This window comes from Seriola lalandi, unplaced genomic scaffold (assembly GCF_002814215.2).
Source record: "Seriola lalandi dorsalis isolate HSWRI2012SDOR001 ecotype SW California unplaced genomic scaffold, Sedor1 jcf7180002054630, whole genome shotgun sequence".
Classification (NCBI taxonomy): Eukaryota; Metazoa; Chordata; class Actinopteri; order Carangiformes; family Carangidae; genus Seriola; species Seriola lalandi.
In genome coordinates, this window is record NW_019525183.1 from 853,104 (window position 1) to 980,609 (window position 127,506).

General features: G+C 40.4%; 7 protein-coding genes across 11 annotated transcripts in view; 3 read left to right on the forward strand and 4 right to left on the reverse strand.

Moving 5' to 3' along the window:
- The window catches only part of ptgfrnb (prostaglandin F2 receptor inhibitor b), a 59,618-nt gene extending 48,705 nt beyond the window's left edge, over nucleotides 1-10,913 (reverse strand). The window contains exons 1-3 of the mRNA XM_023420285.2: nucleotides 10,535-10,913; nucleotides 5,145-5,257; nucleotides 4,214-4,472 (exon numbers count right to left, since the gene is read on the reverse strand). Coding sequence (XP_023276053.1) covers nucleotides 4,214-4,472; nucleotides 5,145-5,257; nucleotides 10,535-10,586 — 424 coding nt within the window. The 5' untranslated portion in view covers nucleotides 10,587-10,913. The remainder of the gene's footprint in view (nucleotides 1-4,213; nucleotides 4,473-5,144; nucleotides 5,258-10,534) is intronic.
- Nucleotides 10,914-14,042: 3,129 nt separating this feature from the next.
- Nucleotides 14,043-23,001, reverse strand: cd2 (CD2 molecule). Of its 3 annotated transcripts, XM_023420345.2 has the most exons (10): nucleotides 22,788-23,001; nucleotides 21,825-21,954; nucleotides 18,171-18,473; nucleotides 17,810-17,883; nucleotides 17,133-17,310; nucleotides 16,691-16,753; nucleotides 16,328-16,405; nucleotides 15,903-16,132; nucleotides 15,578-15,673; nucleotides 14,043-15,436 (listed from the first exon to the last, which is right to left on the reverse strand). In XM_023420345.2, exons 2-9 carry the CDS (start codon nucleotides 21,940-21,942, stop codon nucleotides 15,584-15,586), a joined length of 1,134 nt encoding a protein of 377 aa, XP_023276113.1. In that variant the 5' UTR covers nucleotides 21,943-21,954; nucleotides 22,788-23,001; the 3' UTR covers nucleotides 14,043-15,436; nucleotides 15,578-15,583. The 3 variants fall into 3 exon arrangements, with proteins under 3 accessions (XP_023276113.1, XP_087033843.1, XP_023276112.1); XM_087177717.1 differs by having other exon boundaries at nucleotides 14,043-15,673; nucleotides 21,825-21,978; nucleotides 22,788-22,997; XM_023420344.2 differs by having other exon boundaries at nucleotides 14,043-15,673; nucleotides 22,788-22,996.
- An 11,708-nt stretch (nucleotides 23,002-34,709) lies between these two features.
- On the forward strand, nucleotides 34,710-42,210 carry pln2 (phospholamban 2). The gene is made up of 2 exons (XM_023420222.2): nucleotides 34,710-34,801; nucleotides 39,878-42,210. Exon 2 carries the CDS (start codon nucleotides 40,163-40,165, stop codon nucleotides 40,322-40,324), a length of 162 nt encoding a protein of 53 aa, XP_023275990.1. The 5' UTR covers nucleotides 34,710-34,801; nucleotides 39,878-40,162; the 3' UTR covers nucleotides 40,325-42,210.
- A 1,175-nt stretch (nucleotides 42,211-43,385) lies between these two features.
- On the reverse strand, nucleotides 43,386-87,158 carry LOC111665283 (protein FAM184A-like). 3 transcript variants are annotated; one of them, XM_087177708.1, is made up of 24 exons: nucleotides 86,843-87,158; nucleotides 77,118-77,195; nucleotides 75,476-75,610; nucleotides 75,116-75,214; nucleotides 73,641-73,847; nucleotides 73,004-73,177; nucleotides 72,711-72,872; nucleotides 72,079-72,214; nucleotides 71,368-71,549; nucleotides 71,095-71,280; nucleotides 66,756-66,878; nucleotides 66,483-66,644; nucleotides 63,927-64,048; nucleotides 63,448-63,598; nucleotides 57,941-58,055; nucleotides 57,009-57,106; nucleotides 55,567-55,720; nucleotides 54,688-54,815; nucleotides 54,379-54,563; nucleotides 53,142-53,288; nucleotides 52,936-53,053; nucleotides 52,697-52,801; nucleotides 51,070-51,443; nucleotides 43,386-48,049 (listed from the first exon to the last, which is right to left on the reverse strand). In XM_087177708.1, the coding sequence occupies exons 1-24, from the start codon at nucleotides 87,005-87,007 to the stop codon at nucleotides 47,935-47,937; spliced, it is 3,621 nt and encodes a 1,206-aa protein (XP_087033834.1). In that variant the 5' UTR covers nucleotides 87,008-87,158; the 3' UTR covers nucleotides 43,386-47,934. The 3 variants fall into 3 exon arrangements, with proteins under 3 accessions (XP_087033834.1, XP_023275989.1, XP_087033833.1); XM_023420221.2 differs by lacking the exon at nucleotides 51,070-51,443 and having other exon boundaries at nucleotides 47,961-48,049; XM_087177707.1 differs by lacking the exons at nucleotides 51,070-51,443; nucleotides 73,641-73,847 and having other exon boundaries at nucleotides 47,961-48,049.
- Nucleotides 87,159-91,069: 3,911 nt separating this feature from the next.
- On the forward strand, nucleotides 91,070-119,727 carry LOC111665255 (voltage-gated delayed rectifier potassium channel KCNH8-like). The gene is made up of 15 exons (XM_087177719.1): nucleotides 91,070-91,214; nucleotides 100,468-100,701; nucleotides 100,848-100,979; nucleotides 101,393-101,538; nucleotides 102,703-102,961; nucleotides 103,699-103,856; nucleotides 105,629-105,836; nucleotides 107,538-107,915; nucleotides 108,304-108,503; nucleotides 109,175-109,424; nucleotides 112,846-113,060; nucleotides 116,865-117,139; nucleotides 118,220-118,329; nucleotides 118,421-118,512; nucleotides 118,966-119,727. Exons 1-15 carry the CDS (start codon nucleotides 91,139-91,141, stop codon nucleotides 119,725-119,727), a joined length of 3,495 nt encoding a protein of 1,164 aa, XP_087033845.1. The 5' UTR covers nucleotides 91,070-91,138.
- A 743-nt stretch (nucleotides 119,728-120,470) lies between these two features.
- LOC111665375 (gamma-crystallin S-like) lies at nucleotides 120,471-121,694 on the reverse strand. Its single transcript, XM_023420362.1, has 3 exons — nucleotides 121,588-121,694; nucleotides 121,133-121,400; nucleotides 120,471-120,873 (listed from the first exon to the last, which is right to left on the reverse strand). Exons 1-3 carry the CDS (start codon nucleotides 121,692-121,694, stop codon nucleotides 120,601-120,603), a joined length of 648 nt encoding a protein of 215 aa, XP_023276130.1. The 3' UTR covers nucleotides 120,471-120,600.
- A 3,520-nt stretch (nucleotides 121,695-125,214) lies between these two features.
- LOC111665252 (DNA-binding protein SATB2-like) overlaps nucleotides 125,215-127,506 on the forward strand; it is a 26,981-nt gene continuing 24,689 nt past the window's right edge. The window contains exon 1 of the mRNA XM_023420183.2: nucleotides 125,215-125,299. The gene's annotated coding sequence lies outside the window, so the exon portion shown is untranslated. The remainder of the gene's footprint in view (nucleotides 125,300-127,506) is intronic.

Genomic DNA, 127,506 nt, shown 5'->3' on the forward strand with positions numbered 1-127,506 from the left:
GCTGATGAACGAGGTGCACAAGTCTCGACTGGTATGGACCCTCCAGCCGCGAATCTAACTCATCATCTCTGTTAAGGGGCTGTCTCGTGTACACACACACACACACACACACACACACACACACACACACACACACACACACACACACACACACACGCTACAAAACACACTACTCGCTCATACATATGCTCTACATACACACGACTCCCATCTCTTTCACACATAAACAGTGCTGCCTAGTTAATTCAGGTCTAAATTTAACAAGGTGTCTGGGGAGCCGCGCTGAGAAGCAGGAGCAGCTGAACATGATGGTGCATTATGGAGCCAACCAACCTGCTGTCAGACAATCCCTTCCTTGTGACTTCATCTCTCAAATTTGAGCTTTAATAGCATAAGATGTTCCTGAAACTCCTCTTACGCATCATCCTGTGTGTTTGGGATTAGGTTAACGGTGGGTTTAAACCAGTGCAGCCGCCGAAATATGTGTTTAATTACTAACTGGGTAATTATGAGGGAGAAACCCAGTTAAATTCAAAAGAAAACGCTGAGTACCGGTTTCTCTCCCACTGTTTCTTTGTCAGAAAATAGTCCAAATTAAAACGGCGCGCACGTTTTCTGGTTCATGTACAGACCTCGCTGTTTGTGGACAGAGAGATCCCTGGAGGTGAGTGGAAAAAATGTGTTGTTTTTTTTTTTTCTGTGGGTGAACTGACCCTTGTGAATAATCAGTCCCAGGTCAAATACCTGGAGGAGCGGCAACATATTCAAATATCAAGCATGACCCGGCTATTACAACAAAACTGTGGGAGAGGGAGTGGAGCATTTAGTTTATCACTGTTATTAGGTGTGACTGAATTACAAATACCAGAAGCTTTTGACTTCATCACAGTTATTTCAGGAAGTAATTCTTTGTTTTCAAGACATTTAAAACTACTGAAGCCTTGAGAGATCCATTACAAGATGCCAGCATTAGACCATTTACTTTACCTTTTGGTGTGGCTGATATTAAGACCATATCGCTCTTATCTATTGACAGTAACAATAAACAGTGGTAGGATTAACTTGATCCGGCCTCAGTATAATAAACCTGGATGAGAGGCCTTTACGCTGGGTTCTTGTTTGGAGTTTAAAAACCACACCGACGCTAAACGTACACTTTTACCCTGCAGAACAGAGCGAGGCTGAAAGGGGATGCTTATCTGTGAAGGTTAGATGAGGCAACCGCCTCCAAAAGAAATGAGGCTTATACTGTAAACCAGTGGTTCTCAAAGTGGGGTCCAACACTTTCTGTAATAAAACATCTTATCATATAGGGGTCCGTGGTCTAATGTGTGTGAGTTTAGGGGCCCTCGATGTGAAATGGGTTGAGAACCACTGCTGATAAACGACTAATTTGGAGGAGGAAATGCCACCTGGATTACATTTCCTATCAACATCATGTGGAATGTATCAAGGCGGAACTCTCCACCAATGTCCGCTTGTGGTGACTAAAGCATGATTCATGGTTTTATGGTTATGTTTGGGCAGCTCCCAGCACTTTGTTAAGGAGAGGGAAAGATAGTGGTCAGGTTAAATATTAAAAAGTCAACACTTCATTGGAGCGTTTGTCCTGTATAAACTAAATTATTCATTTAGAGCTGCAACAATTAGTCGATTTGAAGAAAACTCTGCAACTATTGAGGCTGTTGTCATATTTCAAGCAAAAACACACAAAAATCTGTTGGTCCCAGCTTTTCAAATGTCCTTTTTTAATTGAGAAAATAATTGGCAGATTAATTGATAATGAAAATAATTGTTAGTTGCAGCCCTAAACCAAATCCACAGCCTTAACCATAAAATCCCTAACGTTAACCTAAGTGCTTTTGTAGCCTGCAGGGTGCTAAACAAATAAAAATGTTATTTTTAGGAGACAGGGCTGGACGAGGAAGTGCTGGATCCGACTCTTTTCTTCCCAGCAGTGGGGTTATGCAGGGTGGTATACAGTGTATCTGCCTTCTTATTTGACTTGTAAATGGATGACTTGTCTGGACCGCTAAATTCGTGTAAAACAGGTTGTGCTTTTGGTTAATAATGTCTTGTATGCAGATGATTTAGTTATAGTCCCTCCCTGCTGTGCTGGTCCACAGCAGCCCATGGTGCTGAATATAACATCAGAAAGAGCAGTGCAATGCTCCTGTGATGTGAAACAGGAGAGAACAAGAGTATTTCCTGAAAGTTAAACACATAAACAGAACTTCAGATCTTATTTTAGTTTATTATATTTATCTATGATGCTTAAAATTATAATAACTGATGAACCCGAGCAACGAAACCCTTCTAATATCAATACAGAGCTCTGTGGAACTAAATACCTCATGTGTTGTTAGAGTCTGTCTGTGTCTATGTAGTTCTTTTTTGTGAGCTGATGAAAGCCAGAGAAGTAAAGCACTTTTTACACAACACGACTTTTTACATTCACGACTTTCAATTTGAAACCTCTTGGGTAAAGAGAGCAAAAAAACCTGCAACTGCATTGATCTCAATTGGTTGAAAAGTGTGTTAAGGTTAAAATATTTAGTGTTTAGTAATTATTTTGAAGTCCAGAAAGCTACTTTTTATTTATACATTTATTAATAAGGATCCCTCCATATGCTCTATATGAATGTGTGTGTGTGTGCGCGCTCAGCTCAGTGAGTAACGACCAGAGAGACACACAAGTGTTTGACAAATATTAGCAAAATAACTGACGACAGGGAGCGAGAGAATCGCATCAGCCACACAGACAGCGACGTCCTTGTTAGGAAACACCGGTGGCAGCAACTTGACAACTGCGCAGTGAGCATTACAAAGTCCACTGCTTTTTCCATACACACCACACAGATGTTTTATGGGAAGAAGCACTTCAAACACACACAATAAAACACGAAACTGTAATTACAATTTTACAGTTTACAATGTCCTACAACGCTTTTGTATTGTTTGCCATTGACAAATTTTGGAAATGTTTTAAAAACTAAATATGACGTGATGGAACGTCCTGCAGTAACTCTATCTACGGTTTACATGTTTGGTTATCCCGTCATTGAGGAATTTTCTCCTGCTTTTGTGTGTAATAAAGTGAATGTTCACTCTTAAATCGGACCTGCCCATGGATGTGGAGTTTGTCAGTAGAGAAGAAAAGAGATGAAAGATGTCACCCTAATGAATTTGTTCCTAATTAAAGTGTGGGTTATTTTACTGATGTAGTATGTGATTTCTACACGTATCAGATGAACACAGCTGGGTTTTAAATATTTATTACTATTTACAGACTGTGTTGGATTAATAAAATGCACAAGAAGCCTAATACTTCTTTACTGGATACATGTTTACAATCGAATAAGCCAACTCATTAAAAAATGAATAATTAAGATCAGTGTATATGCCAGAGGCCACCAAATTTAGGCTTTTACAGCCAAATGTTTTCTCCCCCTCTCACTGGCTCCTCCATATCCTTGTGGAAAGGATAAGGTCACAGATTACAACACAGAAGTCTAAACATTGACACATGCTAACCATGCTAACAGTAAGAGTTTCTCCCCACACACGAGGAGAAAAACCCCAACTATTACCAACTGTTTGTTTGACAGCGTTTCCCCTCATTATGGACTGTTTGGTACTAGAAACCCTGTCATTGAACATTCCTCCCTCTGCACTGCCTCCATTATAAGACATATGACGGCATTTATATTCTTCTCCCAGCCTTTGTGTTTCGCTACATAAATCTGTGTCTCCCTGGCCCTCATTTGACACGAGCCAAGTTCTCCCACCTGACATCTGCTCCCCACCATGAGTGTGTGAGTGTGTGAGTGTAGGAGTGTAGGAGTGTGTTGACATGTGCACGGTGTGCTGCGTGTCTATGCGAGATCCACATTATTTCGCCAGCAATTGTCTAAAAGCAGCAGGAGCGTGCATTTGTGTGTGTGTGTGTGTGTGTGTGTGAGAGAGTGTGTGTGTGCAGGAGGGTATATACATGGTCTGCGGAGCATTAGTCAATCATGGGGATAGCTGTTAAATGAAACCAACATAGCCAGCTAGCTTCATACACACGCTCACACAGTTAAGACAGCTAGCCCAGCTCAGAAGACTACGTGCCATTATAAAATATTAGATAGTTTTCATTTAAAAAAAAGCAGTTTAATTATTAATAAAAGGACTAAATTGTCAAACATACACACATACATGTGTCACATACCAATTAGTTGGACCTGAGCCTCATAGTTGCCACTGATGACTGAGTCGGTGCTGGGCGTTTGACACCAGTACAGCCCGGCGTCCTGCGACTTCACCTCAGCGATCTTCAGCTCCACCTCGTTGTCTTTGAGCCGCACCACCGAGATGTCGCCAGACGCAACGCGCTTGCTGATCGACGGGCTGGAGTAGCTGGCGTCGAAGGTGGAGATTATCTTCGTCCTCGTCCCGCCTGCCTCCCTGGACGTCATCCACTCGAAATCCTGCAGGACAGAGTGGGACGATAACCGTCAGCAGTATATTTCACCAGTGAGGACAAAAAGACATAACCCAGGATGATTTTGGTGAACCCCTGTAGCGAGACCATCATGTCAAAATATACTCTTATATCTTAAAAGCCATGGCCAAATTTCCACTTACTTTGCTGTGTATATTTCATTTTTAATACCGTTTTATTTCAACACCTCCAGGTTAAACTGTCGACGCTCACCATCCTTCAGGAGGCGCCGAGTCGGCTCCTTTTGTTTGATGTATTTTTAATACAACAGGTTTGTGGTGTAACTATTTCATGATCCATTTGTAGCTCTCTGCAGGTTTTTTTTAAAACAGAATACTAAAACTCACATTCACCTGACAATTAAAAAGCTCTCTAATTGCAGTGACTTCTGGGAGTTTCAAAACGGGATCATGATGCAGAAAAGGCAGAATCTTGTACTCGACATGTGCCTTCGCTGGCATGAACTTGGCCACTGTAGTTTATTTTGAGCCAGTCCCACATACACTGTCCCGCCACTGTAAATACTCACCAGAGCAGTGAGTATCAATCCGCGGGTGAAAATAGTCCCCAAAAAAACTCACTATTTCCCCCGCATTGAAAGGGGTTTCTTAGACCTGTGATCAGTCTGTCAAGAAACCAGATGTGACATGGACGTTACCTGCTCACGAGGTCCCGAATAGTCCCTGACATCACATCTGATGGAGACCGGCTGACCCTCCACCCGGATTAACGGACCAGGAGACACCGTCACCACTCGAGCCGAGCACCCACCTTAAGGGACAGAAAGAATGTTTTTTTTTAAAAAAAAAAGAGTCTTCAACAAATTAGTCATGTACTGAGGCTGGGCTGGATTTGTTGGATGGCTTTATTCAGATATATTGTCTATGGAAAATATCTTATGTGCCTGTTCTTTTAGGAGCAAGTTACAAGCCCGATGACAAACAGGATTACAGCAGTAACGTCCACAAATGTTGACGAACCCTCACACGGACTATTTCAGTCTTGGACACTACAGGTGTTTGAACACAACGTCCTTGCTTCAACATGCAGAAGAAGATGTGCACAAAAACACACACACACACACACACACACACACACACACACACACACACACACACACACGGCTTGTTGTAACTTGAGTGAAGTTGAATAGTATCGATAATGACACTGACAGTGCTAAAACCTGAATTGCATTCTCTGTATACAGTACATATATTTCTGCGCACGCACACGCGCGCGCACACACACACACTTATGCCCACATCGTTTCGTCTGGCAAGAACATCAACCACCAGTTGTGGCAGCACTCCAGCAGATTTCAAAGATTCCCCAACAGCAGAAACCAACAGCAGAGAGAGTGAGTAAGAGTTTAACACAAAGTGAGTGTCAAACTCTCCTGACATTCCAGCTGAGTGAAGCATGTAGCAACATGGCACAGTCTGAATGAGATCAGTAAGAGTCGGTCTGTTCACTGACACTTCCTGGTTCTGGCTGCTGGTCTTCACACTCCCAAACACTGACCCTGATGTCTGCACTCAGCGAAAGGTAAAGTGGAGATGCCGCTACAAGCTGCTGGGTTTGTATGCGATAAGAATATTAATTAATAAGCTACACTTGAACACAATCTGTTCCTTGGCAGGTTTTCCAGTACAGTGTTGACTGGAGAGAAAAGCACACACTGGAAGTAGAGCCAGGTGTCGACCTTCAGTACTTTTTTGGAAATGAAATGCGTTTGTAGAACCGAGTACTGAAAACTGTCAAGTACTAAAAGCTGGCATCAGATACGTGCTCAGAGTCTGATTTAAATCATAACTTCAGTGTTTTATAACATGGGTTTTATTTTAGTAGCTCTGGCCACAGATTCTGTAACCGACTCCGACACCTCAGCTCTGGGTATCAGATACAGCGCACCAATCCAAAAACAACTCTCGAGTTCTCTCATTTAAAAGATCTGTTTACCACACCGCAACTGGGATAATTTTTATGATATTGACCAAGAAGATCAGTAATATAAAGGCCGATACACAGATGTAGATGTAGTTTTGTCTTTTTCAAATGAAAAGAAAGAGGTTTGTTTGCCTTGGGTGATGTCACCTGAGTCAGCTGCTGCTGCAAGAGGAGCAGCTGCTTATAACCTGGCAGCTTGTGGTGTTAAAGTATGTGATGGAAAACATACAACCACCTTCCATTAAAAGCTGTGACAGGTTTGACACAGTGAGGCTGTGTACTGAACCACCCAGGAGAGCTGTTTCACTCCCATGCATCACTACGACCGAGTGTGAAACCTCAATACATTTTAAGACTGGAACTGTGTCTTTATACCAAGAAACTGGTACAAAGAATTGGCAGCAAATGCTCGGTCAGACTCTTGTTTTGATGATCTGATCCTCAGATTGAATATGACCCAAATTAAATAATTCCGTCAGTTCTATGCAGTGTTTTAATTAGATGAAAGTCTTGTTTAGTTGAAACAATCTCTAAAAACTGATACATGTGAGACGATGCAAAATTAAAAAAAAAGGGTTTATGTCCATTGAGCAAAAATCTGAACCTGGATCAGCTCTGTTTAAAAAAAAAGTGCTTCATCAACAAGCCCTGAGCTTGTATGGTCCATCAATACTTGAGCTTTTGGCAGCTGGCCTGGTGTTGTGTGTGAGAGGCTGCTGAGTGGGGTTTTTTTCTGCTTTGGTAAGTAACAAGTCACAGTGAAATAAGCGTCAAATAAAACCATATTGTATGTTTCCGTTTCAGTTCAATATCTCTGTCAGAAGTGGTCTATAGTTTAATTCATCTGTAGCTTCACATCTGATAAACCACAGAGAGGGATGGGCTGACATGTGGGTTATTAGGGAGTCTGACAATGTAATTACAATAGCGAAAAAAAAAGAATGACTCATTTATGACGTCAACAAAGTATAAAACTTCTATTACTATGACAAGGTTGTTGCCGTACATCAAAGCAATATTATTTACTCAATTCAAGAACATCCGGTATTAAAAAGGTCTGAGGTTCACAACACAAATACATCTGCAAGGTTCTTCTTCACCTCTGGGTCCGTAACGAACACAAGGTCGACAGCATTCGAAATTTAAATCAGTTCCTTAATTTAATTTTTCAATGTATGTGGTTAATGCAAATGATCATCCGACTTGTGCTAAGAAAAACTGTCACCTCCTTTCTGCTTCACGCACTGACCTTTTCTTTTTGCATTCACAGGTGCAATACAATCTCTGCAGTGCCATATCACAAAATGGCCATAATATAGAGTAAACCTGTGTGGGTGTGTGCATGTGGTAATGTGTGATAGGGGCATTCATCACTAAAAATGAGAGACTCGAAGTTGCTCGGCCAGGTGCTGAAATATGTGGTTTTCAAACTCAATTTCCAGCCTGCCAGCCAGTCTGTCTGTCTCTCCTGGGACAAATACTGCGCAGCCAGTGGAGCCTGAAGACACGTGGAGAGTGTGATCATCAGCTAAAGAGCCTGTATAAAAAAAAAAAAGAAAAAAAAAAAGAGACACTGACATTTTACGTCACTGTGTCATGGACAGGCATGCCAACTGGATGCGTCAGGTTGACTGGATCTGGATGGTAGTTGCCACTTATCTGCCCAAATTTGGAGTGATCCAAGCAAATCCAGTCTTTACGTTTAAATGTAACATCACTGATAGTATGTCTTTTAAGTTTTTTAAATCTTTGATTAAGTGTTGAAACAGCACAATGAGTAAAACAGCAAAAACATGGTTTTCCAGACTCACGTCCAATAGTTTCTTGTCATTTAAAGATGAATTCTTTCTGGATTATTTAATCTTGATATTTTATCTATCCAGAACAAATGGTTCTCATTTGTTTGGACTATACTATGACATTTCTTCCCAGGTAAATGCTGCAAAAACACACCTCAACTTTCAGGTACCCCTGTTTTATTTTTTATGGAAAACGGTCCTGAAAGACCCCAGCTGATTTTCAGTGAACTTCACTTTGACCAGCACCGTTATGTCTTGGGGGAGGGTCATTAAATATTTCTCTAAATTAAATGGCAAAATCAGGGATGTCAGACTTCTGCATGATAGATACAGACTGCATGACAAAGGTTGATAGTAAATTAGCTTTTATTTTCTCATCATCTGTTCTGATGCTACAACTACAAGTTAATGTTGGTGTTGACAGTATGTGCATTTGAAAGCCAGGGACAATTTATGTTAGTCCTCAAACAACCTGTGCAGTGGTGTACTAATCTCCACAGACAGCTGCCATTTCTTTATTGATAGACCAGTTTGCTTTAAAGGTCACAGGATCTGCAAAATAGGTAGGCTTCTATCTGTTGGGGCATGAGCATGCACCGAAAATATTCATTTTCAAGTCAGTTTTCAGTGTCAGCACAAGGGAATAACATGCACATATGTTTTAGCTATGACTTCTTCCATGTGCAATAGTCTTTTCAACCTCCCACCAAGAATAAATGTCAGTCAGCTCGTCACCAACAGGTGCTAGGTGTCTTCAGAGTTGCCTTACCAAACCAAAAATATAAAAAATGCAAATGTTCTCTGGGTTGTTGAAGGAAAGTAAAATGAAAGTCTGGTGGTTACATTAAAGGAGAAGACAAAGTCCGATCCTCTTGGGAGTTTGAATTTGAAGCGTAACAAGTTGAACTGAGTTTATGTCAAGGGAAGTAATTTGTACACTGCGGACACTGTCACTTTTGCAGCGCCAGCACACACACCTGCAGAAACACACACCACAGGAGAGCTGGCGACATTTGATCATCTTCCACTGCACTAATTTAAGCCAAGTCCCTCTCTGTCTCTCTCTCTCTCTCTCTCACACACACACACACACACACACACACGCACAAACGCAGACAGGAGAGCCCCTACGACATTCACTATTATGCTCACAAACATATGGCAACTTCAATGCTGGTAAGTCCTGTTTAGCCCTGGGGTGGAAACAAGGCCAAAGAACAAGCCCTGGTTTGTCTCTGTGGTAAAATCCAGTCTAATGCATAAGCTCTGGCCCTTTGGTTCAAACCAGTGTGATAATTAGTCAGCCCAGTTTGACTGTGGTATGAATACCAGGCCAATAATAACCCTAATCATGATGGCCAACCCAGTTTGGCTTTTTATGGGACCTTGTCAAATCTGGACGCCTCATGCTGGTTGATTGGTCTTAATGGAAGTAGAGTCTTCCTGGGAGGTAGAACAGGACTGAGACAACACATGACGCAACACATCAAACTTGGACTATTTTCCTCACTGTCATTTTAGGTGTGAATTTTTCACCGTGACACACTGGCTGTTTTCCATTTTAGCTAAATGGAAGACAGGATGTTTTCCCTGATAAAACTCCTAGTCCTCATCCTAGTCCTTTGCTATAAGAGATGCTTTATTAACCTGAATAGGTGATTCAATTGTCACCCATTGAAATGACATCATTGCTTCAGCAAAACACAACTATACAGCCGTTTCTACACAGTGAGTCAGTTCATTGAAGAGGAAAAATAGGTGCAGCTTGCTCTCACACTGAGATACTTCAGTGCCAAACTCCATCTAACAACGTAGCATTTAGGCATTTTCCCATCTCATCACATGTAGACACCGCTAAGAGCAAAACCTATTAAATAGTTTGAATGTCTTAGATTAACTCTTCAGTTCGGCATCATGCAATACACGAAACGACACTGCTTTTCCACTTAAAATCACACTTTTCGTATCTCATCGCTTGTTGCACTGCCGAACTTCTACCGTCAGAAGACACAGCGGATGGCAGCAGCTAGCAGCGTGAACCGGTTGAATAAGTTAAAAATAAAATGAAATCAAGTGCTACTAGATAGATTGGATTTACGCCGATCGGGCTAATGTATGTTAAAGATATAGAAAATGGCTTAATTTATCTTTAAGGAGGCGTTTACGTTTGTCCACAAGCAAGTAAACACTAAATTGACCGATTTCTAAACAGGGTGTAACGTCGGCTTCTCCTGACTGGCGAACAGAGGCACGGATAGGAGTTAATTAGCTACTAATAGTCAAGCAAGGAAACGTTTCTTACCAAGCGTTAAAAGCCCAAAGACGAGTGTGAGGAGCCATTTATCCATTTTCATCCCACTCTTCTTCCACTCTTATCTTTTTTTTTCCTTTAATGTCCCCTGGTTCCCTTTGTCCTATGTGTGGGGTATAGACCAGTCCTCTCCCGCCGCTGTCGGGCAAGCCAATAAAACTCTCAGATGTGTGCAGTCAGTCCGCACCGCACACCGGGCGGAGCCACAAAGCCAAACGGACGCACACCTTGGTTCCTAATCCTGTAAAACCGAGTCCGAATCCCGACGGGGTCGTTTGCATGGTCCACACACTGACACTGAGCCGGTTTAATGAGTGTATGGGAATGGGGGGCGAAACGGATAGAGAGGGAGAGGGGGGCTGATAGAGCCGAGGGAGAGAGAGAGAGAGAGAGAGAGAGAGCGGCCGGAAGTTAGGTGACGGTCTGGAGGAGGAGTGGAGGGAAGGGAGGTCCCAGGTGGAGAGAGAGACTCCCATATCAATCTGGCTCTGCCACAGTGTTTCAGGAGCTGATATTAGTCTTTATGTCAGATGTTAGTCAGTGTGCACCACCTCTGATATGATGCACACTTTCTTATAATCCATCTGCATAATAAAGGTTAAAGTAAATGTGTTTCATTCTCTCATCATCTGCAGGTTAATATTTGGTGTCAGATGACAGTATGTACATTTTAGAGCCTGGGACAATTTATATTAGTCCTCAAACAGCCTGTGCAATGGTTTACTAATCTCCACAGTGAGCTATTTCTTTATTGATAGACCTGTTTGCTTTAAAGGTCACAAGATCTGCAACATCAGAACGCTTCTACCAGCTGGGGCATGAGCATGCACAGTAAATATTGTGTCTACGTTCAGCACAAGGGAATAACATGCACATATGTTTCAGCTTCAGCTGACTTCTTCAATGTGTAATAGCCTTTTCAACCTCTCACTAACAATAAGTGTCACTCAGCTCATCACCAACAGGTGGTAGGTGGCTTCAGAAATGCCTCACTAAAAAAATATATAAATACACTAACAAAACTATTAACAGACTGTAAAAGCTAACTGATATTGACATATATGAATGTAAGTCATATGGGAAATACTGTCTAAAACAACCAGTTCTAACCAGTACGGACAAAAATAAAAAAATACACAAACATGTCTGTGGGTTTTTGAAGGAAAGGAAATGAAAGTCTGGTGGTTACATTAAAGGAGAAGATATTAAGTCTGACTTAGATGTTTAGTCCTCTTGGGGGTTTGAATTTGAGTGTGTTTCATTTTATTTGAAGTGTAACAAGTTGAACTCAGTTTATTGTAAAGGAGGTAATTTGTATATTGCGGACACTGTCACTTCTGCAGTGACACAATACACGCACCACCTTCACCGAGGTTTGGAGCTGCTCTCTGTTTATTCTCATTGGGACAGAAGATGAAGCCCACCCTCCATGAGTATAAGAGTACAAAGGGGAGTGGTGATGGGTTAAGGAGTTTATTTATTTACCATAGAAGAAGAGATGGAGGTGGGTCTTGCATGACATTGCAATGCAAGTATCTCCCAAGTTTTCATTTTCATTTTCCTTGCAGGCTGCCTTTTCAAGCATGACACATTCCTGTTGTCAGTTACTGTCCAGAACCCACGCTGCGTATTTACACAGACCGACCGGGCAGGGCAAAGTTCAACACAGACAGGAGCAGGAGGAGGTGGGACATTTGGGTTTGTAACCTCAGGGTCAAAGGTTAACACTTCATGCTGTGATACATTTGACTATCCTATTTTTAAAATGCGTATGTGAGCCTACTACTGCATGTGGTCTCCACACAGTAGCATCTGTTGTCACACAACATCTGTTTAAACTAACACACACACACACACACACACACACACACACACACACACACATACAGGACACCGTCTTATCTGACTGCCTTATACTCCCCTATCAGTCATTAACTAGGTCATGGATTCTTGGCACTGGATCTGGTTTTAATGGACTAACAGCCTTTTATTTCAAACAAGTCACTGCCAACCACCTCAGATACGATGCATTTAAGACCATAAACCACTAAACTCCAAATCACTTGAGACTTTTTTACAGTAAGAAAGATGCAGACAAACAATAAAGCGATAAGTCTATCAGGTCAGAACACAGTCAGAAAACTAAAACCAACAGTTAATATCAAAATCTAACATCAAAGCAGCAGGACAAATACCCTATACCCTGTTTTTATATTTCCAAGCTTGAATTTTTGTAGCTGTAGTTTTTAGGTTTTGTTGTAGTAATAGCAACAGCACATTAGTATAACTTTTTGAAAGTTGGGTTTCACTGGTAATTTTTAGTGAGAGGAAAAGTAAGATAAAGAAAGATTTGAATGAAAATGAACAGGAAGTAAAAGTACTGCTACTTTTACTGTGTCCCCTGATGGTTAATCGTCTGTACACTTGGTCAAAGCTGTAAAACTTAAAGTTGAAGAATACTGAAGAAACTAATCAGCTGTTTTAACAGAAATAATATATATGATTATATAAATATATATATGAATATATATATATATATATATATATAAATATATATATATATATGTGGAATCAGGAATATTCATATGTATGTGTGTGTGTATCTATACATATGAATATACCTGATAATACTTATCACAACTAAAGACAAAAGCTGATTCTGAGGATGAGATAATGCAAGTTTGAAAGTTTCATGAGCCGACAAAATTGAAGGTCTTTTAAAGAATCAAAATACATGGAGACACTACATTGCACATTAGTGAAAGAGAAAGCTTTGACTGCTGATTATTGAAACCAAATTTCAACATAGAGCTGGAGCTCCATCTAGTGGATCTAATGGATAAATACAGAATCTTGTGGGGGTTTTCTTCTTCTCATAAGTGGATGTTTTTACATTGTATCTTTCCTTTTTAAACATCCATCCATCCATCATACCTGCATATTATTGGCAGTTATAAATAGCTGTGGATTAAAAACCAGTTTCTTTTATTGAAATAGAGGACCTTGCTAATGAACCCCGATGGGAAATCGCAGTCTTATAGCTGCCAAGTCACATTGATCCTGAAATAAACGAGGTAGATAAGAAGCAAAATACAAAATGAGCCTAACAAAAAAAAAACAAGAAACAAAAAACAAAACACTAGAATAATGCATAATGCAGTGGCATTTTACACACCTCCCCTGTTAATAATTTGGTGCACATACACTTCCTGTTTTATGACAAGAGCACATTATATCAAGAGAAAATAAAAAGTAACAGATAATCTTGCACTTAGCAGTAGCTCACTACAAGTGCGATCAACACTCAAAACCACAAACACATTTTCAGCAAAAACACACAGGATATGACTGTCACACAGTCACACGCACACACGCACACACCGCCTGCCTGCATTGCTCAGTGCCTTCCGCCTGAAAAAAACAGCTGCAGAAGTGAAAATGATGCTGTTTGAAACATTCGTTTCACCCACTCATATTAAGCTGGAAACTCACATCATAATTTTGTTATTTATCACATCATTTATTTGAAAACTTCACAATTTGCATTGATGTTTTCACACTAAGAGTACATAATTGGATACATACAATGTAAATGCTCTAGTAAGACAGTACAGATAAATTAAAGATGAATGCAGGCTTGAATGATTTTGTTATCTAGTATGTTTTCTTTATGGTATTACATGTATGACATTTATGTTATGAACAGGTAAACTTGCCTGTGTTTTCAGAACATAAGTTTGTCTGGTACAGAGACCTATTTCTCTGTGATTCATTAAAGACATCAACAGTTCCTTTATCAATTCAAAACATAAATACAAAAAACATCATTATAAACAACTGCAGATAAGTATACATAAAAAAAGTTTGTATTTTTAAGATTTAATGTGCTTCTCACAATGAAAACATTTCAGCTGACATTCTTTTCTGCAGCATGACTGGAAATGAACTATTGTGTATAAAAATCAAGCATGTTGGATACTCTGCAGTGACCTGGTGGCAAACCACACTCATGTTTCCTCAAGTTGCAGTAAAAAAAAATACAGAAAAAAACAATAGGAAACAAGATGCTGAACAGACATTCAGGGAAATCCGCTTATTCACTTTCAGCCAGCGACTGCTTGGCTTAACTTGGCGTAAAGACTGGAAACAGAGGGAAATAGATACCCTGGGCATCTTGGAACCTTATGGTCTTCCTCAACAGATGGAGTTTCCTGAAATGTACTCATTTTTTTACTCAAGTATAAAGAAGATGACTTATCAAAAAAAAAATACTACAAATTATAAAAACCCCTTTATAGAGCACTCTGAAAAATAGTTTGAGTATATAACCTTTATGCCTCATTATTTTGCAATAATGGCCTTTAATACCTCACAGTTTCTCAAATCTGTTTCATCATGGAGTCTTTCCTCTCTTCCTTAAGAGAAAGGAGAAGAGAGCAAAAACTAATGAGGAAAAGAGGAGAAAGGAAACTGCTCCTCACACAAAGTTAAATGTTTTTTGTCTGTGTTTAATTTTTTTAAGTTGTAATAATGAGATAGTTTAAAAGTTTAATATCTTGAGAGGAAAAAGAAAGAGTTTAATAGTTAATAGAAAATAAATACAAGATTATGAGGACTATAAAACCAAAAAAACACATTGGATCATTCGAAGTTTGACCATCATGTTATCATGTATCATAAAACTGAAGCTTATGAAGATTCATAGTTTGAGTTCAGCGCTAACAAGCATTTTTTAATTTGCCTGAGAGATTATAAATTACTTGATAAAAAGAGTAAATTTCAAATTGATTTTCACCACATTCTGATCACATCATGACGTTTAACACCCAAACGCAGTGATGTGATTTAATTCAGCTCGTCCTCCACTGCGTGTGGATGAATTGATCTTCTTCACTGGAGCAGAAATGCCAGTAGAGAAAAAGGGAGGAGACGTGAGGAGAGGTAAATTGGGAAAGAAAATGAAGAAAATAGAGGACCTCGGTGAACCCAGATAAAAAGAGGAGTGATTAAGTTTTTATAAACTGCAAGACTCACATCGTGTCACATTCTTGGTGTTTTGGGAGCTTTCTTCCTCGGCTGAGGAAGAGGAGGAGGCTGCTCGTCATCATCATTAACGACTGGTCTGGGGGTCTGAAGGGAAGGGAACAACAAGTGTCAGACACTGGTAACCAGCAGTCCGCCTGCACTTTGATGCTAAAGACCTGCTGTTTAAATACTACTGAACATATGCTGTAATAATCTTCTGACAGTTTTCATCTGACTGCTCGTGTTTTCAACTGCTTACAAATTTAAATGTCCCCTAAAAGTTCAACCTTCACAGACTTTGCGAGGCAGGAGTAGATCCACTTTAACCTCCTACCTGTGCAGCTCTCCTGGGGGTGGGCTGAGGTTGACCGTTGGTGGGCTCGGGGGCTCTGGGACGCTGCTGTTTGGTGCGGTGTTGGCGAGGACCAGTGTGGCCGGCCGGCTGCTGCTGCTGATGGTGGTGGTGGTGGTGGTGAGGATGATCGGGTGGATGATTATGCTGATGACAATCATGCTGGTGTGGTTGCTGAGTATTGGTCCACCCCAAGCGGAGCTCCTCCTCATCTGAAAATTAGAACAGATGATGGGTTGCTGCTGGATTACCTTTATCTTTACTATTTCGGCAAGAGTAAGTTCTTAGTTTTTAATCTATGTCTATATTTTGTATTGATACATATGATAAATAATCTACATTGGCTTTCATAAGAAATGTGACAGCCATACAAAAACAACCAATCTACCAAGAAAAAAAACTCTTACCCTTCAGTTGCAAGCTTTTTCTCCGCTTGGCCCAAAGACAGCAAACAATGGTGGTGATAATCAGCACCAGAACAATACCTGATGAGAATGGAAAATAAGAATAATTTGTATAAGGCATGAAAAGTCCCTTTGGATAAAAGATTCTGCCAAATGAACAAATTTAATGTAATGTAAAAATCAACAATTGCATATTTCAATCTGATGTAATTCCTACAAGATTAATGTCACAGTGTTTTTATTTAACCACATCCATTATGCTGTGAGGACAGATTTGGAAAGTAAAAGAGATGCATCACTGTATACAACCTGATAAAAAATACAGACATACTTAACCCATGGAGCTACACAGATGAGCAAACATACCTCCTCCACTGCCCACGAAAATCCATACACTATATCCCCATATTTTGTCAGGGAGAACAAAGCCTTAAGGAGGAAAGATGGGGGAGAGGAAACATAATTAACCTTTTTGAAAGTTTTTAAGTAATCGTCCTGTAATGTATCCAACCAAAGGACAACAGGTTGAAAGCGACACATACGCTGCATCAATCCTATGACAATTGATAGATGCAATAATCGGGAAAGGATCTCAAAACGAAAATCAAAATGTCTCCTTATAATTCAAATTAAGGGGTTCAGATAACCTGTTCAATATTTAGCAGTTCTCATCAGTACTGTCCTATCAGTTCTAGGTGACACCACATTCAATCAAACAAAGTGATTTCCATCAAATGTGAGGCAAATATCCCATTGTGTATGACAGACTAGAAAGACATGGCTATAGTAACCAATGGATAATACTTACCACCGGTCTTGCATGGTTGTTCAGTAGCATTACTGGTCGTATTGCTGGCTTTGTTGGAGACTTTGCATTTGACGGAACCTTTTTGCGCCTGTTTGAGGTCTAGTAACAGAGTTTTAGTGGTTTTCTTTTCCAACGGCTTGTCGTTCTGAAGCCATTCAAAAATGAGACCATCTTGCTTCTGCGTAAAAATATCATTAATGGATAGATTAGAAGTTCATCACGAGGATATGTAGAGTATAACAAAAAAGACCTGTCTAGTACAAACATTGTATTTTTTACAGTGTGAGACTCTTTCTCAGGCCTTTTATTTCGATAAGGCAAATGTTTCCTTGTTGTTTGGAGGCCATGTGCATCTGTAGATCTCAAGCGTCAAAACAACATGTGCAAAAATGGTGGAGTGTTGACCTTGGAAACAGCAGTTTGACAAAAAAAATCTAGACCACATCTCAGGGTCCCAAGACTATCAATGCATTGTGCCTAGAATGGCCCATAATCAGCTGCCACTCATGCTACAAACTCCAACTCAAATAAAAACAATAGAAATAAAATCAATCGACATTCAACTTGTGCATGGAAAGAAAGAGAATATTTTTGTACTTTTTATTTTTCCTGGCTTTTACCCTGTCACAAGGCCCTCACTACTTTGTAAATAAAACATATTGGACATTTGTTCTCACCGAACCAACAGTGCAGGTATATTCGACTTTGGATTTTTGACATTTAGCCGTCAGATGAGGTGTCGGGACAGGATCTGAGTAGAGTAGATTTGATTAGATCAACCATTATTTGAAGTAGTGCTCATTATACATTTCAAAACACTGTAATTATCATAACATGAAAACAGATGAGATATGAACTAATGACATGATATTAAACCAAAAGTAGTCTTGTGATGACTGCACTTTATATCGATAATCTGATGCATCACAACACACCAACAATGATATGACAGATAAGGTCAAGTCATGAAGAGGAATGCAAATAAGATATATATAGCGAGAAAAACAGGAAGTGTTCTTCTAATCTGTTGTTACCTACCGTATACACATAGAATTGTCTTCTTTAAATTTTGTACTGCCTTTCCCTCAGCTGTGTAAACCTCCGGGTAGTAGGTCCCTTCCTGGTTTTTCTTAAGATTCGTGAGCCTCAAGGATCCATTTGGATGGATATCATTCTTGCTCCCTGTGGTAACACTGATGCCCGACTTCGATGGTCCTTGATTAAAGATTACAGTAGTGTCTTGCTTCCATCTCAATTTTTCTTGGTTGGTCAGTTTGTGGTTAAGGAGCACCGTAAAGTTCCCTCCTGTTGTGGCGTAACTGTTGCAATCATCCTTTGAATCTTAGGAACAGAAAGAAAGGGGTAAAATTATGATGTAGAAACAGACGGCACTCAAATTTTGCAGTTCACAAACTTATGAAATCCCTGAGCAATCACACCAAAACTTATCAAACTTAATGTTTTGTGTTTGTCAACTTCAGTGCTACTGATATTTGACATTTTTTCATAAGCCTAAGCTTCATTAGTGACCTCTAGTCGCTTTAGTGTTCATTATTCCCAAAACATGTTCGATTGGTTGGAACAAATAAATGTGGGGTGCCAGGGGAATGTGATGGAAACGGTACATTCTCTGGGAACCATGGATGTGCTCAGTATCTGCTAATAACCTGCTTGCACAATCTTCCTGAGTACATGTGCGTTTGATGCTGCAAGTACATGAAATCTGAAAAGACAAAACTGAAAAAAATGAAACTCAGCCTACACAAACACTTTCACCTTTATGCAAAGCCTGAGTGCACTGAGGATGGATGATGCGCCTCTCCAGACCACAGTCTGCTGCGAAGCCACGCACTAAACACACTCCCACGTGAACTAAACATCCAACCTTCATTTTCATTTAAGGTGCCAGCAATTCTTTTTCGTAAATATGTAAAAATCACTTTTATGAAGCATGACTGAAATCTTTTCAGTAATTGCTGGGTTTAGAAAAAGAAAAAAAATCCTTGATTAGCAATCACAGAATGTAACTGAAGTTTCATTTTCTGTGAAGTTCACCCACAGGAAATGATTGGTTTTGTGATGTAGAACATTAATATTTTCCCATATGGTTAAAAACAAAAAACGTTGGTGGTTTAAGCCTTATTTGGAACATAAATCTGAGTCACTAGTCAAAATAGGGTTAATGTCTTCATTTGGGTGACAGTTGTAAAAATGTGGAGGCTCAGCCAATGTACCCCTCTGGTTGTCTCAATCACCCCCAGGTGCCCTACTGCTTATATCAACCCTCAATTTAACCTGCTGGCTTGCCGTCAGTCATAAGGCATCAGTGAGTGTTACAAATACATTGAACTGCTTCAATGAAATATTCTTGATCTGTGTCAGACAGGAACCTACATTTGCTAATAATCGCATTTAGCAGTTGACAAGTTCGTATCATCAAAACCCAAAACAGAAAAGTTAGATATTGGATATCGTTATTTTCTTTCACCTGACAAATTCAAACTGAGAGGAAGTCAAATCATGCAATTCATGACATCTTAAAGTTGGTGAGGTCGAGAGGAGCAACAGCTTTGTACTTCAACAGAGCTTAAGGTTTCCATTGCACCCCCCTTTAAGATAACAAACTACTCACATTTAGGTTTTTAAGCCCACTGTCACCTGTAACGAATATGTTACTTAAGATATGACATACGTCTTTCATGTAGTTATGATTTAAATGTCTTATTATCTTAAGATGATGAGCTTTTTGGATCTATCCATGTCACAGAACATTTATTATATTGAAATAAAATTAAAGTTAGAACAAGCACATGTCTCAAAATAATGAGAAATTGCACCATGATCTTTGAGATAATGGTCTTAAAAACTTGTTACCAAAGCTGTGACATCAGCAAAAATGTACTTTAATATGAGTTATGATCTCAGAAACCATCTGTGTTCTCTGCTTCCTGTAAAGTCCTAAGTCCAAAGTTACTGTTCATCTAGTTTAAAAATGTCCTACAATAGACTTCCATCAGCCACTCACAGTGCTTTAAGATCTTTGCTTTCCATCATTTTACAACAGTATTCAATTCTTGATCATTAAATGAAGCTGCTTTAGCCTATTTTATGAAAACCTCTGAACAAACTAGTTCCAGGAAGCAACAAACAAATGTGTGAACGCCTTACATATGAACCAAATCTTCACATCTTCACACATTTATTTTCAAACTAGCAAAGCATCAGTTTTGACATTTAAAAATCGGAGACAATAAGTGTTCATCTGCAACAACTAATACTGCTTTTTGATAATTGTATTTATTGGCTGAACAGAGGCTAAATGCAGTTTAATGAATAAGATGAAATGATGATGATAGAAATTATACATTGACTTGAGTTTACATTGTAGTAGTTTCTGAAAAAAATTTTCATTAAAAAAGCCTTTCATTATTTTGATCAACATGTTTAGATCATCCAGCAACTCTTTAAAACAACTTTAAAAATGTATGTGATCATTTTTAGGTTTTCTATCCTCCAGAAAAACTCCATTTAGTTCAATCATTATATATATCAAAAAATGTGGCACTTTTTGTTGATGTAATTTTTTACATAGTACATTAATTCTTTTTTTCCATTGGTGAAATCATATTGTTGCCTTTGTGTTTTGTCTAACTGCTGCTTCTGTAGGTCTGTACTAAAAACGCTTTTGCTCGGCTTCCTGTTCATCCTCTGCAACCTCACTGCAGACCATTGTTACCACAATAGCAGCCTGTTTTGGCTGCAGTTAAGATGCCTGAATGATGTCTTTCGTCTATGTCTGATATATTTTAGCTTTCTCTTGCATTCACCCGCAACAATCACAGCACGCATTTTCCGCTAAAGTTACAACTATAAATGAAAGAACACTTATTTATACCAACAAACTTATTTATACCAACAATAACAAGTCAGTTTGATTGATGCACATGCACACACACACACACACACAAATGTACACCAATTTCTTATAGATATAGTTTCATGTCATTCAATGGCCACCTCAGAAGCGACTGAACTCTAAACCCTGCCTGTGTCAGGAACTTCAGTTCACTACAGAACGTTTGTAGAGCTGAACGTTTTGCTGGTTCCCCTTTAGTGCACCAGCCGTGAATTAATTTAGCCTTTAATTCATATTTAGTTTTTGTGAATTTTTGTCAATGGTCACATTTCAAGCGCTTGTGCATGTTTCGTCCCATTTCCCACAACTTAAAAACTGTATATTTTTGCTTTTTTTTTGATTTTGTAATTAGTTTCCCTGCTTGAAAACTTAATGGAAAACAATAGGAGCCTGGAAGGAAAAGCACACAGAAAAACATAAAATACATCTGAAACTTACGGCATTAATGCATGATTTGTAGTAACAGAATAGAACAAATACCTGAATCATTTGACCCGTGTCATAGTAAAGATAAAAAGTACATTAGTAGCAAATGTGGAAGGTACTTCAGTTGGCCAAAAAGTTCAGATATGATTTTTGTTAACAGGTATTTTTCTTTTAGAGGATTTGCTTTTAAAAACCTCATGGTAATCAATGTTAAATAACACTTTGTTTGAAATGTGACGCTAAGGGACAACCCAAAAAAATCAAGCTACTGATCTGTACTGCACTAAAATCCTAAAATTCCTAAATTACAACATCCTTCAAATTAATGTAATAGTTTAATTATACGGTACCTGTGGAGGTGATGATGGAGTTGCAGAGCAGAAGCAAAGTTATTTTAGAGACAGCAGCCATCTTCATCTTCATCCTCGCCATATTTAGCAGAAAAGACGAAGAGCCGCTTTCCAGCATCAAGGTTATTTCCTGTCAGAGCAGTTAGATCATCTCCTGTGTATATACGTGTTTATGGTTTCTAAAGGAAGTGATCCAAGAGGCCCTATCTACTTTCAAAGCGAGCAAAACAAAGGTCATATATAGAACAAAGAGCGTTAGGTGTGATTCTTATTCTACTTTTATTGTTTCATGAACTAAAAATATAATCTGTCACCTCCATTCAAAAATACTCAAATACAACATAATCCTATTACAAACACCAAATTACAGTTACAGTTTTTAGATGAGCATCAACTTTGTTTGAGACATTAAAAGCATAAATTAACATCAGTTTGAAACCACTTCCTTTTGTGCTATATAGATTTGGGTTCAACGTAAAAACCTAAAAATCTTCATCATGTTTTGTATTAACATTATCTAAACTGCCATGCTAAACCTGCAGCACTCATTCATATATTAGCTTTAATCATAACAGGAACTCAAATAACATTTTTAGCAATTTTCCTCTTGTAGCCACAAAATGTCAAAGTAAACAACTGAGACCAAATGAGGAAGATATGCCCAGTTTTTTTCATTTGAACAATTTGTCATGAGCTAATAAGTTTAAACAATTTTAAATTCAATATTGTGTTTAAAAAGTTTCAAAAAAACATTAATTTTGCTAGTCTGTGATGAATTGAGTGTTATGAGGTTTAAGATGAATTGTCTACTCTGAAAGCTTTAGAAATAAAAGATTAAAATTAATAAAGAAAAGTTCTGTCTGGCAATAATTAAAACTTCTGTGATAGTAAAACGACAATTTCAGAAAAACAAATGTGCTGTTTACCTAAACTCTAATCCATGTAGAAGATTAAACATCTTACCTTCGAAGGTTTGACTGGATGTCAGACTAACACCATCATGCGCACGTTGATCATCCGACTCTCACCGTAATTGCAGAAGACAAGCCAAAATGTGTGCTAATGCAAATGTAAATAATTTGTATAAAGAGGTGGTACAACCTTTTTTTTTCTCCTGAGAGTGTCGCTTTGGTGACCACGAGATGAGCACAGGGGAAATGTGTGAACCCACACACATATCTTAAATTAACATCAGCTTGTAAATTTCTCAACATGATTTCTAAGCCAACAGTACGTATGTATTTCACAATGTTAAACTGGAAATTTAAGTTATTTAAGTATCACTGAAAGAGAAAGTAAAACAAGTCACAACAGAGATATAGTAACTGTTAAGCAGAACTGTGATCAGTTCCACAGATTTCTTAACTGATTTCCGGTTTGTTTGTTTTTTAAGTAAAGTCATTATTATTTAGGAAAATAAGGACAGAAAAAAAGAATGGTCACATTTGAAGAAACACAGGCCAAATATCCTGACATCCAGTCCCGAGTATGGGTCAAGCTCTCAAAACTCTTGACCCAACATTTCCTATAATGTAATGGAACTAACCTCACAGCCTTCAACCTCCACACCACAGTTGAAAACCCAAAAGGTTTCTGTTCATCCCGTGACATCATCAGGGTCATTTGACAAATTTGGCCCACAGGCAGTACTACAAGCCCTGGCAAGCTCATGATTATGTGTTGAATCATAACCTCATTCTAAAATATTTGGCTCTTACTGAAGACGTGAATCTGGACATATATTTGTGACATATTTTAAAGGAGTCAAACTAATTTCCCAGAACACCTGAGCACTGTAGTTTTTAACAAATATTCGTCAAAAAAAAAAAAAAGTAAATGGCAAACTTTTTGGTAAACTATTTTCAGAGGAATAAGCTCTGTCAGCCTGCTCTGATACCTTCCTTCTCCACACATCTCCAAGGCAAGACACAGAAGACATCAAGACTAAAGCACGAGGACAAAAACGTAGAGCGGTATGCGATCTGTGGGTCAAGATTGAACCATGTGTATGAACAGATTGTCACATGAGTTTCACAAATGAGAAAGGACAGACTTGTGTCGGGGAAGCTAAATCATGTGAGTGCAATTTTCTTTTAACATTAAGAGGAACTTTATCTAAAACCCAAGAGAGAAGAACTTAAACTGCAACAAACCATATTGTTATTTCCTGCTTTTTTACAAAATATCAAGGCCAATCTTCTGAAGTGACACTAACTGTAGAGCTCTGTGATACAAAGACTGGACAGTGAGATACCACTCACTTGTGGTTTAACACTTTAATTAACTGTTCACACAAGAACACACAGAACAAAACAACATACAGAAAACAAAGAGAAATCCAAAGAGGGCATTTCTCTCTGATATTGTAAAAATACAAGGATCTCTGTTACAGAAGTCACTCTGGATCTCTATTATGTTTCACATCCTCCAGCAGTTTTACTCTTCTTCCAGTTTTGGTTCTAGTACCTTGAACTTGTTCCTTGTTGTCCTGTCCGTGTGTGAGTTTTTCTGTACCTATTGTACATCTGCTACGGACACTTGTACTATAATCATAATTATAATAAACTATAATTACGTCACGTTGGCCCTTCAACTTGCAATCCTGCGTGGGACATTTCAACATCATCTCACTTTTGGAGAAAAGAAACTGTCAGCTGTTGTCAACTCTTGGCAGAATGCCTGCAAATGCATCACTGGTAGTTACGATAAAATTAAGTCTAATATTAACACTAATACAATCAATTCACCTCATTTTATAGGAGCTATACACTACATGTGTTTGGTTTCACTTGCTAAAAAATTGTTTCAAGTACATAACACAACAAAAGCAACTAATTTAGGCTGTTTATGTTGTTGTTCCTGTTCTGCTGACACTACAGTATATGTCTACGCATACAACAACATACAACAAAAATTAAATTAAATCTGCAACACCAGATGGACTAAATCTGAAATGTGTAACTTCCAAACATTCATCTTCACCACTGACACAAACCCATGTAAACTGAGAGTCAACAGCATCACGATACACTGACAAGACGGCTAAATGGCCTGTGCCACAGTAGTTACAGTACCTGCAGTTGTCCACAGGATGGCACCATTTCATTTCATGTGCATGTAGTTCAAAATGATCCAACAAAAACCAACAACTCTTCAACTACTTACTGTAATTCTGCATGAAATATCAGTTTAAATGTCCAAACACAAATTTGTATGTCCGTATCTGCATCAACATAAGTAAAATGATGCTTCTTCCTTAATAAGTAATCAGCATTTTTGTTATCATATAAATGACACATATAATGGAATAGTATGTCAGCACTATGGTTTCTACACTACTGTGTTTATGGACATTACAGATGTAAATAGACTTTTAATAGCATCAGAAATCAATGACTACTAGAGACCATCTTGCCATGGGATCACACGGATTGCAATGCTATCATGGTGACAAAATCTGTCCACAGACAGACAAATTAACACCCACCAAAGTCCTCAAAACTAACTCCCACTGCACTCACACACACACACAGACTCACAAGGTGGAAACAATACCAGCCACACTGTCATGTTAAAGGATGATGATGTTTATAAAACGTCTATAATATCAAAGAATTTTAAAACTTTACACATAATTCAAAATCATCAAGATGAATAATCTTTTTTAATTTCTACACGTTAGGAAAAAAAACGACTGTTTTATATGAATTGTGTTGTGTATATATGTGTATGTATATATATATATATATATGCATATATAAATATATAAAGCATGAGGGTTGAGATGAAAGCAGCTTCTGGCTGGATTTGGTCCGAACTCTAAACTTGATCAACCCAGACATTAAGATGATTTATCGCATCTCTGCTTTATGTGACAGCTTGTAAAACAGGGGGAAGCAGGTAGTTATGAGTCCTGATCTGATCTTGTAATGGAATGAGTTCTTGGTAGCAGGAGGACAGGCTGACTGTTTGTGTGTTCCTGTGAGGGACACAGATGACCCTCCTCTGTTAAATGGGCCTTTTATAAATAGAGCAGTTATTTTTCCATCACTCCAGTCCAACTTGTCCGTACATCAGACCGAAGACACCACACAAACCATTTAGAAACTCCAGCATCCAATCACAATCCTCTATGCTAACCTCAACAGTCCATCATCATATCAGGATGCTCTAAATAACTATAGCCAATCAGATGTTTCAACTAGACTGCGTCAAACAAAATGGTTCTCACTCTTGGATCAGCAGGGCTATGATGTGCCGAGTGGCCGACCTTCGATTAGATCATTCAGAGTCCTGCTGAAGGGCCCTTGAGCCAGATACTGAATCCTTACAGGCTCCAGAGGTTCTGCCCTCTACAAGACATGACCTCTGACCTCAGGGTGAAAGAGAACCAAAGAACGTGTCTATATGGAGAGGTCGCTTTCGATTTTCATAGATGACTGTGTAATAATGCACTTTGTTTTAATTTTAGACAGATCATGTCACGTGTATTAAAATAATCATATTCAGTAACTTTCTTGAAATTGGATAGAACTACAATCAATATTTCTCTCATTTATTGTGCATGTTTCACAATAAATGTTGTGAAGTATGCTAATGAGCTAACAGTATACCACTGCACAATTAAACACAATGCAAATCACTGGGAATTTTTTCAAATGTACAATGTTCACTTTTTTAGCGTCAAAGAAGTGTTAAAAAATATCTTTCAAACTGTCTACGGAGACATATGGTCACTGAGTCATTGATTTGAGATTAGCTGTAGCCTGGTTTGCTCAAGCCTTTTTGGGACCCTAAGATGAAATTCAATATAATAAAATCACATAACACATATACAATGCATTTTATATGTGGGTATACAATTACACATTTTCATCTTTAAGCCAATTTAAGTTTACTTTTATACATTTTTCTCACAGTGGCCATTTTGCATTCACATCACACCCTGGGTGGGAGGTTTTACAGAGCACACACAGCCCAGGGGCCAGTCGAATGAAGCATTAGGAGTCCACCTCATGGCAATCTGCCTCATGTATGAACAGCCCACATACTAACCAATGAGCTCTCGGGGAAGATGATGCCATTACTACTACAAACTGTTGGTAAAAGTTCATTCTGAAAAGTGGTTTTGGAGTTAATAACAAACACTGTTGTTGACCTGCATCTTAATTACACTGAAAGGTTTCAAAGGCCTCAAACGAGCACAGCTCAGTGAGGCCTGTTGTACTCTTGAGGCCGTCTTTGTGAACAGAGGATCTGTTTATAGACCTTATGTGATGACACAATTCTGTATCAATGGAAAGAATGCCCACTGTGCTCTAATGACAGCCAATGATAAGAACATTTAGTTATGCATTTAGTGGCCTGCACTATCTGCAACATACCACCTGTAATCCTCTCCGGACTTCACAGCCAGAACGGGGTTACTGCTCACTGGGACATTGTTTAGTAATGCTCAGATTTACTCTTTATAGAATCCTTGGGTTAATAAAAGTGTTACCTGAATATTTTAAGATATTACATTAATTACCAGTACTGAAGAATTGAAGTAAATGGGGTCCCTTAGCTCTGTAAAATTAAAATATCTGTCTTGTTTATATCACAGAAAATATTTCCTAAGGAATTCTTAGGTAGAGCAAGACAAAAAGCCTTGAGTTGGAGTTATTAATGTTAAATAAAATACTAACTGGTTTCAACTTCACTACTACACTACTATCAAAATGTTCAAATCTGACTATGCAAATCAGATCATTCATTTTGTTTATCATTAATAATCATCCATATTCCCTTATCTGTACCCGCCCATCCTGTGCAGGGTTGTCAGGGGCTGGATGTTAATGAGGGATTGATGAGGGTCAAGAGAGGAAGTCAGGAATGTCTCTCTGCTGCTTTTAGTTTCGTTTACATGTTTAGATTTATTCATCACTACTGGACTTATCAACATATTTTTTCTACTCACTGTATCATTGTCCTTGAAAGTGAAAACAAATGAATTTGTCTCTAGCTCCCATAGACTCCATCTAGAAGAATCATAGTGAAAGCATTTTGTACAAAACCAAAATTGATACATGCGCCAATTGCAGCTCTGATCTCACAGTAGATAGGCCTCGGTTGATTTGGGTTTCTATTTTCAGAGAAATGACAAGTGAGTCCAAAAATCCAGCGCGCGATTTGTGTTATTTTTAGAGGCTGAGTGTCCCAGGGCATTCCGAATTTGAGTGATTGTTGCTGGGTATCTCGAGGGAATGCCGTCCTTTGGAGGCGCTGGATTTGAGTGATTATTTTGGAGACGTAGGCCGACGCAGATCAGGTGCTGTGGATTTGTGTGGTTGTGAGGCCTGCCTGTGTTTGTTTTATGTGGTTTTATTGAAGAAGTATGATTCACATGCCACAATGGGGAGCAGTGGATTAGTGTTACAACAGTAGCCTGCTGTGCTTACTTTTGGATTTTGTGGTACATCACTAGACTGGGTGAGAGGCCATTTGAGTCATGTCAGGTTCAACATCAGGTGTGTTGGATTTGAAATGACTGGACGATGCCAACTATTGTGCCTGTTGGATTTGTGGTTTTTCATATTTAGCAGGTTGGGTGCCTTCAATTTATTTTAGCCAGAGAGATGAGGTGCGCTGGCTTTGAGGATTATTTTTGGAGATGTGACAGGTGGATGCCTCAGTCTGGGTGTGCAGCATTTTTGATTTTAGATCAGAATGACAGAGGATGTGACCGGGAGCATTAGATTTGTGTTATTTTACGTTGGAAGCACTGGCAGCTGGGACAGTGCTCTGTATCTGGGGAGCCTTCCTTTGGTTTCCTGTGGGACTTTTGATCCCTGAGGCTGAAACTCTTTATCAACTTCTGAGCAGAGCTGCATCCCAACAGCTGGGAGCAATTCATTGTCTGTCTTTCTCGGAGGCACTTCAGCTAGTTGGATGCATCGAGTTATGGGATTAAACTTGGACTCACAGTACAATCATCGCTCTCTAAAAAAGTATTTAATTCAGAAGAATCCATAGTTTGCCATAGGGAACCACAGGTAGTTAAGGATGGAGCGAGACTATGGTAACTGGCAACACGCTACACGTCCATTCACCACCTCCACACCCTCACCGTCCTCCTCACTACATAAAAAGACCCTGGATGTAAACGACAAAGATATACGATAAAAGACACACATTCCTGCCAACTGAAGATGCCAATAATGCAAATGTTTAGTGAATGCAAGCTACTGACAATTACAGGAGGTAACACAACAAGAAAAATAGCAAACCTGGCTCAGTAAACTCGATTATACAGCAATATTTATCTTTAGTTCGCTAACATAGTTCCTATAAATTACTGATGACAACAAAGAAGCCTGAGCATCTCATCTATAAGAAGAATGTGTTATTTCCTCTTTTTAAAATTACTTAGTCTTGCTATCTTCTGAGACGCCACATGTTTATAGTGACAAAAAAGATGGCTGCTTAAGTTATAATGATTCCACAAAAGAACCTCTACACCAACCAAAGACCTTTGAGGAGCCACCACCCCCTCTCTGTGTCAGCTGTTGATCAGTCAGACTGACATGCTCCCCTACAGGCTGTAAACACTGTCAGTCACTTCCCTCATGTCAGAAACCATCATATCATTGTTTCTGCTGCTGCGGTCTAACTTCCTGGACTCTGTTGAAATGTAAACAATCAGAATATAATCATATCTGGAAGTAGCCTATGATGTGTACGCCACCTTACACCTCCAGATGACTTAATAATTAAATTCCTCATGTGTCTCAATTGCAGACATTATCAATCCAAAGTACTCATTAAATTAGATCATCAGATTAAGGTGTGTGTGGTTTGTGTTTCGTTTGCAGAGTTCTTGTAATCACATTAGGTTCAGTGCATTAGTGTGCATACTGATGCAGTCATCGCTGTGTGAGCAACATTAGGGGATGTTTTGCGCAACCCTGCTCAGTGATGGATTAATGATGTGTTTTAACAGAGCTAAAACCTGAGCTAAGTATGTCATTTTAAGATTGTAGGTCATCTGGGTTATCCCGATTAAAAATTATATACTGTAACATACATATACACACATGTGTATATATATATATATATGCACCACCTGTAAAGCATTTTGTCCCTAAATGTTCAATAAACCTGTTCAGCGCTGCCAGAAGGAACCCGAGTTTCTAAATTCGTTTTTTTCAAAATTTAATTTTTACAAAATTCAATTCACAAACACTTTAATGTCATTACAGTTGGATTCAGAGGAGAATTGTCATGTCGGGTTGGTACTGGGCTTCAAAAGCTCATATCAGATAAAGCCTGCTCTTAGACAGAGGCCTCTGGGAAAAAAGCTAGTTGAAGGCTTCTCCACATAGCTGGCTATATCTGGAGAACAGAGAGGGAGAAAGAGAAAGAGAGAGAGAGAGAGAGACAGAGAGAGAGAGATAGAATGTGTGTGAAGCTGCCAACAGAAGCAGAAAGTCTTCCAGAGTAAACACAGCTGATGGGGTAAACCCACCCCACATCCCTCTTCACCCCTAAAACGCCCTCTCTCTCTCCCTCTCTATGTCTCTTCTATCTATCTATCTATCTATCTATCTATCTATCTATCTACAATGTTACATCAAAAATGACAAACAGGGTTTTAAAAGCATTATGAATGCCAGTAATCCCAGCTGCAATGCAATAAATTAATATACAATATTACAGCTCTGTGCAGGATGAAATGAAGAGAAGGAGGTGGCTTAGGACAGGGCCTTTGTCAGTGAATACTTCCTTAACACTTCCTTCTGCTAAATAAAGACTGACATGTACAACTAAACATTTCTGGTTTGTTTACAATCTATTGCAGAGTTATTATACATTCATAATGTCAAGTTTTCACTTTTCATGTGCCGAAAGACTAAAGCTCAAATTATTCTTCCTGTGTCTGCATAGCTAGGAGATTCAGCTTGTGGACATCAACGTGCAACCCGAAATTTATGATTGTGTGAACTGTTAACACATTTGCCAACACAGCAACCCACTCTAGTATAAACTGTCCTCTATCTAGCTGGCTGTCTATTTTGAAGTAGCTAAGAAACTATAGCCAGGTGGAAATTAGCTTAGCTTAGCTTCCTGAGGATGTGCAGACCAGTGCTCTGAAGAAAGGGAGAGTGTCGCAATCTTGTGCATGCGAATGCATTGTAAAGAGCATTGTAAAAACCCAACTAGTGTCCCTTTGGAAGCATCTATTTCCGACAAATAAAGGTTGAAAATATCAAGTTTGTCCTGAGGGTGGCGCTGACAAGTCACGTTGACATTAAAACTGAAATGTCCCGTGCGATCACGAATGTGCTCAAGAATTTTAAGATTATGACATTTATTGTGTGTAAAGTTGACATTTTGGCCAAAGTGTGGCAGAGCAGGAAAAAGCTCAAGGAGAGGAATCCTCTGGAGTCTGAACAGGTTTTGCTTTTCAAGTACGTGCTCTTTACTTACATCTCTGGTCAGTAGAGAACACATCCCTCGCTGTTCTGACTGGCAGCAGAAGCGTCGTCTGTTTTCTCTGGCCTGCTGTGGTTTTCTGTATCAGTCAAGTTGTTTCTCTCCCTCTGTATCTTCCTCTCTTTCTAGTCTTAGGTCAGAGCAGTCTGGCATTTCACCATGTAAGGCTGCAGAGCTCAACTGTTCCTGTGTGAAAAAAAAAAGGAAACTAGTTTCTTGGTGGAACATTTTTTATAATTATTCTTCGGGTGGAAATAAAAGCAGGGTTCATGGGGATGAATAAGAAGGTGATGATGATAAAAATGGATCACTGAGACAATTATAGGCCATCAGACATATCTATTACCACTTGAGAGATTTTAAATAATAGACAGGGATAATCATACAGCCAACACAATTCTTTTTTTAACATTACAGGGGAAGTTCCACTCTCTCAGTTTCAGGATTGGCCTGTTCACACTTTCACACTTTCACACCTGGATGCTGCCCTGTTCAGCTACAGTCTGATCTGATGGCCACTGGACAGCTCCTAACAGGTTTGAAGACCTTGCTTGAGGGAATCACAGTGGTGATAATGACTTTCACTTTCCAGATTTATCCTGTCAGTCCTGGGCCAAACAGTTCCCCCTCGGTGGAGCAGTCACTTTGGCAGAGGAGGTTAAATTAAACTGAAAGGTGCATCACAGTTGATAAGCTACAATAGCTTCCTTTATTTTTCCTCAAAAGTCAGATGGCTTGCTATTGGTCAATAGCTTGATTTTGCGTGTCAAAGTTCACCAATGTTCAAATTTCTTTCTTCTAAGTGCTGGTGTGACCATGCCTTTAAACTGTACCTCTTACAAAACGGTAATTAGGCAATTATTGATTGCTTTTAATTTTCAGATTTCCAATATGGAATGTGTGTTTAACTATGTATGGTCTAATTGCACTTTTAATCAATACGAAAACATCTTTTTCAGTACATGTATACATATATTTTGCCCCCAAAATAACAACTCTGTCTCCTACAGTAAAATATTATATCATTATAATAAATATGAAATATCATATATTTTATTGCACTGGGAATTAGTCTTACAATTTACATATCCATTATGATTTTTTGGGACTTGGGATCATGAATGAGAAAAATCAACGTCATGATGATGTGTGAAGAAATGTCAGGCTACCACCAAAGTCTAAGCTTCATCCTCTGGTGACCATGAATGTCTCATTCCTCCCATTAAATAGCTGCTGAGATATTTCAGTCTGAACTTGTGTGGTGGACCAACTGACCAACAGTGCCAGCCATAGAGCCTCACCACTAACATGGCTAAAGAGCAAACAAAGGAACCCTGTGAGATGTCTTTCCAAAAACCTCCATCCCTTTGGAGACAGATGACCTTTCAAACAGTCTTTTTTTAACCGTAACATTTCTTGATATTGTACTGCATGTCTTATGGCATTATATCAATGCTTAGTTTTGAAAAGACCACCTTTAACCCTCTGGGGAATTTTGTCTTATAAATGCCAAAGCTAGGTCTGTGTGCCAATAGAAAGACTTAAATGAGCCTTTAAGAGCAACTTTTAGCTCAAACTCATACTAAGACTGTAAAAAGACAACCTTCATCTTGCTGCTATTCCTATAAATAGAAAACATGACCTTGTGCTCCATTTTCCAGGAGATAGTTAAAGGTATTGATTCAGAAATAGGTGATAATGACATTGAAATCCATTTGTCTATTTTATTCAGTTTTGAAGATTTCTAATGGATCTTTCATTTTTGTATTGCGCACAGATTCATATTTTTTTCTTGTCTCATTAAATTTGACATCTTACTTTATTCTGCTAATGACTCAATTTTACTCTTTTAAAATGTTACTGTTTTCTCACACTTTCTATGTTCATGGAACAGTTGAATTGTCTATTTCCTTTAATACATTTTATCTCCTACTTGAGCAACTCAGCTTCCCAAAGGGACGATCATCTCATCCTTGAAAAAATACAGTTGTCATAAAAGAGGGTGGTAGAAATATCTGCTTGTCCATGTACTCAGACTGCCTGAAGTGTGTATCCACAGTAGAGCAGTGAGTAGCAATAACAACAAAGCAGACTGCCCAGTACGTGACTGACAGCCTGTTTACATGCAGATTCTCCTTATAAGGCAGATGCAATGCTTTCTGGGCCACAGTAGGGGGGTTATTTTTACTTTTTCCTGACTTTTTTTGAACCCCTTGTCTCCTTTGATTTCTCCCAAGTGAAAGAGGCTGTCCAGGACTTCACACACATCCAAACACACACACACATACTTTTCCAAAGACCCTGGATTAGTTGTTTATCCCCAAAGTATGTTTTAACATATATTCATAATGATCAGTTGGTAATATCTGGTAAGCATTTTGAAATATATTAAAAATGAGTAGATGTGATAAGCAGACAAACTCACTAACAAGGCAGAATCAAACAGCAAAAATAAAAGAGACTTCTGCGTGTTGTTACATGAAAAACAAATTTAGATAACTAGACTATCTCGGAAATTATTTTGTCATTGCTGCTTCAACAATATCCGGATCCCAAAGGATCAATTTCCAGGCTCTTCATTGGTGTGATCATGGCCAAACTATATATTTAGAGGTGCCATCAGCTGTTCATAGGCACCACACTTGTGCCAGGTGTCTATTGGCCTGCCAGGACAATGAAGACAATAGCGTACTCCAGCCATGATGTTTGACTGTTGGCCAAAGTGCCTCGCTCTGATGATGCATTGGCCCTTCCCAGCTTATTCGTCATGTATGCTCATGGTGCTCACCCACAGCACTGAAGAAGTGGTTGAGCAGTTTTGATGGATTTGATGCTCAAGACTTTTTGCTCTTAATTTGAAAGCTGTTTCTTTTCTTTTTTTTTTAAATAAAGATCCTCCTGCTTAGCTTAGCATCAGTAACTCAATATCTTTTTTAGAGTTTCTTTCATTGGTCTTTAAAAAAATGAAAGGTGTTCCTGTGGTTTATCCGTATTCTATGATAAATTTATTTGAACAAACTCAGTGGTGTTTGTTAAAGGCTGGTGAAGACAGAGCTATTTCATAAACAACTATAATATGTTGCCATACTGGCTTTTTTTAGGATTTGTGTTATTAAGTAAATTCATTAACGTTATTTAATGCAGACACATAATGTCTAATAGTAAATATTATATTTACATATTATTCTAAGTGCATTCAGACCTTGTATCAGTCCTGGGACTAAAGTTTAACATTATTTTTATCACTTTCAGCTTTGAGCATTCAAACCCAAATTCCTGAACTATACTGAACTGCCCTGGTAGATACTGGCTGCTGCATGTATAATTCACTACGGTACGACCTTGGTATCCCCACTAAAATCTTTTTCTAGGATGTCCTGCCTCTCTCTTTCTCCCTCCCTCTCTCTCTCCCTCTCTCTCTCATTGTGTTTACAGCCTTGGAGAGAGTTGCATATCTGACATTTCTCTCTCAAACTCCAACCAGCTCTGTTCTCATCTGAGAGGTAAGAGGCAGCATCCTGCGTTCTTTCCATCTACTTTCATTTTTAGATGTAGACAGTAGATATGGAGATAATGATGACAACAGATGATGTATTTGTGATAATAATGCTTAGAATGAATCGTAAAACTACAGTGGCCATTAAAATGCATTAAAGATTGTGAAACTGCTCTCTGATGGAGACTTCCAAAGGTTCACGTTAGTCAGTCAGTTACTTTACTTGTTCGTAGTAACTCATGGTTAAATGTTCTCTGCAGAGTAACTGAATCTGCAGAAGGTTCAGTTACAATGAGGCATCATTTCTCAAACTGTGATGGTCAGAGGAGGCTATGTTTTATGTAAAGATACAGCGTAGAACTCTGTGAATCACTGCTTCATATAAAAAAGTAATTGTTCACATAGGGTAAACACAGCTCTGAAGAGGGGGGCAGGAGGGAATGGAAACAGAACTGAAACTCCCAGAGGGATAAACACTCATCTGCACTTCTTACATTCCCATCCAAGGCACATGATTTTATTTTAGAGCGCTGAGGAGCCAAATCGACTCAATCTAAACATGGATTTCAGTCAGAAATCAGTCTGGTCCAATCAGTGTCTTCCATCTCTGATATAACTGATGGCATGCATCATAGAAGTAATGATAAAATTGATCAAACTGGCTGTAAGGGAAGATAAACTTGAGAAACCAGTGGTTATAGTTAGGGTTATCAGTCTGGTATGACTGATATTTATATGTCATACATTTTCTGCAGCAAGTTACACACAATATCTTTTTTCGATGAAAGCAATGATCATCTGTAGAGTTTCCAATACTTTGGTATGAAGTCTAACCAATTTAAAAGACAACTTTTAATTTGGGTGCAATGTACTGGCACCCAACAGCTGTTATCAATGTGTGGGTGACACAAATCATGGCCCAATTAGAATAATAGGTCAGCATCAGCAAACCCGTGTATCTGTCTAACCTATATTTTAGAACTCGGTAGCTGTCATGCTCTCCCTTTTTACTGTCAATCATTTTCTAAGAGGGTGTTCCACAAGCTGGAAAAGCTACTGCAGCTACTTCGTTAAAAAATTATTGATTTTAATCAAATGATAACAACAGAGGGATTAGAGGAAACTAATAAACTGCTCATAGTGTCTGTCTGGAAAGACCACCTCAGTTTTTAATAGACCACATTGGAAACAAGCAGAGCCACAAGTGGATAAAAAATGTCTATGTGAGTATATACATGTATGTGTGTGTGTTTGTTTGTGTGTTTGTGTGTGTGTGTGTACCTGTACATCTGTGTGTAGCCTCATTTGCTACTCAAGACGACAGCTACTGGTGCTGACACACGCTGATAAAACTCACACCCATGGAATGACAGGCATCTAAAAGTCTTCAGAGTACACACACACACACACACACACACACACACACACACATACACTCAGTTCACCAAATGTAACACAGTTGTTTTGTTGGAAAAATGTCAGTCTCTGCCTCTAAGATGAAACATTATGTAACTTTTATATCAAACTGAACATCAACATGTCACACTCCCTCCATTTGTCACACTGGAGAGATTTAGCTCGGGGCAACAACAGCTGACAACAGCTGATTGTGTATAGAAGTAGAAGTAATTAGCATCTAAGAGTAAAAGTTGATTTACACACAGGCTTAGTGCCTCACACAGTGAAACAGGAACAGTAACAGTGAGTTTAGAGCAAATTCTGAACATAAGAAAATAGTGAAATAAACAAAAAAGTATTATTTAAATAACAAGGGAATGTGCTGTACCATCTACTCTACTAATGCACCATCTATAGTGTTAATACATTTATAATTAGATGTCTGCTCTTTTCAAATGAAAAAGAATATTGCGATTAAAACAAATAAATTCCCTTTGTACCAAAAAAAACCTCATCATCAATTTCAGAGAAACTACCGTGGAGAACTGTGATATCGACAAAAACAAAAATTGATCCAGAAGTGAGGGAAAACAACAACAACAAAAAGGGGTAAACAAGAGGGCTGCAAAAGGGATGGTCAAGCAGAAATCATGGGCTGGCAGTCACAGGCTGAAATAGTTGTTGATTAAACATCCTTAATATCTCCTTAATGGGTCAATAATTCTCCAAACTGCCCTTAAGGCAATTTAGTTACTGGCTTGTGAACATCTGAAGCAACACAATGGCACGTTCAGAAGTCTCCAGGGCTAAAACTCCTGTAATTCACAAGAAATAAAAGTAAAGCCTTGAGAAAAGTCAGGGGAAAATGTGCAGCAGAGATGTGCTTTTTCTTCAACCTTGTTAATAATCCTTCCGATTTAATCAGCAGCTCTTTGGGGGTCCTGGGATCTATGCTGTGATACTGCCTTATGATTTGCATTCAGCTAGGGTGTGGTCTTTGCGAGCACGAATTACTGTGTAACTGAAATTCAAGGCTACCAGTGAGGTGGCACAGTGAGCACTGAGCCTGCCCGACTCCTGTCCAGTTGCTTGCTTTTATGTAAATTACATGACATAGATCAACCCATCACTGCGTGCGTCTGACAAAGCAACAGCTGTGTCTGTGTGGGCCTTTGAGAGGTGAGAGGTACAGACAGACAGAAGAGGAAAGTATCAAGTGATGACAAGGAAACAGCTTGTTGAAAAATAAGAAAAGTTGATCCTTTTTGTCGGGGCAGGGGTTAAATTTGGAAGGAGATATGTGTGCTATGTGTGCCACAGACTCACCGGCTCCAAAATGTCATTCAGCAGAAGAAAGTCTGGGTTCATTTACTGTCAACATTTAATTTTTTCATTCATTTTTCTACTGTGGAAATGAGGATTACTTGCACACTTGTCACAGAGAATGACAGCTTGTCTTCTAGCATGAAATGACTGACAGTCAGCACTCAGCACATAATGGCGTGGCTGATGTGTACAGACGAGTAAAGGATAATGTGGAGCACCAGTAACTCACATGCTGTCAGTCACGCGACTGTAGAGGGAGGTCCCAATTTAACCCGAAGTGTCAAAGGTCAAATTACTTGCATGATTGAAAACCCTCATTTACCTTCCTAAATGTGAGAAGTAAAGGAAGGAAGAGGGAAAGATAAGATTAAGTGGAGGGCTTTTGACCTGTTGTGTTGAATGATTCAGGAGCCGAGAGCTGCACAGGGACCTCACAAAATGCAAGGGATTATGGATATTTATTATTTTGGATCCTGCATGAGCTGTTGTCAGGGGAAGGCTCAGAAATCAAAGCCTCCTCTTATATGACACTGGGGAAATCATTATTTTTGCCATTTGAGTGGGGAAGCTCCAACTGGCGTAATACAGTCAAGCTACTTGTACATATCATCTCACCACCTCCCAGTCTCCAACCAACTTTGTCAACTTTTCTGCTTTACCAGCTAAGCCTGTAAACACAGGTGATTTAAGATGAGACACTATTTCACTATTTTAGTCAGCTCAGAGGTTAAGGTAATGGAGCTTTCCAATGGGGTATGTTTAAGTGAGTGTGTCGGTCTGTATCTGAGTACAAAGGTGTTAATATGTCAAGTGATAACAGGTGACTCAGAGGCAAATCAAGGGTGAAACAAAAGTCAAATGATAAAAATAGATGTGTTGAAAAGTCTGCAGAAGGCGTCAAATGGCTAAAATGTCTCCTGTTATCTGTACTGATCCTGCACTGCAGCAAAGAAACAAGATATAACAAAGAAAAGTGGGAGATGCAAACTTTTAGAAAGTTCAGTTTTAAATAGCATCCTGGGTTCGGTGAAAGTGTAAACAACAGTATGAAATAGACATTTTCTTTAAAACAGGAAATCTAATGCATGGATTAGCACCCCAACAGCAGACATGACTTACAACACCGCTCTAGGAATTTCGATGCTGTTGTCTCCTTTTGTATCACTGACTGTCATGAGCAACTCACCCAAGAGGGGACGCTAGCAGGACTTTTAATCTTGTTAAAAATAAAGAAGAACTAGACAGAGCTGATGTTTAAGTCCTAAGATGTTCACTGTTTGAGGGAGCTACTAATGCAAAAGCGCGGTCACCTTGTCACAATGACTTTGATCTCAGGAAAGTCCCAGATCAGATGACAAAAGGGATTTAGCAGAGAGGAGAGAGCCTGCAGCTGCACTGTGAAGCTCATTTATTATTTCTCCTCACAGACTTTTTTTTTCTAGCTTCTTCCTCAACTCACACCTGTTTTCACTTCATGTTGTGAGATTACAACCATAATTTAACGTAGATATTAGAGTGCATGAGGCAATAATGAGAGGAAAAATGACTGCAGTGAAACTATGGAAGAAGAAACAACTCATTCCTTATTGCACAAATGCTGCAGCCCGACTTTATCTGGTATGTCCACAGTAGTTGTAACAAACTCCTGTAAATACTGCTGTATTTACATTACTGAGTCTGTCCACTAACTTAATGACTGTACTTGTAATTAATCTCAAAATTACCACATGTGGCCACAGCGGCCGCTGTTCAGCACATAGGCTCACTTTAATTGACTGTCTGCTGCAAGGCACGACAAGCCTGTGAAGCTTCAGATTTCTCATTATGTCAGAATACTGTGCGTGGTGCTCTAGTGAGAGTGAGGCCCTCCAGACAAATAGTCTGTAGGCGGTGTAATTGCCAGTCGGAAATTGAATATACAAGAACAAATGCGTGAGAAAAATATTTAACAGGATATTAGTTATGAGTTTATAGGAAAACTTCAACGCTTTAAACCCTTTTCTCATGTATAGATGAACTTTTCAACAAAACTCACAAATCATTTCTCAAGTCATTTCTCACTTTATGTTTTTCAAGTAATCCTTTTCTCTGTGTGGAAACATTGTCGTTGTTATGACATCTGTGTTGCTGCCACTAGACTAGAGTCTGGCTTCACACATCATCAGGCCTCAGCTGACGCCTCTGAGCAGCTCTGTAATCATCATCACACCATGTAGTGCCATACAGAAAGGTCACACATGAGACATCACCCACAGGAGGGTGCTGATGTACAAAGTGAGACTGGACCAAACAGTGAACTATGTCTTTCACAACCTTGTCTTACTGTCACTGTTTTTCTTTTCCCTCTCCTTTTGTGAAGAGAGAAGAGAAGAGAAGAGAAGAGAAGAGAAGAGAAGAGGAGAGGAGAGAAGAGTTTTTGTTCTGTAACCAGGAACCAGTCCTCTTCAGGCCAGGGTGCCTAAGACACCTGACCTGAGCTGACCTCCAGACAACCAGCAGCAGTTTGACTCCCTGACTTCACCTCATTAAAACCAGCCTGACCAGCCCAGTCCAGCTCCTCTCAGTCTAAGCAGGCCCAGCAGTCTGACTCACTTCTCTCCTCTCTTAATCCAACCAATCAAAATCTAACCACTCCGCTGTCTCCATGGAGCGTGTTCAGCACATGACCAAGTCGGCCATCCGCCGAGCGTCTCAGATCGAGGTGAATCCACAAGCCAAAAGGAACCTGCAGGAGCTGTTTGTCAACTTCACCCTCATCCTCATCTGTCTGCTTCTCATTTACATCATCGTCCTGCTGAGCAGCTGAGAGCAGCAGAGCTAGAGAGAGTTTGGCGAGGCTGTACTGTGGAAAAGGGTTTGGCTGAAATATGGGTTTTACTGATAAACACAGATCAGATTTCATCCCCATATATCAGCCTAACTCTGTTTGACAACAGCCATGAAGAAGGATCATGGCCAAACTCTCTCAGTTCATGGCTGTGGCTGAGCTCAAAGAAGATGTTTCTGTGGGAGCTGATCAAGGATCAGCTTCCCTGCCTGTCTTTCTCAAGGGAATGATCAAAAGTGACCCGACTACAACAGTTTAAACTTCACTGATATACTGTATGCATGTATATCTGCCTGCTGCTCATTCAGATTAATACCATGCTTACATTACAATGTGCTGATAAGTCGATTTACAAAGGACAGTGATTCCCTCCATTCAAGACATCCGGAGCTACAATGTCTCCTGCATAAGTAATAACACGTGCAATGTGTGTAATACTGAAATATCAATATATCACTTTTGTTTAATTTCTATTTCCCATGAATCCTGTTCCTTCCTCCAGCCACCACCCCCACCAAGAGGAGAAAGATAAACATGCTGGAAATGATTTTTCCACCAGCATTTTTACTTCCTCCTTTGTCTGCCACTGCCAGAACCCACAGACAGACAGTAGATAGTGACACTAGGTTTCTCTAGATCTTGAAATGTGACTGCGGCCATTTTAGTGGGTATCAGAACATAAAAATCCAAATTTGGCAAGAAGAAACCAGGGCGGGAAAGCAGCAAAGACAACGGCTGATTCCAAAAGGCTCAGTCAATTAAGTAGATCACACTTGGAGCACTTCTACAGCATGTATTGCATACTTAAAAACATAAGACGACAAGTGGATTATGACTAAGGTACATTTTGGTAAAAAAAACATCCAATCACACAGCTGAGGTTATGATTACACTGTTAAGAAAACTGATGATGCAACCAGCAGCACTAATGAATTCACATTTTGGATATATTCAGTACCTTTAGTGCAGTGTTGGACTGAAAAGGTTTTAATTCAGTACCGCTCCGATTCACCACTCTTCTGGCTTCTTCTCCATAGCAACAGCAGCAGAGACCCATGGGTACCGTAGTATTCGGAGCCATCTGCCCTGCCAAACTAACATATAAAACATGGCAGTGATGTTGAAAAGGCTACACAAATGACTATTAAATACGTTTAACTGCAGAGGGAATTGGAAAAGTCACATTTGACCCAATCTTCCAGTAAGTTGATGACAGTTGTGCTAACCCACAATTCTGTAGCATGTTTGATATTACACTCAAATAATGAGAATCGTTCTTACTCAACATACAACACTTAGAAATCGTTGTGAAGTATTGTCGGCCTTGGAGTATAGGCTGAGTGCAGAAGTATGGACTATTTTGCTTTCGATTCAGAGATCAGTGTACACTAGTTTGGAATAGCTGAAGACTGTCACACACTCTCTGACATAGTAAGCCTGGCATACAGAACATGCAGTTTATCAGTGAAGAAAACTTCACTTTGCATGGTGTGATATCACTTAATGGCATTTTGTGTTTATGCCCTTTAAGTTCTGTATCTGTTTAGTTATTAAAGCTATTACTGATGCTGACAATTTTGGTTGATTATAGCACAAGCACCCTGATTATAGCATCAAAGGTGTAGAAAATAAACTATAAAGTCAGATCTGAAGTGCATTATGTCGAGAAGAATCTAATATAATAATATAACAACTTACCAGCCACATTTACATATAATGCATCTTCACTATATTTATCATGAATGAAAATGTAAAAAATATAATTCAAATTTACATTTATTGACAAATCATTGAAAAAAAAAAATGTAATTTTGTTCTTTTATGTATGTTTGGAAGAAGCTACCAAATAAATTGCATGACAAAAATTGTGCTTTTTCATGATGCACATGATGCATTAATTGTTATTTATTGCATATCACAATTTTACATTTTTGTAAAATTTAGATTTAGATGTTGAAGTACAGGTCTTGTCACTGGGTACAGCCTCAAAGGATTTGGTCTGTCTATGGGTATTTGAAGGTGAAGTAACTGTGCAGATAGCCAATGGTCCAAAATAATAAAACACACATTTATATGTCAACCAGCTGTTTTACAAACCACAACCCTGGTGTTTTGATGCACTCTCACCATCATAACTGTAATTTTCAGACACAGGAGGCAGCTGTTTTTGACAAAAAAAAAAAGCTCCAAATCCAACTGTGCAACACCTGCCCAGCACCAAACATGAGACAAAGTTAGAAATTGGCTGGTGGACATAGAGGAGCATTTGGCAGCTAAAGAGCCATTTATTTTGACTCACATTCATCGGGTGGCCAGAAACATAGCTCCCAACTATTTTCATTTATTTATTTTTGGGGGAAGCAGAAATTATTATTGTTACATTACTTCCATCTTTTGGAGTTTTTTTGTTTCCATTTCCTGCAAATATCAGGTCAGACAAGTAGCTAGCTAACACCAAACAAAAATAATTAGCCAACATCACATTAGGCTAGCTAATAATTTAAAACTGACTCACGTGTTAGCCTTGATGTGAGAATGATTGGAAGTCCACGAATGCGCTAAACTTCAGACGAAGCCCAAATAGTTTTCATTCTTCACCATTTAACATTTTTAATTTCAGTTCAGTGCTGTTAAAAACAAGTTAACAACTATATCCCCACCTTTAGTTTCCTCGGGAAACTTTTGGCTAGCGAAAATCGTCACGAATTCCCCTTGGTAAAATCCAGTAGCTTCGTTAAAGGAACAGCCAATCACAGAGCTCCCTGATATTTTTTCTGCCTAGCAACTAGCCAAGGACAATCCTGATAGAGCGAGACGCTGGAGTAGTTATTTTTCTTCCTGTACTTGAGTTTTCCAATAAAGATAAGTTGAGGAGATGTTAGGAAGGTCAGTTCTGACTTTAAAACATCTTAATTCTGTAGTAAATTATCTTGTGAATATATTTATTATATTATATTTTATTCTCTCTCTCTCTCTCTCTCTCTCTCTCTCACACACACACACACACACACACGCAAAATAAAGGAGTGCAACAGTAGGCTTTATCTCACAATCATAATTTTACTGTTCCATAACATACAACAGAAATGATACAAATATAAATAAATATTGTTATTGTTATAATTGTTATATATTTTTACTTCAAAAATGGCAAGACAGACATTAAATAATATGTCACAAGGGTGACATCCAATCACTTTCAACTCAGCTCATAACACAAATTGCAATGCATTTACTATTTCAGTTTGGGTCTTCAAATTTACAGATACAACAATCTTTTTCTGCAATTATGGAAGAACTGAGTTGAAAGTGAAATGAACTGAGCCCTGGTCTGTATATCGTCACATAAAAAATCAACTAATCAGACAATTAATGTTTTAACAAGTTGCAGTTCCTGTGGTTCACTGATGGCCAGCTGATTTCAGTGTTGCTAAAAAAAAACATCTCTGTCATTTTGAAAGGTTACAACAATGGGGTAATGATGCAAAAAGGTCATGTGATTCTAATTCTCCTTTAAAACAACAGGCAGGTAAGATGCAAGTTAGATAAACACATGGATTAAATCAAACAATACATACATAAATATACCAACAAATCAGTATAGAAAGAAAAACAAATATGTGAATGGGAACAATTATATAAAAATGCAAAAATAAACAAATAAATACATTTTCTTCCATTTTTGCAAATATCAAACATGTAAGCAAATCTCAACGTAAAGGATCATACCAGTGTTTTTACATGTCTATTAATTAGAGACTGTTTTCTGAAATGTTGCCCTAAAAGGGCTCAGGGAAAAAAATGGAAATTTGAACATATAGAAATTCTTTGACAACTGGGAAAACTCCCTTTGCTGATGAAGCTCATGTTATATGACTGAAAGCTCCAGAGCAGACCTTTTAGTGATACTTACTGTGGCAACACATCACAGTGAAAATCATGTCTGCTTTTATTGTTGTCAAATTTAAAATAAATATGATTTCGACAACAGAGCCACATTATTGATATTATTATTATTATTTTTGATTATTGATAAAGATAAAGAAGATAGATTACCTATTTGAAGCCAAGTTTCAAGCTGATTTGTAATATATAGTGAAATGAGTAGAAACCAGTGGCTAGAAAAAAATATTAAAAGTGTGAAACACAACAGCAAGTTTATCGTTTCATGGATTTACATATGCAAAAACACTGTAATGGTCCTTTAACTATAACCATTAGAAAGGGTAGTCGCCCAGAATGTGCTTCTTAATTTCAACTGGGGAAACAGTGTCACCCTTGTACTGGATTCTTTTATTTTGCCTCATGTCAAGTACGGTGAAACTTGTTTTTACAAGACAAGTATGTGAAATTAAAGTAGCGGCAGTAAAATCGGATGTGATTGTGAGAAAACATAATATTAATTTAAAAAAAATAGAAGAAAGAAAAAGACTTCTGCACTGTCTGATGCAGATGTCTAAGCTAAAATGTCAATCTTTAACATAGTCGTTTGAATAAATATAATTTTCACAGTGTGCATGGAAGAATGAACCAACTGTGGTTCATTGTTGGGCCGATTCCAGAGAGGATACCGTCGTCTGTTTTTATTGGTCCATTGACTTTGCCGGGGTTTGTCACATTACAGATCAATATTTACAAATACACCATTTAATATACTGTATAGGTTTGGATGACATTCAGCTTAACTATCATCTCAATGTCATGATGCTGCATTCATGTCATAAAGGATAGCTGGACATTAAGATGCCACGTTAAACGTTGTCTGTATACTTGTACAAAACAGGAGATGAAAAGTGTTGATTTAGTTGAGATTTGTACCATATCTCCCATATGACACAAATACAGGCATGTCTGCGAGAGGCTGTGTCTTAACCTGGCTTCAGGAAGTGTTTCCTTCTTCACTTAGTTCGGTTTGTTCTAGGAAACATGCTGAGTGAATAGAGAAGATTTCACACACTAGGATCGGCACAGTCTGATTACACGCAAGCTTTCAGCCACAGACTCAAACAGAAGGAACGAACACTGAGGTGTATACAGCATAGAGACACTCCAGTAATCAACCCTAATGCAAAACACGTGTGTAACACTGACACGAGATCACACTCAAGGGTCGTGTCGTATTATGACACAAAGGTAAAGCACATTTAAAACAATGATGCAGAGAAAACCATTAAACAATTATACATTTTATATTTCCCCAAATGTTAAACTATTTAAATATATGCATCCTTAATCCTCCATTCTAGTCATCCTCACGTGTCATAAGACTACAATAGCCTTAAGTATGACTTCTTTTTCAGGGATACACAGATGTTTTGCAGTTTTCTTTTACTCTACTTACCTTGTACGGACTAAAGGTCTATGATCTAAAGCTTGTATGAAGTTAAGTGTGCATGTGCAGACTGTAAACATGTGATTCAATGACTCTGAGCACAGAGGGCAAAGACACATTCGTATCACATCGTGGCACCAATCATTTAAAAACAAAAATGTTATTATCTTGGATTTTGGTTCCAAAATAATAATCATATCACTTTAAATGTTCTTCTATGAACATTATTTACAGGGGCTGAAAAGGAACACACTGCAGTCCAATGCGATCCAATACAGGCCAGCAACAGAGTGGTCTCTGTGGTGGGATTGTATGGGATTGCATCATATATAAGTGTCTATGATACTGTCTGATCCATAAATGCAAACAAGTAAAGTACAAACACTTCCTGAACCTCAGTTGATCCTGTTATGGAAGACGAGCATCGACTGATGCTGTAATGTAACTGAACGTGTTTGTTGTTGAACGGACCCCGGTGGTGTCAGTGTGACAGGAAGTAACCCCTCAGGCCTCATGTCTCTCTGTCCACATCCAACAGAGCGTCTTTCAGGTTGATGATGACCATGCAGTTTGGAAACTGTACAGGTTACTGAATGGACTTTGCGGACCTTCAGGTCATGAAAACTACTCTACACGAAAACTATGTAAACTTTAGAGTCAAGTTAAAAAACAGACAGTACACCAAAAACTGGAGATATGAGGATTCAAGTGAGTGACAGCAGCATTATGATAGTGTTTCTGTTTTCACATGCTCTAAGGTCTGCCCCACAGGCAGAGACACACAGCAAAGAGTTCAGTCACCGCCATGAACTCCTAGCTTGTGATGAAATTAAGTGTTTGACTAAACCCTCCTTGGCGTTAAAAAAGTTCCCTAGGAGTCGATTAACGTCTGCATGTCGCTGACAGAACTCTTCCTCTGTATGTCCCTGATCCACTGGCATCACAAACAGACCGTAGAAAAACAGTAGCTTGTTAGATTATAAATACTAGAATAATAAAAATATGAGGGGTGCTTGATTCAGTTGATCTAGATGTTTCCCCTCCAGAGACCGTTGAAGCGTCTGGAGTGGTAAATCAAGCGCCCCTCAGCTAGTTCAGTGATTTGAAAATGACTTTCAAACATTTACTGTATGTACACAGTCAAAGCACTGGGACAGCAAGCTAAAGTTAGTCTTTATTGCTGGTGTCGTTACTGTGGTATAGCGTAATTTGTCGTACTGTAGAGGCCAAAAAAAAAAACGACCAGAATCAGCAGCTAGCTTTGTCCTTTTTCCTCAAATACATGTCTGAATGAGAAATACATACTTATACTGCGGACAAGCCCACAACATGAAAGACTAAAGGCAAAAATGAGTTTGTCTCTGAAAGCACTTTCAGCCAGATTATAGCTTGTAAGACACATATTGATGAACAAAGAAGAAAAACTCATCTTATAAGGACCTAAAAACATCAATCTAAAGTCTGCCGCTCTTACACACTTAACTCTCACTACAACACTGATCAGACATCATGGGGGAAATTATTGTCTGAGAATGTTTCTCAAAGTCTCATGCTACTGACACAGTAGACTTACTGACGGTTGCTACATACAGTTGTATTACAACTTGGGTCTTATTTTGGTAGTTTTAGGCCGTCATTTCCTTTTATTTGGAGGTAAAAGCGAAGGGGAGCACACCTGAAATGTCAGTGGCATGTATACCTTCTCAAAAGAGTCATTATCAGAAGTATCCTTTAATACCTCATTGCTTGCGCTGCCTCTTAGTAGATTTATTCTGCACAGAAACGGCACTCAAATTCAAATGTGTCTCCTAACGAGCTGCAAGTCAAACTCAACACCGCCGCTATTCTACATTTATACTGTTTTTAAAAATGTAAATTCATGGGTTAGTCCTTCAAATGTTCAAGATCTCATTTCTGTCATACCACTAAATGTTGCTGTAGCGCCTATAAATGAATCGCAGATGGTATAAAATGACAGAATGAAGAGACAAATTACAGTAAACTAATATTTTTAAATCCCCTCACTGCCATTGTTCACTTTCATGATGACTGTGCACAATGCTCACTATGCACGGAGGCCCTAAGGTTTTACACCAGTGGAATACCAGCACTGCAGATGCTGTGATTAGCAATGGATGTTAGAAGTGAATGTCACACAAATGACTTTCAAAACGTGCAATCTGATCGCTGTCCAACTTTAGCTCTCTGTCCCATTACTTCATTTTTTGACAGAATTGGGATTTTTTTTTTTTGCCAGTCAGAAAGAGAAGTACTGGGCGTACAGCTCCTCTTCCTTTGCAACATATTCTTTGCTTTTTCCTGCCTCCATCCCCCTCGGGTCTGATGGTGTCGCAGCGTTGGCTTCAGGAAGGCTGAGGGGAGGGAAAGAAAATTAAAAAATGTCAGAAAGAAGAGGAGACACACAGATATGTACAATACGATAGAGGTAGCTTGTTAGGCGCCATCAGAACAGAAAATAAAAGTGAAATTCCCTTGCATGCCGCCGTGCCGGAGTGTATTCAGGGAGATTCAGTGAGTGCTCGTAGCTGGGGTGATGACCACAGTCCATGAGTCCATGCATGAATCTTATATATTGCTCAAGTGAACATTTTACACCGCTGTACATGTTTATCGTAAGGAGGGGCTCCACCTCAGGTACAGCCGCCCCACATCTCAATAGTTAAACCTAAAGAGAAGTGAACTTCCAATCGTCCATTTTATATACCCACGTATCCTGCGTGGAGTCACAGGGTGGTGCAGCCATTCCCTGCTCACGTTGGGGCAAGAGGTGGGGTACACCCTAGACAGGTCTGACTCACGCAGACAGACAACCATGGGGAGACACGGGGAGAGCATGCAAACCTCACACAGACCCCAGCAGAGGGATCCACCCATACACAGTCGTCGCCGAAAAAAATGGCTGCAATGTGAGAAACGCATTTCTTGCTGAGCATCACGAACGGTGTCAAACTGCTGAATCAGTGATGCAGAGAATGTCTGCACATGATCGTTTTCTTAATGCATCACTGATTTAAACCCAGGTGCTTCATGCTGTGCGGCAGCAGTGCTAACCACTGCACCACCATGCTGCCTCTCATCTATCTTAATACTGTGCTCTATTTTTCCCCAAGGTCAAGAATAAAGCGCCCATTCTACTTTCTAAATTATCGACAGCATCCGTGTGACACCCAATGACAATCACAGGGTGAGTTTTTTCCAAGAAGTGGTGTGTCTTTTGATTTCATAAATGTGGTTTCATTTGCTTGTGTAGCACTATCAGGACTTTCATGTTTTCCTTTGGATAAATAAGGATATATTTCGCATATGGGCAATTTTGTGTTTACTACACTTGAAAAGACTGAGCGAGGCATTTTTTAGTTGTGCAGAAGAGACCACAGATGTTGAATTTATTATCTGGTCTATATATATATATATATATATATATATATATATATATATATAAATATATTTTTCAACATTTCAGCATGAAAATAAACTTCACAGTGTAGATACATAAAAAATTGCTTATTTTTTTGTGTTATCAGGGGGTTCTTGGTGTTATTTACACATCAAAGTCTGTTTACAGGTCTCGGAGAGTACTACTGCATTCAGTATGTAAAAAGGCTGCAACAAGCCTCTGTGGCTAGTCCTGTGTAGTTATGCTACTGAAAAAAGAACAAACAGATACAGACACATTTAAATGAACTAACTGCAGTTTTAATGTAAGGTGAATATAAGGTGCAGCTCTGCTTTAGAGATGAGAACTGATTAAACAAAAAAGAAGGAAAACTGACGACAAATTCTTAAAGAAAGTGCAGGAATTCTTTCCTCCTCTCAATTCAAAATATCACTAAAAACAGGTTTGGCTCAGGTGGTTTGCAGTTTACGCCCTCCAGCGGCAGAGACCTCCCGGTGTTTTCTAACCAGCAAACAGTGCCACATCTGCTCTTACACCGTGTCCAGAAAAGCACAACATTGTTATCTTGCAGGTTTCACATTTGCGAGATGCTGCAACGCTTTCAAGTCAGTCATTTTGTTCCTTGCTTCACTCAGAGTCTGAATCCCCATTGAGACTGATTTGTAAGGGCAAAGTTTCAGGGTTGGTTTCTTTTTATAAGCAGCAGAAAGCAGACAGGGGACGTCACGGAAGATTTGCGGTATATTTCAAAGGAGATTCTGCCTGTGATTGCTGCATGCTAGGAAAGGCAAAAAATGAGATGTTAAAGCATAATGGATCAAAAAAGGATTATATCTTCATTATTTTTCTCTGCTGACCCTGAACTAATGGAGGACTGCAGCGTTCTGTGAAATGAATAGATCAATTTGGTGCTCAGCATTGGCTCAGGCTTAAATTAAAATCCCATGAACAATATTAAGGCCTTTAAATCCCACATGGCACATAGAGTTTAGTTTTGTCTCACACTTCATCACTGGGTACGATCAAAACAAAACATAAAGAAACACTCAAATTTTACCTAAGTTCATGCCTAAAAAACAAACCAGCTAGATTTTACAGGTGCTTCTAGTCGTCTCATTGAGGATGTGGTAAACAGAACCACACCTCTGCCCAGCTGTGATGCTGCTTTCCCTTGCCTTTCTTTCTTTCCTTCTGAACACAAGAACTACAGCACCAGCTTTAGAGAACGGTTACATTTAATTAAGTTTTGTTTGACATTTGGAGAAGGAAGACACTAAATTGTCCTTATGATTTTCATGAAAACATTTATGTTATTTATGGCTGGTGTTTGCACAGTAGTTTTCATTGTTAGTGCCGGGATCTGCCATTCTCATGCGGGATTCAAACTGCTTTCACGCGCACGAGGGAGTCAGAGAAAATGATGTAGCATGTAATCCAGGGTTATTGTACTTTCTGACAGGTCAAAGATTCTCATGGCGAGATAGGAGAGGGCCGATTATTCATTATTAAGACATTGTCAGTTTGTTTGGCCGCACTGTAAACCGACAGACAAGCTGCTCTTCTCTTGTATTTCTGTCAAAGTACGTGCTCCGAGTGTTTGCTGCCCCCTGAATTCTGGGATGTGTAGCATAAACAAACACTTAGTTAGTCTGTTCATCACCAGCAATCACAGGAGTCACCAAATTACCGAGGACTGAAATCTAGAAAAAATTGAATTTACAGTTTACTAGAGATTCCTTGATCCAAATAATTCAAAATACACTAAATTTAAGGTTAATAGTGAGTGGTGCTTTGGTGCATTTACAGCCACGTCTATGTAACTGTCGTCTACTAACATCTGTCAATGTAAACTAAGGGGTGAGGTGAGAGATACAGGCAGTGGGGGCAGCAAACATCAAGTAACTCTCCCCCTGAATTAAGTGAAGTGAAAGTGAACTGAGGGCAGCAGTGGAAGCAAGTCACATTAGTTCTCACCTCCTAAAGCTTTGCAGGCCCTGATGCTGCACCAGGGGTTCCTGAGGATGAGGAGCATGAGGAAGAGCAAGGCTTGGCATGGGATGATGTGGAGGATGAGGAGAAGGAGGAGGAGGAAGAGGAGGAGGATGCTGAGGAAAAGGAGAAGGAGGAAGAGAGCTGAACAGTGGTAGGGCTTTCCTAAGTTGGGGGAGGGACCGTTGGAGAGGGAGGGGGAGAGGAGGTGCAAAGCTTCCTCCTGATCCTACCTCCTCCACCTCCTGACCCTCCTCTTCCTGTCCGTCATGACTCATGGCGGGAGGGCTGACGAATCGGAGAGCTGCCTGGCTAGGAAAGCTGGCGAAGCGGTGATCTGATTGGCTGCCTGTTTTTAACTATAGACACACATAGAGAGGCAGGTTGGGGAAGGTGATTCTGGATTTCAGGGATGTATTTAGTGTTTAGCAAATGATCTTTACTGCATATCAACTCTTTAAAAGCACCATTAACTGTTAACTTTGTAAGTACAGACATGTAGAAGTGACATGAGGTTGATGGAAACCATAAGAATGGACTTTGAGAGTAAATCGTCTTAGCTGCAGTCAGCGGGAATAAAAACTCTAGTCAAGGACCCAGAATGATTCTCATTGTCCCGATAGGATCTGTCGTCACTGTCTGCCACAGAGGTATTCTCAAAACTATCACTAAGAGTCACCAAAGTCAGACTTTTTCTAATCCTACACATTGGAGCTTAGAGGTGTAAGTGAGGGAATCAAGGACGCATAAGTTATCTAATACGAAGAACCTGCAGAGAACAGCACAGGCATGAAGAGGAGGAGGAGGAGGAGGAGAAGGTGAGGACTGATGTTTTGATGCTGAAATCAAGCGTTACTGTTTCTGAATGGCTCCAGCGATTACCAGTATGTTTGACAGCTGTGTACATATAAAAAGAAAGCTGATGAGCAGCTTTGCCTTAATGAAACACTTGATATGAGACGGTGTTTCATCTTCACACACGCAGCAGGTTTTCAGGATGAATGGGGTGATTTTGTGATTGTGGTGATTCAGAGTGCTCAAACAATCGGCTAAATTCAAAGTAAGACTCATCAAAAAAAAAAAAAAACAAGATTAAATCAAGAGAAAATAATTAAACATACGAGACAATATGAAATAAAATCAAGTACAAGGATTAGAAATTTTACTCTCTTCTCACACTGTGCGGCAGACTAACGTTAAAACAGTATATTTTAGTCCCTCCCTGCATGGTTGTAGCTTTAATACAGTCACTTATACATTACAATGCAGATACATTATAATCATAGCTACCTCTATCGCCTTTAATGATGATCAATAACTTTATTGTCAGCTGTATTTAAAGGTAGATAATTTCAAACACACATACGACAAACTGGGTGTCGAAATGTGTGATGTGAAACTCCGGTGCATGCATCATGGACTACGAGTGTGGTGTTTCAAAATAAAACACTCGCACACCGTGGTAAGTTGTATCCATGACAGAACACACAGTCTCCACCTGTCTGAGGGTTATGGGAGCTCTAAGGAGGTGATGATGTCACAAACACCCACAGGATCCTCCACATCCAAACCTTTCACTCTGACGAGAAGGCTTGGTGATGACACCACTCACCTTGATAAGAGGGTTGATGACACCGACATTGGCACTGGAGTTAAAGACCTTGTTGAAGCCTGTCTCTCTGTTAACCAGCTCCAACTGGTAAAACTTCTTGTCATCCTATAAAAAAAAACACAACATGTTAAAGTGATGCTCCACCCAAAATCCACCCAGGTAACCCCTGTCACAATACCTAGTATCCTTAAATCCCCCACCCCCCCACACACACAGCAGATGCCGCCCAGTCTACTCACCACCAGCTTTTTGACTAAAGCTTCTCTCTCTGTCACCATCTCTCTGAGCTCTGCTATAATATGCAGGTCCTCTGGTCGACTTTCTCTGTTCCTTAACTTCTCCTCTGTCCCCTCCAACCTGGACATGCAGACATGACTCATATAAGGTACATACACTTATTACAAAGTGTATTACAAAGGAGAAAGCTCACATTTCAGAGACTTACAGTATTTGCAGAGCAGAAATCTTGTCTTTGAGGACCTCCTGGGCCTTGTTGAAGTCAGCCAACATGATCTGTGTTTCTCTGTGATGGACGGCACTTAGCTCCCCCATCTCCCTCTCGTGTCTCTTTGTAAGGTCTTGTTCATGGGCCCTGTGGGAGAGACAGACAAAACTCAACCACGATTCAAACATAATCTAACATGCTGTGTGTGCTGGATGCATTTTGCCTTAAGTGTCATAAAGTATCACGAATGTACACAGTAACACTTATGTGCCACTGGGGTTTTTTATTGCACAAGTATCTCATCATGGATATTCCTCACAAACACATTTAATTTCCTGGTAGGGAACCGTGAGAGTGACGTCATTTTCTACTAAATTATAGAGGACGACATCAAGATGTGCAGCTGAAAGCAAAACCCAAAGAGCAGAGCTGGTACAGGAGATGTGGGCTCTGTTATCCATGACTACTGTGTTAATGCCAAAGCCCTAATTTATCTAAGTGGAAGGATGTAATAAGGAGTGTGCCGCTTTCACACGCTGTATAGGACTACAACAGAATCAAGTTTCCTCTAAGAAAACAATATTAATCTTTGCTTAAAGGTGCCACTGACACTCAGCCTCTATCACAGCAATGTCATCGTTTTATCTCAGCCTACAATTACAACAGAAAGCCTGTGTCACAAACTGGATGTCTGAAGTTTGAAATGAAGACAGGGACGTGCTAATGAAAGATACTACTGAGTTGCATTATGGGTAGTGTAGGACTAAAAGTCAAGTTTCTGTCTGTTTTGAGTTCCTTGACATTATGGAAGAGCAATAGTAAATTGCTGGAGTACCCCTTTACGACCATAACTGGTGTATATTGCCATAAGATATACAATGAGGTCCAGAGGTCTGAGGCAACCACCATTCACTTGAATGTGAAAATGTGTGTGTTAAAAGTCAGAGGGTTGATCAGAACCTGAGCAGAAACTCACTGTATAGATGAGTTTCAAAGCACCGACACTTCCCAAGATGCTGCTTTTAATCAGAAGCTGTTCAGATGGATATTCCCATAAGACATGGGGGCAGGATTAGTTCTCTGCAAACTGGGTCAGTTACTGTTGAGTCACAGTTAACTTCTGCCCCCTCAATAATAATAACATGAACAGGAATGTTACATATAGAGTATTTAGAGTTAGAGTGTAGCTCTAAGTTTAGCTCTGAACTGTCTGTTGAACCACTCTAGCGTAATGTACCTTATCTGATGGTTGGCTTCACTGCGGACCCGCAGCACCTCTTTGCCCTTCAGCTCCAGCTCTCTAGTCAGAGTGTCGATGGTCTCGTTCAGAGAGTGGATCTCATGGTCCAGATCGGTGATGCGGTTGCTACGGGAACACACCTCTGTCTGGAGGTCTGAGAGGCGGACCAGGAGGTCTTGTTCCTGGAAAATACACATGGTATGGTGTGCACATTGGGAGGGAAACCACAAAAATAATTCATTGTTAGTTATTGGGAGATATTAGGTCACAAACACACAGACACAACAAACCGTCCGTCACAGTTACCTGCTGGTGGCTGTGCTCCATAGCGTTCTCTAGATCCCGTTTGACGGCACTGTGATCTTTAAGGTGGATCTGCTTTAGATGCTCTATGGCTGTAGCATGGAGGTGGTTCAGCTCTGCACGAAGAGAGGCTGCCGGACAGAGACGCCGGAGTTAAAAGGGAGGAAATATCTGCAAAACCCTGAACACAATGACCCAATGTGTAGAGACAAGATCACTGGGAGAAGAAATACGATGCTTTGATAAAAACTAAATGACTGTGTGTACTGTGTGTACAAGTGTCTGAGGGTAGATCATTACTGATATACTATACATTCTCTTTGTTCCTCCTGATTCCTCCCCCAACACGAGAAGAGCTTTTTATCATGAGTCTCTTTTAAACTTCTTAAATTTGAGAGATTTAATCTCATGGTTGGCGTAATATCAAAGGAACTTCAAACATCTCTAATGTGATATATATCAATATAAAGTTCAGATCTGTATCTGTTCACAGATCACAGAAAGCTGATCTGTTATTTCTTGGCTTTTAGTGCAATTACATCCAAAAAACCTCTTGTTTTTTTTTTAAACTTGACACTGACATTGCAACCTGCTGATGTAATCCCATTACCAAACACAGTTCCTCAAGGCCTCCTTTACGGTTCAACCCCTGAATGCAAAGGCTTGTTGCAGATGTATTTATCCCCTCTTTGTCTGTTAAAACCTCCTCACAGCTGGTAGCCACATAACCACCATGGGCAGAAACATCTTCGCTGTGGTTCGAAAAAAAATCATTGCTGTAATTTACAACCGTCCCACAGGGAGAGAGGTTGTCATTGTGGATGGAAACCTAATCAATATGGGACCAAACAGAGACATGGTTTCATATGTGTTATCATTTACCCAGCTTTGCTTTCCCCTCGTCCTCCAGCTCAAACCGCAGTGTCTGCAGCTCCTGGTCTGACTGCTGTCTCAGGATGTCTAAGGTCCTCCTGTGGGCCTCCTTCAGAGCATGAACCTCCTCCCTCTGCTCCTGCTTCAGACGCTCCTCCAGGGCCTGGAGGGTAGAAAGAGAGGACAAACTGAAGGATAACACGTTACAGTGAAACATCATTGATGGTGCCTGCAAGGATGCTCCGACATATAATACTTGAACAATTTCAGAGTTGACTAAAAATAAACGTTACATTTATGAATGCAGACAAACACTGCAGCTGTGTTTCAATGCCATTTCACTCTAAGCAGGTGCTGAGTATGTGAAAAGGGACAGAATTAATACTTAATACTTAAAATGGCTTTAATGGATTTAATCTACTTGCTTATTGAGTGTTGATTAACACCATTTGTCCCACAATGCATTGCATAAAGGATTTTGTGAGACAGCTGTCCCTCATTGAATGAACCAGTTGTAGAGCAGGACATATATACTGTATATAAAAAGATAAACAAGTTGGCCTGCTTGCCAACTTTATTTTGTTTTGTGTAGCCGGTATAAAAATAGACATTTTGAACACTCTCATTTCCATTAAGGTGCACAATGCGATCTATTACCTTAATATTAAATAGTGCCTGACATTTCCCCTTTAAAACATCCCAGTAAAAATCCTCAAATGTTTCTGTCCACAATGTATTTATATGAGAGCTTCAACCATAAACTCAACATAAAGCCATAACTGTCTTGGCTCATTTTCAATATCATTTAACAAGGAAATGGGTGAAATTAAAGTGGATGAACCTAATGAAATGTTTCACAAAGTGAGAAATCTCCCAGCTAATTGACTACTTTATGAATCTTTCACCTCTGATTAAGTCTGCAGCAGGAATATGGGCCATTAAATTAAAACTAAAACCATTACAACAACTGAAACAACAAGACTACTTGTTGTGACTTGGTAGTTTTGTCTGAGGCTCACAACTAATATTTACCTCTCCTCTGCATAGATACACAAAGAAATAATAAGCGTGCTATAGAAGAAATTGCAACACTGACAACTTCATTTTCTAAACTGTACAAGGAGGAAATGACTTCAGCATAATGTCGTTCAGTGGAGATTCCAGGACGACGAATCATTTTTCAGACCTCATACTGAGGAGCTCATCTTGCATCTCAAACACTATTTTAAAGGACCCAAAACTAAAATCTGCTAATGGCAGATAAACATGAAAGATGTTTCTGTGTTGTGTTAACATCTGTTTGCTTTGTTCTATATGTTGGTGTACAGGCCTTCGTGTTTCCTTGCAAGAATTAGTAACGTCAGATAATATTACTGGCAGAGACATGATGTTAAATCCCAAGATTAAGAATGTACACCTACATGCATGGATTCTTAGTGTGTGTGTGTTACCCTGATCTGGTGTTGTCTGGCCTCCTCCATGGTGCTGAGGGCACAGCAGTGAGCCTCTTGTAATCGATGCTCTCTCCTCTGATGCTCTCTCTGCATCTCTGCAAACACACACACACACGTAAACGGAGACATGAGCATGTGCACTGCGATGAGCACCAAAAGCAGACGTGTTTCCATTCTGTTTAACAGGACTGACGACGTGATAATCTGTTCACGCGGCGGCGTCAGACACGCTGCTGAACCCAGCGTGAAGCGATATCAGAGGTTGACGGCCGGAACTTTTATTTTACTTGTGTATTGTGGAGTGATTTCTTTTTCAACCCACTCTCTGTTTCATTGTATTTTCTTGCATCACGTTGTTGGTACAAAGACGGGTCTGTGAGAAACTGTGATTAGAGCCCATGCTGTGTGCACATCCATCATTACATTCCCAACAACAACACAGCGCTGTAATGAGTGAGTCCTCTCCTTTGCTGACATATTGAAGGTTTGCCCCATGAACAGCCCACCGACTGCAGCTCTAACTCCTCACTGTGGCTGCTCCCTCTCTTGCAAATCACCATGACTGAAAACAAAAATGCCTTGTTTTTATAGGCACAACAGCACTAACCTGGGTGACACACACGTTTTATTTCTGGTGGGTGCTTTACAGTGAAATCCACCCCAGCTGAATGCTTAAAATGTGAAGCAGCTGCAGTAGGAAATGTTTGCAAGTGCATGCACCATGTCCTGTGAATACTTTGTGTGTGGGGGGTGGAGATCTGTATTCACTGAAGGTTATAACACTGAAGGATTACTACTGAAGAAATGCTGGTAAATAAAATCAAAAATGGAGAATGAAATATGAAAATCTTAAGGAATATAAATTTAAGGTAAGATTGCTTGTGGCTGCTTTCCTCCTCGGAAAAGGAAAAGGCCAGAGCTCAGCTTACCTTTGAGCTGTTGGCTCAGCAGCTCTCTCTCCTGGTTGAACTGAGACTGCAGCTGCTGGAGAGCCGACTGCGACTGAGACAACTGCAGCTCCAGGGACTGTTTCAACAGAGAGATCTGGACAGAGAGACAGCGACACAGGAAAAACAGAGGGAAGACAGAGAGGGAGAGATAATAATTACTGGTGTTCGCACTGAAGGGCAAAAACAACAGCCACCAGGCTTGATTCAGACTGCACAGAGACAGACTGATGGGTAGATAATAGAAGGGAAATGTGGACAGGTCAGTGTGTCTGCACCCTAAATATAAAAACAGTAATTGCATACTGGGCTGCAGTGATAACATGGTACAGCTTCAAGTGGTTTTCTATCTCTGCAGCAAAATCACATTTCATTTTCTTCTTTAGAGCAAATGGCCTCAATCATTTAAGAAACATGTATCTTCAGGAAATGAACAACACACTTGACTGACTGTACTCATTTAATTCTTTATATTTCCTCCTGCGTCACACTTCCATTCTTTAAGTCTCACTCAAGATCAGTTTTTCCGCAGATTGTTTTGACTCGAGAGAGATACACAAGATTTTTTGAAAACTGCTCAGTGGTGGAGATATCGACATGTGGACGTAAGCCAGACGCCCAGAGCTGGAGCTGGAGATTTCGCCGCTCGTCTCAATGAGCCGACAGCTTGTCAGACAAGGAGCCACAGCGCACAGAGCCAAATAACATAGAGCCAACTAGCGTAAGCCCCATCAAGAGTGCACAAAACAGTTTTGTTTCGAGGAGATATCAGAACTATTAGGGGCCTAAGTGGCTGTGAATGGCAGAACTCTCTCAGACGGGCGGCTCTGGTCCTCAGCACGCCACTCTTCCTCAAGCTCCAGTGGTTAAATCCCCAGCAGGATTTAGTGCCATAGGAGTACTACATTAGCGACTGTGAGGTAAGATGGATTTAAAAAGAGAGGATGAGGAGCAGGGCTGGGATGAAGTTTGTGGGGTTCTACACTGGATATGGATTTAAAAAGACAGGCAGATGACCTGCAGAGTTTATCCTTCCTTCCTGTGTCCAGTGTCTGTTATGATTAATCATTTTTACATTCACAGAAAAATAACTAGAAGTACCTGCAGTGCATGTGTCTAACCCCCAATGCCTTAATTAAACTCACTTTCATACGCACACACCAACACACACAAACGGAAGCCTGGGGCTAGAACTTTATAATGAAAATATCTTAATGAAAAATAAGTAATTTCAGATAATGATGGCACATCCACCCACACGCACACAAAACAACTCGTTTAGGGATGTTCATATCCTTTGAATGAACCATTTCTTTTCCACTTAAGCAGCATATGTAATCGCCATGCCCTGTCCATCAAATGAACAAGGCTGGTGCTTGGTTTGACCGCCTATCGACAGACACTAGAGGGCTCATTTCTGATGGGACATACTTGAATTTTGGAAATCTGGATTAATTTGGATATGCAAGCACTTCTTGTGCTCCCTTCCTCAAAGTCTGTCGAATGAAAAGAGAGACCTATCAGGTAGAGAGGAGTCCACAGTCAATTCTAAAGAAGGAAAACGTCAGGAGAGCCTCTGTTTTGATTGAGTTTTGCTATGAACCGTAAATTCTGTAATTTCCGACTGGGATTAATAAAGAACTCTATTTAAATTCAGGGTGAAATTACCTGTTTTTTTTTAACTGCTCACCACAGCGTCATGCCATATTCACCACTACACTGCTCTACTGAGTTTCTCATTTTAACTCTGATTTCACTCACCAGTTTATTAAAATGGCATCTATTTTGTATTTATTTTTTTTGACTGGTGTTAAGCAACTGCCAGTGAAACTCAACACTTCTTTCTAGCTCTATTTGTAAGATTATCTTTTGCAACCTGTTTCAGTAAGTTAAAACACTCAAAACTCCCTGCAAATGTTGTACAGTAAAAACCCACCAGGAAAGAAAGCCATTTCATCTTCTGGGAAGCTTTTAATGTGAAGGATATGAGCAGGAAGTGTTGAGCTTCATTGACAGTAGCTCAACACTGTTAAATTTGCACGACCTTCGAAGAGATTCGGCAAGTTAAACAGCAGCAGATCAGAAAACAGGGAGATTCACACCCCCTGATAAAACTCCCTCATGAAACAGCAATTACAACTAAAGGATATTTGAGAATTTAAAATATGAGAATGCCACTACAGGTTATTTCAACAAACTAGCTACAGTTGACAGCTCACCCATCTGAGATCTGCTGTTGTTACTTTGACAGCTGCTGGTTTCAATCATGCATCGTGTGTTAACAGTATCAACTGACTGACACTTAAAATGTGAAGTGATGTGAAGGGAGTGTGAGTGTCTCCCTGCAGTGGTGCTGGTGTTTCAGTGGAGCTGTATGTGGGTCAATACAGTGCAGAAAACTATAGTGATACCTTTGTCACTTTGTCCTCACTGTAGCCTAAGACAGAAGAATGGCTGCTGTCTCTCCCAGAGAGTGTCATCTACACTAAATGATTCTGTATTTGAATGTGCCGTGAATACGTATGCACACATATATGATCATATATATTCCGTACATGAACATACTTCACTAATGATGTACAATATGTGTGTATGCATGAGGTGCAGCCATGATAAGAGCTGCTGGAATTCTTCTTCTTCTGAAAAGGTCAATACCGGGAATTTCCTTTTTATGGAAGAAAAGGAAGATTTCTGGCCCATAATTCCTTACTCTAATAATACAATAGACATCTCACAATGGACTGGTTTCTTTCTGTGCATTGATTTTTAATTTAAATATTTGGGGCTTGAAAGGAGTCATTTTGTTTGTGGAAAACTGACACAGAATCAAGAATGCTCCATGCAGACAGTAAATATTTGTTTTTGTTTGAGGAAGGAAGATGTATTATCCAAAGGGCTACTGATTATTTTCTCAGTTAAGTGCTTTGTCTATAAAGTTTCAGAAAACACTGAAATGTGGTCATCACAGGAGTTCAAGGTGACATCATTAAATGTCTTGTTTTGTCCGACCACCAATTGAAAATCCAAAGATACGACAATGATATAAAACAAAGAAAAGCAGCAAATCCTCAGACTGGAGAAGCAAAAGGAGAATATTTGGCACACACACACACACACACACATGCACGCACACACACACACACACACACACACGCAGACACACACATGCACACAATTTAGGGGGCTGTGTCTTCATGTAGCTTAAAAAAAAACAGAAAAGAAAAAAGAGCACAATTCACCAAAACCCTTTGATGAGACAAAACACACACATTTGCGCACACACACACACTCAAATACACAGACATGGATATGCAGACAGAGTGTAAGCTCCTTAGGTATCTGCTCTGTGACATTGTTTGATGTTTATTTTTATTTTTTTAGCAACTATTTTAGGGCGGCTGTAGTTTCAGGCATTTTGAATTAGAAATACTGAACATTCCCTCATTCCAGCTTCTGTTTTATGAGGAATGTTGCTGCTTTTCTTTGTTTTATATGATAGTAAACATGTAATTTGTGGGTTTGGGAGCTTTAGCATTGGGAAACTGAGGATATCACAATTTTCTTTATAGACCAAATGATTGATTGATTGATTGAGAGAATAATCTAATTGATTGGCAGCCATCTCTCTGACCTTATTAGTGGTCCATCACAGAGTTAATGCAAATACATGGGCTTCACCCTAGAATCAAGGAGGTATCTAACTAAGGTCTCATTACTCTAGAATAAACTGAAATATTTAATAAACAGTAGGAGAGTTGAAAAAAAAAAGGATTTGGCTAAAAGTGATAATATTTCTTTTATGTCACAACATGTAAAACAGAAAACAACAATTTCCTACAAATTCAGACTCTTCATTTAGCTATGTAGCATTTTGTCGTGAGCTACTTTCGTCACGGTTTGGGTTAGGGGGCGTCAGAAAAGGCTGCCAAGCTGGCATTGGTGGTTGCTGGCGCCAGCTTGTCAGAAAATATTTATCAGAGGCCACCGGCGTCTTGGCAAAATCAGGACGAACCTCTTTGAGGTTTCAGTTGTGACTCAGCTGAGCTCCGAATTACCCAGAGGCAGTATGCTCAGCACGGTCAGCTACATGACGATAAGTAGACAAGCGTCTGAACTCAAAATGGTTCTCACTGTTGCTGCAGAGCTTTAATTCTGACCCTCTGCTAATTTCCATTTTCATTCCCATGACAAAGATTCTTCAGTAACTGTTGCTATAAGGAGAAGAAACACTCAGTGTGTGTGTGTATATGCAGCATACATCTGTGTATGAGGATCACAGTGGTGAGAGATATAGCTTTAAGGAAAACTAATTAGAGAAGCTGTTTTTTCTATCCTACATTTCTGTTGGAGAAGAACAGAGTATCACAAGTTAAGTCCTATGTTTTTTTTTCAGGCTTATTTATTGTTGTTGTGAGAATAATTGTAAAGCAGTTGTAGTGGACACACACTCAGTGCGAGAGAGGAAAGACTGTGTTAGTGCGTGCGTGTGTGTGTATGTGTGTGTGTGTGTGTGGGATATGAAGTTGTATTTCCCCTCACACATTGCTCCAGGCTTCAACACCAAGTGGAGCTGCCAATCAAAGTGATTCCCACAGTGAGTGTAGGGTGGTGGTGGTGGTGGGGGGAAGGTCGGGGCTGGGGGTGCCCCTATTTCTATCAAACTCACAGAATAGATAAAAATTGCGTTTGACTACATTCATCTTTGTACTTTTTTTTTTTTGGTTCAAAATGTATTTCAAATGTTTTTTCCTCATTACAAGAGAGAAAGTGTAGAATAAGAGATATAAGAGAATATCTTTATCACCTTCTAGAACCAGATACTGTAGGTGCGTGTGACAGATTGTGTACCTGCCAGTGCCAGGTGTGCGGTGTGAATGAATTAGCGAGCACAGCAGGCTGTAACAGTTGCATCATGACGTGCATGATGTTGCAGCTTTTGGATTTAGTGTGTTGACTCCTAAAATGAACAGCAAACAACCTAGATTTAATTTTGTGAAGCCCGTTAAAAAGGCACATACACTACCCAGGCAGATCAGTGTTTTCCCTTATCTTAGTGCCAGCCTTGCTTTTCCATGCTGGCACGAGTCGGTCACAAAAGCTCCCCAATCTTCTTTCTGTTTCTCTGTAACAGGCCGTTTATCCTCCCTGGCAGTTCCTGCTCAGGAATGTACGTCATTTCATTCAATAGTTTCACTGAAGAGGGTAAAAAAAAAAGCTTGTTAGCTTTGTCACTAACAGGGCAATAGGTTCCCTCAAAGTTCAGCACTGTCAGCACGACGTACTGTTGGTCAATGTTGAGAATTTGTGGGTCAAGTTCATGAAAGTTCCTCTCAAACGCAAAAAGATTGTAAGGATTTGCTCCTTTAAAATGCTGGAGTGACCACTCGGTTAGTCTGAGAATTAGACTGAACTGCCATTTCATTTTCATTTCATGATTCACTGTGATGTTGACTGAAGAAAAATGCAAATGTTTGCAATTTGTGTTTTACCTGTTCCAGCAGGTCCTCCACCTTCCTCTGCCAGCCCTCTCTTGCCGCCATCATCTCCAGCTCTTTCTGCTGGGAGACCTGAGTCAGCGCTGCCTGCTTGTCTACTTCATACTCCTCGTTCAACTCCTCCTTCAACAAACGCACTTCTTCCCTGCAGAGAGGCAGGCAGAGTTGGGCAGAATTATTCTTAATTGTGTAATTGTGTATCATTAACTGTCCTGCTAAATGATATCAGTAAATATTGCCCGCTTCTATAAACTGTTCATTTCCTACTCGTGCTTATTAATATCCATGAGCGCTTCGGCAAAAAAAAAAAGTCGACTTGTCACGCTAATAACAAGTGTGACTGTGAAGGGGAGGGGGCGAGAGATGACAGAGATGAATGAGAAAACAAATGGAAAGAGCAAAACATGGGGAAGTGAGACTGACAGGCAGACAGTGAGTGTATGAGGAGAGAGGAGGGAGCTTTTTTCTTTTACCGCAGTGCATCTCTCCATTTCTGGTCCAAGTCGTCTGCCATCTTGTCCATCTTCTGTTTCTCCTCTGTCCTGATGGACATCACTCTGGCCTCATGCTGCTGTTTCTGTGTCTCAATCTCCTCCTGCAAACACAAACAGGTGCACAAATCTTAATCAAAATGTTCTGTTAGTTCGTCTGTGGTACCATCCCTTTTTGTTTTGTTATCCTACCCTTTCCTGCCCTTTCTTCCACCTCTCAGGCGCCAGCATGCTTCATCAAAAAGCCAGGGAAACCCCCTCCCCACACACCTTTCTTTTAGATATCTAAAAAAATCTAAATCAAACATCTATTTCATACTTTAAGCCACAATTCAGGTTAGAATAAAGGACTCAAAGAATGAAATGGGTTTCACTGTATGTACTTGAAATGTGTGCTCTAATCCCTTGTCAGATAAATGATTCGTTATGTGAGTTTGGCTGTTTGTTGGTGACGGAGTCCTGAATCCTTCAGAATAACAGTGCAACACTACTAAAAGTAAGAGCATCTTCTCAAATTGCTATCTCTGACCAGATGCAGCATTTCAGTAGCCGGGGGCTGGATGACTCACAATGCCCACCTCCACATCTATTTATAATGCCACAGCTACAGGGGATTTGTAATGTGCTGGTTTCAAGGCAAAAACTAACTTCACCGGGTCAGCTGTTTCCAGCTGCTGAAGAGGCTCCGGGGTTTATCTGCCGATGAGCTCATTAAAAGACACTCAAGGCTCTCATGTTCATCTTTGAGGAGAAGTGCCTGAGCGGCTAAATCCAGACTAAACTGTTTACAATGACAAAAATGATCTTCTAGACAACATTTTACTTTTTGAAAAGGTGAAAATAATTTTGAGGGTCTCTCTCTCTATATATATATACATATATATGTATATATGTATTTATAGTGATGGAGTTGCATCAATATGCTAAGTTAAGTCCAAGCTGGGCTGGGTGTCACACACGAGGCATGAGAGACAACAAAGAAGAAACACTCAGTGGAGATGAGTCACGTTTCACTGTAACAGAGCTTATTATTTCATCGAGTCTGTCATGGTTTGCTATGGCAGACACTTTTTGTTAGTTTTGTTTTGGAGTTTTTGCACTTCCTGTTTTATTTTGTATTGGTTTCCTTGAGTGTCTGTGTGTTGCTTCTTGTCATGGTCCTGTTTCTGTGTAGTGATTGTCTGCCCCGCCCTAATGTGTTTCACCTGTGTTCAATCATCCTTGCCTCCCTTGTCTATATAGTCCTTGTGCTTCCCTTTGTCTGGGTCGGTTTGTCTGTTTAGTTCAGGGTTTGTTCATGTCTGTTCATGTCACGTTCACGGTTTGATCATGTCTGTTCATGTCACGTTCACGTTTTGTAAATAAACCTGCCTGCACCGTTTCGCAAGAGTTGACTGCATTTGGGTCCAACTTACCTCGCAAATCCTTGACAGAGTCATGAAAACAAGAAATGATATTTCAGCTAAATATTGCAGCGTGACATCAACGTTTCAGACGAAGACAAGTCCAATACACTTCTATTAATTGTCTCTGTTCTCGGTTCTTTCTACCGTCCTTTCAGAACGTAATCAGCTACTCGAGGGTTCACACCCCGCCACACAATAGCTGGTCTAGATTCACAAGCAAGGCTCAGGCTGTGAATACGAGATTCAATCCTGTGTTAGGATTGCCTTTTTTTTTTTAACAGTCCAAATCCCTTTTTTTTTATAGAGCTGGTGGGAAAGCAAAGAGCAGCACTCAGCGTTTCCATGTAATTATCACTCCTCATTCAGTCTCTCTGTCCTCTGTCTCTTTTAAAACCCTTCTGTCTGTCTTTTATCAGCCATTCTTTATCTACTGATTTTCTATGGGAGTTTCAGTGACTTGTATTTTAACTTCATCTGTGTTCAACTTCATACTTGTGTAGTTGAAGTACTGTATTTCAATTCATTCATACAATATTATTACTAGAAAGATTCTTAAAATATTAACATGATATCTTACTTATATCTTAATATAATAATGATAATAATACAAATACACAGACAGACACAACCCTCTTCCTCCCTCTCTCCTCTCCCTCATACTAGCAGGGCTCTTTTCATACACAGGACCACTTCACTCATAATAGCCTCATCATCATTATCTCACAGCTGGCCTTCAGTGCTGCACTTATTTCTCATTCAATGCTCATTTCCTGCTTTCAAAATGTTCCCCCAACGCCTCCCTCCATCCTTCCTTCGTTCATTTCCTCTTTGTTTTCCTCCGTCCCTTCTGCCAGACACAAGTTAGTTAGAATTGAATTAGAATGGCGTGCTGATTGGCTGACGGGTTGTTCTCAGAGTGTGTGATGGACAAACTTACCGGCTGACTGTCACATTGACTGACAAGGCAAAGAATCAAATACCTGATTGGCCTGCTGACTGAAAACAGAAGCTAGTCAGCTATTGATCCTTGCTGTAACTATCTTCCGCAACAAGTAAGTAAATTCCTCATCATTTCCAAACTGTTTGCTATTACCTGTGAGCATAACCTCCGATTGTCAGGTTTCATCCTCACCTGTAGGTCAGTCAGCAGGTTACTGGTCTCTCGGACTCGGGCTCTAGTTGCATCCAGCTCTATCTTGAGCTTCTCCTGAGTCTCCTTCAGGCAGGTGATCTGTGTCTGAGCTGAGCCCAGGTTCTGCTGCCCCTCCCTCACCAGCTCCTGGAGGTGGGACACCTGAAGACATCACCAGAGGGTTATTACGTCATCGCCGGATCGAATCAGTCAGAAAATCAGGAAATGGGATCAGTTGCATTTTAGGAGTAGAGTTGACTAAATATTTCGTACCTCCTGATTGGCCATGTTGAGTTTGGCCGAGAGCTCCTCCTTCAAGTTGTCCAGTTGCTGCTGGAGACGGTCTCGCTGCTCCTCTAGCGACAGACGCTTAATCTCAAACTCCTGACTCATTTTCTGTAGAGGAGAGGAATGAAATATGATGAAAAGATGAGCAGAAGAGGAAGAAGAATAAGAAAAGATACCATCACTACCATTTACAGTACCTACTTGAAAACACAGATTATCAGTGCATGTGTTTACTATGAAAGCCTGCTGGCCCTTTTGCAGAAACATGAATACAGTGGCAAAGCAGTTCCTATTGAAATACCCTGAAAGTATAATCTTTAGAAAAAAAGAGGGAGAGTAAAGAAGCCACTGGACAGTAAATCCCATTTGTGACTGAATATGGAGTCGTGGCAGCTGTTGAGCGTGAAGCGCCGCTACTGAATGAATGAGGCACACGTGAGTTGTCATTTAAACTTAAAAGGGCATCTCGTCTAACCAACCAGTTTCTATAATCCTTCAAACCACAGCATTAAATCCTTTCTGGGCCATTCTGAATTTCTCCTTTTTCCCTATGTTTAGTCTGTTTCTCAGTCTCCTTTCTGCTCATCCCCAGCACTGATATCTTTAGTGGATATATCCTATCATCTTATTGTCTATTATCTTTGTTGTAGTGGTCACACTGTATGCACTGTTGGATAAACAGCACGGCCTCCTCCGAGACATATTTCTGGAGTTCAGTCTTTGGTATTTATTTTATTTTACTTTACTTCACAGCTCCTATCGTGGATTAGGGAGGTTGCCCAACAAAACACAGTCAAAACAACTGCAGAACTGCAGACGGCTCATAAACAAGAGGCCAAGCAGCTTCAGCTTCGCAGCCTGGATCATCACAATACTCTAAAATGCTCTAAAATGTGCATGCTGTTTCTGCTACATATATTTTTGAACTCCTCTCCACTGCCAATATTTGCAAAATGACACATACAAATTTACATTTTCTATTGTGATTCGAATTTCTAGGGCCAAATACCAATTATCGTCATAGATTGTGTATGACTAGAAGCAGATACTGGTTTGGACAATTCAGTAAAACATTAGTAAACTGATCATTTCAGTCAATTATCAATGAAAAATTCCAGAGTGTCAAACAAGACATCTGAAGACAACATGGGTTTGGGGAAATTATGACGTTTTCTGACATTTCATAGTACTTGATTAAATGGTAAATGGACTGCACTTCTATGGCGCTCTTCTAGTCTAGAGACCACTCAAAGCACTTACAATACTTGCCACATTCACCCATTCGCTCACACATTCATACACACTCAAACACTGATGGAGCAGCCATTATAGGCAATTTGGGGTTCAGTATCTTGGAGGCAGCTATTGTATTTAATATATTTGCATTGTCGACGGTCGGTCGAGCAAAACAAGACATTTGATGACGTCACCTTGGATTCTCACTGTTAATATTTTACTGGCTGATGATTTAACAAGAAAATAACAAGCAGAATAAACAATAATGAAAGTAATGTTCAGCTGCGTCACTGATGTTAACCTACTGTCAGCCGCCCACCACCTGCACCAAGACTCGCATGTGCAATCCGTAAGTTTATATAGTGTCTCCTGACTGCAAAGGAGTGACGGTTCTGAGGGACAGATAACAACAGCAAGACAAGAAACAAACCCATCAGATGAATGGATTGAATTCATCTAGATCCACAGCAAAGCAGGCGGATTAAAGATTCTACAGCTGTCTCATGCGGCCTTAACTAGACTGTGCTGAATGATGAATTAACACACCACAAGCAATTTGTAGAATTAGTCATTTTATTGCCTCGGTGTGGAAACTCGTTAATATCTTGCTGACAGAGATAAAAGGTAAAAGTGAAGATGTATAATATGAAATTTAAAAAAAAAAAGATAAGTTGTCTTCTTTCTTTCTGGTTACCTCTTCATCTCACCCTCTTTGTCTTTTGCATTCTCTTTTCGCACCAAATAAAAACAGACATTAATCTAAAGATGATGAGGCACAGCACAGCTCTGTCTTACATAATACACCCCCCCTCCCCCTCCCTCTTTCTCTCCATCCGTTCTCTCCATCGCTCTTTCTTTCAGGGAATCTATAAACACACACCCACATGCTCACACACCGCTCTCACTTGGCTTGGAGGCAGGATTTAATGTCAATGAAAATCAGCCAATTAGCAGTCAGCTTCAAACAGCATTGAAAGTCTGAGCTCATGAGGGGGAAAAAAAGAGAGGAATGTTATGAAAGAGGATATGGGAAGAGACAGAGAGAGAACATGGAGTTCAATATTATTTAAAACTAAAAGAAAAGTCATTTCAGAAGCAGAGAGCATGTCTTCATTTCAGAGGTAGAGCTGTAAATTTTAAAGAATGATCTGTAACTTTTGAGAGTAATGTGAGTTACTCTGTGGTGGTTACATATCATGCTGCCTTCATGCCTCTGAGCTCGTTCACTTTGACTGGATGTCAACAAGCTCCAGTATGAATGAGATTCTTAATGTTTACTGAGTGCAGGTGGAGCCACATGAGCGTGAGTAAATGGGGTGTAATGTACTGTAAGGGCTGCATGGAGGAGACAAACAAGTGCTCCTCCTCATCTACTACTCTACGGTAAAGTAACACTATTATTAACCAATCAGATAGCCACTCTATTGGCCAAAGCTTGGGTACATACATACGTTCCCTGACTGGAAACGGACCAATCGGACAATCATAGTCTGACTGGAACTTGACCTTCATTTCAAGTGGTCTCGGTCTGGGCTGAGTTTGATTAACAGGTTTCACTCCAGCCAGAACCAGCTGAACCTGGATGCACCAGAGTTTGTTTGAACTGGCCTGAGCAGGTTGCATGTGAGAACACTGTTAAATTAAGCAATCATTGATCAGGAAAATGCACAACAGATTTTACATTTAGATTTGATTTGGATATTGCACTTGGCCATATTGCGATTTCAATTCAATAGCCCGAATTCAGACTAAAAAATGTGCTACTTATTTTACGGTAGTACGATATCTAATCGCTGGTTTTCCCATCTAAGGGCTAAATCCTTCAACACTATGCTGAGCTCTGAACAGCTGTAAGTGAATCTCTGTGGTTTTGGGTTTAGTTTCCGTCCTACATTGCTGTTCATAGTTTCATCAGCAGATATCAGCCTCATTGTTGACACACAGCACAGCTTGAACGGGTGCAGCTGCTCATGTCTTGCATCAGTGCAAAGAAACCCCACCACCCCCTGCCCCCAAACTGGAAGATGGTGAGGCATCAAAACAGACCAGTAAGGCAGAGTAAAATCCTCCTTGCTGCTTTAAACCACTTGTTGTTGGTAATTTAATACTGTTGTGGCTGGTAAATGAATCAGGGTAAATTAATTTAACCTGTGTAATCTGATCTGCTGTTCTTGCTCCTTTGGCATCCAGGACATTTGTATTCAATCCACGTAGCCCCTTTGAACTGAGAGACAGAGAGGACGGAGGATGAGGAGAGAAAAAAGGAACAACTGGAGGTTGGAGGGGGAAAAAAAAAACAGATGACAAAATGACAGGCGCAGAGGGAAATACAGGGAGATAGTGATGCTGTTTTCACATCTTAGTCTTAATGTTGACCTAATTAAATGTGTGCAGTCAGTTGCGGAGGGAGGCTGCTCATTTCTTAGAGACACAGATTTCTTTAACAACTGCGGCCACTTGCTCTGAGCAGGAAATTTAATTGCTGCACAGAAAAGAGAGACAGTAACACTCGGCTGTATGTGTTTGTAATGTAATTGGTGATTTCACTTTTCACTTGCTTTTTCCATGTTTTGTCTACTTTAAAGAAAATGGTTAACAAACAAATATATTAAGAACAAACAATCTCTGACTCTGTTTCCCTCTGGTCCATTTGAAATTGTGTCCAAATATGTGAAAATAGTCAAACCACAGGAGAGCAGCTCTGTAGCTGAGCTTGTGATTTTTTTTTTTTTTTTTAGAGTGACACTGACAGAGGGTTTGACGCACTCAGACAGCAGTATGTAAATGTAAGATTCAGCCATATGGTAACAGAGTAAACACGGCATCACAGTGTTCAAGAACAAATGACTAAACCACCGTTAAACCAATCTGTACATCTGATAAATGTAGACAAACCATTCAAGTGGATTCATCACTCTTGCCAAATTGCTTAGACTTGAATGGGATTTATACATATTTTGATGATTTCCAAATGCGTTAAGTATGTGTCATAACTGTTCACTCCTGTATCATAAAAGAAGAAAAACTCATTCTTTTCAACAGCCGAGCACAGAAATGCTAAACACTAATCCCGAAACACTGGACTCACCGTCATGAGGAGTTTCTTCTCCTCCTCTTTCTCCTGCTGGGCCTCCTCCCTCATGGCCTGGTGTTTCTCCTCCATCTCCTCCAGCGCTCTGACCTGCGCCTCCTTGAAGCGAAGCGTCTCCTCCTCAAAGTGTGCTCTGAGTCTGGAGAGCTCCTTCTCGTAGCCCTGGTGCTCCTCACGCAGAGACTGAAGGAGGAGAGAGGAAGTTGGCTTCACATGATTTTCTGTGTCGTCTTTAAGACTGGACTGCAACTGAAGATGGGTTAAAAGTACCTGTTCTAGTTTGAGCACTTGCTGTTTGTGCTGTTCGTTGGTGGCCTGGCTCTGGTTGAGCAGAGCCTCCCTCTCCTCCTCCAGCCTGCTGATTTTCTCCTTCAGCCGGCACTGCTCCTGGTCCAGGTTCCTGATGGTGGCTTCATGGGACATCTGTGTCGCCTGCAGCGAGCCGATCTGACCTGGGAACAGACACATCAAACTCTGTCTGTCAAAGAGGCTCCGCAGTCAGCAATGAGACCAGTTAAACACTCTGAATCCAGCTCTCCACCACAGGCAAACCAGGAAATTTGGCAATATTATTGCTCTACAACAAGGCTGGAGAAAACAAAGAGAAACTCTGGGCTTCCTTCACCGATCTGCAACGAGCCATGTTGTAAACTGCTGATTTGCAAAATGAGCTTAATTTCCTCTTGCTTTTATTACGACATGTTTCACTAATTAAAACAAATGTATGAGCATGCGAGAGCCATTATCTGCAATTGTGAAATGTGATCCTGCTGACATTTGCACACCTCAGGTGCCTGGGAAGTTAATGCTCTTTACCCCCACTGAGATTGTTCTTACCTGGGACTGTGTTTCCCCAATCTCTTCGATGACATGGCGACGAAAATGTTCATGAGCAATCACCTCCAAATCATGACCAATAGTCATAAAGCATAAAATTAACAGATTGTCCAGAGAGTACTGAACACTATATCAGTAACTTACTGGCTTTGTGCAGGATTTCAGTTGCCTGCTGTTGAACTCGTTCCCTGCTGCCCTCTAGTTCGTACTCCGTGTCCTTCAGCTGCATCACCCAGATCTCTCCGTCCTGGATGGCTTCTTCCAGCTGCTTGTGCAGGTTCTGCAGCACACGGGCACACACACACACACGCACGCACGCACGCACGCATGCACGCACGCACGCACGCACACACACACACACACACAAACAATCCAACATTTGGTATTTTAAAACCCAGTCATATCCCACCACAGCCTGGAGTCACATAAACCTACCCAGCTATTCCTGCTCAGCGGATTTGCCTGCAGGACCATCAGCGCACACCACATTAGATTTCCCACCACTCGGAGATCCTTGAAAACAGCTTTCGCCCTGAAGCTTTTACTTTTGTTTTTGTTTTCATCCAATTTAACCCACTTTCCTACACAAATTCAACCAAACGATGACTCTCATACTATTTATGTTTTATTAATGCAAAGAGAAGAGGAAATGGGTAGTTAGTATGAGCAGTGTTGTTGTACGCACATCTGATGAATCAGATGTTTTTATTTTGGTTTTATTCATTTTATTCAAACTATTGAAGACAGAAAACCATGATGTTCATCCACACACACACCTTGATTGTTCCCTCGGCGTTGGCCAGTGACGTCTGCAGTCTGTTGGTCTTGTCTCGGTTCTCTCTGGCCTCCTCCTGAGCTTTCTGAAGCTCGCTCCTCAGCTTGGACAGCGAGCGCTGCAGGGCCACTTCCTGAGCCTGGAACTCCTTACGGAGCTCGACCTTCACATGAGCAGAAACATTCACGTTACAAACTGCTGCAGAAAGTAAGATTGTAAAATGGTGCAGTATTCCTTTAACAAAGTGCGTTGCTGGTTTCTTTCTTCTTGTCTGATTATGTGATTTGGTTTTACCTCAGTCCTTTTCCAGGCCAGCAGGTTCTCAGTCGTGAGTTGGTGTGTTCTCCTCATGGCCTCCAGCTCTCTCTCATAATACTCCTGAGCCTTGCCCAGCTTGGCTTCGTACTCCTCCACCAGACGGACCTTATCCTTTGTTAGCTCCTCCACCCTCTCCATCAATGCCTCCACCTGCACAGAGAGATGGATAAATGGAAAGTGAGTCTTTATGGGGTTTTCTTTTTTCTCAGATTTGAATGTTGCTCATGACATCCAAAACCTGCCAAAACATATTCTGAATTTTAAGTAAAACACTGAGCACATTTAACATCTTATTTTTTTTTTTTAAGATTAGCTTTTGGTAAATCAGTTATATTGGACAGTAAATAGTTGAGAGAAAAGGAAAAATGGGAGGAAAATAAGGGGATGACATGCAACAAAGGTCCAAGGCAATTATATTATAATCAAAAGCCAAGTGCGCCACCAGAACAACCCTACTTGTTTCAGTTTTCATGCCAAAAACTGAAAACTTAGTAAGCCTCCGAAACAGCAATTACCCCATCAAGTAACTTGCTGTATAAACTTGCTTCAATCCAAAAATGTTAACCTTCCAAAAGGCACATCTATCTTCCTGTCTCTCTCACTCTTAGCCCACCTCTTGTCTATGGAGCTCAGCCAGTTTCTCCTGGTCTTCAGTGGAGGTGGCGCTCTGGTTCTGCTGGTTGTTGAGGAGTTCCTCCACCTCCTGCCGGTGGGTGGACCTCAGCTCCTCCAGCGCTCGCCGCTTTTCCGCCTCAAACTGGGCCTGAGCCTGGCTGAACGCCCGCAGCTTCTCCTCAAAATCCCGACGCATCTCCTCCACCTAGTGAAACCACGAAACATTTTCTATTCTGTTTGAACCGTTCATATGTCATTGCCAAGCTAATCTCTACCTGTGCCGGGCTAAATGCTCACAGCATCTCTTCGAAATCCCTCTGTAACAATTAAGAAAAGAAAGTACTTCTACCTCATGCTGTCAGGATACGTATATTGGTTTCTCTCAAAACAAATACTTGCAGCTTCTCTACGCCTCTACATGTGCGAACGGCAGCAACTTGTCCGTGTTTGCTGTTGCATCAAATAATCTGGCAGACGGGTTGAAAAAATATATATAAAAATGCAGCGTGAGATGTGATGTTACGTGATGCTAGCAGACTTGCTCAGGTTGGTAAAGAGGCTGTCTCTTTAGTCAAGCCGGGACTAGACAGTATGAAGGCAGTGGCAGTGAGGAAGACGAGGGACTAAGACCAACGCTGACACAGACCAATCCCAACATAGGAGGGAAGTGATGATGAACTGAGCTCAGTCAGCCACCAGTTCATCCCAGCTAATTAGACCTTAGGTTTTCATTTATGCCCACTGCCATCAGACTCCACAGAAGCAGGCGAATATGACAGTGTGTCATGGTATGATATGGTATGTGACATGGCATGGCATGATAAAACATGATATATTTCATGACATTAGATTAAATTTGATTGTAACTTTATATAACATCTGCAAACGGTCTTTATTGGATTACGACATAGCTGTTTGATCGGAGACATCTTACTGTGTTAAGAGGGAGTGAACACCTTCACTCCGCCGGGCGAACATGGTGCAAATAAGCAACCCGCAGCTTTCTCCAACAGTTGAGGCAACTCTGTGCAAAGCAGCAAAGCTTAATGTGTGTGTTTACCTGTTGTCACGGAAGCAAGGGTCATACAAAAGAGGAATCTGGTTGACGGTGCACCTCTCCTGTTTCTGAGCGACGTGACACTGTTGGGTTTCGCTGCTCTACTGGCTAGTGGCACTTATAAACGGTACAATATGTCAGAGTGGTCATGTGGACATCCACAGTGCTGGATACAAACAACGAATAACAATGCAATACAAGTACCCACTCTGGAGACAAAGCTCCATTTTATTTTATTACTAGTAGAAGCCTGATATTTTTGCCCTGCCTATTGTTAGAGTTGATGATCATGTTTTATCAGAATTAAATTGGGTCCATGGGGTCATGTGATTATATATGTGTGTGTGTGTGTGTGTGTGTGTGTGTGTGTGTGTGTGTGTGTGTGTGTGTGTGTGTGGTTGTAAGTAAAGCCTTACCTCTCTGCTCATAGAAACCACTCTCTGTGTGTGTTGTGCCTCAGTGCAGAGCTGGGAGTCCTCCATTCTCTGTCTGTACATCTCAAACTCTGCTAAAGCCTGACAGGAAGAAAATATTACAGCAACTGAACTACATGATTTTACATCATATTAAAACACTGAAATTTCATATAATTATTTGTATGTATATATATATATTATATCACAAGATTATTAGATGCTTCATGAAAGGCTGCTGCGGAACTGTGACGCAAAATAACATGAAGACGTAAGAAAGAAAATGTGTTTAAAACAAACAAAGCCTCACTAAACACAGCTGAACTAAATGAAGCCCCGTGGTGCCCAGCAGCAGTGAATGACCTGTCTTTTCATGTGTTCGTGGAGTTCAACAGATTCTTCCAGACTGGCCAGCCGCCGCCTCAGGTCCGCCTCGTCCGCCATCTTGCTCTTGTACTGCATGATCTTGTCCCTAGTTTCCGTCACAATGTGTTGGACCTGAGCGGGAGAGCAAAGCAAAACAGGCAACATCCTGAATGCTGCAGAAATGATTTCAAACTCGAATATTTTTTTTATGTCACACATTATAAAAAGTAGTGCTCCGCTGCAACATGTAGAGGTTTGTGAAAACCTACACACAGAGTAGGTGGAAATAAGAGCTAAAGGGAAAAAAATGTGGAAATAAATAAAACTAGGAGCCAGCAAAACACTGCTGCCTCCAAGAAATGTTTCTTGGCAGGGGAGAGGAGTCCCACTTTGAAAATTTAACACTTGAAAGCAACACTAATTTAATCAACAACTTAGACCACGGTACACTAAAGCTTCTCTCTGAAAGCAATATCAATGAAATTAACAACATTTAAACCGGATTCACATCGGCTTCGGTCTTATCCTTAAACGAACTCATCACAGGTTTTAATCTCAGAAGAGATTTATTCTACTGTACATTAGATTAAAGGCATTAAGAGCATGTAATTGCAGTATTGGTGGGTGGGTCCGTTGTTGACTGGTTCCCATCAAGACCAATTACACTGAATCGTCTGATCCTCCTCAAATAAACCGCTCTCTCTGCCATGATGCACTCACACTAGAGTGAATGAAGTGGACAAGCAGGAGAAGCTTCTCCAAGTCAAATTAGCTGCTGTGGGATCTTGTGCATAGCAGCAGCCATGTGGTGGTTATTCAAGGTAATAAGCAGTAATATGAAACACTTTGGTATTGTGCATCACTCTGGAGATGGAGCATATACATACAGGTGACAGATGAAAGGAAAACGCTGAACAAATGAGAAACATATCGATTGCAGGTGCCTCTATACGGGGTACAAGCAACCACTGGTGTGGGGGTTTGACGGGTAGGAAAATGATGCGAGTCATATGATACGGCCTTCACGGTCTCTAGATTCAACCCTAATTGACACCTTTGGGAGATTTTGGAGTGAAGCGTTCCCCTCCACCGGCATCTTCAAAACACCAAATGAGGGGAACATCTTTGGGAAGAACGGTGCTCATCCCTCCAGCACAGAATCTAAAAACCTTGACAAGCTATGCAAAGAAGCACCGAAGCTGATCTGGAGCCTTACTAACACACTTTATGCCGGGTTTCCTTTCACTTGGCAGCCCTCTGTACCTGCCACTTTCAGACTGCAGCAAAGGGAGTTAATCTGCTGAAAGCGAAGGGCTTCACACCTGCAAACTGTTGCAGGTAACAGATGCTTGTAAGACATTAAGTCTTCTTAACTCTGCCTAAATGGAATCACTTGATTTTTTGAACAGCCGAGAGTGAAAAGAGAAACAGACAAGCAGCATGAATATGAGAAGTTTGTGTGAATATGCCCTGTGCACGTTGCAGCAGTTTAACACTAAAATGTATCTTCTATCTCATGACAACTCATTTGTATCTAGTGAGAGGACCTTTTCAATTTGTAAAGATGATAGATAGTGACCTTATTCATCTGCTCCTGTGCTTTATATAATCGATGTTTGGTGCTTTGTGATGTCCGTACCTCGTCCTCGTGGGCTTCTTTCAGAGACTCGATTTCTTCTTCATGTTCGTCGTTCTTGGTGTTGAGGGCATAAATTACCTGGAGACAGGAAGAGAATTAGACAGCAGGCTGAAGACGGGGAAAAAGACGCTCTTATTAACTGTTTCGATATGAGATCAATAGCTCTACAATGAACAGTACAGCTCTGAGATGCATTCAACAACAGAATCAATACCAATAACTTCAGGAAAGTAGAGAAATAGATTTGGACTCTGATTAAAAACGACATTATCCACAGACAGAGTTGTGTATTCATAGCAGCTGCTCTAAAATATATTCACCTCCTTTTTCCAGACTGTTTTGTGTCAGTCTCAACAATCTGTTTCTTTAGCAACAGGTGTTTATACTCTAAAGGAAGCTAAGAAAAGTAGGGATATCTGTGAAAAGCCTGACTTGACAAACTGATCCAGGATTACATCATAAGCAAAGACAACAGTTGACGGCAAAGATGATAGAGAGAAAGCCAAGCAGCGCACACCTAACATAAATTATGCAACAAAAAAGACAAAAGCACCTCCGCCAATAAAAAGATCTTCATCCATCCTGCATAGCATAGCACTTCTCTGTAGTGTCCTACACAGCCAGGTGTTTGTGTCTGTTTCCTCCGTCAAGTTTCATCTTCTGTCGTGTCTCAGTCAACACAAAAATTTACTTTCAGTCCCACATGGCTCTCAGTGGTCACCTGTAAGCCCTCTGCTGCCTGTGGCTCCTCCACACACCAACCTAAGTGAATCTCACCTTGTCAGTCATGCTTGCTCTCTCTCCCGGGATTATGAGTAAGTTTTATGTAAGTGCTGGAGGTAAATGATACGTTGGAGCTTTAAAAAAAAAAAGAAAAAAAAAAAATCAGCTGCAGCAAATTGAAGTCCCCAGTGAGCAGCTAATATTCAGTCATGGTCAGCTAAATTACCACCCTGCCGGCATCAGAGCCAGAAGCTCCACATTTTTTTCCACTTACAGGTGAGGTGAAAAGTTTGCATACATACATACATACAGCATGTAATGGGCAGATACATGGTAATTATCCACCATAGGGCATATCGACACAGTCATTTAATTACGACTGACATTTAAAGACCACTTGGTTCAACATCCAGGTAATAATCACAGCAGTGAATTTTCTGGTTATTGAAAGTTTCGCTGTACTTGACTTGGCAGGAAATACTGCACATAAACCACGGCTGTAATAAGAATAACATTTACCTAGTGAGAAAATTTCATGGCATTTTGGCATTTTAGGTGACACGATGTGAAACACTTGACTTTGCATAGATGCCTCTTCATCTAATTTCAGGGAACTCCACAGTGCTCCGACATCTGTTTGGCCAACTCATGCTCCTCCTCATCACCTCTTCAGCTTCCTGCTTCAGACTCTTTGTCTTAATCTCAACATGTTTATGTCTGTTGATGAACATTTCTGATATGTATGATATGATAATTCAGTATTTTTGTGTCCCAGCTTCCAGGCAGACTGTGTCTTGGTGCATGGTGTACACTTCTGTTATCCGAATTTTCAGTTTGAGCATCAGTTTGATCATTTCATGTGTTATTTTGCAGACAATTGTCATATTGTAGTATATTACAGTGATATTTGGAAACATCTTGGGCTGCCTCCTAAATGTCAGGCTGTAAACTTTTACAAACTGAGTCTTGCCAGAAATGAACAAACTACAAAAGTAACTGTGATGGAAACAGAGCCAGCGATGGTACAACAGCTTCCTCTGCCGTTTGTTCTCCCATAAATATACAAATGTGGATAAAGGTGCAAACTTTCAGGTGGTTCTCTCATCGCTGCCCACTTAAACACCTCCGCACACTGGGCTAATCAGTGTGCAAAGTGGGTGTTATTATCACACTGTCTGATTTATAAAGTTACATCAGATCCATTGTTGGAAAGAGGTGTTCGGTCACTGTTACATGTAGAAGCCGCCCTATCAAGGATCACAAGTCAATCGACCTATCAGAGCTCAAAACACTAAAGATAGTTTGCTATTGCAGCACAGATTCTGAGGTCACGGTTAAGTTGATCCTCAAAAAGCAAAAGACTACGAAAAAACCAAAAGTTAATTCACCCTGCTATTGAGTGCTGTCTGATATCCTGTAATTTGAACATAGCAGTGAAAGTGTTGCAACATAACAGAGACCATGGGTGTATTAACCACTGCGTCACTGCTGTTACCTCGACAGCATGTCGGCGTTTGAAAGAAGTCGGAGAAAGGTGGGTTCGAGTGCGAGCCTTTGATTCCCAGCAGTAAGTCAGCCATGGAAATGTTACTTTAATTATACATGATTATTTTAATGACACTGGCATGCCTTCTGCTTTTCATCTCTCTCTCTCTCACTCTCCTCTGCCTTTGCTCTCATCCTTTTATCTCTCCCTCTTTTTGTTCTTTATCTTCTTCTCTCTCTCCTCTCCCCTTTCTTCTTTGTCTCTCCATCTCCCAGGAATAAAGATACCTTGCATCACTACTTGCGTCTGCAGCCCAACATGAAAGCTTGTTTCTCATAAACAATCTTTCACAAAAATGGTTCTGTTACAGAATACATTCGGCAATAACATATTTATCTGTTGTTGCAGGTTTGGACTTATCAATCAATTCAACAGTTCTCACACAGTTTTGAAGGACCTGAATATCACAACCCTCAAAGACACATGTTCTTTCAGAGTAGTGCTGAAATAATTAGTCAGTTAATCAGTTACTGAAGCTGGGAGAAAATAGAATTAACATTTCTGATGATCAATAAACCGTTTCAGTCATTTATGGAGCAAAACATGTCAAATGGTCTTCTGTTCCAGCTTCTCAAATATGATGGAGCAGATGGAAACATTGTGGATAAAGGTGATGTTGCTTTTTGCCCTTTAAAAATGTGTAAATGTAAATTGCAAAAAAAGAATAGGTCAATGCAAAATGCTGCTGCGCAGAAACATCAACATAATCACTGAGGGAACAGAGGCGCCACAAATGGTCCACAAACGCAGTCGAGCAGTGGGCTGTGTGAGCTGCATTTAAACTGATCCGAATGAATTAAGGGTCAGATATGGTCTAGTTCATAGTTCACACATTACAGTCCACGCTCATGATTACAGGCTGTACGGAGGAAAAGCGACAGCACTAATCAACACTTCACTGCCAAGTTACAAAGATACTGTGTATGGGGTTGTTATTTCAATTATAATTGGGATATTTTCCCATTCGCCGCTCCTACATCTGATTTGACAGACATGATACAATTTGACTGTGTGTTTATTTTACAGTCTGAAGCTCAGCCGATTCTGATTTTCATCCTGGGATCTGATGGTTTTCAGATTTGAGAGTTTCAATGTCCCATGGTCTCCAAGGCGTATAAACCCTGACATTAATGATATGCTAAAAGAAGCCCTGAAAACCTATTATTATTTTGATTTTTTTGAGATTTCAATAACCACGTTTACAACTTAAATCCACAACTTTATGCACATTGTCATCTGAAGGGTTGAGCAAAGACAGTTTAGCTGTTGTAGACGACTGCATGGAAGCAGAGTGTGACATTAATGAGCACATTAAACTTTAAACGCGAGTTGATTTCAGTGTGTAAAGATGTAAACATGGTGTGAAATCCATTGCTTCCACTGCGCTGGAGCTGAATCTGTTTTTACAGACTTTATTGGCATCTGTCAAACAGACAGGTGCAGCCTGACGGGCCATGACAAGCCGATTAACATTCTCAGCAGCAGAGAACTGAGAGCATCCAGCAATGATGCATATGGCACAATACACACAGGTAAATACATCAACAATATACATAGATTTCTTTATACTGAGCATGTGCCACAACATTTGTTTTCCGTGTAATCTTCCTCTCGTTTTTATCAATTCATCTCTTAACCCATGAGCAAACACATGAAAGTGAAGTAGTGCGTGCACATGCCCATGCCTGTATATGGCAAGTTCTACAATAAAAGAAAATCGAGAGGAGTGACAGCAGGTAGCAGCTTCTCTCTCTCCTCCCTCTTCTTTGCATGTGGGAGGTTTTCACAGGTAGTTTTCAGGCCCGAGGCTCCGATCAAACCAAGCCTAAAGGCGACACAACCGCCTGCAGCTACAGAGTTCAGTCATTCGGTGCTGGAAAAAAACAGCAGTAAGATATCCTGAATCCTCCTTTTGTGCAGCACGGTCCCTGCTGCTACTCATGTCTTTCTATCAGCTTGTGTGGAGGGAAAATTACCTTGTGCTTCCTCGTAAATATACCAGCTCCACAAGCTGCTTCTTTTCAACCGACCCACAGAAGCTTCAGGAGGCGAGCACAGAAAAACTACCTCCTGTGGTTGTGTGAATGATGATAAATAATGAATAATGCCTTCTCTAAGCCTCTTGGACAAAGATCAGCGCCAATACTGACCTGAATAAACAGATTGGACGCTGAAAATGAGGTGATTAATGTTATATATGGTCTCTTTGTCAATATCATAAAACTCTGTGACTTTGCTGTGCGTCACTGAGGTCTGCAGCCTTGGCCTCATGTTACCTCACATAAAAATGATTTCAGTGAGTTTCATTTAAAAAACGATTTTCTTCTCTTCAACCATTTATGGTCTGTTCAAACATGCTGTTACAATATGTTTTATGGTATAATTATTCTTGTGTATTCTTATCCAAAGCTATGCAGTGGAGTCCTTTTTTCCCCAAGCTTTAGTTTTAATGCATTCTATTTTAGTTTTCTCCTTTTAAATTGACAGTGACAGTCCCAAGCAAAGCAGATGCAGCTGTATAATCATATATGTTAAAATGGACCACTGTTGTCTTAATATCAACATTCAGAATTATGATATCAGGCAAAACTAGTCACCAGAATGAAGCTTTTCTTCAAAATTGCTTAAATTAATCTTTTAAATGATGATTTTTTTTTACCAGAATATAAAAAATATATAAGAAAGATTAAGTTTATTGCATCATTTTATTCCTGTCAGAGTGAAGGAAAATTTAGATCATTATGGTTCACTAAAACACACCCGACGAATCTCATTAAAAGGTATCATTAGAGATAATTCAACTTCAGTTCCTCCGAACCGGCGGAGCACTGATCGATCCTACATGTGCTGTATAATCAATCAAACTCCACTATATCTATCATTACAGAAGTGGACAAATGGCTGGGTAACATTAAAATGTCATCAGTTATCAGCCAGGTTTATAATCAGAGGCCTTTTATAACGACAGTGTCAAATATAGAGCTGCTCAGCGCAGAGCGAAGGAGAACCAATGGTGGAAATGACAATAGGGCGACTCTGAGGCTAAAGGACATTTCTACAGTTGATCACTATTGACTGAACCACAGAATAAAGGTCGCTAATGTCTGGAGAAGAACAACTCCCATATTTGTCTCTAACAAAACTCCATTGCTCTGCTCTCATCATTTTCAGAGGATTAGCATCATATTCACTAATTAAAGGATTAATGAAAGCCTGATTCTCCGAGGTGCTGTATTCTTAACAGGATCCCACGACATGTGAGTTTTTAGTCCACAGTTTTCCTTCACCAGACACGACATGAAGTGGCAACACACACTCTGTTACCAATTAGCTGAAGCACATAGTGTGTTTTCTTTGTCCTCCCTGTCATGGTGTGAAAGCACTTTGCATCTGTTCCTTCTTTCGTTCTTGTGCTGCTCCGATGCTCCAAGGACACTCAGCACACACACTTTCCGCCCTGAGCATCACCACACGACATCACGACTGAGTCACAGACACAGCAGGCAAGAACGAAGGCACGCTGAAGAGAAAATATAGTTTTCTGTGATATTCAGATAAGAGCAGGTCACAAAGTTAAAGCAAAACATCTTTTTGTTCCACTTTGCTCTGGAAACACTGGATCTACTCTCTCTTCATACTGAATGCACAAAAGGAAACTGATATTTATACGCTGCATTACACTCAACAGCACAGACTTTAAGGCCTCAATCTGTGTTCGTGTGTGTATTTGTGTTCTCATAAACCTTTAAAGAGTGCTCTGACATTTTCGGAGATGTAAGGGTCCACAAGCCGGGCAAGACCCGCTGGGTAGCACCCACGGTCTACTCAGGGACATACTGATGTCTCAGAGTTCAAATCTAATATTTGCTGCTCTCAAATTGGTTTAATGGAAGGTTATTAGGCAAATACTGTTACACAACAGCGCTCTGTTTTTTCCTTCCTGTATGTGCTGGTGTTGTTGTTGCACTGCTGCAAGCTCTTTTAGTCTTCTCCCAAGGGATGCAGACTAACAAATCAACTCTTAAAAGACTTACCTATTCCTTTTGATAGTACTAAATCATCCTGATAATGTGTGCTGTCAGTTATGTCATCCTCATTGACATTTTCAATACTTTCTCATCATTTATTCAGGAGTGTGATGGCCATGCCGTGCACACAGTGGAAACTTAAGAGGCAGAAATCAATTCTATGATCTTTTGAGTGACCTTTTGACCTCTTGTCAGTGTTTCACCATTGCAGTCCAGCTGTGAAGCCACTACAATAACTACAGCCAGGCATTCAAGCTGACCTGGGAAGTCAGTCAACATGTAGGGCAAGCTCCAGATTTGAGTACTTTCTTCTCCTCCATCTGATGTGCTCTTCAACAAACAATAGCTCCACCAGGTGAGTGTAAAATAGCTGAGGAGATGACTCAAGGCCCTTACACAGGAACAGCCAGGTGTCAAGATGAGGAATTGCTCCATCTCTCCTCGGGGATGACGGCAGCTCTGAAGAAGTTATATTTTTCTCTTAGTTTTAATATATTTAGAATATGTTTTGTGCTATTGAACCAGCACTGCATTGACTCTTCAACATGATGTAACCGTATGAAAGGCGAAACCCAGGGTGTCTTATTTAAATCGCTGCTACAGACTACTCAACAGATCACATGTGATCAGAACAGAGCAGTCTACTGTATCACCATGACGATAAGTATGTCTGATCATAGACCAAGGACAAGTACCTCATCAAGTTTCTTTGTCATTTAGATGCAGCAGAGAAATAAAAGCTTTGAAACTCAGCCCTTTAATTATATTCTACTGGTATGAATAAAACAGGCGCCTCTAGTTTCTCTTGGGAGTATGGGTTAAAACGCTTTTTGTTCAGTTGTAACCATTCGTTAATCAATCAATTAGTTAAGCAGAAAATTCCTTTGGATCGTTGTTCAAGTAATTTTCAAGCTAAAATGTCAAACATTCTCTGATTCCATTTTATTCATTGCGAAGATTTGCTGATTTTCTTTGTCTTATATGACAGTAAACTGCACATCTTTGGGTTTTGGATGTTGGTTTGGACAGAACAAGTGATATGAAGACATCATTATTGCTTCTGGGAAACTGCAATGGGCATTTCACCTTTTTTGGGCATGTTATGGACAAATTAAGTAAAACAATCTTTAAATAGTTGGAATAGTATTGGAATAGTAACTTCTGCCCACCATCCATTTTAATTTTGAAGCGTTTGATTTTCGTTATCTCTAATGTGTAACGTGCTTTTAAGGGCTTCTTCTGAAAGTCTCCAAAACAAGAAAGGTTCCCACAACTAGAAAATGTCCTACTTTCCTGTTTTACCTGAAAGCCCTGCTGCATTACAGGTATTGAAGGAAACAATGAGACACCTGCATGACTTCAACAACGGAGCGCACAGTGCGAAATTGAAAGAAATGCTCGCACATCACTGTTCACAGAGGTGGAGTGACTGCAGCTTCACAGAGAACCTGGATTTAGTTCATGCAAGAATCATCACCCAAACATAGTGCGGCGATATCTGATTCACTCATTTGAAAAGAAAATGTTTTCCACAGAGGAGTAACAATGCACCATGCTGAGCCTGACTAGTAAACAAATAGCGGTAGCCTGCAGATACTGAGACAGAAGCAAAACCAAGAGGCATAAATCTGCCATAACACTTTCAATTTTTAAAAAGCAAAGACAGCTGGACACAGAAAACCAGCAAGTGCTCTTTGCCGTTAAGGAGGTTTGAGAATACAACAGCAGAAATGCAGTAATATACAATGTTATTCCTGAAATAACTTGAGAAATCCATTTTAAGTGCATTTTCTAGAGCAGGGATGTCTGTGACTTCCTAAGACAGGGACCTGACCTTGACCCCCACTGTACCTTTTACACTACATTGTCTGCACTACTACACTTTCATTATCAATTAAATGACCAGTTCAGAACTCAAATATACTCAGTCTACAATGATATAAAACAGTACCAGAGGATGTTTGAGCTTCCACTAACAACCTGTACCAACCATACGCTACAGGTTGATACTATTCACGTCACACTCTCTAAAGACCTGTCAGTCCATTTGTAATTTGTAATTAGTGATAAGTGAGTTGAATCTTGTGTTTACGTGTATTGATTGTGGCCTCCTTCCATCCATCCATGGATCCTCTCCCAGCATGCACTGGGCAAGACATATCCTGGAACAGGTTATCAGGTGTAACACACAGAGACAGACAAACACAGTGTTATTCACACCAGTGCAGGCAATTTGCAGCTCACCTAACCTACATGTCTTTGGTAAACATGAGGAGACCCAGCTTGGATCCAAACACATTCCCGGGACTGACTTCAAAGAGTTAAATCTGTTATTTGTGGACCTTAATTCCACCACTGTTGTCCTGCCAATCTCTCCACCACTGCGAATCATTTTAATCAAGCACTGAAACACAATTTAATCCTGCATACCCACATTTTCAATCTATTTGCAATTCTGTGGATATTTGTCCAGCTTATCTGACTGTACACAGTGCCTAATTCTGCCTTGGAATAGTATCACCATGCCTGTTATGTAAAATTTTCTGTCCTTTACCCCTGCCTCCGTCTCCCCATGTACTGAATGGTTGAACAAACTGTTTTATTTACATTTTATCCACCCATCCACTGAGACAAAAGCCTAGATGCTGAAAACGTAGCTGCCACCTTAAATCTTCCACCAATGAAACGACACATAGTATCCCTGCATGCTACACTGGTTTCAGGTGGACTACAAAGAAAGAAGCAGCCCTGCCAAACCCCTGCATCCCTCCAAGATTACATAACTTCCCCAGCCCTTGGTGGCAATGGCAGCCCCACCATGACAAAAAAAAAACACACATGCACAGATTAAATAATAGAGTAAATTCACAGCATCACATTCCTCTTGGCATTTGGAAACCTCTTCAGCTATCAGTGTAATCACTCATGAAATACACCACTGTCAGTTTTTGGGGGTTTTTTTTACGGGCAGAGTACAGTGTACTACAAGCCTGCAGAGAGTAGTAAGATTACAGGAGGATACAACTCTTTCTAGGTCTTGTTTTGAATTCACCTCATCAAAACTGCTGATACATAACTACCACTGTCCATCAGCAACAGAAAAAAATAACCCTCCTTGGGTGTTTAATGGTGACCTATGAACCATGCAAGGAGCATAACTGTAAAGTATCATCAAAACATGCTCCAAAATACCAGCACATGTTACATTGCACATGTTTGGTGCTAATGTACAGACAGTACATGTAAAAAAAAAAACAAAAAAAACGGCATAATAGCACCACATCCGTCCCCATCAGCGTGTTTACAAATGACACCCCATCCCACATCAGCACCAACACATCTCTACAGTACTACTCCACATCCACATCCCAACCTGCTCTAAATGACTTCACCACTACACCCTCCGTCATTCATTCACATCCACACACCTTGGTCAGTTGTGCTATCTTCTTGCTCATCTTCAAATGCAGGTCTTGAGTGTATTCCAGCGTTAAACTCCCGTCGTAAAACATGCTGGACGTTGGAGAGGGGGTATATTTGGTGTTGCTAGTCGAGGTGTTGTACGGAGGCTGCCAGCCTGTACCCGTCGCCATTTTCACCGGGAATAAACCCAAACACGACGCTTTAAACTCAAATAAAATGGAGCAGGAGCTGCTACGCGTTATATCCGCCCATTGTTGTGTTTGTGGTTAATCTTCGGTTTAACTGAGGGAGAAAGACGGGGAGCAGGGACAGCGGGGCGCGAGACCGTCCCGTCGCACGCAGAAGCAGCGGGCACGAGCGGTCGGACTGATGAGAGAGGCGGGGACGCGCGCCAGATGCTCTGTTGCTTTACGTTTTAACGCAGCGCTCTTTGACGGCGCTTCTGTGCCTGGTGATGTGTTAAATTACAGACAGAAAACATCTGACATGTTGATGAAGAGCAGCCTAAAGTGAAGCAGGTCTTCAGTCCGGAGACGCACCAGCCTCACAAACTGCATGATAAAACCTTCAAGGCTGTCGGAAATACGGACGTTTGAGCACGAATATCTAACTAAGTAAACACAGCTGAGAGACTCACATAAGATCATGTCTTCAAGAACAACTTACCCAAGTACTATACTTAAGTGCAATTTTAGCCAGCCTACTTGTATTTTACTTTAGCATTTCCATTGTGTGCTACTTTATTCTACTCTTTTACAAGTTCTAGTAGTTCTAACTCTAGTTACAAGTGAGTTGCACGTTAAGATAATTAATACTAACCAATATTTGATATAAATTATATCTTAATTGGTCCAGTCTTTACCAGCTGCAATATTTAAACGATGATTACACACATATAAGTATTTATAAGTATAGTAAAAAATCAGGGTCAATCAGCAACTGTAAACATATGTGATGCTGTTGGTCTTCATTGACACTTTACTGCATTACATCACTCTGGAGATGATGAAGCTGTGACTAATCCTGCACTGACATCTGCTGGTGATATTCACAAACTGCAAAAGAATTAGAAAAGGATTAGTTCATCCAATCTACAAAACTAAGTCAGGGCTTGCTACACATTAAAAAAAAACCTCTGGTTACTTTAATTATGAACCTGATAAGATTGTTGGTCTCAGGTAAAGGATTAACTTTCACTCTCAACATCTGGGTGTTTATGTTAAACCTTTTTGCAAGCGTTTGCCTCAGCAAGCCTCCCTTGTCAATTAAAAGAGCGTATCACAGGTAAAAAAACAAATCATGTGATCACAAGGGTCACATAACAACTGCACACAAGCATACAGTACATTGCATACAGAAATAAAAATCTCAATTATTTTTGGTGATGTGTAATCCTGTGCATAGTATGCAGTTTATGAGACATTTTTTGAGACTAGTTTTGGTTTATCAGTTGCTGAGATTTCTGCCTCCATTGCAGTAATTTGTTTGTGATGCTCACAGCACTGTAAAATTACATTTGAAAAATGCAACCACATCTTGAAACAATGTCATGGATATTGTGGATGATCCACAAACCCCACCATGTGCAGTTTTCTTGACTGAATATATTTTGTGAAAGCTTTATAATCCCTTTTCCTATTTCATTGTTAATGTAAAATCTGAAAAGGCATCTGTATGTCTGTTGGTTATGTGGTTTTATTAAATGAGGTCTTGACCAGAACCACACTAGCACTGACACAACACTGTAACTCAGAGGACTCAGTACAAACACTTATCACTTGTTATTCACCTCATGAGACCATCCCACTGGATAATCATTGGCAATGAATGAAAATTAATCAAATCCACCCATTCTACGTGTTATCCCCGAACACACGGTTACATTTGCGCTTATTGTCCTGTAGATGGCAGCATTTCCTTACTAATACCACTCATGGCCTGCACCAGGACCAGTGTAACATTACAAGTGTGGTCATGCTTTATTTTGTTAACCTAATGACTAAAGTGCAACACTGCATTTTTGTCTGGGACTGGCTGCCGTGTCATTTTCCACCATCACCACCATCACCTCAGTCCTCCTCCCTCCACCTTGCACCCCCTCCTTTGATTGACACCGTTCTGCTGCAGCCGTTTAGAGATGCCTTTTTCCAGATGCCTTTATCTTGTGCACCAGCTACTCCTGCTTAGTCTTTGCAGGAATTCCAGTGACAGGTGTGGACGGCTTAACTTAGCTTATAATTTTATATGCAGACATATGCTCTGGGCTTTTGGTCCTTCCTATAGTGAGCCTGTTTTGTAAGAAGTATTCATTCTATTCTATAACACAAGCTTGAATTGATTGTTGTCACCTTTGCTTTGTTTTCTTACTTACTATCTGATAAATAAATAGAGTGATTTAGATGACAATGATTAATGTCATGAAAAGTAGACCTCTGTACAGAAGATGGCTTCATAAAACTATCAGAAGTCAAATTACTCAGTAGGCAGCTGAATGGCCAATGTCAGTGTTATGTCATTTTGCTGGATTATCATCACTGAAGCATTTCTGTGTAAGTGGAATTTAATGACCTTACATACTTTTTCGTTGTTTAATCTACAACGATGCATCATATTTTATAAGCTGATTGTTGTATGTTCAGTCTTGATCTGCACAGTAGCAACAACTGCTGTAATATGAAAGTAATAGAGGACAAAGTACAGCCTGTTGTTTTTCTAACAAATTTTTGTGCTCTGATGTCTCCAGGGTCACATCCAAAGGGCAATGGCGAATGAGGAGCTTCCATATAAAACACCTAAACACCACATACCAGAACTTCAAGTTACAGGTACTTAAGTTTCTGAATTTTGTCTGCAGTTAGTTTGTGAATGGAGTTTTCATAACATGCCCAACATGCCAGTGGGCACTTGAGTTTACAAAGATGAATTAAAAATGAATCAGCCAAAATTACTTTACTGTGGGTTCAAGTGGCAGTCACATAAACTTTCACAATTTCACCAATTTATATTACATATTTATTTCAATTTAATTCAACAGAAAAAATGGTTACTAAATTCAAATAGAGGTTATGAAAAGGCATAACAAATGTCAATGGGAAACTTGAACCAACAGGAAACTCAGACATCAAACATCTGTTGACTGGAGGGTGTGCATTATCTAATGAAGTCTATCCATCCATCATCTAGCCTACAGCGTACTTGCTCTCCTAGATGACACTGGGTGAGAGGTGGGGTACACCCTGGACAGGAGGCCATCTATCAGAGGCCAACCATCCAGGCTCACAGTCAATTTAGAGATTCCAATTAACCTAAGATGTATGTCTTTGGGCTGTGGGAGAGCCAGGCCAGAGCCAAACAGGGAGACCATGCAAACTCCACATATAAAGCACCCAGCATCATCCCTTATAGAAGCCTGTTGTCAGCCTTGCATCACAGTATTTGGCATACTTTATGCATATAAAATATGTTATTTGGAATGCATGCCAAGTATATGCCCCTCATGTGGAGCAACATTTAACATGTGCAGGGTTTGTATAGTTCACACATGGACTAAATTGATGAAATACAGTTTATATTCAGCACAGTATTCAAGAGTGGGTCATCTTCTGTCCATCCTGAATTAATTATTAATTTCGTTCTTGGAGTGACAAATTCTGCAGCTTCAAGTGTGAAACGTGGCAGAGAGACACTGCTGGAAATATCAAATGAATTCATAAGCTATGTCTGCCCAAAATAAAGAAACAATTTCATTCCCCCGCTTTAAACGGGCATTCATCATCAGAGCACCAAAGGATGAGAGGTGAAGAGGGACTGGATATCAAAGAGAGAGGGAGAAGGGGTGCACTGGCTGGGGAGGGGGGAAGGAAAAAGCGAATGGAAAAGCTTGTTAAGTCTATGATGCTGAAGCGGGAAAATATTTGGAGAGAAGAAAGTGTTTGTATAAGAGAGGAAGAGAGAAAGAGAGAAAGAGAGAGGGAAGGGGAGGAGGAAAGAGAGATTGCATTGCAGTACACCCGTGCGTAAATGTGACCATCCTCGCAGTGGTCCCCTCCATCCATCCCTCCGTCCTCACCCCTCCAGCCTCCAGCGGCTCCTCTCTCCTCCTCTTCGCCAGGATCACCTGCTCGGTGGTCGGTGGTCACTTTTGCACCGTGGAGTCTCGGGTGTCTCGGCTCGGCGCCCTCCTCCAGGGGTTAGGGGGAGCGCCGGGGACCACGTCCAGGTTCCTGCCGGGCTTCGTGTCCACTGCCGGCGAAAGCCAGGGCTCGGAGCGCCGGGAGAGACGCGGTTCGACACGCTCTCGGATGCCAGTGATGCGGGGTCTGATCGCACCACAAAACACCTTCTTGGATACCATCGCCACTCGTTTCGATGGGACCCGTAAGTACAGAGTTATCCCTGATCCCTTAATTTTATGATGCGCAGTTTCAAGCAGTTTGTTTACTTTGAACTGTTCATTTATTCAGAACCGTGTATTCATCTAATATGGAACAATTACACTCTTAATGAGGACTGAGGTCACAAGCGTCACTGATGAATGAATTATAATGAATGAAAGCACAGACTCAGAATCCGTGAAGCACTTACCTGAGCAGCCAGTTTAAAGATGAATTAACCACAGTCTGCTGGTCCTTACAGAGTCTTATCTGATGCAAAAATAAATGACATAGGCTACTTTTGTATGCACAGAAATGCAGATCAATTAGGTCCACATTAAAGCAAGTGATAATTTATTCTCGACCAAAATAATTTAACCTTCCTCAAAGTTTACAAACTGTGGGAAAATTTGTGGAATTGTTTAAGAAAAATTGGGGCATCCAGGGCAAATCTGTGGTCTATCTATGGTGATATGATGTTTTGCTGTAATGTAACGATTCCCAGTGTTAATTGATGCTATGAGTCAGTGTATTTATTAGGCTACCATTCAAAGCCTCTGTCTCCAGCTTGCAACTTAGAACCGTCAATCAGTTCAAAGAGTTGCACTTCAGCTTAATGTGGAGTCAATATGCTGTAGCCTTTACTGCAGATTCAATTAGAGATACTTCACATACAGTCACGGGCGGCTTCACCTGCTAGATAAGTCCACGACAAAGGATGAGCTGCTGCGCCCATATTATCCTCCTCCCCCTCTGTCTGTGCTAAAATACTACCTTTATTTGCTGTTAATTATTTTCTTAATCTGTAAAATATGAGCGCAAAACTTAACAATGAAAGTCCTCTCCAGACATGTTTTAAACTTTATAAGAAAATCTCTTTATATTTTGTTTAATGTGGTTTTCCCATAAAACAATAATAGTGAAAACAATAATTGGAAAACTGCAGCTGGAAGCACATCTGCTCTTACTTCCGCATTGAGAAATCTGGATCAGGCCTTGTTCACTTGTAACTGCAAGTGGCTGACACAGTGTTAGTGGTTGTGCTAATACAAACTCTCCCTCTCTGTACTGATAAGGTTTCAGGTTGATTTTGTCCAACCCCTGTACCTGCAAGTTGATGCGATTGGGTCCTTACGTGTGTGACGTATGAATCCCTGGCTGCCTGAAGCCGTTTTTGTGAGGCTGTCATTGGTTCACTGCAGTTCAAGGTGAAAATACGCAGTCATTTCCCTCATCATATGTCTTGTATTATATAAAAAACATTATATGAATGTTAACAAGGTTAACACTTGATTTTCATCGGAGGGCGTCTTTAAGAGAAGGCCTCATGATCAGGTACTAAAGCAGAACTGCCTCTAGGGCCCTCATATCATGTCATGGGATTCTGTGTTTAGTTTCCCAAGCAAATTTTCATTTAAATTAGCACGAACCAGTTGAAACACAGTAAGACTTTGAGCTTTAGAGGACCTGGAGCAGTGGCATTCTTTGCCCCTTTAAAAAAAATCTAGTCCTGCTGACAGCATTTTTGCAAGATTGATTCTCAATAATTTATAACTGGCTCTGTATAAACAAAACATTTCAAACCCTTACATCAGCTTCCAAACACAACATCGATCTATTCATAAAGTAAAGGTGGCACCTGAACCTCCTTTAAAATCAGCATAATCACAGTTATGCACACAGTTCAGAGGAGGAAGAAACAGTTGAGCTGAAGGTTCCTCATATTGTTTGAGTCTTACTCAACTTACAATTATTACTCACCCATTTTCACACAGAATTCATTGCAGAACCCGACACATCTGTCAGTGCATTAAGCCATAGAGACATCACTGTCAATCAATATGGGAACTGTAGTTATTATATCTTAACACTGTTACATAACACAGCTCTGAAGGCACAAACTAACAGGCAGGACTGAGCAGCAGATAGAATGTGTGGATGAAGGATGCACTGCACAAGGGGCTGCAGGAAGATAAATTTCATTTGTGAAGATTACAGTAGGATTTCTGCTGCAAAGTGTTGCATGTTAAGAGGGTGCTGTCATCTGATAATAGTCAGTGGCATCTGTAGGTATGTGATGTTTTCTGTATGTCCTCTGAAGACAACGTTTTATGAGATAGCACTGATTCAATTAGAATTTTTCATTTTGTGTCAACAGTGATCAGTTCTCCTCTAATCTGAACATGGAACAGATTGCACTTCGCTGTATCTGATCACTTTCTGCAGTTGTCCGGCAGCCCCAGTGTACAGGCAGGTAGGAGGAAATCCATTACACACAGGACTCTTTTGATTGAGCAGAGATTTCACCCACTTCATCATTACTTGAGGGATTCGCAGCCTGCTTCTCCTGCTCCTCCTGCCATGAAGTAATAGTAATTCTTAACTTACCTGAGAACACCTCTCAGGACCTTATATTAATTAATGTAGCTACATGTAACACAAAAGGCTGTAATAAGGGCAGATTCTGTCCATGATAATCACAAATACAACTGGTGGCGAGCCTTTGCAGGGACCAACACCGACTAAGAATGCCCTCGACTTGCACTTTCTACAAACTCAGCTCTGGTTCTGATTATACAAGGATCAGAAGGCCCTGGCTCCCATGGCAACCTCCATAAAACAACCCAAGGGACACAGTCCACAAAGCACATACTGGACAGGCAAACTCCCATGAGCCTTCCTCTATTATCGCATGAGTAAAGAGCTGGTCTGCTGTTTCACAGCAAGGACTGAATCAATACTCTTTGGCCCTTTTGAATCTGAAGTGTCAGTCTCATCCTCCTCTCCAGCAACTTGGAATGAGATTTCTGGAGAAGGTGCAACAATGTGATACCCTGATTATTGGAGATCACCCTCTCATCTGCTTTTTTAAAGATGTGAAGTGCTGTCTCATTTCACCAGCCCACAGTCTCTTCTCCACACTCGAAAGGCTTGTCAGTCGGGATAGCCCAATAGTATCCAAGCCTCCAGGGTTTTAAACAATCCAAGCACTTTACCACTGAAGAGGTTTTTGGATTCAAGAGTTCCTTTAAGTGTTCCCTGCTTTAATCCCAGACAAGCTTAGCACCGTCTGGGTACTGCTTTGAGCAGCCCCCTCTGTAACAGAGGCATGGGTATATAGGTAAAGGTTTCCAGACCTTACCAAAATAGGCCTTTCCCAGGGGTCCTCTGTTCCCCCATATGTTTATACTTACTCAGTGTATCCAGAGGCCTCCCCCACCACCACCATCTTTTTTTCTCTGTGATGGTTATGATTTGTTCATTAGATAAGGCATTAGCATCTGCCTGTTTTTCTACTCGTATAAAGTATTACTCATAATCTGAACTAACTACAGTAAATAAATACAACTTTTTCTGGCTATATAAAGATGAAAGATGACATCTATTAAGCAGCAGTTCCTCACGCTTGGACAACCTTATGTGAGAAAATTAAGTCTGGAATGATGCTCATGTTGAGCTCTTCATTCATGATTACACTCTTGTTCCTAACCTCTGGCAGGCCCTTGGTAAAAACACAGTAGGGGAATTTTAATGAGGTGCTTCTCTAACCAAATAACGGTATAACTGTATGTGGCCGTCTATGGGGTGCTGCCAAGAAAGTGTTGTAGAGTAGAAAGGGTTGTCCGGAGAAAAAAAATAGTTTTTTGAGGCCTTCATGGACCAAAACACACCAAGCAAAATCAACTAAGAAAGATTTGTGGTGCCATATTACAGTATATCCTCACACTAATGACTTGGAGCAATACCAGGAAAGACAATGCATGTGGATGGACATGTTCATTCTGAGTGATAGTGAGTTCTCAAGTCCTAAAAGCCAGCTGAGCAGAACAGTATTTTCAGGTCAGAAGCTGGGATCTTCCATCTTTCCCATACAACATTAATGCAGCACGATAACCAGGGAGACTCCAGGGAATTTCCCTAGTGTCTTTTTCCTCTTACATTGCAATAGAAAGCTTCAGTTAGAGCCCCTTTTAACCTGGAGATATCTCAATCCACTACATACATATTTATAAGGACAAAGGTTACCAGTTTCAATTAATCACTTTTTAAAAATGCAGTAAGACAGTAAATCTCATTGAAGGTAAAGGGAACGGACTTGTTTTATTCCTATTCATTTCCCTTTACGTGCAACAGTTCTGGGTAATGAAGTCCTCAAATTTAAACAGTTACTGTACCAGACACACATGTGAAAACTGGCTCCTGTCATGTGGAGGAAGTTGAGAGCGTCTTGTGAGTAAATAAGACAGAGAATTGACTTCAGAGTGACAGAGTTCTGTGTTTTTGTCAGTGGAGTTGTGGCACGAAGCAGTGGGTTATAAAGTTTTGAAGCTGATGCAGAGTGAAGATGTGTTTTCTGTTAAAGTTTAGGATACACATCCGAACACTGGTTTAACAAATAATCCTACACCCCGGAGTTATCTTGCCCTCAGTGGTGGTGTCTTTCATTTCTTTGGCATGGATACTGACTTACTTTCAAATTCAGATTCCTAAATGCTCAAATACTGCACAAGTTTGATTTAATTTGCACTGAGTGGAAATCATTCATTGAGGTGAGGGTGAGAGCAACAAAGCAGCTGCACCTCATGTAGGAAATTCATCAATATTTCACCAGCACTGGCTTCAGCAACGACATAATGATGTTGAGATGAAATTCAGATATTTATTAATAAATGTATCCCACCATTGTGCCTGCCTCAGTGGCAGATGCACAAAAAAGCTTGTCAGATTATTAGTTGAAGTCACTCACAAGAATTATGAGGGAGGTGAATGTTTTTGACACATTACATTTTAAATGATGATAAATCCATGACTGTCTGTAACTGTAGCATTCATTTTATAAATTGTTTCATAAAGTCTGTCATTCTCTTTATGTAGTTTTGCATAATGTGAATCTGGCACATTTAGCATAAATTTTTAACATTTAGCATACATTTTTAAAGAATTACAAGTTCAGATTTTTAATGTGCGCACAATGTCGAATATACAGCATTTTGAAGCTTTGATTGCATGCTTCAGATGCGGTACAATTTAAGTGTAAGCCTCTCGAAAGTGAATGTAAGTCAAAGCATTGTCCTTAGAAGGTGCAACCATGTGTGGCCTGTGTGTATGTGTTTGGCTTACATTGTGCATGGTGGTGAATGTATTGTGGCGGGCTGTCGCTGTCACTGTTATCAGCACCAGGGTTTATCGGGGTTCCCTAAGCCGCTCAGGGGCTGAGTCTGAGTGATTTTGTAGTTCAGCTCGCGTGTTATTACACCTGGACTGTGGTGTGGATGTGACAGGCCTGCCTAGTGCCTGGGGAATGTGCAGAAAATGAATACAACATAGGAAAATAGGATCACTGTATAGGGCTGGAGTAGAAGGAAAATGATGGAGGACAGGGTGTGTTTCTCTGTAACCAGATCACGTCTTTGGGGGACAAGTGTTCATGTAAGTATGGGGCTGGCCACCACATACACATACTGAACACTGTAACCCTGCACAGGCAGAAAGCATCACACATCCAGATGATGTGACTTAGGCTGTTGCAGTGCAGCTAAACTACAACATGTGGACAACATATTTTGGTGAGAAATGCTGAATATAAACCTTCCAGGGCACCTTTAAGTTAACTGCCTTTAGTAGCTACTGCCACAGCTGACTGAAAATAACACTGACTGACTGGTGAAACAAGCCAGCCATTTCTTGTTTCCACATTAAAATGCCCTTGTGCACAGTCAGGTCCATAAATAAATGGTTTTCTAAGTATGGTGTGGGAGAGGCTGACTAGAGTCCTGACCCTATTCAACACAATCCAATCTTATGGCTGAATGGGAGCAAATCCCTGAAACTGGGGTCCAAAATCTTTGTGGAAAAAGCCTTGTCCATTGTATTGTCATAACATCTTCACATATGGGCGACCATGCTATTTCTGTGTGTTTCAGAGAATCCAGAGTTCAGTTCCTTTTATTTGAAAGCTCTAATGTAAGAGGCCCAGTAAGAGCTGCTATTTTAGCCTGATATAAAAGCGCTACCCTTGTTTTCATGCAAAATGGGCTCTCTGCTCTTAAATATTAATATATTCCTCTATTCTACCACTTAATCATCTCAAAAGTACAAGCCTATTTTTTCTGGTTGAAGTGATTCATCAAATCCTATTATATTCTGTCACACTCTTCAAAATTGCCAGCTGCATCATTCTTATACTTAAAATCGTGGACAGCCTCTCTCCCCCCTCCCTGCCCCACAGAGCAGCTTGAATGATCGGATGTTACTACAACCATTTCTACATCTATTTAACACCTGGTGAAACTGCTGACAAGGAGATGATGCTGCTGTTTGCTGTTGTTGCCACTCGCCACAAGTCCAACTGGTTTTGTGTGAGTAACATGGCCTTGCATTTGTTGCATCTCATATCCCAAAGTGGACTGTTTGGCTAAGAGCCTCAGCAGCAAAAAGCAGCATCTTCACATGTGATTCTGACATATTGGACATATGACACTTTGATAGAACCACAAAATAACCCACAAAAGTCTGTTTTTAATTAGTCTTGTTGGTTTTTTCTGGTCTATGGATTTAAAGACAGAGGAAGTCATTTAAAACAATGTTAGCTTTGAGCATCACATCAGGTGGTGATATTGGCTGGTAAATCAAATCAAACTGTTCTACAGTTTCTTTTCCAAGCTACAATGTAAGATACTGTTGAATAAATGTATGCTATGCACAACATAAAATCCATCCATCTGTTTTCCAATCACTTACTGGGCCCCTTGGTTGCAGTGGCAGAGGGCTAAACAGATTGATGAAGCAAGCCGTGTGACATCATCTGCAAAAAGCAGATATGCAATCCTGATGCCACCCTAGCAGACACACTCCATATATGTTGTTATGCTAGACTAAATTAATCTGCTGCTGGCTACAGTTTCATGTTTAGCCACAAACATGAGAGTGGATTCAATTTCCTAATCTAACTCTAAAAAGTCATTGTTAAAGTTTTTAAATTCAAAGTTTAATCTTCTTCGCCTCTGAATTTTGCAAGTTAGTTAGCCTGTGTGTCAAAAGAAAAAGTGACTATGAGCTCCACCCACTGAGGTTCTCCTTGACCAATGAGATTACGTTAGGCTCAGAGAAATGTTCTCAGAGCAATAAACGCTATCTATATGTGTGAAAGTGAATAAATATGAAATTCCTCCTCAGCCTTCATGGCCGATGTATCACTTTAAACAGCACATGTTGTTGACTTCATTTTGTCAGTTGTTGCTTATTATTGAGATCCATAACTTGTTGTACCTCTTCAGAGGAAATATGATCCTCCTACAACCACAGCCAGTTTACTTCTCCTCTGAGTGGTGCTTCAAAGTGGTTTGGCAAGAGCGTTTACACTGGACATGCTTTATTAATGCATGAATTATTCAATTTCATTGTCCCCAGTTCATCTTCATGCAATCTCATTTTAGGAGTCCCTGCTAATCCATCTCTCTCTCACTCTCTCTGTCCTTCTCTCTCAATCATTTTCTTGCCTGCTCTCTCGTCCTCTATTGCTCACATTTCTCAACGTGAGCACTCCGCTTTCTAGCTTCATTTATGTATGGACTTTAATGATCTCAGTCGAATGAATGTCTTGGCTGTGTGAGTCACCTATCATATGTAAGTCAGTTTCACAATAAATTATTCAAGATCGTCCCCATCACTCAGGCTGTCAAACCATTTGTTGGAGCTCCTGCTTCCATCACAGCCTGGCAGTCTGTTTACATACGTTTACATGCATGTTTGCTTTTGGATGCAAACCTTACTACAACTCCTTACTGGAGCAGATGACTTTCCAGCAGAGCAGGGTTATATGAAATCGCATACGTCGACACAATGTTGTTCATTCATATCTTCACCAAGTGTTTCAGCTGCAAAACTTCAATGCATATACAGATATTGTATTAAGAAGAAATTTTAAAAACAGTGAATGTAATCCAGGATTTTGTAGAATCACTTAAACCGAAACAGGATTGGATGACCCTCACTAGAATATTATAGGAACTATGTGTCGAATTTGTTGCCACTCCAGTGGTAGGAAAAAGAGACAGTGCGGCCGACAGAAGAGTAGGCTGAAAGCAAACACTGTATCAGTTTTGTGAAGGCAGGACTCAGTCAGTCTGGCACAGTTCATAAAGAATCACTGTCTACAGAAACCCAGAAAGTACTTGAATCAAAATATGATTTTACAGCATGTGAGACTGCACCGCTCGTGTCACTGCTTGGTTGTCAAGACTGAGACCGACTGTCCGGCTACTGCAGGGGTCATGAATACATCATGTACCACCCATCCTTATGACTACATTATGTTGCTTTGAAGGGCTTGCCAGATATATCACAGTAATGTGTTACATGAGCATATATGAGGGGATGAATATGAATGTGACTGAGAAGATCCCAAATTCCCACACTGATATACAGTATGTAAGTGGTTTTATTGGTTTCTGTTCTGCACAGAAAAATTCTTATAACCAACGCTAACTATTGCCCAAAGCTGTGAACATAAAGAAATTACTTTTATAATGTAAGTCTACGATGTCTTTGCTCTATGGAAAAGTCAAGTTTATTTTTGTAGCCCAATTCTATACAGTGTCTGATAAAGAGGCTGCTTCTGAAAATATTGTAGAGGACATAGAGGCAGAGAGAAGTGGGGAAGACGCATGGGACGAACAAAGCAAGATTATTTGAAGGGAACAATAGAGGGGAGAAGAAGGAAAAGTAGATGATAGGAAGTTCATTGAAAGGCAGCAGGCATGTTAAACTCTCCCCGAGGAGAGCTCTTCAAAGTGAGCAGAGTTACTCCGAGGCCTTTCAGAGGTGAGAAAGAACGCTGTGGAAAAAGGAGACAATGTGCATAAAATTTTAATTATGTTTTCTTTGAATTAACATTACATTGTTGTGAAATTGTAGGTCATGACCCCACGGTGGAGTAAAGCATGTTGTGTGAATGAGACTGGACGTGTAACAAGCTCACAGCTGCAACATGGCGTTTCTTGCTGACTTTGCCTTCACTGTGAATGAGTATTTTGTTAGCAGCTACAACTCCCATGAGGCTTTCAGGGAGCCTATGTATAAGTCTCATAGGAGTTGTAGCTGTTGTATGCTTACACCAAGCCAAATGGCAGAACGTGGATGCTATTTCCTGCAACAGTATATATTTATATCGAGTGACATACGAGTGATGGATTCCTGCTTCATTCCTGTTCTGTTTCTCTGTTTCCCCACTACCTTCTCATCTTTTCTCCCCTCAGACAGTAACTTTGTCCTGGGGAATGCCCAGGTCCAGACCCTCTATCCCATAGTCTACTGCTCTGATGGATTCTGTGAACTGACCGGCTTCGCCCGCGGCGAGCTGATGCAGAAGAGCTGCATGTGTCACTTCCTGTACGGCAGCGAGACCAGCGACCGCCTCACCTCGCAGATGCAGAAAGCTCTGGATGAACGTCGAGAGTTCAAGACTGAGATCGTTCTGTACAAGAAGAGCGGTAAGACTGATTTGCTGTAGGATGTTGTCAAATTAAATCATGTTTAACACTGGTGGTGTCAAAAATATATCAAGCCTGGAAGGTTTGTGGATTGCAGGGTAATTCCTCTTAAAGCAGGAATACTCTGATCTCTTTTCTTTTAACAGGCTCCAAGTTCTGGTGTCTGCTGGACATTGTGCCCATAAAGAACGAGAAGAGCGAGGTGGTTCTGTTCCTGGTCTCACATAAGGACATTACAGAAAATAAGGACCTGGACCATGGAAACGAATCTGACACCGGTGAGAGGAAGCATGACAAAGAGGGAGAAAGTCGGCAGCGTCCAATTCCACAATAATTCTCATGAAATGATCCAGTAGTGGCTTTGCAGCTGTGGCAGAAATGTAGCTGCAGAAATGACTGGTGATATTATGCTGGGGGTTTGGGAGCTGAATGACCCTGTTCTACTCTTTTACGACACCCTTTGCTGAATTATTTGTATATAACTGATCAATTGAAATGCATCTAAAGTTCAGATCGTATTTACACCACTAACATGCAGTGTAAAGCAAGACATTTCCATTGTCCTAAAATACTAATCCCATTCAGAGAGGAAATGTCTGTGGTTTGGGAGTCACAGATTGAGTAACGATGTATGATGGATGTTTCTGCCACATGTCGTCATGTCTCTCTGACTTTGTGTCCCTGCTTTCAGATGAGGAAACAGGCATGGAGATCCGCCAGATCAGCCGCCCTCCAGGCTTCAACATGGAGCGCCGCCGCAGTCGGGCTGTCCTCTACCAGCTGTCTGGACACCTACAGAAACAGGACAAGTCCAAGAGCAAGCTTAAGATCAACAATGTGAGACATGACGTATTTGGTATATTCTGTCCTATTTAGGGTTTGCCCTGTTGAATATTTTTTTTTCTAAAAGCATGACACTCTAAAGAGAAGAAGAAATATCACTGACTGAATCAACAGTCATGAAATTTGCTGAGCATATTCATGTGCTCCAAACCTTTTGATTGCAATGGCCAAACTGTTAGATTTTTAAGGCTCTGAAAGGACTAAAAGTATTATTGCATTGTTTGTTCTGTCTAACACTTGTTGTAATAAACTAATTGTAATAAACATTGCAGCCTAGGAGGCACTAGCAAGGCTTAAGACCTTTACTCTTTTGCTAAATTAACTTCTGACTGGGTGCTGTACACAGTGTCAGCAGATTAATCTCACAAACTTGCATTTGCTGATAAATGAGCAATTTGTTTGTCCCTTACTTAAGGGTTTCGTTTACATCATAACTGATTTGCATTTATTTCAACAAGATGAAAACTTGCAAATTCAAACAACTGACAAGACAGAAAATATGTCCTTGCAGCGCAATCTGAAGGACTCGGGACCCTAAAGGGAAGAAATTAACATAAAAGCTCTCGTTAGTTTTTTTAATTCATTGAGGGGATGACTGATAAGGTATCATGGCCGAAAGATTTCATCCTCTTGCATCAGCTCACATCATTATTTACTAGATGGACAAATTTTGGACTAGTTATATTAGACGGTGTTGTTGGTTTTGTTTTCACCTTGTGAGTGTGTGTGTGTGTGTGTGTGTGTGTGTGTGTGTGTGTGTGTGTAGTTATAACTATATTATTACATAATTACTCATCGCTCGGAACTTCCACATGTTGATGGGTGCCGTTCTTAGGAAATGCTTCACTGTATGGGTTGTAGCTTTACTCATATATATTTTGGAAGGCAACAGATTTCCGAGTGAAGCTGCAAATACGCTGTATTTTCTTTTGATGTTTCCATGTTTGACTAATGTATTTAAATATGTAGCATTCACAACATTTCATGTTCCAACTAAAACCATGAATAATACTACATCAGTAATACTGGTAATAAAATATTTATGCTGAAGAGTGGAGATCCTTCCAATGGTAATTACACAAATATAGAATATTAATATTGTTAATTTGATTTTATTATTAATGCTCTTGTGTGTGTGTTTCCATACACCATACCCAGAGTGTCCTTGGAGCCAATGCTAACCCTGTCCCAGAGTACAAGGTGGCAGACGTCCAGAAGTCCCGTCTCATCCTCCTCCACTACGGTGCGTTCAAGGCCGGCTGGGATTGGCTGATCTTGTTGGCCACTTTCTATGTGGCGGTTACTGTTCCCTATAATGTCTGCTTCACGGCTGTGGAGATACGAGAGGACGGCGGCTCGGCAGCACGGAACCCTCCGAGTGTCAGCGATATCTTGGTGGAAATCCTCTTTATCATCGGTAAGGCTGTTTTCACATGATTGTCTCTTTTTTTACAAGTTATTTTGCTTTGGTATCCGCTTTAATCCAGTCTTATCTTTAAAGCCAATACCAATCCTTTAATCACAGACTTCATTCTTAATTCTGTCTCCTTTATTCTTTAATTCATTTCTCTCTTTAAGCCATGCCTCTTTGCTCCTGTCCGTTTATACTACTTTATACTACTATATCCATTTCTTCTAACATGCTGTCAGTTTAAGAGGCAGCTCCCTCTTGGACTTTATTTTCCAATCAAGTAGGCCTAGAAACGATCACTCCTGGTCTCTTAATTGGCCCCTTCAGCTGCACCATGGTCCGCAATGCCCTCCAACTCCTCCCGGCGCTTTGGAGCTGTATGCTAATTTGACCTCCTTAACAATCTCCACTTCCTCTCTATCTAAACCTGCTGTCTCCCCTCTGGCAACCAAGTCCACTAATCCCACTTGAAGAAGGCTTATTAAAGGAAATATTTTTACAGCCAGGATCTTTCTGTCACAGCTCCATATGTTTACTGAAGTGAACCTTTGAATGCAGCACTTATGCAGTATAATTCCATTGTGATGTTAAAACTTACAGCCTATATTTAAGGATTTTGTTACAGCATCCCATAATCCAGTGGTCTTTCTGATGCTTTGAAACTTAACACAGTTCATAGCTTCAAATATCCAAGAGCGAGTTGAAAAGCTGTGTTCAGGAGCACTGGTGTGTTTGTGTGTCAGATATTGTGTTGAACTTCCGAACCACCTACGTGAGCACATCCGGTCAGGTCGTGTACGACGCCCGCTCCATCTGCATCCACTACGTTACATCCTGGCTGTTTGTGGATCTGATCGCCGCCTTGCCCTTTGACCTGCTCTACGCCTTCAATATCAGTGTGGTGAGTCTCACTTACACAACCTGGAACTTGCAAGTCATACACGTTTGACTGCACTTATTTGTGTGTCTTTCAGTACAATTTATGGCTCTGTTAGTGTTAGCACTCTCCTGCTGTTCGATCCTCACTCAGCATTGATTTAATATAACTGTGAAAGAGCCTTCAAATGTACAGTGAGCACAGGGGCAACACTACACACATATACACACACAAAAGCTGCTCTGCTATAAAGACACAGCAGAGGAAACAGAGAGCAAACACAACCTTACTTTTATCTGAAAGAAGAAAAATCAAGATTTTCATAGATTTTTTTGCTGAATGTTTATTGAAATTCTGTCTCTTGCTTCTTTTGCTCATTATTCGCTGTAGTGGCTTCGAGGGAGTCTGAGCTTCAACAAGAAACTCATTATTAGGTAACTGGTAATTAAGCTGATGAATGAGTACGCTGACGACAAATTACAGGTGGAAGCAAGTAGATTAGCCGGATGATTTGGAGTGTAGAGCCTCCCAGCTGTTTAACAGCTATAATAGATAGTAGACCACTGTGCTACAGGGCAGAGGAATATGAAGGGTCATATGATGATTGAATTGTTATAAGCACGTGGAAAGTACTTCTTTAAAACAAAATTATGTACATTTTTTAACCAAGTGAAGTAATACTTAGTTTGATAGCATACAAAAAACTACAGCTCCCATTAAGTCTGTACATCCTTATCGTATATTATATGCCTGGATGTTAAATGATCAATTTTGATTCATTTGAAATGGTTTTGATTGAGGTTTTCTTACTTCTGGAAGAAAACCCGGAGGGTCTGGTTTCACTTTGACTCAAAGTAATAATTCCGGGATCTATGTGTAGATGTGGACAAGTTTATAATCTATTTTAGCAAAACAGTAGGGAGTGGTTCATTCATAGAGTATTCCTTCCCCATCCTATGACACACACACTGAGTAATTTGAAGAAAACCCAGCCATGATAAAATGCTTACTTGTAGCTGAAATGACAACAGGTCCTGATGAGTTGCAGTGTAAGTGGAAATCAGATCTCTTTAAAGTGCACAGTGTCTGTCAGGACCTCTGAATGCATTGAGGATGTATTGACTTAACACTGTGGTAAAGCAGTCCTTACACACTTAGTTAAATTCCCCGAATGGATACATATCCAGATATCCTGAGAATTAAATACTGTCTGAGTGTGGTGTAATTCATCATCAGCTGTGTTGAAACTGCAGCTACTTCAATTACTAATTAAAACACCACTTAACTGAGCAGGGAATTGCATCTGCAGTTAATACAAAGGTAAGGGAGAAAATCAATGGAGTCAGTGAAGTCATTTTTACCTCAGGACAACAAGAATCTTTCGAGATGAGGATGATAATGACAGTGATCGTCTCTGTATACCTTCTCTGGCAAAAGCTGCAGCTGAAATTAAAGTAACTCTAAGTTTATCTTGAGTTAAAAATTGTGTTATGGATTTTTAGTATTCCCATCTGAGCTGCAAGGTTCAGACTGCACTGTGAATGAGATCGTGGGACAGGTCCTTAGCTCCCTTTCAAGATGACTGATTAAAATTCCCAGTGTGCATGGGTAATTTCTAATTGCAAACCTCCCTTGGCTCCAGATAGAAAACCTTTAAGATTATATATGAAATCTAGTTCTAATTATGTCACTGTACCTATCTAAGGGTAACTAATCCCATCCAAATAAGCTTCACTTTTTAAAAATTCTCTGTTAGATGTGTTTATACCTTAAAACCCATGACTCCTCCCTCCCAGAACTTCGGGGTTCACCTGCTGAAGACGGTGCGACTCCTGCGCCTCTTGCGTCTCCTACAGAAACTGGATCGCTACTCCCAGTACAGCGCTGTGGTCCTCACCCTGCTCATGTCCACGTTTGCCCTGCTGGCCCACTGGATGGCCTGTGTCTGGTACTTCATCGGACGCAGCGAGATCGAAAGTAACAGCCCCGCCTCCTGGGATATAGGTTTGTGTATCTGTGTTTGTTGTGTGTGTATGGTGTTATGGGCATTTTTACATTATGAAGTAACAATAAAAGGTAACACATCAATGATTACAAATAAAATTAATGTTTTGTAATTTATTAGGCAATATATGCTTAATTGTCACTGAGCAATCCACAGGTATTGGAAAAGGAAAAAAAACTGCGCCAAATAACACCAATCCTGTGAGGCGCTCGTTGTGATGGTGGTTATCCTGAGTGATTTAAATCAGCAACATGGAATGAGACTAGAGAAGAAAAATTGATGCAGAAAACACATCCATTGATGCACGGATGTACATGGGTAAAACTGGACACATGGGGTGAGGTGGAGGTGGAGGAGTGGGCTGTCCATTAATTGTGGGGTTGGTAACTGCGACACTTGAGCCCAAATTGCTTCCGATAAGCATCACTCCACCATTGTTGCTCAATGAGTGTGTGTGCATGGGGGAATGGGAGGCTCTTAAAAGGGCTTTGTCCTGCACACTGTGAGAAACATTATACTGTCCATTACTCTCCATATCATTACAATTTAACTCTAGTGTTTTTACTCATGACAGCAGCATTCGCAGTGTAATGAAGCTGCATTGTTCAGTTATGCAGTGTCCAAAATGAAAAGGGTTCATCATATGGGGAGCATGAAGGAGCTCAGTAATTCTGAAGTTTCCCAGTAGATTAGGACCAATGTGTTGGGAAATCTTGTCCTAATGGTCAAATCATCATCTGGATACCATAATTATAAATTATAATATTTTACAGCAATCTTCTTAGAGGTTATTCAGATCTGTTGCTCTGGACTAAACTGGGCTGATGGACAGAAAGATTGTCAAAATTCTCATCTTTAAGCAGTGTCAATAATGATTTCAACTGAGACTTTGTGAAATACTTCTTAGAATTATAATGGATTTTCCAGTTAGTGATCGTTTGGGCCATTTATGTGTTAACTATAGACATGGTTGGGTCGACAATGAGATTTTTACCTCTATTTTTATTTGATCTGTTTTAATACCATTTAGGGTTCTGACATCTTGACTTTCTTGAATATGACAGAGCATGCCTGGTGGTCACATCTGCCATCAGGTCAACATCGTAGCTGCCACTTAACTCTAATGTGTGTTAGGCGGTTGAGTGACTTCATCTGGAGGCATCTCAGACGTTGTAAATAACCTATGACAATAACGAATAACCTTTGTTACTAACTTTTAATCTTTGAATGTAATATGTTAATATTATACCAAGATCAAGAAAGTGAGGTTTACATGTAAATATATTAATATTCAATATCTGTATGTCTGTCTGCAACGCTGGTCAAAGTCAATCTTTAAAACAGTACTGTTTCATTGGTGTAGACTAATTATTATTTGATGTCCATTATAATAGGCTCTGGTACTGAATGGGTTAAACAGTTAGGAACATAACATAATAAAACAGCTGCTAAAATATGAGAGTTGGACACATAAAAATGATTTTCTCCATGTGTAAATGTAAGCTGACATTATCTGAAATGCCTGCACTGTGTGGCCTGTACTACCAAATACACAAACACCAACAGTGAAGTAATTACTCTGCCCTTCCAGCTTTGTTACAGCTGCTAATGAAGCCTGCTAGTAAAGGTCATCTAACAAGCATGGATGCATTCTCATTAAACTGACAAACTCTTCTGGACTGTCCCTCTTCCCCCACCAGGCTGGCTCCATGAACTTGCCAAACGCCTGGGAACGCCATACTTCCTGGCACCGCTGACCTCCCTGTTGGGAGTCTCTGATTCGCCTGAAGGCACCATGACAGCAGGGCTGACCAATTACAGCCAGTTGAATGGCTCGGGGTTGGAGCCACTGAACGGGGCGGGTTTGCTGGGTTCAGGCCAATGGAACAGCAGCAGGACCAGAGTGAGGACAGTGAACGTCTCGGGCACGACGCTGAGTGGCGGCCCATCTGTCCGGAGCTCCTATGTAACATCACTGTACTTTGCTCTGAGCAGTCTGACCAGCGTGGGCTTCGGCAACGTGTCAGCCAACACAGACTCTGAGAAGATCTTCTCCATCTGCACCATGCTGATTGGAGGTGGGCAAAACACCACATCAAACCATTCACACTTTGAGTCTGAGTGCAGCAGCAAGACATAAAGCCAAAGGCAAAAAAAACGACCTTGGCTGTAGCACAAATCATGAGTTTTGGCATCTTCAATGTTTCCATAGGCAGACAATGGCTCACCGTGACACTAAGCAGTTTTACTGTTCAGAAAGAGTTATTTCTCTTAGTTTTGGGAAGAGCGTATTCACTTATTCAGTAATGAAAACAGTTTAAATTTCACTAGACAATAACCTTAAATGGCACAATGTTATTGCACAATGATATTGTGCCATTTTGGCAATAAAACTGAACTGTTGCAAGAAGTCTTCACTGAGACAGGCTTTCCTGGTGTTTTTGTCTCTATCTGTCGCCTCTGCAGCATTAATGCATGCCGTGGTGTTTGGTAATGTGACCGCCATCATCCAGAGGATGTACTCACGCCGCTCCCTCTACCACACTCGCACCAAGGACCTGAAGGACTTCATCCGGGTGCACCGGCTACCCAAGGCTCTCGAGCAACGCATGATGGAATGTTTCCAGACGACTTGGTCTGTCAACAACGGTATCGACGTCAGTGAGGTAGGAGGGACTCACCGTATCATGAATGACTGAATGAATTTAGACACATTAACCAATTAGATATCTTTACCACAAGATAATGTGACTGACTGACTGATATCAGTGTCCAATATCAGTGTTATGTAACTCTAAATGGCTGTTCCTTTAACTTTCTGCAAAGGGTATATGACCTCTGTGGCTTGGACTGACCTTGTCAGTTACAATAGGATCAGCTGGATTGGCTTCTAAAATTGAAAGTGCAAATCCGCTGACTTGCCCTTCAGGCCAACTAAAGAAATAGCTCAAAGTCATTGAGAGGATTTGGGTTTTGCTTTAGGTTCTATCATGCTGTGGCAGCTATCTTAATTTCATGGATTAATGGCCTCATAGACACTAAAATCATTCTTGGTGTGTTTTACCATGGATACAAATCTAGATAATCCTTTTAAAAAAACATGACATGATGGTGATGATGGTGGAATCCTTTAAGGTAATAACCCACAACTTTTACCTTGTAAAGTTTCCCTTCCCTGTTGCTGTTGCTGTTAAGGGTGAGAAGTGAGTAAATGAACAAAGATAGAATACCTTATACCTTGAAAGGAGCTCTTTGCGGGACCAATCCAAGTGTCTATTTTTCTGTGCCTTTGTTTCACTGCAGAGGTCAGTTCTTTTCCTTCTTATTCCCTTCACAGCTGCTGAAGGACTTCCCAGATGAGCTGAGGGCCGACATCGCCATGCACCTGAACAAGGAGCTGCTGCAGCTGCCGCTCTTTGAATCAGCCAGCAGGGGGTGTCTGCGCTCCCTCTCCCTCATCATCAAGACCTCCTTCTGCGCACCCGGGGAGTTCCTCATCCGCCAGGGTGACGCCCTCCAGGCTATCTACTTTGTATGCTCGGGCTCCATGGAAGTACTGAAGGATAACACCGTGCTGGCCATTCTGGGTAAAGAACTAAACTGACATTTTTTATTTTTTTTCAGTATATGAAAATTTAAAGATTTTGAACCGTGGCTCAAAAATCAGCCGGTATCTGCATCAATATAAAGAATGAAACTATCAATATCAGTTGTATAAAACTCGTAGTGGTTCAATCTTAATGAAAGGGAAAACCTAACTGTATTTATTACGCTTCTTTGTAGTGAAATTCTTATGTTTTATACAAATTTTGTTAGATAGAAACAATTTTATATTGAATATCACATTTTTAATTAATCAGAGTGAAATAATATTATCAGAATATACACTTTTGAAACATAAGCAGTAGAAATGCACATATTAAACAATAAAATCATAAAAATATGTAATACAATACATGTCAGACACATCCCACATCACACAGCCAATGCCACTGAGGTTCAGCACCATGGACAGCACCCATTCCCACTGTGAGATTATATGGGAGGGCTGGCTCCATCCATCTGTTTTCCACCCTCTTTTATTCCTGCTTGCCCAGAACAAGGTTAAAGAAGTAGGTAAGTACATTAGTGGCCTGTGCCTCCTGTTGGGCCGACAGTCTGAGTGAGTCATTTTTCTACCTGAATCTTGAAGGGCTTCTCTGTCTTGGACTCCAAACCGTGGAAGCCCTCCTAGATTCCGGCAGCAAAGTGACTCTTCTGCGTCCGAGTGCAGTAGGAACAAGATGGAGGAGAAGAGATGCAACTGTCACCATTGTGTTGAGTGCCAAATATCCCTCCTAGGAGGTTCCCCACTGGAGCTGAGTCAATAAAACCTTCTTCAGCTGCCCAGCCGTGGACACTACAGCCCTCATCCAAGTATTTTTTGGAAATGGAACATTTTACTGGGAGAGGTCAATTTTTCATATCCAAGATGAAACAGATATGTCAGAGGTTCAGCTGATGCAGATTTAGTTGGTAATCTACCACCCTAGACTGATTTGATGGCACCATCAAAAAGTACACAGAAAGAGTATTAGGTTTAGCACAGGAATAATTATGCACATGGAAAAAGAACAAGCATACTTCAGGAACAACAAGGGAGCACAGATATGGGAATATATTAACTTGTGGGAAAGTGGTGAGAGTGATGGAGTAGATGAAGCCAGCCAAAATTTTATCAAAAAAGTCACGAGACACAAACAGACTTAAACTTAAAAATACTAATTTCTAGATTGAGTTAGATATTTAAAGTGACCTATCAGGCAAATAAGTTTCAGGAAGCAGTTCTACAAACTGCTTGTACAGGTTTGTTGCAGGATATAAGACTGAGTTTGTGTGTAGGTGCATGAAATTCACAAAATATGCTGGAGTGAGACCATGAAGTGCTTTTTAAGTAATATGTAAAAAAAACTTTTCACAATCAAATTGTGAAACTTTTTCTTAAGCATAGAGGAAGGAAGATACAAGATCTCTTCTCTTTGGGCTATTTTGGAGTCTGCTTGGAGCATTATGAGCAGAAGATGAGAAACGGCTTTTACCACTGAGCAAGTTATTAGACATCCAGCATTTAATAGACAGTCAGCCAGCTTTTATGAAGAGGGACGTAATGAAGAAGAGCAACCCAGTGCTGATAAAAACTGCAATCATCCCCTTATTAAACTGCTCCTGTGGGCAGACAATTCATACACCATCAGGTGACAGATGGAGCGTGACCCAGAGATTGATAGAACAGTTTGGGGAGCAGCCAGAAGTCCTACAGGAAATCCATAAACAGTATTAATGCATGAATTAATGCATGAATTAATGAATGAATTTGTGCATTTATTTTGCCACTTAGCAGCAGTGGAACAAACTGTGAAGACAGAATTAGCATAATATCCCCTTATAAAGTTGTTATGGCAAAACGTGTTAGCAAACAGTTGCATATTTACGCATCCAGGAGACATGGGTCCATATTAACATTTATTTTGAGCTGTGATTCTGGTCATCTTATGAATGTAAATCCAGTGTTCACTCTCCTTTTAGCTCTGTTTTGGTCTTCATCATCTCCTAAAGGAAATATCTGGCCCTTTAGCTGCTAAATGGTCAACTATATTCACCAGCTCGGGCCAGAAAACCAAAAATAAGAGCTAGAAGCTGTAGAACTGCAAACTTTGCGCTAATTAAGTGTGGATTTGTCACCTTTTATGTCACATATTTTCATTTGATCCATTCTTGTTTATCGCAGCTTTTAGTCACTATTTTGTTATGTTGTTTTATACTAATGATAAAAAAATTTGGCTGAATGATACTGACAAACCAAACTATAGAAAGTCACAACTAAACACCTCAGCGCTTATAATCTTATAATATTCAATTCACATACAAATATCAGCAAAAGATCATAAATATACAGACACAGCCCCATCCAGTCAAAATACTGCAACTCAAAAAGTCCAGAAAACATCATTCATACAATGAAAAATCAACAAAATACAACACTGATTAAACAGCTAGAACCAGAAGCCTGCTTCAGAGTCATTCCTCCAGAATAAGAGCCTCTCCAGAGCCTAGTCTTACAACACATACACTGATACTCCATCCTGGATGACATGGATGAAACAGAATGGAGAAACACAAACAGACTCACACCACTGGATTCAGTTCTGGTTCATATAAAGCAGAGGGAGCAAATTGGCAACACTGTTTCTCATATTAATGATCAAACGGGTGTAAATAATGAAGCGAGTGCTGCCTACAGAGGAAAGAGGCAGAACTCATTAGCATGGTGTACCTGCTGTGTATGTACAGCACAAGCACATGCATGTGGATGTTGAAACAAGCACAAACACGCACATTCTCCTCCTCTCCCTCCTGAGGAGACGAACACACTTAGATATCTCTAATAGACACCCGAACAATTTGCTTTCTCTCATGCATACAGATCGTCACACAATGCTCACACATCCCATTTTTCTTTTTACTTTTTTTCCTGCTTGTTCTCTCTCTCTCTCTCTCTCTCTCTTTATTTCTTTCTTTCTTTCTTTCTTTCTTTCTCTCTGTCTCTCTCTCTCTCACACACACACACACACACACACAAATTGTTTTGGCATTGCCACTTTGGATTTACAGCTTTGGAGAAAGCAGTGAGGTAGAGAAATAAAAAGCATAACACAGAGCTTCTATTCTCATCTCCAGCAGTCCATCTGTATCCCACAGTGTACAGTTTAACACGAATATAAAAATTGTCTAACAGTACACCTCAATCCTTAGGCTGTGTTAGAATATATAGTAGGAAGATAATTTCATTGACCTCTGCAGAAGTTATTTTCATAACTGCACAGGTTGATTGGATATCCTCCTCATACTTTGGCTACTTGCTTACCTTTTGCACAATCCTGCTGACAAATAAATAGACATGGGTGAAAAACGTAACCTCTCTGGCAAGGGTACTAATCATGTAAAATTAATTTTACTTGTGTTTTCCAGGTCGGGGCGACCTGATTGGCTCTGACTGTTTGACACAGGAGGAAGTGATAAAGACCAATGCCTGTGTGAAGGCCTTGACCTACTGCGACCTGCAGTACATCAGCCTCAAAGGCCTCCGCGAGGTGCTCTGTCTCTATCCTGACTACGCCCAAAAGTTTGTCACTGAGATCCAGCACGATCTGACATACAACCTCCGGGAAGGACACAACATAGAGGTACGATGATGACTGATACTTGAATGAGTCCATTTAAATCATTTGATTAATGTCAGGTACCTGAAGCTTAAACATGATTTCTGAAACAAAGTATGTCAGCATATATGATGGATTGCATGTCCAACCATCCTTCCATTTCCCGCCACTTATTGGGTTGTGGTGGCTACAGGCAAGGCAACGTATCCCAGATGTTCTTCTCCCCCAGCCACGTCCTCCAGCTTCTCCTGGGGGGATACCATGATGTTTCCCAGCCAGATGGGATATGTAATCCCTCAAGCGTGTTCTGGGTCTTCTCAGGGGTCTCATCCCAGTTGAACATGCTGTGAGGCATCCTTATCAGATACCCAAACACCTTCAAATGGCTCTTTTCAACAAGATGGACATTATGGATGTCTGCGCTATCTCCAAGTTAGCCTGGACACCCAAAGGAAAGTCATCATGGCTGCTTTTATCTCTCATTCTTTCAGTCAGCACCTACAGCTCGAATGGCATATTGAAAGTTGCTCATGCTCATCCGGCCAGCGGAGCTCCATCTTACGCTTACTTGAGAGCAAGACTCTGAGATACTTTTAGACCTTCAACTGGGGCAGCAACTCACTTCCAATGAAGAATCTTTATAGTCGCTGCCTTGAAATGCAGCCCAGGGTTTTTTTCCCCATTTGTAAACTACTATCATTATTAATATTACCATACAGCTAGGCAAAGGAGTGCATTGAAGGTGAATTGTCTCATGTTCTAAATGACTTGAAGAAAATTCTGGGTAACATGCACGAGACGAGTCCTTCTGTGTTTTAGATTAGTCTCAGCTGTGCAGTGACCTCCTCCACCCAACATTTTTACGCAATGCCAGAGTGATGGCTTTGCACTTGGAAAGGATTAGCCATCTGGACTGGGGAGTGAGGAGGAAGCCACCGCTTCTGCTTGAGATGCAGCCAACAGATAGAGCTAAACATGGACGATTCAGATGCCAGGGATTTACAGATGGATCTCAGCTGTAGCGTACACATGAATAACCAGCATATTCTGGAAGTAACTGAGTCACATTTTCATTGTGAGTAAGCCTGTTAATTGGAGCAGAGATCCAAGAGAACCCATCTAGACACTATGTCATAATTAATTGACCTGGATTTTGGCTTCAGTATAACGGCCAATGTGGGAGCGACGTGTTAACACCTGGCCAGGTCATAGTAAGTTCTGCTTCACATTTTGCTATAGGACATGAATAGTCTTAATGCACCTTGACAGCTTCCCAGTAATAAGTGTAACATTATACACTTGTATATTATCTGCTATACAATAGATAGGTTGGTGCAGTGGTTCGCACTGTCTCCTCACGGCAAGAAGGTTCTGGTTTGAACCTGCCGGCCGGCTCGGCCCTTCCTGTGTGGAGTTTGCATGTTCTCCTCATGCCTGCATGGGTTTTCTCCGGGAACTCTGGCTTCCTCCCACAATCTAAAGACATGCAGGTTAATTGATTACTCTAAATTGCCTGTAGTTGTTTGTCTCTTAGTCCAATTTTTCATTTAAAAAGCTTGTCTCCAATAGTGCTATATGTTGACATATCATATCATATCTTATCTTATCATATTATACAGTCAAAGGATAATATAATCAGTTCAAGAGTAGAACAGAATTGACAAAAACTTTTACAAAATTACACTATAAATGTAGCCGCAGAGCAGTAAGAAATAGCACCAATTTTAAGAAAAGAAAAAGTGCAGTAGAGACAATAAATAAATCAAAGGCAGAAAAAAGAAGAAGAAAAATTATTTAAATCCCTGTACAGCGTTGTAGTTAAATAGAGCTTCATTGTGTTTGTTTCTGGTTTTACACTTTATATCAGAAACTAAGACAGAAAGTAAAACTATGTTGGAGAATTGGAGCTAAACTTTGATTCTGATGTGTGAGGAATTTTGTAGCTAACACTAGATTACAACAGTGACATAAAAAAAAAGCCTGGAAAAAAACCTCAAATATATGCTTAGATGCCATGCAGATAAAGCTCCATATATGTCACCTTACACACACACACACATATATACATACAGTTAGAGCAGTAGAGGATCCTGCAGCAAGCATGTCATGGGACTAAAAATAGTGCTGTCAGATGGGTTGGGGAGGGGTGGGGTCATCCCTGGCTGGATAAATATAGAGCAACAACCAGATGGAGACGAGACAAGAAAACATCAGGATGAAAGGAAGCTGCAGGGGGAAGGAAAAAGAAGAACCTTTCTGATATTTGTATTCACGTGCCAACACACACACACACACACACACACACACACACACACTGCGGACCGTCACACATGCAGCATCACACTCTGACACACCAATGTACCAAAACACATCATAGTTGTCCTTGCTGAATGATACAGAGGAGAATTCAGGCCAAACACACACACACACACACACACACACACACACACACACACTGTACATGAACACACATATTTCTCTTTCTTTACACCCACAAAGACACACACATAATTGGCTGATGCCCTTATTGTGGCATGCTGCATACTAAGGGTGGCACGTGCTGCTCACACACACACATAAACACACACACACTGGAATTCCAAACAGTGTGTTTCTCCACTCAGACCCCTCCAGGCAAACCACTTCTAAAATTAAACCACTGTGATCTAAAAATACCAGCTGGGCACGTGAGCCAAAGACTGGATGGAGAAGACAACAAATAGAGGGGAGAGACGAGGAAGGGTGGTGGTGAGAGGGGAGAAGGGGAGAAGAGGAGGAGAAGGGAATAAAAGAAGGGAAAAGAGGAGATGGGGTTTGGTTGCCAGTGCTTTAATCAGCTTTAAATTTCAGTCCAGAGAAGGTGCAGGAAATATTCCTCTAATAGCCACCAGCAACAAGATGCTGACTGCAGGAATTTTACTTTGAAAGGACAATCTGTTTAGATATTAGGAGTCATGAACATCTAGAGAGGTCATCAATGTTTTTTTCAAATCTGAACTCATGAAGAACCTTCAGAAGGACTTCACGTCTCTGTGAGTGAATGGAGTCGATGCTTGTTTGGTTTTGAATGAATCTCTTGCAGCGCGGCTGATAAACTGAATGGACATCAGCACCATCGCAGCCATTGTGAAATGCAACTACCCACTCTGAGTGAAGCCTCTAGATGGCTGAGCAGCTCCCCCTTCTGGTTAAAGAATTTCAACACTTCAAAACTGCTGTTAATTTCTGAGCTCAGTGATTCACAAGCTGTGTCCCATTTCCATACTGTTTATATTTGCTTTTCTTTGGGAAGTGTTTTGTGGCAGTGGCATTTAAAGATACAGTGTTCCACCAAAAAGAAATCAATTCTAAATGTTGTTTTATTATAATTATTTGGAACCAAATAATATCAACAGAGCTTATTGTAACCTATTGCACTCTTGCTGGCTGTCATACAACCGTCAAGTGGGAAATCAAAAATAGATATAGAAACACCTGGGGCCTGTTTGAGAGCAGCTTTCCAATCTCTCAATCACAAAATGAAATGACAGAATGTCTCTGAACCACATGTTGCCCACATGTACATGCTGGCTCTGTACACTCCTCTGTATCAATGCTTTTCAACTTCAGCAATGGATTAGTGATTTAACCGTAGAATAGTCAATTTGGGGGCATTTAAATATACCAAAATGTTTAAATATTTATTGGATTAATGCTGTTGCAACCTTGAGGTAAACACTAGCATCATGTTTTCACCAGTCACATGAAAGTAAACCTACCTTAAATTCTTAAATTGTTGTCCTTCTTTCTCTGTCCTAAACGAATGATTGAACTTCTGCCATTCTTCAGGCAGACTGCGAGAGCAACGGAGGAATCATAAAGAAGCTTGCCTCCATCAAGGAGGACGAAGAGGGGTCAGGGTCCGAGGGGGAGCACTCCCCTCTCCCCAAGATGCCTGCTCTCGGAAGGCTGGGCCGAGGTCTGCGCTCCCCCCTGCGCTCCCCTCTGCGTTCCCCACTGCTGCCGCCGAGACCCTTCAGACCGGCGAGCGATCTCACTCGGCCCGCCAGCCTGCAGATCCCTGTGGTGAGCTTCAGCTGCCTGCAGTCGGACCTCAGCCCTCGGTAGGGAACCATTTATTGATTTATAAATGGGGCACTTAGCTCATTCAGTGGTAGAAAGTTGTCCTCAGTGGGAAATTTGCATTCCTTGTGACTGTTTATTCATAAACACAAACAGGCTAATTTGCACCTGCGTGGGGAGGTGGCAGCAGACGCTGGGCTGGAGAAATAATTTTATTTTGGAACAGCTGTGTGAGGATGCACACAAGCGTAAATTGTGTCACTGTGTCAGTTAGATACAGATATGTTGGGGAAACAGCAGCAATACAGAAGTAAAGAAGAAATCAACTAATATCTTGATTATTTTTTTGATTAATTTGAGTTTTAGTTACAAAAAATATATAAATCTTAGACAAAATTAGTGTGATGTAACACCGCACCTGTCAGTGCTGCTGTAGTGAATGAAGGAGAGGTTCCAGTCAGATATAGCTTTATTATTATGAGTGTATCAGAGACTGGTTGGCAATTAGTATGCAGCAGTGTGCAGCTTCTCCCCAACGCTCCATCAACCTTTGACCTGCTGACTGTTGCCAGCTGGATAACATTTCCATAAGCACTCTCTGTCATGATCCATTTACAGGAAGGTTCAGTATGCAAGTCATGATTTTCAATTTGACTTATCGATGAGCTTAATACAGTTTATAGAAAGTGGAAGCAGGTCACTTTCTGAGATCAGCATGGTTTTATTATTTGTTTGTCATAACTGCTACATAACCATGCTGTAAGTTTGTGCAAAATTGTCACTTTGATTAATGATAAATAACTAAATTTAAGAGTGAGATTGCCATGAAATTCACAGAGCATGTTTATTATCCTCACAGGCTACATGATCTTTCATCCAGCATTATTCTGATGCCAAAATATCAGCTTGCTCACAAGATGTCTCATATGCTACTAAGCAAATCATCCATCAATTTTACTGAGTACATTCATGCTCCCAAAGGGATCAACCCTGGTAATTTCTCAATACTTCAACTTGAAGTTTACAAATTACAAATCAAAAAGTTAATGCCACAGTTCTTAATTTGTTAACTTTTCGTTTGGTGTGAAACTCATTGACTCCCTCCTCCTGTCTGTCATCAGGTTTGTGGACGGCATCGAGGCAGAAAACCACAGCGCCGCAGCTCACAAGTTTGACTTTTCTCCCAGTGCGACTCAGAGATTCTTACCCAGCCCTGATTCAGCTACCTCAGGTTAACACACACAGCAAACATCAGCCCCATCTGAGATTCAAAGATAAATTATTGAACGAATAACCAAAGTATTAATTATCAGCTGCTGAAGCCCTATTCACTCAGTATGTATGCATGTGTGTGTCCACAGGGGCCCATGATGATGGTGACACCATGCAGACTATTGCTAAGCTAAAACATGAGGTGAGGCTGGTAATACTGGTGTTACAGAGAAAAACTGTGACATTGTTGATTATGAATGTGGACTTGAATACTTTTTGCACTAATTGGTTGTGATGCCCGATTTAAATGCCTTTACGTGTTTTTTGCTAACTTGACTTGACATGTTAACTTTAACCCTATCAGTCTATAATAAGATTATAATAAAAAAAAAAAATTCTAGGTGTTCATCCTTGAATCCTATGAAATCAGAAAAGTTAGTCACATGGTTCGACTGGAAAAAACGTTTTTTGTAAAAGTTACCAAAAGTAAAAGTTTGTTGTTCCACGTAATCAATCTTTTACTTATTGGTTATTGTGCTGTTGTAAGATCATTCTGTCACTGGAACCAAAAACACACTGATTAGTCAGATTGCTGCTCTGTAGTGAATTTGACACACATCACTCATGACTCTTCCACCTGACTCCCTCTCCTCAGATGAGCACCCTGTCCCGTCAGGTAACTGCTGTGAGTCAGGAGCTGCAGGAAATGACGCGTCTTCTCAAACCTCTCTTCCACAACCCCACCGCTCTGCTGATACCCAGTGCTTTGACTCCGCCTCCCAGCGTGTCTTCACACAGCTGCTCCCCAGCCCCACCCCTTCTTACCCAACATGCACCTGTGGGCAATCAAAATCCTCCACCTATAATGGCACCCGAGCCGCCCTATCCTCAGCTGAGCATGAAGGTGTTACAAGGAGAGTTTGATGCACTTCAGTGTTCACCCTCCCGAACCATCCCCTGCCATTATCCCCCAGTTCCTCATCAGACCAGTGCAGCTCATCCACTCTCTCACTGCTCAGCTCCCCCGTCACTCAACAGCTCCCCCCATGAGCACACAGTTGTGCCACATCCCTTCTCATCTTCCTCCATCCCTTCTCTTTCTTCATCAAGTCACCCGTCATCCATCGTCCCCCTTTTAGTAGACTTATCAGGACCTGGTGGTGAGCCACAAACACAGCCTCAGTCCCATCACCACCTCCTGTCCTTGTCTGACTCCCAGCTCCAGTTTCAACCCCAGTCCCACTTCATATCCCGGTCTTATCCTCATTCCCTCTCCCAGCCTCGCCTCCAGCCCCTTCCCCAGCCCTCCAGCATGGCCTCACACCCTCGAGAACCCCTCCTGAATTTGCAGGAGATGGAGTGGGGGGAGCACACCGCCCAGCTCAGCTTCATCAATGAAGGACAGCCGTCGGTGTGAACAGAGAAGAAGAAGAAGACCCTGACACTGACACGGGACTGACAGACAGGACCAGCATGCCACACAACTTACTGCATGACAAACATTTGCCTAAAGTTTGGCATGTGAGTTACATCGATTTTAAACTATTCTAAACTGTGATCTTGAGCACCAGGTGTAAGCAGACCTGATAATAAAAGAGTTTGTTTTACAGTTTCACTTTGACTTGTTTGACACACGGACTGATATAACAGCAGGACGACTGAACTCTTTTTTTAAAGTTAAGTATATATATGAATCATATTATATATGAGATTGCCCTAGTTAGCTACCAGTACTCATCCTGATTTCTCCAGAATCTCCTGCTGCTGTTTTTCAGGACTTTTATTTTATTGCCATTTTAAAATACTAGTGACCAATTTCAAAGACATGCTGAGCTTTAGAAGTTTAGATTTTTGGATGATTTGATTTCTAAAGTTGCAGACAGCTTTTGGTTTCCATTGGAGTAACTCAACAACCCATCCAGTGCTTAAACTCTCCACATGCAGTGATGTAGCTGTGTACTCCAGGATGCGTCAGTCCACTGTGACACAACTCAAACATCCACATTTCTAAAACAAAGTAGAATATTCTGCAAAATGTTATTATTATTTCCTTTTAACTGTGCTACGGTCACTCAGACTAAACTCAAGAAAAACATCCCTGATATAGTACATTGCACATGCATTGCCAGACACTCACACAGTGATGGAACAACATTGTAATACTTGTCATTCAGGTTTATTGTAACCATGGTTGCAGCTGCATCTTGGACTTTTCAGGTGTCAATCAAAGGCCAATCAGCAACCAGAGGAAGAAAATCAATAAAAAAGAAACAGAATAAAAGCTAAGTGGCTACTCAATGAGCTTTCTAAAGGACTGGACAGTGGGGCAGATGGCGCCCCAGTCCACCGACTTGCGGTACTCGCCTTTCTCCAGCAGGTACTGGCGGCCCTTGTAGTTGGGATGCTCATAAAAGACCCACCAGCCTCCCAGGACCCTGCAGGAGTGAACCTGCCTCCAGTGGAACTTCTCCAGCACAGAGGGACAGTCTTCAGTCTCTTCAAACACCTGGCCACCGAAGTCCCCTTTACCATACAGCTCGATCTTGTAAGGATCTTCGCTGGCCTGAGTGAAGAAGATGCAGAGGAAGACAGCAGGTAGAGGGGAGAAACAGAGAAAAGATGAGGGGTGGGAGATTTGGTGATTTGATTACCAGCTGGATAAACATGGAGCAAACATGGTTGGGGAGGGAATAGGGATACAGGCTGATATTCCTGAAAATGTGTCAAAATGGAGGAATCTGCACAGGTTGAGATCAAACTGGAACTGCTGTATCTTTAAACCCTGCCTTCTAGAAATCTAGATTCTGTGTTCGCAGGCTTACAAAGTGGATCATCTTGCAGGAGCTGACTCTGTCATTGAAGCCAGTCCAGCTCTGGTAGTCCGGGTACTCGCCTCTGGCCAGGACGTACTGGTAACCCGAGAAGTTTGGTCTCTCGTAGATCACCCAGGTCCCGCTCTCCACGCGGGCTGAGTTACAGCGACTCAGGTAGGAGTGGAAGTCGGTGCAGTCACTGTCACACTCATACCTGCGACCTTGGTAGTTCTTGTCCTCATAGAAGATGATCTGGGGGGTGGTAGGTGAATGATATCTGATAATAAATCATGCAAAAATCTGTGCTTGGAAACTCTAACTTGTAACTGTAATTTTATACAACTCTGAATCTCACTTCTACTCACCCTGCCCATCTTGAAACTAGCTGTGCTCCACCCGTGTGTTATGTGTGTGTGTTATATAATGTAAATACTATCGATGTGTGTGTATGTCTGCGCTCATACGTGCCCTCGTTCTCTTTTATACCTGCCGAGCCCTCTGTAAATGGTACAACTGCTTTGTCATGAGAATGAGATCCAAAATTTGAGTCAGTGTTTCCATTGCTGCTCATGTTTTCCAGAAAGAGGCTGTGGGATTACACTGCATAAAGACCTCAACCACTGACCAACCGTAAACACACCACACACAGATCTGCACAAACACAAACACACCCTGACATAAGTACAAACATTAAGGACCTCTATTTGATGATTATATAAATGCTACATTATAGTGGCTCTTTAACCAGTTAGGAATGTTGCACAAGACTGAACAAAACCTTCTGTCTTATTGTGCAATTAGCTCAAGTCTCAGCTGGTATACACAGTACTAAATGTATGCATTGTGAGGACTGGTGTAGCTTTAGCTGCAGTTCCTCTAATAGCCACTAGATGCCAGGGTTTCTTCTCATTGATCCTCTTATCTTAATGTGAACCCAACCTTATCCTTAAAGCTATCTCTCTCTACTTTCAGGATACCTCACTTTGATTAAAACTCAGAATAAGTGGGCTGCAAAAATGAGTGTGTATTACCTTAGTGCACCTTTATGCACGTAGTGAAAGCATATTTTGTAATCAAATGAAATAGATAGTGAAAAAAGAATTAGGAAAGTCAATTAAAGTCCTACCTCCATGCTAAAATCTGTTATTCTTAGTGTCACTTCCCTTCACTTCCGTATGCACTAGATGCTTTGGAGTCAGTCATGGCCCAAAATGCAACTTACACAAGTGTGATGTGGAAACCTGTGCACACAGTGACTTCTCACTGAAGTGGGAGACATCTGGTGTTCAGCAGTTCAACTTTTGAAATTAATATTCAGGATTCTTCAATAACAGAGAAGGAGGAAAAAACCTTACTTCACACAAAATATTATTCAAAGCAGAGCATTTACACATCTTTGAATTATCAGGATGCTACTTACACATGATTACAAGAGGCACCACAGTGGGGCAGCATTTCCACAGTGAAAAGAGAACAAGCTGTACTTTACTCTTCACACAGGTCCAAGTTTTCTGTCGTTTTCTAAGTGATATGTCTGAACACAGAACAACCTCTATGCTGGGTGGGATGAACTTAGAAAATAGGGCATATATGAATCACGGACAGAAAATAAATAATCAATATTTAATCATTTAAGGAACTGCTCAAGCAGCGAAAATATCAAACATTTGATGTATCCTCTTTTACTTGCCTTAACATAATTGATCAGAGATCTTTGGGCTTTGGACTGTTGGTAGTACAAAACCCAACATTTGATGACGGCTCTAGGAAACTATAGTAGATTTAAAATATTTTTCTCCACTTTTTTCACAGACTGGACGATTAATGGATTTATCAGTCATGAAAATAATCATTACCTGCAGCCATAGTACATGGCAGTTCAATTAAATGTCACACATTTCATACACAATGAAACTAAGCTTTAAAACAACTTTTCCTCACCAGTGGACACTGATGACACACTCCTGCCACTCCACTCCACACACATCTCAGCCACCACTGTAATCAGATATGCTACATGGTACATGGTGGTTTGAGACCGTAAATGCATTCAGAGCATCAATATTTGCTGTGACAGGTAATAGAAGCTAGCTTGATTTCACTGGAGCCTTGTGAAAGCACTCTTTAATTGCAGTGCATATCACACACACACACACACACACACACACACACCTCTTGCTCATGGTGAGCGACTTGTGGTGAGCTGTCAAAGACTCTTAGGATGATGTAGGACAGACAAGTGTTGGCAGTGTGTGCACAAACACACACACACACAGAAACCACGGAGGAGGAGCGACAGGAAGGCAGACAGCCTGAGTAGTAATGATAGGTGACTATTCTTCCATCTGTAAATCAAGGAGAGCTGACCACTACTGGTGAAATCTAGGCCTGCTGTTGGGAAAGTTGCACAAATAAACATATAAGTGATGGATGGATAAAATATATATGAAACAGATTTCACAATAGAAAGTCAAAGTTGGTGTTTTTCATTTCATGTATCTGCTCATAAGGACGGGTCAGATTTCACTTTGAACTGCTTCTGTTTCGACCTGTGAGACTCTAAACTCTAAAAATGGAACTCCTGTCTGCACCAGCTTTCAGCCAACACTCACCTTCATCAATTGTTTTTATGGATTTATAATCTGAGTAGTCATGTTGTCATTGTTAACCCATTTTTACACATTTCTCCAGATTATCTGCATCGTGTGCAGGGCCTCAGGTAAGGTAAGTACAATATGAAAATATAGGCTCCGGGAACAAACACAAAAAAAGTACTAATCCGATAATACCTAAATTATATTATGTCTAAATCTAAATTGAATTATTTAACTGTGCAGAAAAATGCCTTTTTGTCAAGTTGTGCTACTATGGCAAAAATACACTTATTTATTTATTCCCCCCAAAAGAATAAAAAAAAAAAAAAAAAGATTGTCATGTACATATACTTGCTTTTTCCAATAGCTGCTCTTATATATTATATCTTATATAAAAAATAAACAGGAAACTGCAAAGGCACATTTTAAAACTTACAAAAACATAGTAATAGTATATAAAAAAAAAGGCATCAAAGGGGCAATAAATTGTGGGTGGACACTTACTTAGATCTTACCACAAGTGCTGTTCATGTATAATCAAACGTAAAACTCAAATCAGGTGATCCAAGATAAGCAACCTGGTCTAAACTATCAGATGTAAGTGACAGGACTAGAGTTAGGGCCATGGTTGCCAAGCGTAGTGAAGGAGGAAGGTCTTACAGGGACAGGACGGTTTGCCTGGAATGTTCAACACGGGGCAAAAAATTCCCCAAGGCATATTTTTGTCCCGTTCAATCCTTTAATTTGACTTTTTTTTTTTCTTTTCACCACTAGGCGGCAGACAATCAGCTTCACTCAACTATTATGTCCTTTTTGTAGAATCATATTCTGATTATATATAACTTCTGCGTATCTCTTCAGTGCAGAGTCAGTGAGCCTTACACAGTCTATAGATCTGTAATCTTATGTATCTATTTAGGTACAAGAGCTGTGACTTTGTGATCATGATGAACATTAATCACCTTTTTCTAAGCTCACACTCTTTCCACTTCTTCTCCTCTTCCTGTTCTCTGCCATCACAGCATCTGGGAAATTAATTATCCTTTCTAAATTTGTGATCACATTATTCATTTGGCTTTTCTAGAAAAAAAAAATAGATTTAGCTCTTTTCACCCACAGCTTCTTCCTTACTTTGTATTTTTACTGATTTAAAACATTACATTCTACCTGAGGGTTTTCATTTCAGTTAACATTAAAGATTATTGTTTGATTAAATGTAACTATGTTTTTTTCATGTCTGTCATCTGTCTCTAGGTTTCCCTCCCAAACCCCATCCACTCCCTCCCTCTCTCCCCCTCTCTCTTCCTCTCTCTCCCTCTCTCTCCCTCTCTCTTCCTCTCTCTCCCTCTCTCTTCCTCTCTCTTCCTCTACATGTGTCATTTTACTGCTCTTTACTCAGCCGGCAGCAGCAGTCTGTCCTCAGCCCTCCTTGTCTTTATATCTCCTTGCCAGGTCTCCTCGTCTGGTGCGTTCTTTTACAAAGGGGAAACGTTGGAAAATTCATATTCTCTCAGGCTGGATTCACTCGTTTTCACCAATGGATGGAGTTTACTCCCCAGCAAGTACAGTGACTTCTTAAAAAGTGAGTAAGCATTTACTGAAAAGTTATTCACCTCCAGGTATGTCGCGTTAAAACTTGACAAACTGTAATAAGATGTTTAAAATAAATAAGTTAAAATGTAAAACAAAATTATTGTGATGCAGATTCTCAGACATGCCTGACAATGAGATTATGACATATTATTTACAGTTTGGAGCAATACAGAACTTATTTCATGGGGAAATGCTCTACTGGAGCTAAACTGCTTTGTTTTATTACATCGTAACCATAACCAAATGTAACCTTGACCATAAAAAAACATACTTTTTTGGCATTTGCATCATTGCTACAAAACACAGCTGCCAATTTTTATGAGATCTGATATGAACATTTGTAGAAAATGCAGTTAATGATCGTGAAAATACATAACAAGTTGTTGCATTATTTAACCTTTGGTACACTTACACTTGATGAGTATTTAAGTAGAGCTAAAATGTTAAAGAATTACATATGTGGTTTCTCTAATATAAATAGCACTCGTTCTTTCTTTGACAGTGCAGAACGCAAACAAAGTGTGGATGTTTGGATTTGCTTCTATAAAAATACTTCTAACTCGTGATCACGCTGTCACATCCTTTCTTCTTTACACAGACCTTGCATTGGCACTAGGGGTCCCCAGTAATTTGAAATAAATCTAATTTTCTAATTAGATTTTAGATTTTGTGATGGCAATTTATTTCAAAGACTATGATATTCAGTGTGTTGTTTTCACATCCACCAAATACAAATACATGCCTTCACTGTAAAGTACAATTGCTAAACTTTAATGTTATGAGCAAAATGGCTAATAGATCATTTATTTAATGCATTGTTACATGCAATGTATGAAATAAGAAAAGTGAGGACTTTACTGTTTGGAGATAAAGGAATCAATAAACACAATTTAATTTGCTTCAGTTAATATTTATGGTTTTGATTACTGAATGCTTTTGACTTTTAAGGTGACTTGTAAGCTGCATTCGTTGCTTCTGAGACTCCTAAACTTTCTACTGTATAATGTTATCTTAAATCAAAAAGCTACTTCAAAGCTATACAGCACATTTGCAATTAATTATTAGGAAACCGAACAAAATGAAACTTCTTCTATTGCACTTTTACCACCGTCCCCAAGAAGCTACATTACATACCTGGACATGTAGAGAAATAGACAAAAACAAAAGAATGGAGTTTGGTAGAATCCAGGACTAAAAGCTTCTCGTTTACAAGTGTTGTTCTGTTAATGCCAGACTCAATTGAATATTCCTAGAAACTAATATCGCCTTCTTCTATGCGACACAAATCATTGTTGAAGCATCAATCATTTTAATGACGTGCAGTTTAACTGACCCTCTTCACAGACGTGTCATTGGTCAAACACAGCTGCAGCTAATAAATTTAATAATGAGCAGAGCTACGTTTGATTTACTGAGCCATTGAGCAATAACAATGGGACACCGTTTTGTCGGTGCTCATTGGCATAAATTGTCAGTGGTGGTTCATTTGGCACACCTGAATCAAACTGAGCTATTATTAGCCTAATTTCATTAGCTGCACATGTGTTTGCCCTGCTGTCACAAGTCAAGTGAAAAGGCTCTGCTTTTAGAGCAGCTAATATCAGTAAACTGATATTCCCTGCTGCACAGGGAGTCCAGTTGTCTCTTTACGACAACAAAGTTAGTAATCACTTGTACATGGTGGTAGTCGGTGTTTAAGATATGTGTGCATTTACAGATAATGCATCATATTTAAGATAAACACAAAGCTTGTGCTACAGAAAATGGACCAGACTCAGTGAATAGCTCCCTAAGCTTAACATGTCCTATGATAACTATTAATTTAGCTATACAGACTAATGAGCAGTGATAACTAACATGTCTTTGGGGTCATCAGGTGGGAACCTCCTTTCACCAGTGTTTCGTCTAGTTAGTCCCACGACACCTCCAGGAGGCTAGACAGTGATCACTGGCGTCCCAGAGTCACTCCCCTAATGCCAGCCTCACTGCTCCTCACACCAAAACTATTTTCTTTATCTTGCCTATGCTACCACAAACAACACCATCATCAACTCTGACAAAACACACTAACAGATTAAGCAGATTCAGCAAACAAACTCCCCTAAACAGTTGGAGAAAGTGGCGGCCATTTTGAATGAGGGAGGTAGAGTCAAGGAGAGATGCCTTTTTGAGCTAAACTCTCCCCCGCCGGATTAG

Bases quoted from the DNA above. Each gene is read 5' to 3' on its own strand.
- pln2 (XM_023420222.2), top strand. From the start codon at position 40,163: ATGGAGCGTGTTCAGCACATGACCAAGTCGGCCATCCGCCGAGCGTCT.
- cd2 (XM_023420345.2), bottom strand. From the start codon at position 21,942: ATGCTGGAAAGCGGCTCTTCGTCTTTTCTGCTAAATATGGCGAGGATG. The intron at 17,311-17,809 runs GTGAGAACAAAT...ATTTTTACGCAG, and splicing joins ATACCTGCACTGTTGGTTCG to AAGCAAGATGGTCTCATTTT. The intron at 16,406-16,690 runs GTATGTTTGCTC...CATTCTCATCAG, and splicing joins TTTCGTGGGCAGTGGAGGAG to GTATTGTTCTGGTGCTGATT.
- LOC111665255 (XM_087177719.1), top strand. From the start codon at position 91,139: ATGCCAGTGATGCGGGGTCTGATCGCACCACAAAACACCTTCTTGGAT. The intron at 102,962-103,698 runs GTAAGGCTGTTT...TTTGTGTGTCAG, and splicing joins GGAAATCCTCTTTATCATCG to ATATTGTGTTGAACTTCCGA. The intron at 113,061-116,864 runs GTACGATGATGA...GCCATTCTTCAG, and splicing joins GGGAAGGACACAACATAGAG to GCAGACTGCGAGAGCAACGG.
- LOC111665283 (XM_087177708.1), bottom strand. From the start codon at position 87,007: ATGGCGACGGGTACAGGCTGGCAGCCTCCGTACAACACCTCGACTAGC. The intron at 71,281-71,367 runs GTACTTTTAACC...CTCCTCCTTCAG, and splicing joins AAGTGCTCAAACTAGAACAG to TCTCTGCGTGAGGAGCACCA. The intron at 54,816-55,566 runs GTAAATGATAAC...TCTGTCCGGCAG, and splicing joins CGAGGGGAAAGCAAAGCTGG to CCTCTCTTCGTGCAGAGCTG.
- LOC111665375 (XM_023420362.1), bottom strand. From the start codon at position 121,694: ATGAGCAGCAATGGAAACACTGACTCAAATTTTGGATCTCATTCTCAT. The intron at 121,401-121,587 runs GTATGAGCGCAG...ATTTATTATCAG, and splicing joins ATAAAAGAGAACGAGGGCAC to ATATCATTCACCTACCACCC. The intron at 120,874-121,132 runs GTAAGCCTGCGA...TTCTTCACTCAG, and splicing joins CCTGCAAGATGATCCACTTT to GCCAGCGAAGATCCTTACAA.